Source organism: Megalops cyprinoides, chromosome 25 (genome assembly GCF_013368585.1).
Source record: "Megalops cyprinoides isolate fMegCyp1 chromosome 25, fMegCyp1.pri, whole genome shotgun sequence".
Classification (NCBI taxonomy): domain Eukaryota; kingdom Metazoa; phylum Chordata; class Actinopteri; order Elopiformes; family Megalopidae; genus Megalops; species Megalops cyprinoides.
This window is the reverse complement of record NC_050607.1, coordinates 15,692,005-15,836,183: the sequence shown is the minus strand read 5'-3', so window position 1 is coordinate 15,836,183 and position 144,179 is coordinate 15,692,005. Positions and strand designations below refer to the sequence as shown.

Below are 144,179 nucleotides of genomic sequence, written 5' to 3'. Positions count from 1 at the left end.
AGAGAGCATGAATATGGAACAACAACAAATAAGACCTGAATGCAAAACGTGAAACAGATTGTTTTCGCTCACAGGTACTTTGCACTGACAGCAAACAACTTTATGCACTGTGTCACAGTTAAAAACTGCAACAAAAGCAGAGTCCAAGAAGAAGTGTCCGGTTGTTTCCTCCTCTACAAATATAGACTGAAAGCATGTACATAAAGGAACCCAATTCTTTCCCCCTGAGGTGCAGCCTGTGCTGTAGGTATCCTTCTCTCTTGGGTAGGGGTGGTGTGTAGACTGTCTTCCAGTCCGGGGTTCAGGATCATGTCTGTGAAGAGGTGGAAAGAGAGAGAGGGAGAAGAGGAGAGGCCATCCTCACTTCAGGCATTGCAGCGTCTGTGAGTTTTTTTTTTTTTTTGCCTGTCTCGCACCGTGGCACTGATGGAGAGAGGGGACACCAATGGCGCAGTGACACTGAAACCCTGCGAGGGACCTCGTCACCCCTGGAGGGGAGAGAAAAGGCATCTGGGTTTGATAGACTTTTTCTATATCCAGGAGGGTTTCCTGTCTGCTGCATTCAATCACAGTACCTTTAAAGCTTTTTAGGTGCCATCGATCTGTTGTTGTTCTTTCTCACTTGGCAGCGGTAAGAAGAGGGCTTTTATTCTTTAGTCTGGTGACAGGGTTTAGGGAGTTGGTATTGTGTATGTGTGTGTGTGTGTGTGTGTGTGTGTGTGAGAGAGAGAGAGAGTTTGAGTGTGTGTCTGTATCTGTGTCCATTTGTGTGTGCGCTTGTTTGTGCTTCATGGTCCATCTGTTTGTTTCTCTGTGTGTTTGTGTGTGTGTGCACGCTAGTGTGTGTGTCCATGCATGTGTGTGTCTTTGTCTGTCTGTGTTTATGGGTATCTGCCTGTTTGTATGTGTGACTTTATTGGTCTCTGTATTTGTGTGTGTGAGAGAAAGAGAGAGTGAAAGTTTGACTCTGTGTCTGTACATGTGTGCATATGTGTTCCTGTTGGTCCATCTATCTATTTCTGCATTTCTGTGTGTGTGTGTGAGTGTATGTCCATGTGTATGTGTGTGCACAGGCATTTGTGTCAGGGCGTGTGTCATCTCCATTTGTGCATGTCAGGGTCTGTGTGTGACTGTCTGCGTGTGTGTGTCTGCATGTGTATGTGTGTGCATTGGTATGTCCGTGTGTTTGTTGGCCTATTTGTCCATTTCTGTGTGTGTGTGTGTGTGTGTGTGTGTTTGTCTGTGTGTGTGTGTTTGTGTGTCTGTGTGTGTGTTTGTGTGTCTGTGTGTGTGTGTGTTCTTGAAAGCAGGTGGAGAGCCCTGCCATCTGGCCTCAAAGCTCAGAGGCTTCATGGTGGGACAGCAAATGTCAGCACCCAGCCGGGGCGAGGCGGGCCGAAGGGGGGGGCGGGTGTCACAGGCGCAGATTAAAGATTGCCCCCGTCGCAAGATCAGAGGCGCTGCCGCTCCTTGTGATGGCGCGCTGATGTACCTCTCCCACTGTTTGTGGCTCCAGCTTCTCACCCTGCCACACAAAGAGGGGGGGGGGAGGGCGAAACCTGACATCTGGGCCTTAGAACTCAATCCCCTTTTTGAAGATGTATGTATCAATTTTCACTGTCCTTCTGCATCTTCTACATATCTTTCTTCCATTCCTTCTACTGTGTAGCCTGGAGCTGAACACAGCTGAATACATGCATCAAAGAATCTATTTCTTTCACTCACCCATATTCATCACATTTGTTTATCTCGTCACATTCTGTTTTTTTTTTTTCTTTGCTGTCATCCACTCTCTGACAAGGCTGAGCAGATGGTATGGACATTTACTGTATATTGCAGTAATAAGAATTAATTGAGGAAAAACTGGTAATTTGTTGTTGTAGGATTTCATCCATTTCTGAGATATTGACTTTAATATAGCACTGTGTGTAAGACTTCACGATCTTCTCGCCGCGAGTGGGTTTAACGCAATCCATTAATTATGTTTTCTCATTAAAGAGGAGATGACATCCAATTTGCCGCGATGACTTTATTATGCGGCGTTGGGCTGTTGTGTGGAGACTATAAATGTGTGCCGTTTAGATTAGGATTCCTTGTCGCGGTTAGCGGCGATACCGATTCAGCATTCACGCTGGCAGCCGCTGGGCTTGGCATGCAGACGTGGGAACTTTCAGAGCAGGGCCACTTTGCTAAGAGCCCTCACCTTCCCCTCTTGACAGCAGAGCAGGGAGGAAATAATTTGCCGAAATACAGGAAAGAGAGAGACAAAGTGCCAGCTTCGTCAAATGAAGAAACCCTGTCCATCGGCTCCCCCTTCCCTTCGCGTTCACGTGTAGAACCCAAAACCAACCGGTGCAGCACATCAAATGAGTCACAACGTCAAGGATCCCTTCCAGAGAGAGGTTCGAACTCTTGAGGCTGTGTCACACGTAAATACAGCAGAAACAAAAGCAGACTTCCCTGATTACCAAAACGCTTTGCTGGAGTTTAAGGACAGTCAGCTTCTTAGAGGAGAGACCTAGTTTATCCTCAGGCAAGGAGCTCCGGGCCTCTCCTGGCTGTTTAGCTATCTATAGCAGGTGAATCCTTTTATTTGTGCCAGACCCTGTGGCTTGCTTTGAGATGGTAAGTGCTACAGCCCTAAAGCGAAGTGGGAAATGCAAAGCTTCATAAAACAGGGCCAGAGATGGAACACCAAAAACCGAGGAAAGAACTCCAGCATTTTTAAAAAATTACTTGAGAAACTCTGCTATTAACAGCTTTTGCCCTCTTGAGTATACGGATTTGTAGAACATCTCGGTGCATCTGATGAATATTTAATGCGCAGCAAGCTGATGGGTTCAGAGACTAAACCAAAATAGACTGGTTTCAGGACGCTTTGTAACGCAAGGGTGTCTGTTGTTCCAGGACCTGTGTCACACAGTTTGGACTTCTAGTAGAAACGGCATCCAGCATATACTCCTCCACACCCTCTAAGTCACGTCCATGACCTTTTTAAGCAAGCCACACAGGCATTCAGATTCGTGCTGTGTTGTCCAGGGTATTTTGGGAAGTTTAACCTCACAAATGTGGCTTTGCCAGAACATTTAGCACACTCAGTCTCAGCTGTGCCGAAGTTCACGGATGTAACAATGGCGTTAAAAATTTTGCTGAGCTCAATGACCTAATGGACATTTCATTCTAGCATGAATGCAAAACACCCTGTCTTGCTCTGATGTCTCCGCTCTCTCTGAATCCATTTAAAATTCCTCCCCATGATATCCCATCAGTAAAGGCCAGAGAGGTAAAAAAAAAGAGGAAATAGAAAGCCTACCTTTGACCTAAGAGTGGTTCTGTATCTCTTCTGTGCTTAACAAGCTTGCCGGTTTCAGTGAGGATGCCATTTCACCAGCTGTTTCTTTTATATTGTAGATTTCTTTTTCTGCACAACAAAGACACTGAAAATTAAAAACTTAAATCAATATTTTTTTTCTAGCACAGCCGCAGTGATTTCCTGTGAAAAGCCTGAGAACAGAGCATCCCACATTACAAGCAACCAATGAAGGATCTGCTTAGAGCTCCAAATGAGCTGCCAGAGGTAAAACAGGAGGGTTCAGGAGAATTATCGAGATCTCTGAATACAGGAAGTCAGAATTAGGAGGATGCTGAGACCTGGGCAGATGACGGTCCAAGCCATCCACACAGCCCATTCTGGTTCTGGAAATGAACCTGCTGTTCATCCACTCCCACTCCCAGGAGCTAGGCTTGCATGTCTGTGTTTGAGGGATTGTACATTCGCCATTCTGTGAATGGCATTATCCCGCCTGTTGTAGCAATGGTTTTGTCTTTGTCGACATTTTTCACATTAAATAACCCATCAGTTGTGCAGTAGATTAATCTCACAATGCTCAACAACCTCAGCATTCCTGCTTTCGCGATGCAATGCTCCGACACACTCTGACACAAGCTAACAGCTGTTTTTTGCACTACAAGACCCGCAGTTCACCAGTGAAGTGGACACCGATTGGAGGATAGGAGTAACTCCACCGACATCCAAGCAGTTCACAGGCACCTGGCCATCCCTAGGACAAGGACCTCCGGTGGCATTTTTTGAAGTCAATAAAGGCAATGTTATACTATTATGGCAAATGACACTGCTGTTTCTGAGCCCAGGCTGTAGGGCTCAGCTTGCGTTCAAGACAAGCGCCTGGGCACCGAGCCACTCGGGACCATGACATTTTCCTCTCTAGATTCAACATGGATGTGAAATTTTACCCTCACTGTGAGACATCTCACAAACCTGTTGATCTTTGATTTGTTTTTCACCTCAATTTCCTCTGTTGTTAATTGGCGTCTGTTGTGTTTTTTTTTTTTTATGCCGCTCTGATGACTTTCATTGCCAGCATGGCACATCCTGTTCCATCTCAGCTCTTGCTCAAGACAAAATTGTCTGGAATTAATTTTTTTTTTTCCCTTTCTGCAACCGAGGCTGAGAGTGCCGTAAAGCGGGTTGCTAATTACAGATCAGAAGGCGCAGCTTTGCGCGTCTCAGCACTTGTTACATCAGACACTTCAGATGAAGTGGATTTGCTCAGTAGTCATTTACAGGAATGTCGCAATGCACTGGACTCTTCAGATAAATGTTTCCCGTTGAATAATGCATGAGCGGCACAGGAATAATGCATTAGGGCAGCCGTGGCAGTCTTTAAACGGTCGCTGAACCTTGACTCCTGTCAGACGAACAAACCCTGCATGCGATACCAGCGTCTGACGGTCGAACGTGTTTAAAATGTTGACCAGAAATGTTACAATGTGTTATTACTTATTATTCCAACTTATAGTACAGCTATAGATGTTTAATAAAGTATTAATTACAAAAAAGTTATCCTAAAATTACACTGCTGGTATTTCATTCCAACATTCTTATGTTAGATAAAACTGAAATTCAGATGTCATCAGTAAATGTGTTATCATAGAACAGCGTGAGGGGAAAAATGATCATTTCCATCAATCAGTCATGTTTCAGTCTGTGTGCGCAGACATAGCAATGACATGGGTCTGTGGCGGGAATCTCGGTTAGAAATATCTTGGTACCTGTAAAAATGCAATGAGACGGATGAGGTTTATTGCTGTTAGATGTACCCTATCTTTCTGGGAAAAGTTTTCCTTTCCAAAGATAACACACTATTAAATGCAGCTGGAATAGAGTAACCGTTTCACACTGCTGAAATGCATTAGAAGGGGGATTTGGGTGATATTATGAAGTCTTGCCAGCCTTAGCTATCTGGACCATAACTGTAAAGCACATTAGACATATTTACCGTCCCTGGTTAAACCCGAGCCTGACTGAAGTTGACTTGAGACTGCAGTATAACATAGTCCAAGATCTGCAATGCTAAGGATTGTTGAAAATCCAGGGGACCACTGATGTAGATGCTGTCAGTCTCCAGGCTACTGATGAAAGAAGGAGACCTCACGAATCCCATCATGAAAGGAGCTACCGAGCGCTGTCAATCGATTTGTACGAACCAATCAAAAGACCCTAATACTGGTTCAAATCAGTGAGCCACTGATTGCACATAACTGCTCCGGCTATTTTTTGGTTTGTTAACCCTCGCTCTCCCATCACTACCCCCATCTTTTGTTCTGAGCAGGGAGATTCAGTTTTGATTGCATCTGCAGTTTGTGTTCCATTGCCAAACATGCAGCAACCTTACCGCAATATTAATAAGGCACGCAATTCGTGCAAAGGAAGATACCCGGAGGACTTTCTACAAATAAGATAAGATGTACTTTCCATTAATGTTTTTTTTTTTCCCCAATGAAATATATTATTCATCATAACGTTTGACAGCACGTCATTTGTAAAAGTATAATAACGTATCAAGCTCCGCAGCTCCATGTCTAACAGCTGAGATGCAGATATATCCCTGAGTTTTTTTCCACATGAATAATGAATCAGACATCAGGCGCCGACGCTCGCGGTCTCTTAGAAACAATGATTATTACCATCTGTCATGCGGTGATGTTGGGAAAATGAATGTGATTCAGTTGGGATCGGGGGGGTAAAATGAAGTTGTTTGTGTAACACGGGAGGGCACGCGTACGTGCTCATAGTGGCTTGCGGGCTGGCGCCAGCCCTTTGCCCGTCCGGGGATGCCACGTGAGAGTGTGCCCTGTGCTGCAGCTGCCATGACGACCACCACCGCCACCTATAAATAACGCGTATTGTTAATGCAGCCAGCGTAGGTGCCACTCAGAGGGTCAACATTGTGGTAGTTAGCAGACATCGTTATGCAACTTAACTGTCTTGCACAAAACTATTAACGCAGTTTGATATTTACCTTAGCAGCTCAGGCTGAATACCCTGATCAAGGGCCCAGCATTGATGTTCTACCTGGGATTCTAAACTTTGTCCTCGGTTGATTCATCAGTGCACCACATTCACAGGGTTTTACTGTAATGTACACATTTCTCATAGGTGTTTAATGAACCATGTTATCATAGCCTACTTAATACTCCAATTTTGCCTTCATTTTAGTGCAAGCTTGAAGGATTATTTTGTGTAAGTACAGTTTCGGTTTCAATATCTCACCTCTGAGATGAAGATGTGTCTGACACAAAACCTAATATAGTAAAATGATGAAGCAAATAATACAGTATAATGTATTTATAAAGTAAAATATGAACAGTCCTTTGAATGTTGTGTGCTTTAGGTGTTTGCCTTGCAGGTTACGATCTCACCTACTTTGCTCCTCTGACCAAAAAATATCAGTAAAATAGTAAAACCTTGTTGCACTGAAAATGCCTACACACACACACACACACACACACACACAATGGGAGAACTGGACAGTTTACAATAAATCCTTTTATGGAAAAAGGAAACACTGGGGTAGATTGTAATGCTTTTCTGACAAATCCCTGGCACATTGCACAAAAGCTAGGTAACGTGACCCCTGGGGTCAGGAGGTCACCCACACATGTGGATTCCTCACAGGAATGATCACAGCTCAGACCGAGAGGGGGTTATCAACTTTACACCCTGCTGTCAGGCCACCCCGCCTGCTGAGTACAGAGAAGACGGGAGGTGTTAAACAGCTTGACCTCGGCGCTCAGGTCGACATCAGGGCGCAGCTGCTGGTGATCGGTGTGACCTGAAAACTGTGAAAAGCGTGAAAATGCAGACCAGACAAGCTGAGCTCAGATCAGGGGTCAACTATGTTCAAGCCACCACCCTGACCAACTGAGACAGTTTCGAACTTTCAAAATGTATTCAGCTTCTGCGTATAAATAATTCATCAATTCCAGCTAACCTATGTCAACATAAACAATGCATATATTCTTGAATTCTCAGTGGAATTGCTGAGGGTTTTTTTTTTGGACACAAGCTTGTACATGCCTTCTATATCCCTCTGTAATGTAACATAAACTTGACATGTTGATCTATTTCCTTACCGAGCCGTTCCAGTCTATAGTATGACATAACGGATACAAGCAGCCTAGTGAAGCTCCATAACGAACAGTCCAGGGAACAGAGATATGAGTGATTCATGGGCTTTGGGCTTATTGGGAGTTTTATTCATCGTCCCTGGGTCACCAGTGATTCAAATTCAACTCTTCTCCTGCAGATTGATTGGCAGGAGGTGGAAAGGGCAGGAGATCTGGTGCCATGTTGTTTCATAAACACCGGAGGATGGTGTTGGGATTTTTTTTTTGTTTCAGGCTTTTAGCTTTTAAAGTAATAACTTACTACTTATTTTGAAAAAATCTGTAAAAGTATGTCAAACACGTCCTGAAGAGTCATTTAATATTTGAGAAATGCAGGGAACACGGCGAGTTGCAGGGAACAAACTGTTTCTCTGAAATTGCCTCGAACAGATAACAGCCGAAACATTTTCGGTTCAGGGGCCCCAAAACCTGCACCTAACCCCCCCCCCCCCCCCCCCCCCGCCCCATTGAAAGCTTCCCCTCTGTCGCTATGCATCAGATTGCTCCCCTATTTTTAGACTTCCACGCGTGCGCTGCCTCCCGCTGAGCCGAGATTCACGGCTCCATTCGAAAAACCCCCCTGTCTCCTGAAGAGCCATTATGGAGATTTATACTCTGTTCAACGCAATATCCCAGTACAAAACTCTTCGTGGCTGATGCCCCGCGGTGATCATAGCGCTACTAATATCCCCATTGTTCTGCTGATAAAAAAATAACTAGGGCCATGCTGTGAAGTGGGCCAGGAACACTGTGTGAACGTAACGTGGGAATTTGAAAAGGTGACATGAAATAGCCTACTACGGGCTGGGATATTAAAGCCCCATGACTAATGTGAAAGTTTTCTTCATATCGCACGTCAATCACATGACCGTCACACTGTGCTTTGCAGAACATATGCCAGAAAGTGAGGCAGGAAGCTGTATGGGGGGAAAAAAGGTAATTAAACGCCAGAGCAGCAATGACTAAATGTGAGAGAATAACGGAAAATAACGGAGCACAAATCACACAGAACAATAATATCATAAACGATATGGCATGCGACAAGTGCACAGACACCAACATATTGACTCAAGGTCAAAATCAATAGTGAGATGGTGTGTTACCCGCTGACCATGTGTAGAATCTTGATTACTTTCATATCAAAGGTTCTGGTGCTGAGAATACGTTTGAATCAGAGCAGGTAAATTTAACATAGTCTATCTTGTTCAGTCTGGCCAAAACGGAGAAGGTGGCTGCACTTGCGTATTCACATGAAGAGATCTACTATGAAACACTTCAAATACAGTGAAGGTAATGATCATTTTATTTATAGGCAGTAAATAGACTGCTGGGATGTTCTGAAATTACATTGAGCGTAGCGTGGTGTTTCACGGGAGACCTCATCGTGCAGTCCAAACACAGTGCTCTTTCTCCCTAACTCGGGCTTTGATTCCTGCTGGCTCAGATGCGCATTCTAATTGGCAGACACTCCCGAGGGTCAGCTGTACATGACCAGTATGTCCAAGTCCAACATGAGCGTTGTTACAAGAGCTTCCTGCTGGCATTGTTCCTTTTGACCATGTAATGTTGCGCCATATTTGGAAGGAATCCACGCCCATACTGGCCAGGGTGATACCTACTGCCAGCCTTTTTATCTCCTCCTCCTCAGCAGGGAACGAATCAGACACAGGTGTATGTGTGTGTGTGTGTGTGTGTGTGTATGTGTGTGTGTGTGTGTGCGCAAAGCGCTTCCTCTCCAGACAGGAACAGAAGGACACGATTGTCTTTTGATGTAAAAGGAGGCTACACACCGTGAACAACACACCCGCATCAAAGGGAGCTGTGTAATCTCGGCGTGGGTTCGTTAAGCTCATTTGTCGTCTTCCTCTTTTGTTTGCTTTGTCCTCGTTTTCGTTCTGTTGCTGCTGCGATCTTTGACCGGGTGTCGTCGAAGTCGCGCACCGACCTCCATCCTTTTGAAAAACACTCTGCCTTAAAGCATGCTCACACGCTTGCATGTATGTGCGCACACACAGGCAGACACCTCCACTTTAATGACAATTCCTTTTCATAAAGACATTTTGGTCGGCTTTTCCCAAACTCTGAAAGCAAAGGCTTGGGTTTAAGGATGATGGATTGCAGTGCTATTCGACACACGTCCCAGATGTCTCCTTTTCCTTCTCCACCCCCAGGAAGGGGTCCCCTGACACCAGCCCCATTCCCTCATATCAGAGACACTTCACAAAAGCTGAAGAGAGAGGAGGGGAAACATACAGAGGGGAAAAAAAACAATAACGCACCTAAAGCTTAAACCAGTCAAAATCCACGAAAAATTCACATGAATGTGTCAGTGTGAATTGATTCAATGCTTGACGCGCTTATGCAAAGTTTACATCTTTAGCTGTTCTGCTTCACCTCTCATGTTGTTTACAGGTTTATCTGTTCTGGCACATCTCACATGTGAAGTTTATATATTTCCCTGTTCTGGTACATCACTCATGTGAGGTTTACATGTTTATCTGTGCCGGTACGCCTCTTATGCGGAGGTAACACATTCATCAGTTCTGCCACACTGCTTCCATGCAGAGTTTTCTCACTCGACGCCCACGGCTCGGATCCCATCCTATCCCCCCGCCGCCCCTGACAGCTCCGGGTTGGAAATACAGATGTCTCCGCAGATGGGTTTTATTCGGAGGCTCCGCCGTGGCTCCGCCGCGTGGCGGAAAACGAGGCCCGGGGCGAGGGGCGCGGAACCGGGAGAGGCGCTGCTCGCGGAGCCCGCCCGCCGTGGGTTTGCGGTAGCAGATGTTCTCGAAAGCGCCGCCCGAGCAAAGCGCCCTCAGCCAGGCCCCTAAGACTGCCAAGGTGCGAACCAAATCTAAGCCTTCCCTCCTATGCTAAACTGAATTAGCATTGCCGAGCACACAGCCTGCCAGTTTCAATTAGGGCACCTGAGTAATCGCTCTGGTGGAAGTCGCAAGGTCTCCAAAGGGAATGAAAATACAGCATTCCCCCAGTGGAGTAGACTTTCATCGCCCCTGTGCCACAGCTTTTGAAACATGAGCGCTGATTAAAAATAATCATTTACAGGAAACACCTGATATTATTATCGAGCTTTTGGAACTTGAATACCCTCAACAGGGGCTGGGTTTAAGAGCGAACAGAACGTGCGGTATCAGCTATCAGTTAGAGCTCTATTATTAGTCTGCTATTATTGCTTTATTTGCTCTGCATATCCGCTGATCCAGCGATTTGCAGCGCCTATAATATTACATCTGTCACTCATGTATACCATTGCCTTTTGGCACAGCTGAGATGCATTTGCTCAGGAAGTTGTGCCGCAACTTTAGGAAACAATCTCGTGATTAAGGAGTACAAAGTGTGTCTAATGAAGTGGCATGAAACACTGTGCATTCATATACACATACACAGTTAAGTATGTTTGAACATGTGCTTAATACCTGATGCGCGCATGGTTCAATGTATAAGTGTATCATGAGGTGCTCTGTAATAAGACTACAGAAAAGTAAAACTACAACGTACTCTACAGTAAAACTATACACCACACAAAAGGGGGAGGAGAGAAGTTGTCCGTGTCCCTGTTCCCTGGATTCGGTCACCTGTGCCTGCCTGCACAGCTGTCTTTTCCCTGTTGGGGAGGAGACAGAGCATCTGTGCTTGTCTTCGGTTAGCTCCCGGTTACATTTGCCCAAATCTTCCCCAGATGGTTTGAACCAAAAAGAACCAAGCTGCTGGACCAAGAGGGAGTTGCTACATGGACCAGATGTGTATGTTGTGGTAGTCAGGATTAAAACAGGTTGTGAGCCTGTTTTGTATTCTGCGCCTACTTTAACACCTGGAGAATTGAGGCTTCACCGTCAGGTCCAAACTGTCAAACCACCACAGGCAGTACCCAAACCTGACTAACTCTGTATTCAGTTAGCACCACTGATTTTTGGAAGTCCTGCGCTCATTCTCTGACACATCATTTTAGCATAAGGGCATGACAATTGATTTGAGCGGACCAAGCTTCTTGTTCTCTTTCATTCTGCTGAACTGCTCGTTCTTCCGCGCCCCTGAGCTGAGGCTGTAAATGACACAGCCCACGAAGCTTCTACCCCTCTCCCGCTCCGAGAAATAAACTGTCAAGAAAAATGGAAAAATGTACCTTCCTATTCAGCTCCAGACGACTCCTGGTAGAGGCAGTGCATCAGGTTGTATAACGCGGAGAGCACTTACTTTTCATTCCATTTCGTAAGATGTTCCGCGCAATTACACCGCGGCAGAATAAAGCGAGAATAGATTTCTCTCTCTCTCTCTTTCTTTTTCTTTTTTTTCTTTTTACTTTGAGAGGAGAAGTTCTATCCCGTTTGAGAATTACTCACAGTCAGGTGACAGCTAGTTAATCAAACATTCTTTTTTTTTTATCTAATTCGAAGGAGGAAGTAATTACCTGCTCAGATCACAGGAATTATGACATGATTTATTCAGGCCCATCAACTCACAAAAATACACACACACACCCCCACGCAGACCCACAGGGTGAGAGAGTAAGAGATTAAGGGGGCAGGACAGAGACGCAGGGCGCATACTGAGTGAGATCAAGGCTCCGAGTGATATTTAGAGTGAGACCAAGAGACACTGTGGAGCACTCTGTCTGGCACTATACCTGTTACCCACAGGTTTGTGGCTCTCTGAAATAGCGGTTAGCTTCCGTTAGAAGTCTCAGCTGGCCCAATAGACAAAGGTGGTAAAAATTTCCTCTGCAGGGGATAGCAGAGATCTGGATGATTCTGTCCATTCCACCACTGCAGTGCAATGTTGCATTTAAGTATTGGAGCCATTATGTCATTGTTAGGCTCTGTGCGCACGCATGTGATGTAGATGTGCCTCTCCGAAACATCATTGTCAAGTACTGTGCATATTCTAAAACAATTACTGTCATATGCTTATAGGCTATTTCAGAACTGTTTTTAGACTCATGATCATTGATTGTATTCCTGGCCGTTTTGGACCTACATGCACTTCTATTACTGTAGGTTCTGGGATAGCATGTATTGCCATGAGAGCTTTGTAAGTTAATTAGGTGAAAGATGAATGGTGAGATAAGTAATGACACATTGTTAGTCGGCTACTGTATTTGTTTTCTCGGTGCAGCGCGAAAGATGCTGGTGTCTGATCCTCTGTTCAGCCAATCCTGCTTTGATCTCAACAACCTGATAGGGTCTCATCGTCATGTCCCCGCCCACCCGCTCCCCACTCCCCGCCCCTTGCTCAGGTGGTGCGAGAGAGCCCTTGCTCCTCCACGATAAGAACCTTTATCACCCAGGAGAAAAGGAACCGCTGGCTTTGGCCACATGATTAGCAGCAGGATTGTCGCGTGACCCGGCGGCAGACTTAACGGGCCGCTCTGACCTGTCAGGTTGCGGCCGCGCACCCCGTTATCAGCGCTTCCCAGAGGCAGCGGCGCGGCTCCCAGATCGACGGCCATGAAATGGAGAATATCTGTCCCGGCTGCCAATCAGTCAGTCAGTCAGCCGGTTGGTCCGTCCGTCAGAGGCAGCGCCGATAAGCTACCCTCCTCCCCCCCTGCCGCCTGATGGGAAGATGCAAGTCAGGAAGCGAGCCGCCCATCTGCACCACCCCCCCCCGCCCCCCCATGCCCCCCTACCGCTCCCCAGCCCCCTCAAGTGGAACCCCGCCGTCGGCTCCGGGCGCAGACGGAATGGAAATGAGCATCCCCTGCAGCGTCTGCGATTGTCCCCGATTGTCCCCTGCTGGACCCCTCGCCGCCACAGGCATCCTTTACCTGGGCTGCCCCCCTCATTGCTCACACAGGACTCCCATTCAACCCCATTACCGGGGCACGGGGACAAAGCACAGCCACTAGAAAACAAAACAAAGATTGGCATTTGACAGAGCTCGTAATTCTGAAGCCTTTAGCAGCTAACAGCACAGCCATTGAATCTGATACGCCCGCATCCCCCCCTCCCTTATCTTGGCTCCTAATAACTCATGGATTTGGGTAGCTTGCAGTTGTGAAGGCAGCAGCCAGTTTGTTTTAATGCATTTCAAATGTATTCCCTGTGAGAATTAGTATGGCCGTAGCAGTGAAATGAAGGAAACTTCTTTCATGCAACAAAATGTTTTATTCAGTGTTCTTTTAGGGTGTGATTTTATATAAAATTGTGTTTGACATGCATCAGAAAATCAGCAATTCCACTACATATTTTGTTACCCAGCTGTGTGAAGTTACCTATATGTTGTCATCTTGTTATCACACTTGCTGATTTTTGATGGCCCCCTATACACCCATGAGATACAGAGAAGCTGTGCCACGTGCAGTCATTGCAGTAAGTTTCGTCCAAGTACACCAGAATTAAATTCCTTGATTGACCACAACCAGGTTTCTGTTTCACTGGCTGATAGTGATGTCACACAACCTCTAATGGCCAGGTGAGAGATCTCTGCGAAGAAGGTAAGCTCACTGCTCTCAGCTCTCGTGGGCACAGTGTCACTCCTGTGGAGCTCGACGGCGTTGGACATGCAACGCCTTGTCACGCTGTGATGTCATTGACATTCACGCAACCGGGCAGCTGTGCACACATGGCCAACAGCCGAGCAAAGGGTTTGGGTCTTCCACGAAGGAAGCGGCCATCGCTGATGGGGAGAAATAGCTAACCACACACAGTGAGGGACACAGAAAAAGCTACTGCCAGTGCCTTTAGTAAATCCCTGTGGAATAAGGTTGGAGACCAGGGAAGAGTGAACACCTGCTACGCTTTCCCTGGCTTTTATTCCCATCATTACTCCTAATGTAAGGGCATAAAACATCGCTGCCTGGAAGGATGAGAGTATGAAATATAAATGTCCTCTATGAAGTGTGAAACAGCAATTAAATGCACTGCTGGTTTTGGCTGGCGGCAGAGCGAGAGAGGGGTCAGGGTCCTAAAAACAGGTGAATATACTGTAGCTGCTGTGCCCTGAAGCAGGGGGAGCTGGTTTGCTTTAGTAGTGCCGGGGAGTCCAGATTGGTTAAAGAGTGAGATTTTGAGTGAGGCAGGAATGCGTGATTGGTGGGCTTTGGGTGGGAGGGGGAGATAATGTTTGATTGGTGGGCTTTGGTTGGAGGAGGAGGAGGCAGGAGTGTTTTATTGGTGAACTTTGGGGGTGGGCTTTCTGTTGAGCTGGAGGGTTTTCCCCTTGCTTACTGGTGGCCTGTCTATCGGGGCTTTGTTGTTATTCATTATCTATTTGACAAGAACTGCAGTCATTTAATTAAAAGATGCAATTTTTCACTGTTACTGGAGGTTTAATTCACGACATGATCGTGAATGAGTGTATCTGCTCATAAATACGGTTTTTAGAAGCGAGCAGTGGGTCAGAGAGGCACATGTGAGAGGCTTCGCAACACAGGCCCGACCGTAAACACTCCGATTCAATTTGTCCTGAAGTGAGGATCTCGCCTTCGCGCCGAAAACGCACAGATGGCGCAAACCTACAACTGTGGAGGTAGCATCTGCTGAGGGTATACTGTGTAGGTGTTTAATAAAAAAGATGAATATTCACTCAGCGCCTCTGTATGAAGAGTCTGAAAACCAAATCGGGCAAAGATGAGAATCAAGTCTAAATCACTAACTGAGATGTTTGAAAGAGAGAGGGGGGGGGGGGGGGGGATAGAGAGGGGATAGAGATGAAGCTCTCTGCAAAGCTGAATTCCCTGTACAGATTCAGAGGAGGAGATAAATAGGAAAAAAAAAATGACAGAAGGGGAGAGAAGAAAAGCAAATAAGTAAAAGATATAGGAAAGGAACAGAAAAGGATGTACAAGGACAGAGAGAGAAAGCAAGAAAGAAAGCTTGACAAACAAATCTCTCCCATGGGCGATGACTGGCATTCAGGATGTTTACAGCCATGATTGAAGCTCAAAAACCCGCGTGAATACACCTTTTCCTTTATTCGACGCAGATGACAAAAACTTACTCACCTAAAAGCGATGGGAAAAAAAAGTATAGAAGGAGAGGGAGGTTCAGCAAGGTTATACTGCACGCTTGTGAAAGGACCCCAGGATGTTTACTTGTGAAACAAGAGGAACTGAGTGTTGTACTTCATGAATGCCAGCGCAAAATCTAAGGTTTGACCTCCGTGGTTTCGTCATGCTGTTTGTGTGTCTGTGAGCATGCTGAGAAATCTGGAAATCACAGAAGCAAGTCATCCTTTATTATCTTGGAAGTAATAACACGCCATCCTCTCCAGACTGCTACATCCACTGAATGATTAAGAGCATATGTTTTATACAGTGAATCAAGTCTGATGATGGCCTAATTAATGTAATGATGAATTAACTCTGTAGTTTGTTGCTTTTATGCACTTGATTGCCAGCGTTATTAGCCAAATGAACTGAGCTCTGTGGCGCTGAACTGTATTTTAGATTCACAGACTGGGAAGGCTCCTTCTGGGTCTTATGCGGTCTGCACCGCATGCCACAGCTACAGACAGGCAGGTCAGGTCGAGACTTTCCAATGTAGCCACCATCCGCCCCCTGATTTCGAGTGACGCACTATCCCTGTCTGAGAGCCAGCGGGCACGGGGGTAAGGATTCCCATCCAGCCCCCGACAACCAGGAACCTGGCCTTGTTGCCGCGGAACATACGCACGTCCCTCAAGTGGAGAACTGGCCCCCCTCTCTCCCCCGTATGCTGCACGCCACGACGCAGCACTGAATGTGTCCTGAGCTCTTTATTAAAGCTCCACAGGTAGCCAATAACTCAATGCAGTCGACACGCCGAGGGGCCGCACGGAGCCAGTTCTACCCATAAGTCATGGGGCCTGGCCTCATTAGCAGAATGTCATTCAGTAGGGCATTGTGGGTCTGTTATACAATCGGCGCTAGCCGACAGGCAGTAGCGGTGAGGAGGGCTAAACCCATACAGTGGTCCACGTGTAATTCATAATGTGCCGTCACATTGCGCCTGTCCCTTGTGTCACAGTGGGGAGGGGGTTAGTGCCTCTTATGGCATACTCCTTCCCAGTCCCAGACCCGGCCCCAGACTTCCATTCGCTTGCTAAGCCCTTAATTAACTAGGCTTGATTGAGCTGTTAACTCAGTCTGGCTCTGACTTCCACAGAAGTCGAGAGTTATCTGCGTTTAAGCCCTCGAGGGCAGAAATGCATCGTGGGAGTTGTGCTTGCACTGAGAAAAAAGTGCCTCTTTGAAAACGTTTGTCCTGGATTTAAGATGAATCAATTGTTTATTGAAGGCATGAGAAACGTGGCTAAATGCAAAGTAACATTAGCGAATTTTTTTAAACTGGTCCGTTCGATAGTCTCACCAGGATCTAGAAACCATTATTTTTGTCTAATCTCTTTAAGCAGGAAAAAAAAAAATGATGGCAACACAAATAGCATTCTAGCACAGTCACAAATGGGCAGTAGGATCCAGGCTGTTCATTCGAAAGCTGGCTGCGAAATATGTCAGCGGTGTTGTTAATTGCCATTCGCCCTGCTCTATCAAGGGTGAGTCGTCACGTCCCGATTGCATCTAATTCTGGATCGCGCACTGTATGGGCGCACTTAACCAGATGAAATCCAATTATCCCCGCACATACAGAACACAGATTGGCCTTTCCCTCGTAAGCAATCCGGTGATTTATGAAAAATAATCGTCCAGGAAATGCATGTGTGGATAATCTTTATTTCTGTGCAGTGTATTTTTAATGTTCTAAAGGTTTGTCGTTGTTTTTTTATTGCCACTGCTGTTTAGTTGTTTAAAGCTTGGCACCCGGGTACACCGCAGGTTTGCACAATATCAGAATGGCTTCGAGCCGAAAATGATTGTCTTAATGGAAACACTTTTTCATTCGAAGATTATCTGTGTGTAGCAAAATTATGGAAGCATTAACTGTTGCCAGTGTTTTCTGATTGTAGGGATTTTCATTTTTATTCTTTCGGTGACAGAAAGAGAAATTATTTTCTGAAAATAAGAATACTGATCTGGGAGCCTCGGATCTTTGGGAACTGTGTGCTAACATTTTTCGCGCAAGTAGGATTTACTGTTTGTCCCTCAAAGGCCAGTCCTCAACCCGCCAATGTTGCTAAGGGGCTATGGCCCTCATCATTTCTTCTACAAGGTTAGCTAAAACATTGGATAGTGTCTCCATTGTCAAACACTTTTGCAAAGTACTTCTCCTGAACAGAACTAAAATCAAATGAGGCTTAAAATAAGTATTGCCATTCACCGCTGAAATGTCAAGGTCTCTCAAATGACAGCTGTGGTGTTTTGTATTGTTCCTTAAAAAATATTGCTCTAGCTTAATATTTTCTGTGGTGACATTACTGTGGAGGCACTGCTGAACCTGATCATTTTAAGAAAACAAACATAACGAAATACACTTAAGTTTAGAGACTACGTTGTTGATGTGCAATGATGTGACTACCCTACATGGTGTGTGTGTGTGTGCGTGTGTGTGTGTGCACGCGCGCATGTGTGTGTATGTGTGTGTGTGTGTGTGTGTGTGTGTGTGTGAATGCATGCATGCACAGTGGTATGACTTCTCTGCATGCTGTGCCTATGTGTGTATAATAATATTTGTGTTGCTCTAAATAGTCAGGTGACCACAGTGTGAACAGATGAACAGATGGTGCCGGTGACCACGGAGACTGGAGGTTGCTGGCATGTGGGCGGAGCTCTCCATTTCCCACCCCCACTCCTCACCCCCGATGCTGACCTGCCTCCCCCCTGACCGCTGCCCCACAGCCGCTCTGCTCCGCCCTGCCAGGTGAGAGCTGGAAAAATCGTGAGCTTCCTCGGAGCGCGACGCAGATTGCCGTGCAACTTTCCCCTCAGGTTCAGGATCCTTCCTGTGTGATACAAACACAAAACGCACACACACCTGAGGCTGCACTGAGGCTGTGTCATGTTATGTGCCATGGCTGGAGAAAGAGAAGACACTGTATTTCCAGGTGTAACCATCATTGCCAACTTCATAGGACTTCACCAGACCTAGCCACAAATAGTGAACCAGTGTCCTTTATGGATCTGCTAGCCTAGCGACAGTTAGCAGACCAGTATCCTTTATGGATTTGCTTGGCTAGCGACAATTAGACAACCAGTTTGTTTTAAGGATTTGCTAGAGTATCAACAGTGTTTCCTCCCACCAGACAGCCAGAGAGGGAGCAAATAGATCTACAGATCTACCTCTACTGATCTCTGTCCTCAAAAACTGATTTTGGGGGCTAGTATGGCCAGTGCAGCAATAATAGTTAAAATAAACGATGAAGAATACAGCAGTCCCACTGTAGAGATCTTTACAGACCACTGAGCCGCCGAGGTGGGGTGAAAGTGTCTACCATTCCTCTGTGCTTGACACCAATATCACACGGCAGCAATGACATCCCATAAAACACCTCAGAGGTGAAGCCGCACGTGACGGGAGATTTTACACCGTGCTCATGTGTCCGTTGCAAGTCTGTCTGTCATTGCGAGAGGCACGTTATGAGGGGGTGTTCTCTTTCTTTGTATTTCTTTATGTGTCTGGGTCATCTCTGTCAGAGCTGTGAAAGAGATGACGTAGACTCTCCCCCCTACTTCCTGCTAATTTCACGCTTCCTGTCCTTAATAAGCTGGAGAATAAAGAGTGATATAGGGAGAGACCACCCTGGAAGAGAGAGAGAGAGAGAGAGTGAGTGAGTGAGAGTGTGTGCAGTTATTGAGAGATTTGGGTGGATAAAGAGAGGGATAGAGAGAAAAACATGCTATAATTATACTTGTGCCCTGCAGTGTGATTTTTTAAAATCAAATATGATATATCTGGAGTCTATTCTGAAGGATCTGAATAGAAACAGCTTGCTCATAGGTGTAGGTGGGTATAATAAATTATTGTACAAAAGTTCATAGTCAAGAGCTGACTGATTTCATTTTCATCATGTAATTCTGGCAGTGCCATTTTTCTGTTGTATTCCAAAAAGTGTCAAAAGCAGAGAGGTTGTTAGATCTTCATGGTTTGGAAGCTGGTTATACCGTTTAATATGTACTGGTGCAAATTATTTTGTTGGTGTCAATTAACAAGTTAGTCGGGTGGCTACTAATCATTCAGAATGAATCAAATTACATCCACCTGTCTATCATCTTGGTTGATTGGTCCTTTCGATGAGGGCGTGGCTAGTTAGCTAAATTGTCGGCCTAATTGTTTTCCCAGGTACCTCGTTAGTGGGCTCATCTGGAAAGAATAACATTGAAAAACAGGAGCAATGTGACTCTAGCTGACTCTAACACTAAGTTAGATAGCTAGTCATTATGCTAGAGATTCATCCACCATTACCCTGGGTAGCTAACTTGCCAGTTTCTTAGTTTTACCAGGTCTAGCTGGTCAGCTTACTAGTTGCTCATGCTCAAGTTTGCGAAAATGCAAATCAGTGGCATCTGCATACAGGACCGCAAGCTCAGATTTAGTGAAGCATGTAGAACAGCCTCGCTTGCATGGATCAAAGAGCATGGATCACAACGGTATCAGCGTGAGTAGTATACACGATTGATATCCACATGTGCAATCTCTGATATTATGAGTATTATAGTGTAATATGTAATGTAATGTAAAAGGGCTGCAGTGCATTGCAAATGTCTCTATAAAATAGATCGTTCCTGGTATCAAGGAGGCAATGAACGTTTGTTAAAATTGCTTTGCATGCTGTGGAGCAGGTGGCCGGCTCTGAGTGTGTAGCTTCATCTCCACGAGCAGACCTGAATGCAGAATTACTCAAACCTCCCCCCTGTCTTAACCAACGCTTCAGCGTGCAAGGAAAAAAAAAAAACACAGGCTGAATACAGAATTCCTCACCCCCACTTCTCCCCCACCACTCCTCCCCGCAACATTTATGAGAGGAGGGAAAGTGTTTGATGAGCTTGACGTTCCCTGGACTGCAAATTAATTTAGTCGTCACTGCGCGTGAAGCTTTTTCCAAGCAGCGGGTTCTTTTTGACAGCGCCGACGCCGGCTGAGTTTTTTTGAGAGGCACGTGGCTCGGGGCGTTCTGTTTGCGCACCGTAATTGCATGCTTTCCCCGCTGCATCTGTTTTCCTGTCGCTCCTCTGAATATAAGCATACTCCGCGGCGCTGAGAAATGCGTTTTTTCTTTCTTCTAGCGCAGCTGAGAGAGTCAGGTTACCCAATGACCTACATTTTAGCCCGAGCGCGAGTTCTCGCACTGGCTCTATATCAAGACGGCGGCCAAAAAATAAAATAACCTAGACGGCGGAGCTGGGGATCGAGCCCTATGCTGGGGGAATGTAAAGACAGAGTTAATGATCGTGATCATCGTCCAAAAAAAGGTATTTTGAAAATGCCATAAACATGCATTGCAAGCAGACACCTGGGTCAGAGTTATGGATGAATCCATGCACGGGAATTTGTTTCGCTTCCAAGTCCGAACAACATCACTGAAAAATGGTTTTAGCCCAGTTTATGTAGTCATCCATTTTAACAGCAACTCTATTTGGGACACAATGCCTGCATCTACGGCGGCATGCATGTGTAACCTCGATCACGGCCTCCGTCGATGTGCGATCGTGCTTTGATAACCCCAGTTAGAATACAGGCATCAAAAGCCCTGCAGTTAAACCCCTTTCTGCTCCAAGCTGCTGTCATTACCCTGTCTAGTGCCGACTTGGAAACTGCAGTAAAACATTACATCAAGTACACACTCAAGCCAAGGGTGGAGGGAATAAGGAAACGACATATTGTGATTCTGGGGCACAGCCAACGCCAGTTTGAGGAGATCGTGACAAAGCTGCGTAACGCGACGTTCGACGGCGCTGCTCTGCGGATCCACCCTGTGTTGATGCGCTGCGTTCGAATATGTTACGCATTCACGAGGATTTCAGGGATTAACATAAACACGTGTATGGTGTGATGGCGTGTCGCCTGTATTAGAGAGCCTCTCAGAGCGATTAGTTGTGTCTGTGTAGTTCTGTGTTTTTTGTGGAGATGATCAAGGCGTACCTGCAAGTGTGTGGATACCTGAATTTGGCCGTGTCGTTCACAGTCCATTTTTTCAGTGGACTGCATTTCAGTAAAAAAAAAAAAAAAGAAAAAGATCCCTGCCAGTGTTCCTTTAACCTGGGCCTATAGCGACATGGTAATTTTCCTTTTGAAAGAGCTCTCAGTTATTTTCAATACAGATCTTCAATATCTGCAGTAAATTCTTTGTGATTTGTGCTTTTGAAGTTTTGTAAAAAAAAAAAAAATTCAAGTGTTTTGTTAAACATGGTTTTGTTCAACATCTGCTCCTTGAGCAAATCTTGTACGGCATCCTCATTTGGGTTTCATTAGTTTTTCACTTTCCTGCAGTTGTTCAGGGTCCCATTCAATGAATTGCTCCTTTTTTCCAATAAAGTTGAATACCTGTCTGTATTAATAATTTGGCATTAATATTAGGCTCAGTGGGAAGAAATAACTTGCAGGAGCTTGCAGGAGCACATTTGCCTGTATTTTTTGTCAAGGCAAAGACATTAGGAACCCATATGAACCCACAGCTAAGACATGTGAAGTGGTGTCAGATCCAGATAAGAACTTCAGGACATCACACGCAACTTATACCTCAGCTGACAGTAAAATTACTATACCTCACCAATCCTTAAGGACAGACATGAGAAATGCAGGTACATTATCAAAGGTTTGGAGACAGAAATAAAATGATTTTGTAACAAAAGCTGCCATTGAGGATATCTGTTTTGTGTTCATTTTATCTTATACAGTGTGTCCATCAGCTCCATTGCAATGCAGTTTAAGTCATTTTTGTAAGCCGCCATGTAGAGTAGTAAGTACATTGTTGAAGCCTTATGTTATTCTCCGTTCAGTTGCGTATCACACACACATTAAATCAAATTAACTAGAGGAAAAATAAGATTAGACATTATTAAGACACTCAAAAAAGTCATTGAACAGCGTTTTAAATGTGGCAAATTTGGAGTAGGCAAATAGAGTTGCTCTCAAGGCTAATTTTCAGGCACAGAGTGTGTGCTGAAACAATTACCGTTGTGTGCTTATAATTCAGCTTGCTGACTCACTGTTTCTGTCTGCCCTGTACCTGTTCTCCTGTTGCCTGTGTGGTATTCATTCACTGTTTCCTGCCGTGGTGGCCTTGTAAGTCACGCTGTATGGGGGTGTCTGCCAAATAAATAGATCAATAAATACTGACTGGGAAAACTGCCTGTGTAATCTTTATGCTGTGGTGGGGGATCTCTGCCCAGTGTGAGAGCTGAGGGGAAAGGGGGCGGTGCTTTCTGTACCATGTGGCCTCCCTGAGGACCTGCTTGGAGATTTCATCTGGGAATGTGCGTTCAGACTCTGAAGTTAGAGGTTACTGCTGTTTGTAGCAGTAGTGAAGTGACTAAAGGGGCTTATAATTGGACGGTTACAGGTTTGATTCTCAGGTGGGGCCCTGTTGTATAATCAAACAAGGTGCCTTTTTTTCTGAATTGCCTTAGTAAAGATCCAGCCATACAAGCAGATAATGTCTCAAATTCGAGTGTTTCTAGGAAAGAATGTCGGCTTAGCAAATAAAAAATCGAATGTGATGTGGTATCGGTGTTATTTTTCCATCCTTAAAATGGGCCTCATTAAAACAGCAGCAGGGAATTAATAAACCAGTACAATACCTTTACGTTAATGCCACTTGTTCCATTAGTAGGATGGCTTTTTAGTGGAAAGGATATGGCACATTGATTCTAAATGGGCACTAGTGTTAAATTTGTAGAATATCCCTAACGAACGAGGTACATTTTTTCCCCACAATGATTTGGCTAGGTAATTTACTCCCAGCTATTTCCAGCATATCGGTAGAGAACTCCAGAAATATAGTCCACGTTTATGATTCCATCGAGCCGTGCTGAATAAATACGAACCGTACGCCTGTTCATTTGGGACATCGCTTTTGAGCAGCCGCATATAACTCCTTTGTTTAATTTAGCGGAGCGATCCGAGCAGCGCGCCATTGCATCATCCCTCGCAGGCACAGAGCTTCCCCCTCCACCTGGGATTTGAACTCGCAACCCCCGCTCCTGCTCTCCACGATAGATTTAGGCACGGCTCCACAGAGCTCCTCGCAGTCGTCCTCTCATGGCGGACCGCCTCTGTGGAATATCAATTGGCTGCCGATATGAGCATGAAATCTGGATTGACAATGCAACAAAAATCCAGATGAATAACATTCTGCCGTCACCGCAGGCTGTATCTGAATGGAGGGATTGTCAAAAAATAAATGATGGCGTAAATAATTTCTAACGCATCAACCTATGGCAGACATGAAAGCATCTGTTGTGGTTAAATTGATTCCAGTGTATAATCTTCACAGATGGGTGCTGGCTTGCCCTTATTAATTTGTACTGAGAGAAATTTTCCCTCTCTCAAGAATTTCCTTAAAGAAGGAGAACTGTGAATCGCTGAAGTCATATTTACAGCATCAGCAGTAGTGGTCTCTGTGATGTGCGTTGCATTAACCTGTCAAATAATGCATCCCGAATAGAACCATTGCCATGGTTGCCATGGAAATTCGTATCTATGATTGATCGTGTGCGCGTCTTGTGAACTTTCAGGGATTTAATCCCATGCAAAGTAGCCACCTTATGTTTGCATACATTTAACTGTTATTTTTGTAGCAACAGCCTTGTAATGATATAGCAATGTCTTTGTTATCAAAGGCTAATATTAATCTGCCATTGTTCAGTTTGTCACTTGTCTTACAGTGTTTCTACTTATCGTGGAATGTGAGCACTCCGAGGCAATTCAGCTGCAAAAGGTGTGGAAGCAGAATTTGTAGAAATTACAAGGAATCATTACCATGGAATGGACAACAGGGAGCAAATTAATTGCGTCTAGCGTGTTAACTGATGAGCTGGGAGTTTACCTGCGTTTACGTGTCATTGCGGTATGGAGTGAATGCAGAACCCAACGAGAACAACCAAACACGAGTAGCGAGACTGGAGTTCTGCAGGGTCGGGAAATGCACCCCCTCTCCTCCTCCTCCTCACACGCAGTCTGAGTGCGCCTTCTGTGACTTTTATTTCTGAAATGCGCTCCCCGTCGTGCCAGCTGCGTTGGCATCGCGCGGCCGTCCCGGTGCCACGCTTCGCGCATCCCGAAAACGCCGCTGACCTGCAGTTAATCATCGGTAATTGACACTCAATTTTAATTTCCATCACATTAATCGCGGTCTGTCATTTGGCGACCGCTGCAGATCGGCGCAGCTCATAGATAACGGAGACTTAGAGCATTGCTGTTCGGCCATCTGCCATTCGCTGGTCTGAAACGTGATTGGCTACGGCCGGGGCTGGAGCGAAGAGCAGATCAGGGTGAGGATTTTGTGTGATGACAACAACAGGACGTGAAGATCAGAGGTGTATAAAACGTTTGGTGAGTTTTGGCACCCGGTTAAATCTAATCAGCCAGGATTTTTTTGAGGTCTTATTGAAGTTTTAGCCTGAAAATATTCATGACTGTTTCTCAGGCCTTAGTACTTTATCTGAATTACTTCTGTAAATATACATGTAAACTGCCGTATTTCTCAAATAATGGTCAACAATTAAAAATATATGTACATGTAATATATAAAAATATATATATATACAAAATCTGTATCATATATAAAGCTATTTATTAAAAAATATAAAAAATATAGATGAAAATAAAAATGGTCATCAATTTAGATTCAGTGAAATTAGAATCAGATAAAGTCATAACTGCATGACAAGTCTGGAACTTAAACCACCCCTCACATTCACACTCCTTTGTCTCTTCCCAAAACAATTGTCTTTCTATCACAACTCTACAATAGCTTGATTTCAGGTAACCATGGTCACCCCAGGCCCTCTGACACTTCTCCCACAAGACTAAAAGCCCTGGTGACAGACACATATTCACTGTTATGCTATAAGTATGTAACGTCTAACAAAAGATACTCAATTGGATTGGATTGAAGCTTTTCCTCTATAAAGCATAAAGGGGAACCACTAACCCGTTAGAATTAGAGTGTCACAGAATGTCTCTGCATAAATCTCAGTTTCATCATCAATGCAGTGGCCAAAAAGCGTTCTGCTGTAGTGATCAAGTGAATCTGAATGTGATGAGGGAAATTATTTGAAGACAAATCCTACCTACTTCGAAGTCTGATTACAGTAACATTTCCTTGTAACAGGTCTGATCTCAGATGACGTGATGTGCTCACAGTGGTCCCGTGATGCGGTAACAACATCACAAGATTGTCATATGTTACATACGTTAGGCTACCTTCTATAGGAGGAGAATGTTGGTCTGAGACCTCAAATTCCGCTCCCAGCCTGCTATGTCTATTAGCAGATACCTATGGGAGAGAGGACGTGTGGACAGCGCGGTCTCAGTCCCCGAAATGAATTGGAACTGGTCTGCGAGCGCGGTGCATGTTATGACAAGCGGATCGGTGCAGCTCTGCCGCGGTGCTAACGCATCGATCTAAACCTCGCGGGGCTCGCGTGGTGTGAGTCAGCTCTCCCGAACACTGGCGCGACCAGCCAGACAAGCATTATCAGATATGTCCTCTTTTACACCGGAAACCGCCTTTGTTGCAGCTGTGAGTTATTCAGGCGGTGAAAGGGAGAAAGCTGGGTGTGCTGCGTGCATAGGGAAAAGTGTAGGGGGCAGTTTGCATATTAGGGGTTGTGCGGTGGCAGAGTACAGAGTGTGTGCGGAAAGCTCTGCTGTGCACGCGTCTAGGGTGTGTGCAGTGTGAACAGAGGATCCTTGAGGGCCCCCTTATGTTTGCAGGGATTTTGGGGAGGAACTGTGGACACCGATTTATAGAAGTGGAGTACCTACGTGGGATTGTATTACTATTGTTTGGATGTGTATCGGAGTTGGATATTGTGGTAATGATCGCCGTGTGGGTGTAAGGAAAAGATTTCCGATGCCCTGAGAATTGCCAGAAGTTCTCAATAGCGCCAGATGATGCAAGAACTGACCAAGATGCGCTCGCTCTCCAGGGTGCTGAAAAGCGAGATTTCGAGGGCCTCGTCTAATTCTAATATCCTAAAATTGCAAACAGTGGCGTTGCCTTATTATACGTTCTTAAACAAGGCAGGCATTTTTGAAACCAGCTCTTGCAAAGATGTGCCCAGCAACTGAAATGCATTGTAAAATAACCAGGCGGGTGCTACGTGAACCAAACTGACATTTTTCACCTACACCCAATCAATACACCGATGATGTGTCAGGTTAGACGGTGGTGTTTTCCCCCCTGTCTGTTAGATGGATGCGGGCCGAGACAGCTACACGATTAAAAAAGATGTTCCACACGCGTCCTCTTGGAATGCGGCAAAGGCCGCAGCTGTTCTGCATGCGCCGTGCGTTTCGCGGCAAGTCAAGTCGGAATTGTAACGTTGCTCTACTGGGAATGTGAAAAAGCTTGGGTCAGTGGGCTGTCATTATGGTAATTCAAATTAAAAAATAAAAAAAAAACCCGGAAGCAGACGTACACAGACGCCCATCGCCACCAAGGGGACCCTAAACATTCAATCATGAATACCGCGCCCAACAAACAACCCCCCGCCCATCAAAAAAGAACAAATAAATAAATAAAGTAAAAATATTCAGAACTGATGCGCAACTTAACGGCACAGCTGTTAAGCGCGTCAAATTGATTTTTCAAATTTCCCTGATCTCTGTGTGCTCTGGAAACAAAAATGAATGCCATGTGCTTCTTAAAGGGTTATATAACTCAGACTCAAATAATTAAATAATACGGAAATAAAGGAAAGCTACTTGTCCTTTGAAGTGAATGCGAATCGCAATCATTTACCTCACGATACTGTAGTCTGAAAGTCGGCAGGAAATGTACTTTCATGTCATACCCCAGGAAATCCTTTTTAAATGAGTGTTTTCTTTTCCCTGGAGTAATGAGTAATTATTTATATATCTTCTGGTTCATTGAACTCATATTTACTAATCATTTTCTCCATTCTAATTGTGGTTCTCGGATCTTGCCCGTAACTTAGATCAATGTAAAATGATCTATTTCTCCTTGCTAGACAAAAAAAAAATGCCGATAAATCTTTCTCCATAACCACACGCGCGCTCACACGCACACACATAGCCTACACATTGTAATCGATTGACAGTGTAATCTTATTTAATTGTACACTATGAAAGCTTTTGATTATGTAATATGTTCAGTTCTAATCATACCTAATTTAACTGTAGTGCGTACACTGCGTACTATATTGCAACGCTGTTGCGTGACTTCCTTACATTCTTTTTGATCTGAAACCAGAGATGAGCCGCAGTTCAAAATGCTCCACACGTCAAACCAAAATATTGTATAAACCTTTTAGATCTATGTAGAATTGAGTGAATTAAATATTTACCTAAAGGCAATCTTGGTGAAGAGTTTCGTTATAGTATTATTTGATTATTCACGTAAGCTTTTTATTGTCCGTTAATGGCGTTTATCAGAGTCAAGTTCGATTGTTAAACCATCTGGCTGCTGTGGACTACTGTACAATAAACTTTAAAAGCACCACTTTGGAAAACTGATGGCATCATTGTCTTGCTAAGGAGCTGACGGCAGATAGTGGCCGCTAGATGACTTTGTAGTCTACCAAGTTCGCTTAGCCAGGAGTCTACTAGTACTAAAAGCCCGTTTTTCTCCACGGAAACGCAGTCGCGCAACATAGAGAACATAGCCTACTCCATGCAAATCAAGCTTTTAAAAAGACGTTCCTATAGCCCTGATTTTATCAACATTAATCGCTAAGTACCACAATACAAGGCATTTTGAAAATCTCCACAACTGTGTATTTACATAAGAACGTTACCCCTTTTATGACAGAATGTATACGCATGCCATCAGTGTAGTGCCAGCACAACTGGTGTCCATGCTAATGGTGTTTTGGCAGTAGCTGCTGTCATGACGCTAACATATTGTGTGCTTAAGCAACTATTCCTGATAACCGTATAATGTCCAGATCAATATTTATGATTGCTTCTGAGTTTACGGGGAGGTGATGCCAGTGCTCTAAAATGATTGCGCGTGGTGTGTGCGCTCATTTTTTTTTTAGTCTAAGCTCGAAGGTACTGATGGTAACTGATCTTAAAGGACAGGCTTCACGCGAATTAAAAAAAAATTGTCTCCATCTAGCGGTATGGTTTTTGTACACGCATTTGTCGCGAAGAAGTAGGCTAACAACCTGTGCGGCCCCTTCAGTAGACGATTTCCTTTTGCCGTGCCTCCGCTATCTGTGTGATGCCCGATTCATGAACGGAGTCTGATACAGTTTTACGGAGTGAAGCTTAGAAATGAGAGTAATTATTTATGTAGTTCCGAATACATTATGACACATATTTTCCCCATTCGCTCCAAATGAACGCATTCTCGTGTACACGCACGGTCGTACCTCTCATCGTACATTATTAGAAGTCTAAATTATACAGAGTAAATACGTTCCAGCACGTGACACGCCTCCATAGCGTTCAGAACGCGGCAACTTCTGGGCTCACTGCAGCGGCACGTCTCGACCGGAAAGACCTGGAGGAGCAGCGACCAGCTCAACTTAGACCCCGCTGGCTGTAGTTATTTTTTTACGACTACTGTATCTGTTTACTGTGTTATTGTTAGTTAATTTTTAATTTAAGGTATCGGCGTCGGTGACATTTCCAGCGGAACAGGCAGTCTGTGACACCGATAGGCTGCTGTTTTTTTTTTTTTTTCTGTCCGCCTGCTCGAGCAGCTACTGCTTGCAGAGGTGGTCTCTCGGTCGTTGAGAGGAGCTCAGCTGCGCGTTTCTTCATGCACAGTCACACAGAAAGCATCGCAGAGAGATCGCTCTTGGTACATCGCTTCCTTGGGAATAAAGGAGAGACCATGGAAAGGCATTATCTGTGACTGCGCCTAGGCTTTTGTCCGAAATCTTAAGGGCGTGATCAACATTCGTTCCGAACTTGTTGCTGGTGCCGTCCTCGCAGTTCTGGGAGAATTTAACAGGTACCTAGGATAAAAGTGCTGATTACAGCTTTCGGCAAAGAGGGAATCTCTCTGGAAGAGTGTGAAACATAGCAAAAAAAACTACATGCATCTGCTTTAAACCAGCCATACGTGGAGGTAAGAGAGTATTTTAAATACCATATCAACTCCGTGCACAGAATAGCCAGTGTTTCTCTGCTCTGTACTTGTGTAAATTCGAGACGCAAACAACTTGTGCCTCAGCCTTTTTCAGTGATCATGTGGTGGTGTGTTACGCAGACGTCAAATGAAAGCGGGAAATGTTGATATGTATACATTTTACCATCATATTTTTCAAGCTTCAAACACATATGCGTACTCCGGGCATCTGATGGCCCCGTTTGTAAGCCACCTAATTCTGAATACTCTCTGTATTGGATATACATATAGCACAGTATACTGATGTCAGTAAGCATTCTGATCTCCTTGGTTTTGCGTTGTTTTCGTAGATGTCCGTTCGTCGCTACGCGGTAGTTCAATAATTGCCAAAGGGGGGGGACTCGAGCCTGCTTCAGCTGGACCAAGTTGCGAAGAGCGGGTCGGCATGGCTGCGGGAGTAGCGGCTTGGCTTCCGTTCGCCCGCGCGGCGGCCATAGGATGGATGCCCGTGGCGAGCGCCCCTATGCCCGCGCCCCCGCGGGACAAGAGGAGAACGCAGGACGGACTCATCATCCTCAACGTCAGCGGCACCAAGTTTCAGACCTGGCGGAACACTTTGGAGAGGTACCCGGACACCTTGCTGGGGAGCACGGAGCGAGACTTCTTTTTCCACGAAGAAACTAACGAGTATTTTTTCGACCGAGACCCCGACATATTCCGACACATCCTTAATTTTTACCGCACCGGAAAGCTTCACTACCCGCGCCACGAGTGCATATCTGCCTACGACGAAGAGCTGGCGTTCTTTGGGATAATACCTGAGATTATTGGGGACTGTTGCTACGAAGAGTACAAAGACCGCCGGCGAGAGAACGCCGAACGAATCCAAGATGACGAAGAGAATGAAACCAACAATGATTTGGCGCCCACCGACATGACCATCCGCGAGTCAATGTGGCGGGCTTTCGAAAACCCGCACACCAGCACGATGGCGCTGGTGTTCTATTACGTCACTGGCTTCTTCATCGCCGTTTCCGTCATGGCCAACGTGGTGGAGACCGTGCCCTGCGGGACTTCGCGATACAAAGAGGTGTCCTGTGGCGAGCGCTACGCCTTGGCCTTTTTCTGCTTGGATACGGCCTGCGTCATGATCTTCACCGTCGAGTACTTGTTGCGTCTGGTGGCAGCGCCAAGCAGGTACAAGTTTGTCAAAAGTGTGATGAGCATCATCGACGTGGTTGCGATCATGCCCTACTACATAGGGTTAGTCATGACGGACAACGAAGACGTGAGTGGGGCGTTTGTCACCCTGAGGGTCTTCCGCGTGTTCCGGATTTTTAAATTTTCCCGCCATTCCGCGGGGCTGCGCATCCTCGGCTACACTCTGAAGAGCTGCGCCTCTGAGCTGGGATTCTTGCTCTTCTCGCTAACGATGGCCATCATCATTTTCGCCACGGTGATGTTCTATGCGGAGAAAGGATCTTCGGCCAGCAAGTTTACCAGTATCCCGGCGGCATTCTGGTACACCATCGTCACCATGACAACGCTGGGGTAGGTGGCGATACGTGTAACTCAGTATGTCCATGCTTCCTCGTCTTCGTCACCAAGGGAGCAGCTGGCTGGCCACTGGGATTCTTCTGACAGCAGAGTACACACACGCACACACACACACACACACACACACACACACACACACACACTCACTGTTGTGGGCCCCAAAACATTCGCTGGAAATAGGAAGTTCCAAGCACTGACTAAGCCCAACCATATTAGGTCTGACCAAATGAGATCTTATGCATTTCACTCACAGTAGCGCAGTACAATATTTGCTCATTTCTTTTCAAGTAGTTTGAAGATATGCCCTCAAACATAATGAAATAGGCTGAATAACAAGATTCAATGCATTGCTTAACTGGAGAACATCAAGCACACAGAGGTTTAACAAATCTATACATGACGCTTGTCCTTAGAAACCCAACACGCGTACGTTTTCTTAAGTTGAAGTGAATTTATTGATGGAAGTTTTTATTACGTGCACACGGAATTGATACTTTTTTGACACATTTGCACTCGTATAAAACAGCTAATGAAGTATGCCGATCGTATAGTATGAGACTCATTATTTGGTAACCAAGATGGGCGAGGGTTTTCACAGGTAAAAGCAGAGCGCGGAGGTTTTAATTTCATGGTCGCGATTAACACGGACCGAATGTGTCGGTGCAGCACAGATGAGTTCATTATAATAACCGCGATCGTTATAATTAATTTCCACGGGTGTGTGCATCCATTCATTAAACTGTTCATCCCCCCGCGTTATTGTTCAGCGAACGGTCCGTTTGCTTCGCGCCCGCCGCGACGTGCGCTCTCCGAGGTGCTGAATCCGAGAGTGACGCTGCGCGGCGGCGGCTGTCCGTCCGCAGCGCTGTGCGGAAAACACGTGACCGAATCTCACAGTCGGAGAGATTCCAACCCAGCCCCCCCCCCCCCCTTTGGGCGATTAAAAATACACGATTGGCCCTTTGATCACGGCTCCTCTGAAGCGCATGACTATTTATGTCATAATATAGAAACGCGAAGTGACACTTTTCCGCCCGTACCGGGTCTGCGCTTAATGAAGGTGGAAACTTAAAGTTTAAATCATTCGCGGAGAGGCCCAGAGCACAAAATCATGAAACGGTCCTTTCAGAATCGTTATGAATATTTATCCGCAATGTTTTTGGATCAAAGGCGGGTGTTCATTAGACGTAAAAGTCCACATGAAGAGGAGATGAGAAGAGAGAGAAGGGGGGAGGGAGGGGGAGAGAGGTGGATGGCTTTGGAATATATTTCACCACCTAATTCTTTGCTATTTGTGTTCAAACGTGTCTTTTCTGTCAAATTAGATAATATCAGCGTGGAAATGCAATTATTCCCCGACACTCCGCTCAGCTAATTACCGTTGTATTGTAAGACAGGTTCAGGGAAGAATACGGAGCTGATTCTGTTATTTATAGCATGCTTCATCCTTCTCCAGCTCCTCCTCTACAACATTGTGTAGCATATCTCACACAATCAGACCGGCCTCCTGGTAAAATAAAACATCAAATCTCCGCTCGAAGACAACATGCTGCAGACGACATGCACTGTAGATTCAGTGTGCTTCGGTCAAACCTATAACACATGGAACAATGTCAGAATGAGCAAAGTTTTTTTAGCTGCGGTGCTCCTGTATTCTCCAGCTTTTATGGGATGCAATGCATCTTAAGTAGTGTGTGTGTGTGTGTGTGTGTGTGTGTGTGGGATTGGGGGGGGGGGGGGTGTCCAAACCACAGTAATCCTAACAGTCTCAGGGTAAATCCTCTATAGATTCAAATCACGCGCACGCGAGCACTTCAATCGTCTGTTTATACGGAGTGGGATGATACAGAACACGAGTGTCCTTGTGTGAAAACACGATGGTTCTTGTGGGAAAAAAACCTGAGAGCGCGCGTGCGAGCAAATGCATGCGTGCGAGCCAATTTCTCCCATCTGTAAGCGAGGGGGTTGCAAAGCCCATCTCATGTTTTACATCCCAGCTGTCGATACCTTTTTAGACCGTACGTGATATCGACAGCGTTGCGTGAACGTGATCATATTGCGAAAACTTCACAGTGACACAGACATGGCGAGAGGTTTTAGTTAGCTGGGTTTAGATGGCTGCAGAAATTCAATTTATATCGAATACAGTATAATACATCAAACAGTTATGCAAATGTCTGCCAGTGATTGTGTTTTTATGTAGCTTCCAGGTATACCAGAATCTGGATATTTGCCATTGGGGAGTTCTTCATGGTGGGTCACATGCAACATGAAGCCAGTCCGAGTCCGTACATGCATGCCTGTAATGCTGTAAATAACCTTGTTAAATTAACTCTGCCTTGACGGAATTACCCAGGTCGTCGTCTTGTACAGCAGCTGACAGCCGATGAGGAGCAGTTAACGGTCTCAGTCAGGGGAGCACTTTCCTAAATTGAACATAGTCTTTTTTAAACGAATATATCATTTATTAATGTCTCATTACATTACGGTCAGTCTTATGACAGGGATTTATGTCCTCTTGTCTTGACTTGGAAGGCTATCAGAAGACGCAGGTGAGCGGAGTTATTGGGTGTTAAAGCATTATTGAACGCCATGCAGCTTTAATGAGACGTCGGCAGCACAGCAGCTGTGTATCGCACCCCTGCGGTTATATCAGCGCGCCTACGGAGCGGCTATTTTTTTTCCCCCCACTACGAGGCTGGCAGGTAGATAAACGTTGCGGGGACACGGCTAAGTGATGTCATCTCTCATCCTCCGTATCCAGGCTGCCGGTCGCGATTTTTTTTTCTGTATTATTTCTTTATTTCTTTTTTTGTGCCCTGCGATGAGGTTAATTTCGACTGCCCCGTTACGGGTAGTAAACTTTATTGGTACAAAAGCAGGGAGATTATTTGCTAAATGTAGTAACGCTTAATGCCAAACATATCATATGACCTGATACCATATCTCAGTTTCAAAAACAACAGACTAATTGCTTTGCCATTTAAAATGTTGCGCGGGCTCGATTTCGTGCGCGGCGACAGGCACGCGGCGGAATGTGATGGTCCGTTAAAGCCTTTGTTGATTCCTGTTTCTTACCCGATAGATCGTGCAGTCCCAGGAGCACGGGAATCAGAAAATGAAACTGGGATCCATGGCGCAGATTAACCCCTCCCCTGCTCCGGGCTGTCCTAATTGGCTCTTTTTTTTTTGATATTTGCAAAAGCGTCCGGGCCGGTTTATTCAGAGGGAGTTTTAATTGGCTTATCGAGTGTCAAATCGCATCTAATGAAGGAGCATCTGCCGGTGTTAAATACTGGCAGCGTTAAGCACTTGGGAACATAATGGGCTTGGAGTATTAAGGACTGGGGAACGCAATGCCTGAGCTCAGAGGCCTTACTTATTTAACCTCCTCCTCTGTGCCACTTGCAGCCCCCTACCCCCAACCCCCCTGTTCCCACTACAACCACCACAAAGCTTCAGGCTCTTGACGGTTGATCCCCTCTCTGCTCAGCTGTGAAAGTGGGGATTAAGGAGCAGCACGCGAGAAGATCAAAGAACATTCCAGAGCTGTGGAGAAAGCCAGGCCTTGCCTTTTAGGAGCAGCTGTACATAGGGGCAGTGAAAGGGTTAAAGACTCAACGTCAGGGGTACCAAGGAGGTGTTACTGACCCTGCGGATGTCGGCGGTCCCAGGGGAGGGTGGAGGACTGGGTTTATGATGCAGGCCCGGAGGGCGGGGAGTTTGGGGGGGGGAGGGGGTGCTATGAGTCTCACCTCAGCCACATCTCAGGTTGCATTTGGTACTTAATCATTGGCTGGGAACAGCGTTGCCTTGGAGGGGAAAAATTGTTTGCAGATGTATTATTGATGACCGTGCAAGCCACCATGCATCATGTCGGCCAGACCGGAAAATGTGTTACGGAGGAGCGGTTCAGGCGCGGCCCAACGCCCACCTTCTGTCTGCCAAAGATAAAGGCATGGGCGAGGCTCCAAAAGGCCTGTGGTATGTCAAGTCATGTGACCGATGATGTCATCACACCTGTCAAATCAAAATGTCCTGAATGGCTTTAGTCAGTAATGTCATTCAGATCTATTGATGAGAGACATCAGATTTGAAAACATCTGGGTGTGGGTGTATTTAGATAAAAAGCTGATATAACTTTCTGTTTGTGTAAAGCCCAGAATTAACTATGATTTACATGGGAGTAATATATGAATGTACATATTCACATGACTGCTGTTATGAAATTAGTGCTTTGTTAGATTATTTCCTTTTCCTGATGCACACGCACATCTATAAACATCTCTCCATATCCATACAATATCCATCAATGTGTGTGGCATCTTTGACAACACAGCTAATAGGACAAGATCACATTATCTGCACATACTGATTTAAATAACTTTCAAGCATTAATGTCGACTTCAGCAACCCAAGAGCTCAAATCCCATGACAGCCTGGCCTTAATTAAAGAAATTTAATTAAATGTTTTCTTTTTCTGGCAAAGAGCCTCTTAAAAGAGTTATTTTTTAAATACTACTCGCCCTGTGTTTAATTATTGGTAATGTGAGGGTGGCATCGGAGGGAATCTTAATGCGTTCCTCTGATTTGTATAAAAGGGGAATTTTAATGTATTAATGGGCCAATGGACTTCTGTGTTTAGAAGCTGTTGAGCGGCACTGCGGTGGCCATTGCAGATCAGAACCAGAATCAGACATTATTGGCCAAGCATACTTCTACACATACAAGGAAGTTGACTCCGGTTCCGGTGTCTCTCCTTGTGCTTGCATACAACGTCAAAGTGACAACAGCAAATACCAAACGGTTCAGATATGAAGTGACCACACCTCGCATAACATTCTGTCAAACGTACCTCTCAGATTCCTGTCCAATATGACACCTGTAATGAATGTACCTGAATGGGGTCTGGTGGTCTACAGGCCCATCTCAGAGACAAGCCAGTTTAGGCGTAGCAGGCTGTTTCTGTGTATGTAGTCATTTCTACTGTCGCGACGGTCAGCAAACTGCATGTAGGAGGACAAAGAACCTGCCTACTAACTTGCCTTGGATTGAAGTATCTCAGACTTGTTTTTGAACTGACTGAGCAACACCCAAGTAGACTTAAATAAGATTTCATCCGACCAACATCCAATTCATGTTCAGTTGATCGTATCTAATGTGGTTGGTCCTGGTTCACTTCAACTTAAGATTTGAGTTTTAAACCAAAAAACATGATGCATAATGTTTCTGATATCAAAATGATTGAACCTAACCCATTAATGATGTAATGATTCAGCATTGGGTAAGGTTATATAATGAGGATCTGACTGCTGATGGATTATTCTCACTGAAACCAGACAGCTTTTAAACCAGGAAAACAAGTTCAGGACAGTTAGCAGTTTAAGCATAAATTTAAAGGGAAATATTCTGCCTTTCCTATTTGCTGCTCCACAATTGCCATGGGTCCACTGTTGCCTTTCAGAGCGACCCTTCTGGAAATTCTATATCTAGGTTGCCCAGCACTTTCCATTCAGTGAATCCACAGAGTGGTAGGGATTAAATGGGCAGGGAAGGGACCATTAAAACAGTAATTACTCCTATTGTGCTGCGAGGTGTCACTGATCCCCAAAAGCTCTTCCCTGAGTAAAGAACATGGACCCTTTCATGTTAATTCACTGCCTCCTGCTCTCCCTTTAAATGGATTATGAAAGCTTTTAAAACTGAGGAAAATGGCATGGCCTCATAAACAGACAATATCAAACAGCACACATCAGGTTTAATTTGTGTGGTAGAGCGGGTACTGGTGATGGAAAAGTTATGAAAGTTTTTCTTAATGTAAAAATAGAATCCAGCAAATATCGGCAATCCTTGTTAAGAAGTGGACATAATTATCTTCTCCAGGTGTCAAACGGATGTTTACTCGATAGAATTGTCTTAATGAGTGATCTTCGAAGGCCTTTTGCTGACTGATATGAGCATTATTTTTGTCATCCTGTAACCTTGGGCCAATGCTTGGTACCTTCGCTCCCGCAACGACACTGTCAACAGTTCTGGCATAAAAAGACTAGAGGAAAATCGATTCTCTCTGTAACCTCCGAGTGGCAATTACAAGGAGAAGTTGGCCTTCTGAGGCTGATTTCAAAGCTCAACAGAGAAATGAATTGATCAAAGGGACATGAATACTTCTCTAGATCTGTGTTTGGAATTCAAACGACTTGTGGAATCAAAGAAAAGAGAAGGGAAATAAAAAGTATTCTCTGTGCTAAATATTCACAAGTTCTCGGCCAGACGCAGGCCACTTCAAGCAGAGCCAGGCCACTGCTGGGCCACGCTCTCCACATGTGCGGTGATGTGTCATGGAGCTTTGATTTCCCAAGATTCTCCACGGTTTGATTGGCCCATTTTTGTCGCTTCCCCCCCCGCCCCCCGTCCTTCCTCGCACGGGCTGTCTGAGCGGGTTTGATTTCCAAACGGCTTTTGCTGCCAGTGAACCTCGATGGGGAAATTAATTTAATAACCTTCCTTGCATGGGCGATTTCCAGGCTGCGCTAGTGTGGCGAGTCACGGGTTCAAAACTGAATCCGTAATGACGCCACCTTCAGAGCCGCTGGAACGGAAATAATTACTTGTCACCGGCATTCACGAAGAGGGTACTTACCTAACTCCTTTTCCTCAGAGTTATAAACAAACTCCAGGTAAAAAAAATGGATTAAATCAGAAACCTTTCACCAAATCATATCTTATGCAAAATAATGGTATGCGTTTATCAACGGGGCAGCTAAAACTGTTGCAGAGACGGAGAGAGGGAAGGGAATAGTGAACTCCTAGAGAACATTGTAAAGAATTGCACACCGTGTAGTGTGCTGAATTATTAAAAGCACTTCCTATGGAAACAAAGACGGCTACATTTTCTTGTGTGTCGCTATTGTATCAATTACTCCTCATGATGACAGAGGCTGATAATAAATGCATGATGTGTTTTTAAAACTGACCTGAGGCCGGTGAGGACCTATGTGTGTCTGTGTTTCCCTCTGATTCTTCTGTACAGTTCTCTGGGTCAATGCTGGGGCCATTGCTTTGCCTCGAGGACGAAAAAACGACTAGCCTAGTTTATTGCCCGTATTTATTTACCGTGAACTCTGTGGTGGCCTCCGGACGCCCCATAAAACCACACTGCTGTGAGAATACCACAGATGCCCCGCAGGAAGAAGATGCTCGCTGAACCAGCTGGCGTAGTTATTTTCATCTCCATTGTGGCGTATTCTTGTGACATGTCCTCCCCTTTTCCAGGGAGAGTGACGTTCTCGTCCTTGAATCCGTCCTCTCAGGTGACAAGATTAACAGCCTGAGGTGCCAACAGTGTGAGCTAAGTGAGCTGTCCCTAAAGTCTTTTATGCATGCTGCAGGTTTAGCCTCGATTTAGCCCTGTTAATTTAGCCCCGTTAGTCAATACCAGGCTGCGGTTTATGTTATTGTTATCTGAATTCAACCCACGCGTGCTGAAATCGTCGTACGACGGTTTAACCACTTCAGGGCCAGGTGTAAAAAATGTCTTTAAACCTGCCACATGGTGTACTTGTACATCGCTGGCACAGTATGGGTTAATGCTGTTAAAGTCATGTGATCCCTTTCAGGGCTTCCGCATCAGTGGGCCATTTCTGCTCGGTTAAAAACAACCAGGTTGCATTCCATTATAGCCTGTGGGCCTTTCCACACTGCCATTTCCCCCTGCTGCACAATCTCCCAGCTCAACTTGGCCTCTGTCATGTGATTGGCAGACTCGACTCTACCATTGCAAAAACCCATCAGTGCTCATGGACCGAAACACTGGGCCATCTCAAAATCACGTGATTTTAGTTTGAAAATTTTGTTTTTTGGTGCCATGTTTGTGAAAAGTAGTGTGTTGCAGTATATTCTATAACATAGACTATATCTTTCTAGGGTGTAAAGATTGTTCTACATTTTCCTATCCCACATGCACCATGTATTTGTATATGATCACGAAATATGTATTCCTGTATACATGAACCATGATTTGAAACATAGTGTCAGAATTGTTGTTAGATCATTTCTCAGAAGATATCATTTAGATTCATAGGATGTTCCTTAGCATTCAGAGTAGATAGTGAGTTATGTATGACCATTACTTGAGATATGAAATGACCCCTGCTGTGAATTCATCTGAGGGGAAAATACCAGTGATCCTATGTTATATATAAATATCACTCATTCAGTTTGCTATGCGGCTTCTGCTCAAAGCAGCTGTCCTCTGGTTTGAGGAAAGGGAAAGAGAGAGAGGGGGCTCTTCTCCTCGACAAAAGAAAATTCCCATTTAATTCTGAACACATGCAGAATCTATTCATAACTTGCACACAAAAAAGATTCGTGCTGTGGCCCGACTGTCAGCTTGATTGACTGTTGTCTTTTTTAACAGAGTTCTCCTCGTCGTTCTTCTTCACCCTCAAGGTGAGCCGAGGATTGTGAAGTCACCTGATGTTTTATTACCCTTTGACATTTAAGGTTGTAGATGGAACGTCGCAGGCAGTTATTTCTTGTTGAAAGTCACGCATTGCCAGAACCAGAGAGGGGGTTTGAGGTTGTTGGAGTGTGTGTGGTTTGCCTTTGCCCACAAGAGTCACCAATCTCAGTCCAACTAGATTGACCATGTGTCTTTAGTGCATTCACATGTACCTAGACCACAGAGGAGTATGGGTAGTCTGGTGCTCCATTGTGTGACATTACCTATGTACACAGACTAACCGTATTCTTCTAAAAGAAGTGTGGTCTCCGTGATCGGCTTTCCAGTTCCCATAAAACTTTTTGTGCAGCAGAATTTTTACACATCACTGTGACTATGGAGCTAATGTACCTGACTAGTTGTTTTGTCAGGGAGTCTTATCAAGTTCAGGAATTCATCTGTGGGTCTAAGAATGCATTCACTGTGCTCTTTTTAAAAACGGTGAAGTGCATGTTTTTCATATCTGCACATTATATCACCAAATTCCTAACAGGTACCTTAAATGGCATTCTTATGCCATAGTGCGCGCTCCATCTGACAGACGACAAAGCTCTTCGAACTGCGTCCTAGCTCCCCTCCCTAATCATACTTAAATCTCTCTTTCTCTTGTGCGGCACTTCATCGGTTGCGCGTTCACAAAGGCGCCGGTTGCTACGGCACTGCGCGTCGGATTGACGCACGTTCAGAGGCGAGCTGTCAGTTCCTGTAGGCGCCGTCATTCTCGCGACTCTATCAGACGCGTTTTTTTTTTTTTTGTACCCCGCGTCGCTTTTGTAAGCCGCTGTGGATAAGAGCGGCTGGCAGGTGACTGAATGTAAAAGTATACGAAAAAACCTGAAAACCGGAGAACCTCAGAACAGACAAAGTCTGAATGGAGTCTTTCGGTCTAATTTCTGACGGGCGAAGCTTACGACGGAACAGTTCCCTATCCCTATACGCCCACTCTGCGCAGTGTGAAAGAGCCCTTGCTGTCAGACTACTTCAGTGAACGAGCGGCGGAGGGTGGGGGAAATTGGACTTCCCCCGTGCCACATGTTAAAGCCCACTCCAACAGACGGGAGAAGCAAACCTAATACAGCTGTGGATGGCCTTACCAGGGGAGCTGAATAGGAAGGGACTGAGTCACGTCGGGACATTAGCGGGCGGACACAGGGGTGAAGTGAGGTCCCCTTGAAACATGCAATCCACTTACCGCTGACCCCGTATCGCTGTACCCCCATTTCACATAATCCCATAAAGTGCGTTTATAGACATTTCAATGTCACAGCCCTTGCGGGTGCTTCAGACGTGCGCTCCCTCCCAGACTCCCTGTCTTGTTAACGTAGGCTGACACGCAGTCCTTTTCACCCGTGTAACTATTCTGTTGCTTGGAGGATTCTGATGTGTTTTTTTTACTGAAGTCCGGCCTGACCCTTAAATCAGCCGAATGAATGTAAATTGATCTGTTTCGATGAACCCTGTCAGGTGCGCCGTCGCCAAAAGCGGCATCTAGAGATACCGTTGTGACGGGCAGCTCAATCATTTGTCCCCGTAAAAAAAAAAAAAAAAAAAGCCCGGTTCGATGTTTGCGCGGCGTGTCCTTTTGAGGACACAGTCGAGCGGACTCCGTGTCCTTTTATGAAAACAAAGGCATTGCTCGTAATCATATTTTCACAATCCGATTAAGGGGGGGGGGGGGGGGGGGGAACATCAGCGGTCATCGGGGTTAATTAGAAATTAAAAAGCATGGATATCCATCGATCTTCCAAAGCCACCGATGCAGATGTCATTTTTTTCTGTTTAGTCACAAGTAAGCTTGTCCTCGTGTTATTTTTAATAGAAAACCATTAAGCATCCCAGAAACCACCTAAAAAATCACGCTCAAACCCCCGAAACTCAAATCCCGCCTTTCTTTGTTGTTCGGCAAATCGAAATCTCCCCTTGAAGCCCGGATTGGTGTATTTGAAGCGGCATAAAAGCTTGTAGTGCGTCCTCCTCTTTCGATCCCGCGGGTGTCTGTCGAAGGGCCCCCTCGAAAAAGATAAGATTAAAGGGGCTTATTTTCGCTATCCTTGTTAACCCCAATAAGAGATGACAAGGGAAATAGCCGCCCGGCCAGGTGCTCTGGTTTCGAGGAGATAGGGAGGGCGGCCTCATGTTTTAAACATGGAGAGTTCTCTCCGCCGTCTGACATTCACGAGCCCCCTGTCCGCCTGCCCGGCCTTGATAGCGTCAACCGCAGGGGGAGAAATCTCTCCCGTAACCCAATTCTGCGAGGTGCGTCGCCTTCAAAAAGATGATACACCGCACATCCTGAAAGGAGGACCTCAGTTTTATTTAAACCCAGCCTGCATCCTGCGTGCAGCTGACAGGTCTGGCGGAAAGGGAAACATTTTCTCCACTAATAACGGTAATAAAATCTTAAATGAATACATGTCAGGCCTCCGTAAATGAATAAATTCAATATTTTACTCTGTAAGCACATGCCGTAATGGACTGGCACTTTATGAAGACTGAAAGTAACTTCTACACAAATATCACTGTGTGTAATAATGTATTATAATAAAGTGTTTTTATTGTTAGGTTTGACAGATTTGACGTTTTAATGCGAGCAGATGAGGAGAGTGGTAAACTCTCGTGAGGATATCCTGTACATTCAGAGGAGATTGAGATTTTGGTCATGGATTAGACTGATGGAGGTTCAAGCACTCATTCTGGAGAATTCTGTGGCCTGGCCCAGACAAGGGGCTGAGAACTGGGTCAGAATCACATAATGTGGAGCGACAGGTTCTAAATGTGTGCTATGTGCTGCGTGTGTGGGGTGGGTGGGTGGGTGTGTGTGTGTGTGTGTGTGTGTGTGTCCGTCCGTGTGTGTGCGCGTATGAAGAAACACAAACAGACAATAAAGGCCTGTTTGATTCTGTTTTCAGTAGCCACGTATCTGCTCTTCCAGGCTTGTCGCATTCACTCATATGCAACTTGTTTCATGTCGCACAGCGAGCGAAACGCTGACATGGCTTGCTCAGGATTACTGTGCATTTCTGTGCTTCGTTTACCCGCATCTGAAAGCAAGGGCCGGGACAAACGGGTAGCAATGCATTCCGCCCAGCGACCGCGGCAACATGGCCCAGCATTGTAGCACTGCGGTGTAGCACAGCCTCTGAAGCGTGGAAGGGAAGAGCATCCCATTCAGGAGCATCGCGTGGTGCTTCGGTGCAGGATTCTTCGAGGCCACGAAGAAACTTCCACTTAGCCGATTCGCACCATTCGATATGGAGAGTTGTATAACGCATTCATCGTGCAGGATATAATGTATCCTCATTGCAGTTCTAATACACTGACTTCTTTGTTTGCTGAGTATCTAAAAGTGCGTAATTACATTCGCAATACCTACACTAGGACTTTGCGTAGCATTCGATTTTAAACTTCATCCGCTTCACACACAATACATTTTATTTAACTGTTCACATTGCTTAAATATTGCTCTTAACTCATATGTGCAGGCTAACTGCATTATAGAATGATGAGAACACAGGCCATTTAAACATCAGTCGTGGGGAGGGCTGTTGAGCTCGCAGGAGCGGGAAAGGAGAGTTGCTGTACGATATGCGTGTGGATACATACAGGATCACAGGGATCAAAGGCCGCCGCCCACAGTCAGTTTCGACAAACACATTTGCCTTTTTTTGCCTTTTGGCAGGAGGCGCTGGAGGAAGTGCTGATATTTGCTAAAATGACTGAGGAAAGGGACTCCGAGGTATAATATAGCCACAGTGTTCCAGTGTCTCCAAGTCATAAACCTCAGATGAAAGGTTCATGTTCCTGACCACGACTCTGAGCTGCTGCGCAGCTCGGTAATGATTTTAATGATCCTTTAGCTGTCGCCATCCCCTGCCTGTGTGTAATCAGGCGAGCGCAATGGCAGGCATTGCCTTCAGCGAGGGCTGTGATTCGCTGGCTCGGGGTCAGCAAGGCCTGTGATTTAGTGGCGATCTCGTAAACGGCTGTGATTCACTGGCTCTGTCCCGGCAGGCGAGGGCTGCGATTCGCCGGCCCTGCCTCGGCGAGGACCGTGATTTGCTGGCGCAGTCACTTTAATGACAGCGGTTCTCGAGCCCGGTCTCATTAATGACTGTTATTCGCCGGCTCCGTCTCGGCGAGGCCTGTGATTGGCTGGAGGTGGCCATAAACGGATAACGGCTTTGCCGATGACACACCGGCCCGTGAAGTTTGCATATCCCATTTACCCGGCATCCCGCTCCATCGCTCCCGTCCTCTTTTTTACGGCGACTCAGCCGAAGCCCGGGCTCCGAACGTTCAGCCGAATCCCCGATACACTGTACAAATACAGGAAAAGAAATAACAGCCAGACTGCGAAGGATCATTGATCCGGCGGCCCTCGCTGCGAATATCAACGGCATGCCATTAAGGCAGGCTAAACACACCGGTCGACTCCCCCGGTTCCTCCCCCCCCTCTCCTACCATTCAATCAGAAGCCACCCGAGTGAGAAACTCTCCCACCGGAAAAAACATCCCGGACGAGAGCCGTTTAACATTCGCGGCGTGGAACTTCTCATGGTGATTGATGGGAGAAAAAAAGCTATTAGGCCTTTCGGGCCATTCTTGCTTACAGTGCTCTAGGTATAAGGTACAGGATGGGGGTTGAAGCCTGTGTGGATTTCTAGACAGGTTTTCCAGTTTGCACACCAGTTAGAGGTGCCTTTGTGCCGATCCAGTGATGTACTGAATTTTAAACACTATTGACGGGCAAAATATTTTTCGTTTTTAAATAACCGATGCTCACTCATCTAGGTGAATAACAAAAGCTTAATCTGTACGATTAAAATTGCTACACAAGTAACAACACTATTTAATTGTATATTCAGTTTCCATTGTGTATTTTTAGAATGTCAGCAATTTAAGTACTGTTTGCTTGATTGCCATTTGATTACCACCTGTCAAAACTAAAGTAAAATCAAGATGTCATAATATGTCATATAATGTGGACTGGGTTGGTTATTTTTGATTTTCTTTTTAAACATAAATGAATTCAGGCATTAATGCAACAGCCCTTCAAACGACTGTTTGGAGAGTCCAAGCCCCAACAGAACGATCAAGATTCAACATTCTACTCTATATGACACCATAAATGGAAGTATTGCTCATGTTGCCAAGGATACAGCATTGAGTGGAATGCTAAGTATGAATTTCAGAATGATCAAGGGCAGCGATCAAGGATACTGTAATATTTAATGTGAGTTTCCCGGCTCTCACCCGGATTCAAGTGGTATGCTCCATTGGAGGAGCTGATCTCTTCTTTCTATATCTATGGTCAGAATCCGAGTCCATAAACTACAGGATGGAAAGCCTGACGAGTGAGATTAATAAGCTTGACAGGGAGGTGCGATTTAGAAAGAGGAACGCAAGCGACCTATCTGACTGACTGGGGGCATTTGGTCCGCCTGTAAATGGGTACTGTGCATCACAGCTGATCTCATGATTTGGACAGTTGAAATGACCATATCCCCAATTGACTGAACCACATAGCACAAGCCCCTCTCTCAAGTGCGGCGTTCGTACGGCCTTGGGAGACTGGGACAGGTGGCTGACGGGCCTATGCGCCGCGCTGCGACGGCAAACGCATTCTGTTCCTGATAGCCCCGGGGTGAAGGTTGCTTTGCATTCAGCGCGCGTGAATGGTAAACCTAACCTAACCCATATCGTCTCTAATGCGCTTCATACAGCGTGATGCTTTTCGACATTCGGTAAACATTGAGGGAGCGAAAGCGCCCCGGTGATGCGTTTAGGACACGGGAAGGTGATCCGCGGCGCGGGACGCGGAGTGTCACACCCGAGACCGATGACAGCGCTAATGGAATCTGCGCGTGTGACGGGCTGACAGGCGGGGGGTCACCTTTCTACGCGGAGGAAGCCGCGGGATTAGGCGTCCTCGAACCGCACGCCGCCGACCAACAAAGCAAGTCCCGCTGAACGGAAGTCGAAGCGGAGTTTTAAACGCCAGTCTCTAGTCTTTAAAAGGTACGGCGCGCTTGCTGCTAACTGCAAGCCGAGGCGTTCGGCGTGCAAAAAACGCTCTCCTTGTCACAGATGTCACACAGCTACGCTCTGGCGCTTTTAGATTCAGGGTGCCTGTTCAGATGGCTCGAAAATTCTGTTTCCAGGAATGGATGCGCGGGCGAGGATTGCTTAAATTTGGCGTCATGTGGCTAAATCTGAGGTCGCCTCATAGGGAAGATGAGATGTCGACGCCCCCTGGCCGCTTCCCGCGGTGAGACCCGGCACTGGAGAAGGAGCTGGAGAAAGGCGTCACGGATGTGTGTTGTTTCAGCGAAATTGATTCGATTCGGCGCGGGGATCGGGAGGGATTCGGCCAGGAGGCGTTCTCTTTGTTCGGACTTTAATTTAACAGGGATTTAACATGAGAGCTCTGGGATACACGGGGGCCAGCGCTGCTTCTCATTGGTGCGAGCCCCACGTTCCGCGCCCGCGCCAGCTGCCGGTGCTCCTCGGGGGACCTCCGCCGGGTAATGTGTCTGAGAGTTCCCCGTGTGCCTCCCGCAGCCACCTGAGCTGTCTCCAGGACCCGTGCCAAAAGCTAGACCTCGAGCACCGTTTGGCAGTTGCGGTGTTGTACAGAGGCACCGGTGCAGCGGCACGGTCAGGACTCCTGGCCACTGTGCTACCAGTGATGCACTCCGCCCCCACAAAACAGACCATGCCATCGTTAACGATGGAAATGCGTGGTAGATCAGTCAACGTCACCCTTGAGCAGTGCGTCCACTCAGAGATGAGTGCTAATATAATTTAGCACAGCACAGAACAGTACGGTTTACACAGCAGGAAGCGATACTGACCTAAAGCTGCACTTCTGAGGGGTCGGTCAGCATCTCAAAAGACATTCCACCGCTGTATTTGTAACATTTTGCGCGTCAACCGAACGCATTCGAAAATGAATTTGAAAAATTCCTCCCTCCTCTGCGAGTGGCTCTTACTCGAACAAGGCGAGCAGTTTGAGCTGCATTCGTAGTCCATTCACGAGTCGCAGTGACTCCCTGACTTTGAGCGCATTCAATAGAGGGCCAGAACAAAGAGACCCATCGTCTCCTGGAGGGCACTCTGCCTCCAGAGCGAGAGGACGAACGGCAGCGGGGGGATGCCGAAATGTGGCCCGTCCCGTCTCTGGGTGTGGAGACACAGTCACGAGCAGCATTTGGACACACGAGCGCCTCTTGTGATCCATAGAATCGTGCTCCTGTCCGTTCAAATTTGTCCGACACTCGGAAGGCTTAACAATTCACCAGTCCCCCAGGTCCCCTTACCTTTGTACCTACAAAGAGGTCTTTTACACCCCGTACGCTCTGCGCATATCCGTGACATTCAGTTCAAACACAGGGGCCTCTGGCTGCGATTGTAATCTTGCGGGCCGCGGATTGAATTGAATGAGGCTGCGAGGTCAAACCGTGGCGGTGCGGTCAGACGCTGCTGAGAGGTCGATTCTCCCCGTCCCGCGAGCTTTGAGGGACACAGAATAATCCCATTGTCGTGTCGGTGCGACCATTGCCATTTCCATTTGATTCAATTTCCGCCGCTCCCGCGAACGAGCCGCAGCCGGTGGCAGCTTCGTCTCCGCGGGGCGTCTGAATAACAATGCCGTGGAAATGGTGGTGCATTTGGACCGAGCCGCAATCGATGGCGGTGCCGATGTTTCGCGAGGGGACGTGAAATACGACACTCATGCGTTTCGCCCCACTCAGCGTTTTCCCGCACCACAAGCCGGGAGAGGGAGCGAGATTGATGGAGTTCGCCAGAACGAGATTAAAGTTTTATGACTCCGTTTCCTCGAATGGGCTGGACATCGTTTCTTGCGGGAGATAAGTACGTAAAAGTAATTTCAGACGATTTAGCGTTCCTGGAAAGCATCGTTTCAGCCTGGCCAATCTCCAGCTTGTATTTAATTGACACCCCCCCCCTCCCCCAAAAAAAAAGATTGTGATCTTCAGAGCTGTTGTGATAGAGTGTTTTTTGGAGTTTTGTGATGGCCTGATTTTGTGCCTCCCTCCCGGTAGGCAGAATGGAAGCTCCATGCAAATTGCTGTGCCAATCTGTTGAAAAACAGTGAGTCCGCTTCTAGAAATAGACCTCAGAAAATTGATAGCTTTCTCTTCCCTCTGCTTTACATATACCTTCAGCCAGGCCAGAAAAATCAATCATATTACTCCTTAGCCAAAGCAATGTGTATGAGTAAATAAGTAATGCTCTGAGAAAGTTCGGCTGCAGTCTACTGTAGAGATTTCTTGCAGGTAAAGAACAGTAACAGTGTGAGGCTGCCAGCTCAGTTCTCTGGGGCTAACCTGGGCAAGGTTGGGTCACTAACCCGAATTTCCTCAGTAAATATCCAGCCGTATAAATGAGCAGCATGCTAGAATAATAAGCTGTGGTAGTCAGTCTGAGTAAAAGAGTTTGCTTAGCAAATGTAATGTAATGTAGAGGATTGTTATGTGTAGCAAGAATACACCAAAACCCTTATTCTAAAGGACCCTGTATAGGCACACATATAGATTCTTTTGGAGGGATGTACAGGTCCGCACTAAAACGACACCCTTCAAAGCCTCCTGCCAGTTTCACACCACTGCAGTCGGGAACATCACGTGAGCGTTGTGAAAATGTTAGCTGGGGGACTGCGGCAGTGGTGTAAGGGCTGATGACATCACGTTAACCAAGAGAGAGATGACTGCCGCCACAGCTCAGAGCTCACCTCCCTCTGTGGCTTTAGAGGTGTCTCATTCCTCAAAAAGAGGATGAATTCACTCTCCCGTAGGCTGCACTACGCTACCCTGTCCTGTCCTGTACTGTACATCTTTGCAGAATGTGGAACTGAGCCTTACTGCACTGCACTAAACTCTGACTGTCATGTTGTCTTTGAAACCGCGCTGGGTTCAGGGCTGATCTGTCCTCCTTCTGTGTTGTACCGCTCTGAGCTCTCTGACTGAGTATCTCTCTCTCTCTCCTTCTCTCTCTCTCTCTCTCTCTCTCTCTCTCTCTCTCTCTCTCTCTCTCTCCGTCTCTGTCTCTGTCTCTGTCTCTCCCCCCTCTCTCTCCCTGTCTGTCTGTCTGTCTGCCTGTCTCTTCCTCTGTCTCCCTCCCTCTCTCTCTCTCCCCGTCTTTCTCTCTGTCTCCCTCCCTCTCTCTCCCTCTCTCTCTCTCAATCTCTGTCTCTCCCTCTCTCTCTCCCCACTCTCTCCCCCTGTCTGTCTGTCTGTCTGTCTGTCTGTCTGTCTGTCTCTTCCTCTGTCTCCCTCCCTCTCTCTCCCTCTCTCTCTCTCTCTCTCTCTGCCTCTACAGCTGGTCTGTTTTAAATTACACCAATGAGTCACGATCTCCACTCACTGTCCTGCTCGTTTCACCATCTAATCACAGGGACAAATCGGCACTCGCAAGGAACAGCCGGCTTGGCGGCGGCTGCGGCTGGGGAGAGTCCCGGCAGCCGACCTCATTTCCTCCCCTTTCGCTTTCGGGAGGGGCGCGGTTCGCCTCCCGGAGCGCGACCGGGTCTACGGCGGTCAACAGTCGACCGGGCAAGTGTTAGTACTAAGGCCCGCGCGGCCGATCGGGAGCGCTCCACCGGCAGGAGCTAGGTCCGGTAATGCATGCTAAGTTATGCTAATGCGATTCCATCCAGAAGTCAAGCGCAGCTACTGTACAAAAAAAAGGCAACAAGCAGGAACAGATGGAGGGATGTAATTATCTTTATGTCTCTAATTGGATTCGGTGGCGGCTACAAAAAGGCACAATAGGGATAAACACATTAATATTGTGATCAATATGGATTTGTGAGGGCTTTGGGTGGCGTGTTGACTAGGTTAATATAGAGCTCAGGAGAAGCGGCGCTACGCGCGGCAGCTGAGAGCGGAGAATGAGGCCGGGGAGCGCGGAGCTGCAGAGTGTTACCCTGCTGAGGAAGATGCACTGGGGGAGCAGAATTAGGGATCAGAGGTTCGAACCTCTCCCATCCACATCTAAAGCACAGCCTGTGTGTTTTCGGTCTTTCTGTGCTCTTCTTACAGCTAAAGCACAGAGCACATGTTTCAATGTCTATATCAACAAAATGTCACATCTTCAACAAAGACTACATGTTTTAGTGTCTGTATCCACAGAATCTTACGCCTAAAACACATACTATTTTTTTTAATGTTTATACTCAAAATGTCACATTTAAACATTGTCTATGTTTCGATGTTGCAGATGGTTCAGCAAGCAGATTGGATGGGTTGAGCCATTTTAGGGTTGACGGTTTCAAAACCCCCCAACATTACAAAGTACCACCGAGATGTGGTCCTGATACAGCTTGAATACGGCCCTGATCTCCCCAAACAGCAAATCCTTTGATTCTGTGTATGCGTGAGTGTGTTTTAATTTTTATGTAGGAATGTGTGTGCTTGCATTCATATGTGTGTTTGTGTTTGTGTGTGTGTGTGTGTCTGTGAGTGTATGTGTCCATGTCTGTGTGTGTGTGTGTGTCTGTGTGTCTGTGTGTGTGTGTCTGTGAGTGTGTCTGTGAGTGTATGTGTCCATGTCTGTGTGTGTGTGTGTCTGTGTGTGTGTGTGTGTGTGTGTGTGTGTGTGTGTGTGAGTGTATGTGTCTGTGAGTGTGTGTGTCCATGTGTGTATGTGTGTGTGTGTGTGTGTGTCTGTGTGTGTGAGTGTGTGTGTCTGTGAGTGTATGTGTCCATGTCTGTGTGTGTGTCTGTGTGTGTGAGTGTGTGTGTCTGTGAGTGTATGTGTCCATGTCTGTGTGTGTGTGTGTGTGTGTGTGTGTGTCTGTGTCTGTGTCTGTGAGTGTATGTGTCCATGTCTGTGTGTGTGTGTGTGTGTGTGTGTGTGTGTGTGTGTGTGTGTGTGTGTGTGTGTGTGTGTGTGAGTGTGTGTGAGTGTGTGTGTCTGTGAGTGTATGTGTCCATGTCTGTGTGTGTGTGTCCATGTCTGTGTGTGTGTGTGTGTGTGAGTGTGTGCGTGGTTGTAGCAGGATCTAGTCTTCCACCTTTTGTCTCAGGCCACTCTCCCCTTGCTTCAGCACATCCTGCTGCTGACAGCTTGCGTGTCATCGCGTGTCAACACCCCCCCTCTAACCCCCCTAGTGGCAGAGGCATTACTCTCGCGGGGCCCTTTCCCCCCCCGATCTCACCCACCTCTCATCACCGCTGAAAACAAACCACACCAACAGGCACTGCGGCCGTGTGTGCACAGAGATAAACACCGCTGATAGACTGCTCCCTCTCCCTCCCTCTCTCTCTCTGCCTCTCTCTCCCTCTCTCTCTCTGCCTCTCTCTCCCTCTCTCTCTCTCTGCCTCTCTCTCCCTCTCTCGCTCGCAATATCTCTCTCCTGTGAGTGAGAAGACAAACACGAACAGCGACCGCTTCGAGCACTCAAACCCCCACCTCTCCTCTCCTCCCCTCCCCAGGTCAGGTCTTCCAGCTTTATTGGTGCTCTTGTGTTCAGGCCCTAGGGGATGCTGGGAGACGCTTGGGGCTGGTGGGCTGTAATTACCGCTAAACAGGGAGATTAAGGCAGGCACACAGATCAAAGGCCCGCAGAGATCGGCGATGAAGCCGCTCTCAGATGGTACCCGCCGCGCCCTGGGGCAGAGCTCACATCCCCCCGGGGCCGTGATCTCGCCCCCGTGCACCGCAACTGGAAGGTTTTGCACTCTAATCCCGCTCTTCTCCCCTAATGGGGGCATGCCACCGAGTGGAGCCACTTCCTCTGGAAAGAAAAGATTCCCTGCGCTTCAGGGCTCTGACATCTTTGCTGCCTTCCCAAGCATCAAAGGAGCCTTGATTTGAAAGTGCAAGGCAATTTAATGACAGGTTATGAGAAGGTTATGTTCAGAGATCCAGCACGTAGCAAGACCTTTTGCATTTTGAAGAGGGAAGGATAAGAATCTACTGAAAGCTGGGCAATATATCCGCGACACGTACTCTAGGTGCAAAGAGATTTATGAGAAGTCACCTGAAAGAGCTGAGATTTTTCTGAGATACAGTGACAAATGTCATGAGATTTATAAAAATATCAGAGATACCCTGAGACACGTCTGGTAGACGGTGAGACCTGTCTGAGACGAAAGAGATTTCCGATCACACATGTCAGACAGAAGGTGACTCCTCAGTGTCAAAGTGACATGTCGTCTCTCCCGCTCAGAGCACCTGTGTGCGGCCCTTTGCATACGGACAGGTCACATGGCACAGGGGCCAGTGCCGGATTACTGGATCCTGTCACTTCTTGCTGGATCAGATCACATCAGTCGTGGGGCTCAGGACAACAGCCACCGTCCAGTGAAAAAAAAAACAAAAAAGACGACACTGTTCCGTTATGCAACAAGTGCAAACATGAGCTGAGCGCATCCTAGTGGACCCCGGGACCTCCAGTGACACAGTCGGTGTCACATGATCTCCAGACACAGTTCTGATTGGCCTGTGCCAAGTGCTGATTATGACACGCATCCTTAATTGCAGTCAAACAATAACAAACAAATTACATCGCTTCACAGCTGTACTGCAGAATTTAGACCGAATTTTCAACAGCAATGGCCTACGCCATGGTGACAGACATTATACCGCTGGATAATTATTGCTTTACAGTTATAGTTTGTTTTCCTTAATTAAGCTTTGAGTGTTTTTAACTTGAGCTGGAGAGCTAGGTCTGTCTCATAGCAGATTTGTGTACATGTTGGGCCCTGTTGAATGTAGGCGTGCCGGAGTGGCGGCTCTGGAGGGCAGTAACGCGTATCAAACGCCGTCTTTCATCAGGACTTAATGAGCTTGCTCGCCATTAAAGTTTGGGCTCCCCGACATTACCATGGCAACAATTTACCCGCTCTTCTTGAGTGGGTGGGGGGGGGGGGGGGGGGGGGGGTTACCGCTAACGAGAGAGAGTCAAACAGACGCAAAAGGGTTGAGGAGCACAAAGCTTTTGTCTGCCGCGCTGCGTTAAGATGGAGAAAAAAGATTAGGCATTTCCTGTAGCTCCTGTTGTTTTTTCTATGAACACATCAAAGGCGAGCGCCTCCAATGGCGTTATTTTTCTTATTACGTGTCATCTCAAAAAATTGGATAAAAGCTCCGCGTCTGGTTTTGCCATCCAACAAAGGCCCTCTGCCCTCTGGCCTTTTACTGGAGAAGAAAGGACTGAAATTTCCGCACACGGAATCAAGCCCCATTGTTTTAAAGCGCTAACACACGAAAAAGCAGGGCCCGTCGAGCGAGCCTCTCGGAGTGCCCCTTCCAGGTCTGTCCTGGCTCGGGCGGGCCATTTCGGCTTGCCCCCCCAGGAAAGGGGATCTCCTCGCGCCTCTCCCCGAGACGCCTTAATGGCAGGGATCAGGTGTTCGACAGACGTCGGGCCCCCAGAGCCGCCCGCGTGTTACCACGGCGTCGCCCCTCCCCCCCCCCCCCCCCCCCCCCACCCCACTGACACGTGGTAGGACACGCGTGGCACGTCGTGGAGCCGCTATCCCGTGTCGACCGCCTGTGACGGTCGTTACGTCAATGTTGAACGGCACCATGCTTTTTGCAACGTTTCTTTCAGCGGCCGAATACAATTCTGTCCTCAGCCATGCTCTACCGCTCCGCCAGCAAACCCAGCTGTTTATACATATCAAAAGGTGCTTCATCTTTCTTTATAAAAGCCGGACAGGATGAACCATATAAGCCCTACCTCGCTTAGACTGGTCTGAGGACGCTACGCTAATGTGCTGCCAAACAGGAATAAAATGTCATGGTGACAGCAGAGCCCTTTCTCTCCGGCTGGAGGTGGACGTGGAGTGTCCTCCGAAACAGCTGTGGAGGGAGTATCAGCGGCTGCTCCATTGTCTCCGCGGCCTCCGATTAGCACTGATAAACAACAGACGAGAGGTGAGCGGCTCTGACCCCCCTGGCAGGCAGACGAGGTCGGCGTTCGCCGCTTCGTCTTGTCAGGGAGGCGATCGCCGATCTCTGGCAAGGGCGACCGGGCTTAGATTAGCTCGGGTGTCAGCGCACGCGACCGTCTGAATGCGAGCTTCGTGCGCGCGAGCCTCCCTGGTGAGCTCGTGAGGTAGCGTGCGGGGGGGTAGGTGGGTGGGACGCGTGCTCCTGTCTGAATGTGTCAGCGTGTCTGAACGGGTGTGTGTGCGTGCGTGCGTGCGTGCGTGCGTGTGTGTGCGTGCGTGACTGTTCTCTTGTTTTGGAGAGGTAAGTGGAAGGCACTCTGGCATGAAACACCAGAGCAGTGTGTTTGGCTGGAAACTGAGCTGGAGACGGAGCCACTCTATGTAACGTGATCAGCGTGTGTGTGTGTGTGTGTGTGTGTGTGTGTGTGAGGACCCTGCCTGTTAACAGATCATGTATATGTATAAAGACCTGACAACAGAAACCACTATTTATAAAAGGCAACAGATAATTCAAAATAAATAGTATAAAATGAAGGGAAGAGTTTCTTCAAGAGGTTGTGCGTGTTTGTGTTTGTTTGTGTGTGTGTGTGTGTGTGTGTGTGTGTGTGTGTGTGTGTGTGTGTGTGTGTGTGTGTGTGTGTGTGTGTGTGTGTGGGTGTGTGTGTTTGTTGTGTGTGTGTGTGTGTGGGTGTGTGTGTGTGTGTGTGTGAGTGTGTGTGTGTGTGTGTGTTGTGTGTGTGTGTGTGTGTGGGTGTGTGTGTTTGTTGTGTGTGTGTGTGTGCGCGTGTGTGTGCGCGCGCGCGCGTGTGTGTGTGTGTGTGTGTGTGTGTGTGTGTGTGTGTGTGTGTGTGTGTGTGTGTGTGTGTGTGTGTGTGTGTGCGTGCGCGCGCGCGTGTGAGGACCCTGAACTGCCTGTTGACAGATCACGGGCTCAAAGGGCTCCAGTTTACCACAAAGAGAAGTAAACAGACACAGGGCCACACAAGAAGTTAACCTGCCCTGGACAGGTTGATTTTATCCATTTAAGCCTATTGTGCGAAGTGCCTAGAGCCGAGCCACAGAGTCACGGCCCCCCTTTACAGAGGACCATGGCCCCTGTGGAGCACCTGCCCGCCCCACCTGTGGGTCGAACCCATGTGGCGCTCTAATGTGACGGGCGACGGGGGGGCGGGCCGAGGCGGACGGAGAAACCCGATAGGCCGGCCCCGAGCCGGTCGCGGATACCGGCAAACCAAACTGGCTTCCCTCTCCTCCCTGTCCCCCGGGAGAAATATCCCCGTTTAATAAACCGATCTGACAGCCGCGACGGTCCCCTCCATCTCACAGAGCCTCCCAAGCCCGCGGCGTTTGAAATGCAAATGAGCACCAGTGGGGAACTCTGCATATGATTAGTCCTTTTTTTTTTTTTTAACCCCCATTTTAACTCGCGTGCCGTTGTTTCAAAACGTATTTGATCATTTAAAAAGCACAATATCAAGGCTGGGCATCTCGCTGGAATGTGCAGCGCATGGATCAATGATCAATGATGAGGGCTGGCGTTAATGAGGCGTTCTCTTGTACATTACATTACATTTACGTTGTTGTCATTTAGCTCTTATCCAGAGCAGCTTATAGAGGTTGCGGTTTTTTCATGTTAGCCATTTATACAGCTGGATATTCTGTGCCATGCCCAAGGGTACAGCAGCACTGCCCCGGCGGGGAATTGAACCAGCAGCCTTTGAGTTGCGAGCCCTGCCCCTTACCGCTATGCTACGCTGCCGCCTGGCAGTGTCGGATTGTTAGAGGCAGGGGGGACTCATGCAGGGAGTCATTGGGCAAAACGCAGAGCAGCACGCAGTCAGACCCAGCGGAGGAGGCTGGGATTGTGTGTGCCGCAGCCCCAGAGCTCGCTTTGCGCAGGGCCGGGACGCGCAGCGCGCTAAACGCGTTTGCATCGCTCTGCGTAAGCGCATTACAAGTGTGAAATTCACAACAAAGTGACATATAGCCATTGTCACCACAGCCGTGGCGAGCGAAGAAAGGCAGCTCTCTCTCTCTCTCTCTCTCTCTCTCTCTCCCTCTGTCCGTCTCTCTCCTTCTGGCCCTCACTGTATCTCTCCCCCTCTCCTTTTCCCCCACTGTCTCTCTTCTTCTCTTTCTTTCTTTTTCTTTCTTTCCCTCTACCCCTCTCTGCATCCCTCCTCCTCTCTCTCTCCCCTTCTCTTCCTCTCTCCCCACCTCTCTTTCCCTCTGTCCCTCTCCCCTTCTTGCTGTATCTCTCCCCCTTTCTCTCGCCCTGTCTCTCTATCTCTCCCCACCTCTCTCTCCATCCCTCTCCGTCTGTCTCTCTCTGTGTCCCCCCCACCCACCTCTCTCCCTCTCTCTCTCTCTCTCTCTGTGTATCTCTCCCTCTTTCTCTCAGCCCCTCTCCCCCTCTCTCCCCCTCACTCTCTCTCTCCCGGGCACAGTGTGGGACCTGCCTGCATGTGTGCGGTGCGATGTTTCTCCGTTCTCGTTAAAGGCGGAGTGTGTCAGCCGCCTCGGGGGGGGGATGTGTGCACGAGCGGCAGGGGGCCGCGTGGGATCGGCGGCGGCAGAGACGGAAAGCGTCGGTCACGCTGCCGCGACAGGGTGCGGGACCCCGCGGGATCGTTCACGGCGCCGCGCTCATCTCCTCGAGAGGGAGGGAGCGGCGGTAACCATGGCAACCTCTCTTTAACACCAGGGAGTGTTTTTTTCTTGCCCCGAAGGTGTGAATATATAAAAAAAAGCCGATTGGCAAACAGAAACTTCCTTGAGAGTAAAGCCATGTGGTGCTGAGGGACTAATGACAAAAGCCCGTTTCCTGTGCCTTATCTCACTTCCTGTTTCCATTCCACTCCGAGGTCTGCAGGTGGATTATGTCTATTTTCAATGGCTGTTTCTTTTTTCAGCTTTGCTAAAGTGCTAAGATGGACCTACAGCATACATGCTGCTCAGAGCATGTGCATCACGTGATCTTAATTAGCCCTGTCCTCCGTTGTGATTTGTGATAGACACAGATCTACATGGATGCCAGATATCCATCTTCAAGGAGATCTCGTAATAATAAGTCAGTGTGCCATAATTGTGACAGTTTTAACCAGAAGTTTGCAGGTTTGAATTCCCTCTACATTTGTATGCTTGTGAAAGGAGCTCACCTTGAATTGCAATAAAAATGTCAGCTCTATATACATATAATATATCAGTTGTAAGTTATGTAAGTCATCCAAGTGTGTCCGCAAAGCAAGAATGCCCCAGACACAAGTGCTAATAATAGTTAAAAATGCAAACTGTTGAACGTACACCATTCCCAGGGGTAAAATTAGGCTCTTTTAAAGGTGCCAGCTCTGATTAATTATTAATGCTGGCAGAGGTGTAATTACTCACTGTTGTGACCCATGGGCGTTGTTAGCTGAGCAGTGATTGATTCAGAGCCCGGCAGGACCCAGGGGAGTGCTCGCATACGGTGGTTGGTCGTCTGTGGTCATCCTTGACGCATGGATGACATGCTGCGGTCGCGGTGAGCCTCTCTCTGCACCTTGCTGGGAAGAAATCTCGTCAGAATCGCAGGAGTGCGCGTGAGGAAGCGGGTGCCAGAACCTGATTGGCTGAGAGTCGGGGGCCGGAGCGTCCGTGCAGTTCGGCGGTAAATGTTCCGCGTTCTACCACTTAGCGGTTCTCAGGAAAATGGCGTCCGTGGAGAGGATTGCCCAGCTGGCAACTAGTGAAACCATAATGCACTAGAAAAGTCATAAATAACAGAGGAACAGAAAGGCCCTGATTGGATCACGGGGTCTTCAGCTTCTTTAAATTACGAGCTGAAACCCATAACTGCTGATTTCTGCCTTCTTGGAGCTTATTTGCAGTAATTGGTTGATTTAGGTGTACAGGTGCTCATGGGAGATTCTAATTCACCTGGACAGACCGGGACGGAAACCCCTGTGAACATGGATTATGGCAGAGCTCATTTCCTCAGACCCTCGATAGAGAGGCAGTTGGTAATTTGCTATAATGGTGTAGCTGAGCTGAAAGTAGTAGCTTGCGTAAAGCCAGTAGGGTAGTAGGTAGCAGAGCAGTGATGTCACTGCCTGAGACTTAACTAGCATTGCTGTCTGTGGAGCTAGAGGGAAATTGTATTCGGCTCAACTGCTAAGTTGCTGGTGATTAGAGTAGGTTTTTGCTGCAACAATAGAGGTTTGGAGGTTTGGTTATGGAGGTCCAGACCTCTTTTGCACTCTTTCCAGAAACAGCCTGGATTGTCTGCTTGTCGCTGATAGAGATATAGGATAGGCTCCCGTCTGGCCGCAGGGACAGAGACGTTCGTTGATTAACGACCGCAAAACCCCCAGGGGGGGTCTCTGAAACCCTCACCATGGCAACATCACCTGCTTCATTCACCTGCTGTCCAAAGCAGTACCACACGGGCTCACGGGCATTCCTAAAATAGCACCGGGCTGTCTGAGCCTGCACGCTCGATAAATTAAGTTCTGCAGACTAAAAATATGAGTCGTTACCCAAACTTGGATGTGCCAGTACATGTGACTTCCTGACATAATTCTTTGAAGCTGCAAAGACTAGACTGGGTGTGACTAAGCAGGCCTAGAAGTGTTGCTGTCCCTCATTTGCTGACTGACAGAGTGAGTAAGTAGCTCCCACCAAAGCAACTGTAGTACCACTTCTTCACCATTAGATGGCGAAAAGCACCAAAGCTGTTGCAGCCCCTGAGCGGTGCTCTGCCTTAGTCTTGCTGTGCAGCAGGTGGTCATCTTTTTATGCAGTCTCACACGGGCTTGTGAGTGGGTGACCAGGGTGCAGACCAGGGGGCAGGGAGCTGTGGCTGACCTGCAGGGCCACAGGGATGGGCGGGAGGATGAAGCTGATCATGAGCAGCTTCATCTGATCAGCCAGGTGGCCTTGCCTGTGTCGCCCTGACAGCTCCCCTGCATCTCTGTGACAGGCTGCCATGAGACATAGCAGGCGCTGAAACACACACACACACATACACAGACACACACACACACACACAGACATACACACACACACACACACACACACACACAGCTACAGATCCCTAACCAGTGATTTATGATTCTGGGTGCTGGCATAAAATTGAAATGTGCAGGACCATCGACCACAAGAACAGAACACATCCTCGAGGGATTATTCACTGCACCAACAGCGTGATTACCGCTACAACAGGAAGCTTTCCCAACCCAATGCCAAACAACACATAGCTCACAATGTATACACAGCAACACTGTGATTACAACCACAACAGGAAGCTTTCCCAACCCATGCCAAACAGCACTATCACAACACAGCACAGAGCTCACCATCTATACTCAATACTGTGGTTACCACCATAACAGGAAGCTTTCCCAACCCATGCTAAACAACACTATCACAACACAAAGACCACAATCCATATACAACAACACTGTCATTACCACCACAACACAGAGCTCACAATCCAAACACAACACCAATTACCATGGCAATAGGAAGCGCACACAATCCATACGCAACATTAATTACCACGACATGAAAGACAATCTATACGAAACAGCCGTGTGACCTGCAAAAACGGCTATTTTTTTAGCCTTTTTTGTCAACAGTAATGTAGTTCAATACGTTCATCTTAACGGGTGTGTTGCTCAGAGCAACTGATACAGGAGAAATTGATCTGGTGATGAGGAATGTGTAGTTATTTTGCAGTTCTATATTTCAGATCAATCACAGCACATTTCTCACATTAAATGGGGCTCAACAAACCAATGCTACTGTTTAAAAGGCTCCGAAAGTAAAATATGACAACAGAATCAAAGGCTGATTGGATCCCTTTGTTTAAAACCCACACAAGCCTGTCTGAATGGCGTATTCCGTAATCAATAGAAAAGGGCGGAATCAATAGAAGCAATCCTTGCGGGGATGAAATTATGCAGACGGTGACCCCGGGGCAGATGGAAAGAGAGGGCCCCTGGAAGGCCGTCCGTCTCTGTCGCCCGCGCCATTTCTGCGGGAGCCACTGAGATGAATGACTCCGGCGCGGCGTGTTGGCACATGGCGGCTGCCTCCCGCCCGCCCCAGGGCCTATAAATAGTCATAACTGTCCTGTTATGTAGGTCATTCGGTCAAATGGGAGAGGGGAAACCAGGCCACGCTGGCCGCCGTTTGCCTATTCCCCGAAAACTGGCTCCAGGGCGTGCACCCTTGGAACGTCACACAGAGATAATTTTTCAATGTCGCTTTTGTTTTTGTTTGATTGTCCTCCCCGAATCAGACGGTAAAGTACGCCGAGGTCAAGGGAGAGGCATGCTGTCCTTCAGAGCACTTCGTCATGCAGCTCCTGAAATGAGCTACTGCGCTGAAACTCTGGAACTGAAATCCATGAGGCCAGGGAATTCAGAGGGCAGATCTGTTATCTATCTTTGAGTAACCAGGGAAACTGTTGGGAAGTCTGTGTTGCGTTACATTACATGCATTTAGCAGACACTCTTATCCAGGGCGACTTCCATCACGATAGAACATAAGTGTGTCCATTCAAGTTAAATGAGCAACAGTGTCAGACCAGGCTAACAACACTCCCAGACCAGTGAGAGTGAGCATAACATTATTCCAGTTCTACCACAAGTTAACTTGTGCGCTCTGGCAAAAGTCAAGTATACTACAATAGCAAGACTACTCCTTCTCAAGACAACGCTCTCTTCAAGACTCATTTATGCATGATACAGAGGGTGAGGTTAAGTAACTGCTGTTCTGAGAGAAGTCCACCATCTTTAGAAATGGACTGCGGAAAAGCGGCCGGCGCTGGTTAGCAAAACGGATCGCCGAGCCCGGCAGCGGGAGAGCGGCGCGAAAATCGTCTGCATTATGAGCGCGGCCTAAATCAAAGACAGGCGTGAGTCATGTTTAAACAGCCGGGGGTTCAAACGGTCCAGGGTTGCGTAAGGCCTTTTAAAACCTGCGCGCGCACAAGGCGACCGGCTGGATCTTCTTTTGATTTCGGCCGCCCACCTCCGAGCGCCGCAGTCCACATCGTTAATGTCACTCACTGTGCGTATCGGTGAGGAGGTGACCATCTGGTTTCAACAACGGATTTTTCAGAGGATGTATTCGACAGTCAATTTCCAGTTACTGTTTGTGTCTGTTGCAGTTAATCTTTCTGTTTTCATGGCCAGGGCAAATGTCCCTTAAGAAAGACGACTCTAAAATCCCTCGCACTGGCAGCGACAGAATACTGAAAACATAAATAGAAGCAGAAGTAAGATTAGGAAATGAATTCTCCTCCCCCACATCATAGTCTGTTTCGCTTGGAGGCAGGGTTGTGTTTTATTGATGAAGGCGGGATGGGGTGTGTGTGCGTGTATGTGTGTGTGTGTGTGTGCGCCTGTGTGTGTGTTTCTGCCTGTGTGTGTGTGTGTGTGTCTGTGTGTAGGGGGGGATTGAGACAGTCTGAAGTCGCACAGACACAGCCGGCACAGCGGGTGTGTCCTGCCGCTCTGAGCCAAGCCTGTCGAGTTGCCGTGACGGCGAACAGATGTGCCGGCCCTACCCCCCACTGTCACCGCCCGTCACCTCTGTCCCCTCCTGCTGCCTCCAGCGTGACAGCGGCGACACGTGGGTCAGTCATGAGGGCGGAGGGAGGGGAACAAAAAGCCCTCTCTCTCACCCGGTATAAAACAAAACATGCGACAACATTTCCAGAAGCGTAGACCCTTCTTCCTTGTGAAGGTCCCCTTGGCCTTCTCAGCCAAGCTTTCAGCACACCTGCTTCCGCTCCGTGTGTTCCATTCTAACATGGATTCCAATCCGTTCTGAAGTGCTGCTTTCTGTTCCAGCTGATGGAGTCTCACCCTATCGCCGCAACACTGCTGACCCCAGAACAGCTTTAAATTCATGATATCTTCTACACCCAACAGTATCATGTTTATCTGTGAATAGCTGAGTGAGGTCGCTGGCCCGATTCGTGTGCACGCTTGCTGGTTTGTGATGGATGTGTGTGCTACTGCTACTGCTATTACGCTTGCAGGTCTGGTGGACTGTTTGGGAAGTGCTGTTTATTTTCTAGCAAGAACTATCGACTGTATGCGAAAACCCCGCACTAACTACCTCAGAATAAGCACTGAAAAAGTCTTCCCAGCTATGATATGTTGCACTACATAAATATGCTTGGTTCTGCCTCCAGCTCATGTTCGGTTGTGTCTGGGGCTGGCCGGCTTGTTCTCGGCTGGGGTTAGCTTGCTGTGGAATTGCCTCCATGTTGCCTCAGGTACAGCTGACCTCCAGCAAAGAGAGGTCAGTGGAAGCACAGCCAGTTCCCTATAAAGAATTAACGCTGCGGCCAGATGGTGTAAACTCTCCTGGAAAGGGACACCAAGGTGACCGTGGTGCAGGGGGGTTAGTGACACGTGTAATGTTTCATTCATCTCGACTCGGAGGCCGTCGGGGCCACTATGGATCTGAGGGCGGAGAGAGGGAGGGAGAGATAAGGAAGGAGGGGGAGGAGGATAGAGGGAGAGAGAAAGGTGATGGAGGGAGGGGGGAGAGACGGAATGAGAAAGGGAGAGGGAGAGACAGAAAGAGGGGGAGACAGAGGGGTAGGGAAGAAGGGAAAGGGAGAGGGGTAGGTGGAGGCTGAGAAGAAGGGGTAGGAGGTTGAGGGGGGAGAGAGAGGCGTGAGAAGGGAGAGACGGGGGGGGAGGGGGTTGAGGAAGGAGAGAGAAAGGGAGGAAGGGAAAGAGGAGAAGACCGAGGGAGTGAAATCGCAGGTATGTAGGGAGAGCGAGATGTTCGTTGTACGCTGGCAGTGGGAGAAGGACAGGGAACCCTGACTTGTTACGCAGAGCCCACGGTATGCTTCCCATGTGTGCTGTATACTGGTGTAGTATCCATGGTGACTCCATCTCCTCACCACACTGACACGCTGACAATACAGGCTGAGCCCCCTTTTCCACACCATTAACCCCCCCCCCCCCCCCCCCCACACACACACACACACACACACACACACAAGCTGTCTCCAGACGCCGCTGTATATGTCCCATGACATCATTCCTTTCAGCATACACACGTCACGCCTCCTCTCAGCAAGGCTGGGGCATCCGATGGCTCTTGCATCTCCGAGCTACAGGTCATTGATCCCATTTTGTGTTTTTTATTGCAGTGTCACTGTGTGTTTTTTCCAAACGTACGTCTGCAGTGGAAACCACAACACCTCCTAACAGCAAGCTTTACCAATCGTGTTCAGTCTGTAAAATGGCCAAATAATGACATGCAGTAGATATGAATTTCCGTGTAAGAAAGGGGGAGATGGGTTGGAGGAGAAATGCTGTGAACAGCTGATGCGGAGAGGAGGTGGTGAGTGGGACTTTTTGGTAGTCGTCGACGGGACCAGTTTGTCTATTTTTGATTAATTGTATCGGGGTTATCTGAAAATTTCTCTCCTGTATCTTTGTTTGGAGCTTTAATTATTTATTCACTTACCAGATGTCCACCCTTGTCTATAATTATGGAAGCCTATATACTAGTCATGCGTGCAGCTGGATATTGACCGATGCACAACAGGGTCTGTGCAGAGCCATATGGCATAACTTCTATGCCCTACCTTGGCTTTGAACCAGCAATCCTCTGGTTATAAGCCCTCTTCCTCAAACATTATTCTGCAGGGTTAGTCTTTTCTTTCAACGGAGAGCGAGGTCAGTGGATTCCCGCGAGAATCAAAGTCAGGAAAGTGCTAAACTTCATGTGAGGTTCAGAGGAGTCAGTCTGGAAGAGAGAAATCCATTCCGAACAGAAACGCCTCCGTGAGGCGTGCTCAGAAAATATTGACAAATTCCTCTCTCCCATCAGCCGCACGGTCGTACACAGGACACGGTTCTCTCGACCCACCCTCCGCGGGCCTCCCTCAAACCCTTGTGTACAGTGCTGCCAGTGAGGAAAGGGACACGGTGGCTTTCGTTCAAGGACACTGCAGCAGCAACAGCTGCCATCGCAGCCCACAACCCTCCAGTTCGGAGTCCTGTGAGCTGTGATTGGACCACAGAGCTGATTCCCCAGTCTGATCGCAGGACTTGCTGGACTGTCTTTAGTGTTTTGTTGTTTTATGCCAACATACGTGAGGTCTTTGCTGCTTCTGTACCATCTAAAACAGCTGGCGCAAGCCACTGCAGTCTCTCGGTCGCTCTAAGAGGTTATGCTTCAAGGGGGGTGGAGTTTTGGGGGAGGGGGGTTTGGGAGCTGTGGAGGGGCTGGAGGTCTTGCGTATGACACTTTCCTTTTTCTGTCAACATAGCCCTCTGGAAAATGGAATGGGGGGGGATCGAGCGAGCGGTTACAGTGCAATTGCAGAAAACCATACCAATCGGGCAGATTGCTACTGCCGTAAAATGACTGGGAACCGGTGCACTATTAAGGCTAGCAGTGTGTGTGCTGTGGGGGGTTTCAGAAGAATTTCTCCACAATACTCCTGCATCAGCAACCCCAACCCCCCCCCCCCCCCCCCCCCAATCCCCAACCCCCACCCCCCTCTGTCATCACTCCACCACCCACTCAGGGGGACAGAGCTAGAGTCTGTGGGGTTTTCTGCCCCGTCAAACGCTGATCATAGCTCAACTGCAGCTTAAGCAGTTTTCTCAGCGAGGGTCTTATGTTTTGTATAAACGTCCAATACACTGGGAGCCGATTGCCATGTTGTGAGGGGGGCAATTTTGTATCGGTGTGAAATTACTCATGTCTGAAAGCTCATTTCGGAAATGAGCTGTTTCTGACCTGTTTTCGATGCAGCTTAAAGGCAGTCCCTTGCTGGCAAATTTAAGTCATGAATGAAACCGCTTTACAAGTTCTGTCCTTTTGTTTCCAAACATATGCACGATGTTCCCTCAACATTCAGGTGACGTTGCTGCAGCGTCACGCTGTTGCTACTTTAACAGCAGCTCTGTGGGACCATCTGGCTTTACCTGGGGCTCAGGCATGTCCAGGTTAATTAGGTGCCTAAACCTCAATCAGGACCACAGCTCCACTGCTGGGGGAGGCGGTGATGTTATCGGGGGTTTACCGCAGGGTATATCACCACGCTCTGCAGACAGAAAGAGAGGAACTCCGGGTGTGTTAATTTTCCACTTGATTTTGGGAGCGTTACCGGCGAGCTGCTCTGAATTCCCCGTGGGCCTTTGTTCCGGAGCGCAGAGGCTGCCCGGGAGAGAGCAGGGCCGATCAAAGGCGCCGGGAGCGCGGCGCGCTCGTGAAATCGCTGGCCTCTGCCGGGGCGCGAGGTCCCCTTCATCTGCTCCAGCGCCCGCTCTCACACACACGTGTCAGGCCTGCGGCGCTAATCGCTAATTTCTCACCGCTCCCTCCAGAACTCTCTCCCTCTCTCTCTCCCTGTCTCTCTACCTGTCTGTCTCTCTCTCTCTCTACCTTGCACACTCGTTCCTGAGTGCCTTTCTCTCTCATACTCTTCTCTCTGTTGCTGCTCCAGAAAACTCACACTCCTCTCTCTTCTCCCCTCCCACACTCATTCCCAACTGTCTTTCTCTCTCACACTCTTGTCTTACATTTACATTTAATCATTTGGCAGACGCTTTTACCCAAAGTGACTTTTAAGTGAGGCAGAGTACAACACAAGCAAAAAGCCACATCAGGAGTCAACAATATTATAAACACAGCATGACCAGGTTTCAATACTTAGTCAGACAAGGTACAATCTAGCTGGTAGAGATAAAGGTGCATGACACCGTAGAGTCAATGTTTTTTTGTTCCTGATTGTCCTTCTCTCTCACACTCTTCTCTGGCTGTCTCTCTCTCACACACACTTTTTCCCTATCATTTCAATTCAATTTACAATATACATGGTTTCACTAGCATGACAAAATGTCTCATTTGTATTGCCAAAGCATACAGTGTTAGCATCAGTAATAATATCTCTCCCTCTTTCCACTCACTCTCTCTCTGTCTTATTTTCTGGTGCTCCCCCTCCCTCTGCATTTCCTTCTGCTTTGTCTTTTCTTACACTTTTTCTCTTTCTATTTCTCTTTCTTCCTCTCTTCATTCCTCTCTCTCTCTCTCTCTCTCTCTCTCTCTCTCTCTCTCTCTCTCTCTCTGTTTGTGGCTGACTGCTGTTCCCAGTCTGGAGTAATTTCTATCCTCTGTTTTCTGTGAAATTCAATCTCTTGCGCTCGTTCAGCGAACCAGAAAACCTTTTTCCACCTCAACAAAATATGTTTGCACTGTTTTTTCTTGTGTGACAGGCTTTTCATCATTTTCTCCCCCTTAAGCCCCCCCCCCCACCCCACCACCACCCCAAGCACCGTTCCAGGCCTAAATGCTTTTCTGGACATGATTCACCCGCTGTTAATTTGTTGCCCGAGTGTGGGCCCGTGGTGCATTAGTGTGGCGTAGCGACCCGGCGTGACTCACAGATGTGGTCCGTGAAAGGCTGTTAAATGCTCACTTATCAAGGTTGAGCGTCTTCATGGAAGCCAGGCGAGAGATTAGTTCCTTCATTGCTTAATTCTGCACTGTTCAACCCCTGATCTCTGAAGTACCGCTTCCCCAGGGAGAACCTGTACAATGGGGAAAATACGGAGCATTTAAACCAGTAGGTGTCGGGGACAGCTTTGCTGTACGGCTGGGGGCGGAATAAAGGCAGATTTTTGGACTGTTTCGTTTCTGTGGCAATGGAAAGAAAACACACCCTCAGACGTGAACACCACAGGCACCATTATTGGCCCTGAGGACTCAAATGGACTCCTGAGCCAATGCATGTTTGAGCTGTTTCACACTGTCCTCATAGTGTAACAACAGCATCATTATTGTTAGCATACCTGTATTATTGGCATACCTGTCTGAGTCACATTACACAGTAGAGGAGGTCGAAGCAGTGTGTTCTGTGTGATTAGTGTGCAATGCTTCAAACTCATTTTTTAAATATCGTTTTTAGAGGAAACAGACAAAAATGGCTTGTATTGAATGGCAGGATTGGGACCCATTAAAGAGGACTGATACTCTCTCTGTAGAGTCATTGGTCTGGCAATAATTTTTACAGAAACTCCACACAGAGCGGGGGATTTTAATGGTGCTTTAACAGAATCCTCGCCCTTAGAGTTCGCTAACAGCCGCAGTGTGACCGAGGAGCTGACGGCAAAGCAGAATTTGACGACGATATAGGTCCATGCCTGTAGATTTACCTCCAATCTAAAGCCTCTCTCTCCAGAGGTGGGGGGAAAGGAACGGCCTTTTTCGTGGTGCGCCTCCGTTCGCCTGCCCCTTCGCGCAGGAACCCGGGCCGCCCAAAGGCACGGCCTTCAAACGCTCCTCCCCAGCACACATCGCTTTTCACCCGCTGAGGCCGTGGTCTGGCATGCTTAAGTACGCCATCCGTCTTCAAGCACTACTCATAAATCTGCCCGGCAACAAGCTCACACTGGCTCCTCCCAAAGCTGGCAGTGAAGCCAGAAGGCCCACCTCAAAGAAGTCTAATGAATTGGAATCACAATCACTCAAGCCACAGATTATCTGCCCTCACTACCGGCACTGTAGTTTATTCTCACGGGGCCCATATCAGTCAGGTAATACAGTTCGACAAAGCAGCATTAAGTGCAAGTGTCTATTTTTTCGTAAACAGGTTGCAGAAATACGCCTTCATCTTCAAGCGCTTGTTTATCAGTTGAGACCGGCGGAGTGCCTCGGCGTTTGCCGACAAGAGCTCTGTGGAAAGCGTAGCCTTGGCAAGAAGCTCGTTTTTTTCCCAAGGCGAGAAGATGTTCTCAGACAGAGACATCCATCTCAGGTGATGCCCAGAGGCGTGATTGAACTCTTGTTCTGGTGAATATTGGTTAAATATTCATGAACTTTGGGGAGGCTATTTCTTTAGAGCTTTTTCTTTTTTTTGCTGGAGAAGTGCGGCCTCTTTTTAGTTCAACCTTAATTGACTTGCTTTGCCTTGAGTAGAAAATTCCAGTATTTTTTTTTTTTTGAGGGAGGTTGTCAATGGCTGACTTCATCATCAAGTTTAACATCCCCGGGTCCTAGTTAAGGATCTAAACTGTGGCCCTGCAGGCCTCAGGAAGCCGTCCCAGGTGCGGCTCCATCCTTAAACAAGATACTTCACCTCCGCCGAAAGGATGAGTCACAATTGTATCAAGGACTCGCGGAGCGTTTAAAATAACGAGCTTTTCAGATGGAAGACAGGCTTTTACAGAGTGCATTATGTAATTAAAGCGATGTGAAGCCATGCAGTGTGTTCGTGGGTGTGCTGTAGAATGAATGGGAGAGTGGTATGACACTCTTTCTCAAAAGAACACATAAAGTAGAGCCCTTTTGATCCTTCATACCCAAAATCCATATTAATACAAACCAATACACCTTCTTGTTTGCGTTTGCGTGTTTGCGCTTTAAATAGAAACCTATGAAAGCAAATGTCATTTGATTAGTGAGATGAGTACAATTTAATTGGATATATATTACTTTTCAAATCAGTTTGCAATAAAACAAAGCCCATCAAAGATACTAAAAAAGCGTGAGTAAACATAAGTAAAGTTACTTGTCTTTTTCCATCTGCGGATCTAATTTTGCAATTCACAGGTGTTACCAATTGTGTTCTGAGAACAGCGATCAATAGCATTGGAAGTTTTGCTGATTTTTTGCCTGGCCTCAAAGCGTCTGCTTGTAATAGAGCATTGCAAGCTAAACAAAGGAGAGAATGAGCTGCAGAAATCTCAGCTCAGGAAAGAAAAAAAAAGATAAATCCAGGAGCTGAAAACACATATAAATAAATCAAACGGACCCGGCAGGAGCGGGCGTAAGCATCCAGGAAGCCTCTCGGTTTGGAAGCACCTCTGGCTCCGTCAGTGTCAGCTCGCGTGTCTTCATTTCAGGGGGGCTGGGCGGCTGCCAGGGGACGTCTTCTCCTCCGCGGGTTCAAACGGCGGTATCTCTCCTGCCCTCAGAGAGGCAGGCTAGGGGAAACCGTAAGGGAAGCCAGCGGATATTCTGTACCCCCCTTGCAGTATGGTAACCCAGCCTTTCCCTCTGCCTATATCATCAAAGGAAAGGGTGCTTACAGGAGAGCTTTGGGGTTTGCAGTTGTACCCCATCCCCAATACTCCGATGCCAATGTCACGTTTCGAAGCGAGCACGATTGCTGTATGAATTCTCTTGTGCTTCCTTTTCTTTTTCGGGAGTGGGGTGTGCGCGGGTTTATTCCATGCCGCATTGTTTCTAAACGGCTTACACGATGAACGTTTGCTCGGCGCCTCTCTCCGAGGCTCGGCTCGTTTCACGGTCGCGGAGGCGATGCCATTTCGCCTGTCTGGAATCAGCCGCGCGTTCCCCACGGTGTCGGGGAGACGGGAGAGGAAACGTCGGACGCGAGCGCCTCTGTCTCTTCCTCCTGTCCTCACCGCGCCACACTACACTCTGCGACTAACACAGTTACTACAGGCGCAGCGGGGCTCCTGTTAGCCTACTAAAAATACATCATGGCTGTAAATATGAAACATGGGCCATAATGGATAATATCCATTCAGCCGAATGAAGCTGGAATCAGATGCTCTGAACTCACCGGTTGCAACATATTTGGCTTGGATAATATCCGTTCAACTGAACGAAGCTGGAATCAGATACTCTGAACCCACCGGTTACACCATATTTGGCTTTATTTCATCCCAGGAGAGAGGGGAGGAGTTGGAAGGGGGAAGACAGCATGGTGTTAGAGAGGGTCGCAAAAATGGGCGAACCTGACCACACACCTTGGGGTGTGGGGTAGTGATAGGCATTACAAATCAAACCAGATTAGGAAACTCCTCTCTGATGGAAAGGCTGAGAGACCCACCATTCTTTGCACCTGGGGCTGCAGTTCCACCAGCAAACTTTCAGCTAAATGTCACACAGCCCCCACCAATCTCATGTGATTTATGAGTTTATTTATTTGGACCAAATCTGAAATGCAGCCATGTAATTTTCTGCATTTTTCATGCATAACTGGCTGGTAATTATAACATCTCCTCTGCCGGCAAGCGGCTTCCTGGCCCACCTTGGCGGGGGGGAGGAGGGACGCAATCATTTCTCAGGTTGCCCCGTTAAATTAGCCAACAAATAAAATTATTACCCAGGGAGAGCTGCCATGACAGAAGCGGAATTCAATTCAATTAGGGCAAATTATTTCTTTTTTTTCTTCCTGCTACTCAAGGGCTATCCAGCCAAGCCTGTGCTTTACATAATGGCAGTTAAACTGAGGAGTCAAGCAGGCCCATGAATGAATAGTCTCTCTTGTCTCCCTCAGCTGAGGGAAGAGCTGTCCGGCACTGAGTCAGTTACTCAGTGTCAGAGCAAACGGGCGGCCGAGCTTCTAAACTGAGATCTCAAGGGGTTGCTCACTGCGTATCCATCCTGTTTCCTATAGGCCGCCACCGATCAGCTGACCTCAGTGCTGGCCAGCCTCTGTGCCTTTATTACGTCATAATGGCGTAATCTGTCCAGCACAGCAGAATATTCTCGTTTCCCCGACGACATACGCAATGCAAATTTGTTGTGTTTTGCAAATAATCGTCTATGTAACAGTAGCTAATTACATTAGATTGTAATGAATGGATTTGTCATCAGCGGGTAATTAGTGTTCCATTATAAATGAATTACTTAATGAAATAATGGAAATGGCCATTTTGGAATGAATTGCTGCCAACGAAACCCACGCAGAGAAAGTAATTAATCACACCTTTTTATAGGTCCTCTTATGCTCTTAAAAACATTTATTAAATATGCTACCACCGATCAATTAAACAGTTCATAAACAGATGGGAGCAAATAAATGGATAAGCTTTCCACTCTGGTTGTCAGGAAGTGACAGTGAGAGTGATTTAGCTGTAAATATCAATGTTAGAACATGAAAACAAAAAATATGAGTAAAAAAATAGATTTTACAAAGATTTGTAAATGATTTCAAAGTCTAAACACACAGTTTATTACCAATTTACAAGTGAAATAACCTGCCCAATGTCTGTGATACTTTTCACAGGTCATACTTATCGAGTAGGCACTGTGGCTGTGTCTATCAGCTTTCTCTAGATGTGATAAATGTATGAGCGAATATAAAATATGTACATGAAATCTGATTGAATCCCTTAAAAAATTTACTTCAGTCCAGATAATTAGCATCAAGGCCAACACTCAGCCAGTGATATCGACAAATTAGTGAAGATTACTCTGCGGAGAACCCCTTGGAGAGATGGTATCTGCCAATATTTTTTCACTGAGAACTTGACTTGCCTGGGCATATGGAGTAGGGCTATTGAGCTGTGAATCAAACGCTCTCTGCTACGATGAAAGGGGCGTGGGCAAAGACACCCGGTGTGTCCTCCCAAGCTCTGAAAGGTTGTCTCTCCTCCAGATGATGTCCGGTTTGGGGTGAATCAAGCAGCCACGGTTCATTAATGCTCACGGCCCAAACATCCATGGATGTAGTTGTCCGATCCGCTCTGTCCGTCCGCAGCGATATACAGTGCTGCTCTGTCTGTAGTGGACACCAGAATGAGGGCAGAATAGCCCATCTCTCTGACTGATGAATTATAGATCGAGCCCCGAGAGCTCGACATTAACTGTGAGTGATTCCGGCATCTCACTCAGACGCCACTCATCTAGAAGTGTGGTAAGACCACAGAGAACTTTTGTGGTTTAAATTTTTATTTTTTTTTAATTTAGCGGATTGAGATCTGCGGGGAGGCGGTTTGATGCGCTGCTGCCAAGCGGCGGTCCCCATGGAAACGGCATTCGGCTACAGCCGATCCCGTCTGGTGCGCCGACCACCCGCTGCTCACACGCCCGGCGGTCGCCCGGAAACAGCCGTCCCCATCGCGCCAGTGGCGCCAGGGGGCAGGGAGCGGCCTCTTGCACCCAACGTGAAAATTTTGGGAGTTTTGGAATGGCTCTGCACAGTTTGGGGTACGGTCCTGCTCTCTCCTTTCCGATTTCCTCTCCTGCACCTGCCTTTCCTTCTCTCCACTTGCTGTCTTCCCCTCCCTCTATAGGTATGTCTCACTTTATCCTGTCTCTCTTCCCTCTCCTCCTGACCCTCTCCCTTCCTTCTCTCTCTCAGTCTCGTTATACTTCATATACATAAAAGAAATCAATTTAAGCGTTTTTAAACCATTTTAAAATATAGCAACCGTGCCAGATTGACGGTTGCTCTGGCTTTGTTCCCTGTGCGCTTTTCCGCCAATCACCAATCAATCCTGAAGCCCGTGTGAGTGTTAGAGATCTAATTTGTCCAGAACAACTAACCAATCACGACCTCACGTGGATCACAGGAGGGCCGGGATAACAGACACCTTGGGCGGGTCTGGAACATAATGGTGTACGTGTAACCAATGAACTGACAGTCTCTGAAGCGCTGCCCTGACCGTTTGAAAATGCCACGTTGTTAAAAAAAGACACGGTGCTGGAGTGAATTGCTCGTGAACCATGGTAAACATCCACTGAAAGCCTGCGTAGGGATAAAAACCCGCAAAACCTTAACTTTACTTGACAAAAAGCCGAGGCATATTTCAATGTTAGACGTGGGAAAAGCAGGGGGGGTCCTGCTTTTTGCAGGTTAAACCTTGCCGCATGTGTATTTTTAGTCGTTCAAACGTGAGGCTGCCAGTACGCTAATAAATGCACGGAAAAAAATGGAATCTGTCAAAGCTGACGGCAGTTATGGGAGAGGTGTTCGCGGAAGTGTCTTCACGCCTGCAGAAAGCAGATGTCGGCTTTGATTCAGGCAGGAGGGGCATCTGAAAGCTGGCGTAATTGTAGCTGGAAGGAGACGTCGCTGGGATCCGGCCCTGCGAGTGCGCAAGGCGAGGGCATCTTCTTCATCCTCGTTCCAGGTGTCGGAACGGAGGGTAAAGAAGAGCGCCCGCCGGCTCCAAAGTCACGAGATCAAAGGTGACCCGGAGCGGCTCATGCTGAAAGCTGGATCGTTCCCTTGGTGCCAGGCCGGCTCTCTGTTACGTTCCAGAGCACAGCGGTACATACAACTGGCTACTGTTGTGTTGTCCTGTTTAGAAGGTTATTTCTCAAAAAAAATCTAATTACTTTTGAGACTCCCAATTTCAGATTATATGCAAATCCTCACAAAACACATAGCAATTTAGGGGTAACATGGTGGCTTCCTTCATAACCCATGCACCCCCTCTGAGAATCTGACTGTATTTGTCCAAATGTGTATGTGTTATCTCCTGTGGGTTATTGCATTACATTGCATTACATTACATCGCATTTTTGTCTTTTAGCAGACACTTTTATCCAGAGCAATTTACATAGGTTACGGTTATGACTTACACTGGATATGGTGTTACATGGGTTATGGTGTCAATTCCATTTCCTCACACTTCATCAGCCTGGTTCTCAATTCTTCCCCCTTCTGAGTGGAGCTTGGAGCATCAGTTCACCAAGAGGAGATGTGATCTCTCTCTGGGACATCTGTAAAAGTTCACCACCGATCCATAGTCCCTTCAGTGTCACACCTGTATGCCAACATCCCCACAAGCCACAGCAAGTGTAATACACACTGTATTACGCGAGGATTACAGCGTTGCTGCTGCATCCCAGCTGCAGATCGCACATGCAGCTGGCAGGTGCTGTATTCTCCAGCCGGTACACCGGGAGTATGACATATTCATTACCGCGTCTTCATCCACTGTTGCAGAGGTGCATGACTCATGTTTAATTGAAATAGATACAGGCTTAATTACTTGTCAGGATAACAAGGGGGGGGGGGGGGTTGGTCAAGATCGGTCGCGGCTTACTCCATGCGCATTTGGCTCTTCAGGCAAGCCACTGCGACACAGCGAAGAGAGGACGCCGTGTTTGTTTCATCGGGGGCAGTACCGCCAGGCACACAGGGGCCTGCGAGCTGATGTGAAGGAGCTTAGGCACACGCTGCCCGGAGCTTTAGGTGCTTTTCAGTTACGACATCATAAAAAGTTATTACATCATCCGGAGTTACTGCATTATCAGTTGTTACACAATGGTTTGCATCTGCTGGGCACTAGTGCGGAGGACGGCAGCAGCTCCATGAGCTCATCTCTGAATCATTCCTCAAGACTTGTCACCAGCCGTTCCGCAATAAAAATCCCGTGTCGTTTTCGCCGGAATGTGTTCAAAATTAGATCCCCACCTAGTGTTTAGGACTTTTTCCCGGAGATCCGGGGATATGGCCGATTTGTCGGCGTTTTCCAGCTCTCGGTCTGTTTATCTCCGGCGGAGCTTTAGCGTTTAGCCCGACAAATGCGCCCTTATCTTTTACATAACGGCTGCTGAGTAACTAACCGCTCCCCCGTCTCGGTCCGCTTAAGCCCGAGCCGCGTTAACAATGGGACACGCACACAAACAGACGGACAAAAGAGGCGGAGGAACTTGCAGACGGCGTAAATAAATAAAGAAAAGACCCCGCAATTAACGCGAAAGACTTTCTGGCCTTGTACCGAGGGCCGGCGTGCTTTAGCAGTTCACTGGCTGCGTAATCCCCATTGTGAGAGCGACCGCGCTGCTGTGAGCGTCCCGGTGCCGAGGGTCACGGCGCGCAGCACAAAGGGCCACATTCAGACGACCAAATTAGTTTCCAAATTAGCACGGGGACCTCCTCCGCCCTTTCAGCAGAGGAGCTATACGGGATAATTATGCAATTAAATGATCATCGGCGTAAATTGTTGGTAATTAGCTAGTATGTTCCGGTGGGTATGAGCGGCAGTTCACATGGCAGCTGCAGGACCAGTGTGGAGTATTGTTTTATTGGCTGAGGTTTAAGGGTCGCCGGGGTCGAATCCCAGCTTGAAAAAGGAGAATTGCTGCATCGCTCGCTCGCCTGAATAAAGAAGCCGCATTGCATGAAAATAGGCAAAATGTAAAACTGTATTAGCGGTACCGTATATTAAGGCACCTGCTAGGCTTAAATATGCAGTATTGTGCAACATGCAGAGTGGAGTGGAAGGAGTTAACAGACACACATGCGTGCACACTCTCTCTCTCTCTCTCTCTCCCTCTCTCTCTCTCTCTCTCTCTCTCTCTCTTTCTCTGGAGGAAATGAATGCCTCATTTGGTAAAAGCTGAGCTCTGTGGACACGTTAATAATTATAGAATAATTACAGAGCGGTCGTATGAATTAATGTTCTTTTGTGGACAAAATGATAGCCTACATCACACGGCTGTGCCCTAATATTTTACAGATTTGATACATTTTTCCACATTGTGGGAATGATCACGCCGTAATAAACGCAAACTCTGCTAAGAAAATTGCATATCGTACCACCATTGTTGATTCCAAAACGCCTCATCTTGACGAGGGAGTATCTAATTACCTGAATGCATGATGGTATTTCGATTTGCAATGGGAAAGTATTGTCCTTATACAGTGATAATCATGGAACTCATCACAGTAACAGGGTATGAATATGTTTTACATTACCTATAAAAAGGTATTTAAAACAAATAGCCCTGAGATATTTCTATGCCTTTTCCCTGATAACATAAAGAAACTGAGGCACCGTTTTCAAGAGTTCTCTATCAAGGTCAGCATATTACTTAGATTGTGTCGTGTTGTACACTCCTAATGAAGTACTCTCAAAAATAAGGCTGCATGTAATTTATGATGAAACGAATTATTTTTGTTTTAGTATCAGTTATGTGATGTCCCCAGGTAAGAACTGTGCCGTGTTGTTTTGGGGTCTTGTCCTGTCGATGATGTCTGAATTAGAAGGGTACGGGGGTAATTGCCGTGTCCCCCTCTGTAACCAGGCGGCCTGCCTCACGCAGAGTGTGTAATGCTGCCTCTACCTGGTGCACTGCCGCAGGCTGCTGCCGAACAAAGGATTCAATCTGCAGAAGCGTCTGGGAGCCGAGCCCCTGCTGCGGCCCGCGGATAACCAGCAGCCTCAGAGCATGTCACATCTGAGCACATACACACACACACACACTCACACACACGCATACACACACAAACACACACACATGCAGATACAGTACATTTACACAACCGAACACACACACACACACATACACAGATGCAGGTCTGATGATGCAACTTCCCTGTAAAGAATCAGCATTGAGTCAATGCTCGTCTTAATCACACTGCAAAGTGTACTGCAGACAGTGCTAATGGCGTGTCAGCACAGTACTGACAAACACACACACACACACACACCACATTCTAACGCTATCTCTCCCTCTCTCTCACACACACACACACACACACACACACACACCACACTCTAACTCTCTCTCTCTCTCTCTCTCTCTCTCTGACACACACACACACACACACACACACACACATCTGTTTCTCTTTCTCTCCTACACTCACATTGACTGGAGGAATTAAGAGAGTGTCATAACCCTCTTTTCTATTATCCCGATTACATGCTCTCCATTTGCTTCTTTAAAATCAGCGACAAATGACTGACCCCCCCAGTTAAAGCTACTTCAGAGCTTCCAACAGATTAATTACTCAGCATCAACTCATTTTGTGTATTTTAATGGAAGAAGGGGGAAAAAAAAGTCACGGAATCCAGAGGTTACCCGTCTGATCTGTGTGAGGGAGTAGGGAACAAGTGAATGAAAGTAATGAAAGCAATTTGTCTCCACTTCCCTTGATTTAATTGAGAAAGTTGCCTTACATGGATTAATTATGCTAACAAGGCTAGCGGCAGCTGCGGAGGGGAGGCGGGCCAGCGGGAATCAGCCCTGAATGAGAATCCCTACAGCGGGGGCGAGCAGCCGGGCCTGGCCCTCCTGGATGTGGAGGTACATGCTAATGCTGGTCTGTGCTGTATCATCGATGGTCCAGTATGGAGGATCTACATTGGGACTGGTGCTTTGATCTGTATGGTATGTGGATGGGTGTTGTAGATCTGTATATGGATTGGGTTTTGTGGATCAACAGCAGGCATATGTATGGACTGGAGCCAATTCAGGGGTGAATGAATCTGTTTCTCTGTTGTGGAGGAAGCTCCTTTTGCATGGGGGGGGGGGGGGGGGGGGCGCTGTATGTCCTTTTATTGGGTGGGTACACAATGTCTCAGATGACCACGGGTCTCCTACTGGGAGATGCAAGGCTCTAACAGATGGCACAAAAACGTACATGTTTAACATTTTGTTACCTTAGCACATCCAGAGCTGTTTGCGTGGCGTCCACTCTTTATACGGTATCCAGTTTTACAGGTGGATATTTAACGTGGCAGGTCAGGTTAGGTGCCATGCCCAAGAATGCAATAGCAGCGGGCCACCAAGTAATCAAATTGGCAGCCTGCTGGGTTATGCGTCCTGTCCCTTTGTACTACACCACAGCTGGTGCTGATGACACACCCACTGTCACCGGGATTAGCCCCACTGAAGCTTGACAACGTTATACGTTATTCATCGTATTTACCCACGATACTCCAGTCCAGCACTTATCCACACCGATAGATATGGCATTTTGCTCTGCCTTTCAGAAGAAACTATTTAGTGGTCTGACTTAGACAATCTGTTTATTCCTTAAAGCTTTTTCTTTGTTTGTCATAATTATGCCAAATATATGCAGTAGCTAACCAAAAAAAATTACTTGAAAGCACATCTTCTTAAGTTAGCTTGTACAGTAGTTGAAATGGATTTTGTTGGTTTTATTTGCATTTCATTTCTTTTAATCTTGTTTTAATTTGTTCCTGATCCTTGCAGTAGCTTTAATTTCTGGAGTGTTTTGACATTTTATTTAACTGTACATTGTTTTCCTTCAGAATTTATTTTATTAGATCATTTATTAGATCATTCCTTTTATCTTTTCTGTGAAGCACTTTGCATAGCACCTTTCATGCAAGTAAATTGTAACCCAAATTAATTTTATTATTAGTATAACACAGAACTTTCCTTATTTTTGGTGATTGTTTTTGGTATTGCATTTCATCGTTAGATTTTCTCAGTCTGAAATCCAGCAACGTGTTAATGTCACCAACACACCCCCCTCCCCTCCCTAGAGACTCTTGTGTCAGTGCAGGACCCTCAAGTACTTGATGACACGGCTAATTCGAATGACACAGAGGACTCTCTCTCCGGCTGACTGATGTCGACGGGATTGACTGGGCCGTCCATCTCCCGATTTAGCGCGTTCTCCAACAGCTGCTCCCCCTCGTTTTTTTTTTTTTTCCTGGCAGCGTCGAGCCACTATCAAACCTCTTCCCCGCGTCCGTCTACAGGCTAATGAATTAGCAATCGTTAAAAATCACTGTCACTGTTTTCTCCGCCCTTACATCTACGCGCCCGGTATAAATCAACTTTAATGCCTAATAATAATCCCGGGGAAATGCTGCCTCGTGTTCTTGCGGCCTGCCGTCTCCCCGTTATAAAAACACGCCCGCGGACCGGCCTTATTTTAACCGGTGACATCTTTATGAAATCTGTCTTCTGGCAGGAGCGACGTCGGCACATTTTTCCTTTACAGAACAACAAGAGATTCATAAAATCAGATAGGAGCCGGTGACGTTAAAACCCCAGCCTTAAACGTTAGAACCTAAACGTTAAATGTTCAACCTTAGAACCTGGAATAAAAAAAAAATAATAATAACTGTGGGGGTGTAAATCAGATTGCAACTCCGGGCAGCGTGTTCAGAAGAGAGGGTTTCTGTCGCGGCGTAGTATTTTTAAGATCGCATGACTTTGCACGCTCCTGAATGAGACGCGCATGTGCCCGGTTTTTCTACCGTACTCGATGTGGCGTGTGGTCTCTCTCCCCCCCGCCCTGCGACACGGGTGTTTGCCACAGTTTTGCCGCGCTTTCATCTTTCACAGCGGCATTAGCCCCGACAACAGTCACCACCCCCTCCCTACCGTTCATCCGCGGGGAGAGAGCTTTGTGATGAGTTTAATTATACATCACACACACACACCGCGGCTCGCCCTGGAAGCGGTCCAGCGGGGAGATTGGCTTGCGGTGTAATTTACCGAGACTCTCCGCACGTTCATGCCCAACAGACCGATCAGTCAATCACCGAATCGCGTTTCATGTCACCCGGTGCTCTCCACAAAGGAATGGCCACTGAGAAACCATGCGGCATGTGGCGGATATTACACAGAGTGGATTGGAATAGAGAAGCAATTACGCAGCAACAACAGAGGACAGATCACCCTGAATAATAATTAAAGCGAAATCGTGTGTTCAGATGGCCATGTGCTGCTTTGTGTGGATGACCTGTGGCCACACCTTACAGCTGCATGCGCTAAGCTATTGTGTGTGAGCTTGCTGTGAAGGCAGCACACTGCAGGATCCACTGCAACTCAATAACGGTTTGAGTGCCGCACTCACTTTCCTCTGGTTTCTCATAAAGGAGGCGGCGAAACGAATGCACCAGTTCGAAAGGCGGGGTTAAGAAAACAGACTCGATCGCTGTTTCTCATTCACAATTTGTCTGTTGCCAGGCCCCCGTCTGTAAGCCTCATGAATATTAACGAGTCTCCTCCTCTGAACATTATGTATACTGTCCCCCTCTCACTCGTGGTTTTTCTCTTTCTTTCTCCCTGTCTCTCTGTCTCTATCCATCTCTCTTTTTTCTGCCTTCTCTGTCTCCTGTCTTCGCTCTCTTTCTCTCTCACCTCTCTCTGTTTCTCTCTCCTCTTTCTGTCTCTATCTCTCTTTTCTGTCCTTTTTCTGTCTCTCTGTCTGTGCCTCTTTCTGTCCTTTTCTTTGTCTACTCCTCTCCTTTTCTTTCTCCCTCTCTCTCTCTCTCTCTCTCCTTTTTCTATCTTGGTGCAGTCCCTGGATAACCAGGGCCGTGCCACAGGCGGACGCTGGAAATAAGTGTTTAGACCGAAGGAGAAAAAGTCACGACCACGAGAGCAGCTTTTATGAATGGAGGCAGCAACGCCTGACACTACAGAAACAGATAACCACGCGGCGCTATCTGTACTGTAATACACGGGCACCTGCACTCGGCTAGGGCGCCTTTCCCATTCTCAAGCGCAGCAAACCCACGGGGATGCTGGGAACGTACCGCCAGCCGGCGAGCCAATCGCGCTCCGCAGCCCCCGGGAACGGGGGAGAAGAAAGCCTCGCTTTAATCGTGTTATTAACGCGGGGGATTGAGGAGCAGTCGCCCGAGCACGTGACTCTGTGCCAAGGGGTACCTGTACCACCGCCTGCGATGGCATTCCAGTCAGGTGCGCGCAGTGCCACTTGCAATTGTGATTTGAAGCTCAGAAACGAAATGATGCCCATGATCATTTGGGCAAGCGATTGAACCGGTCAATGCACAAACTCTTGGAAGTCTATCAATTCCTATATATTTATCAATGCCCTCTCACTGAAATACTCCCAATTGTTTGTTAGCAACGATGATTATTTTTTTCAGAGTAGTGTACAGTGTAAGAAAGGAAATGAGAATAATGTTGTTATCAAAGCTTGTCATGATTTCAGGACAGTCTGAATACATGTTGTTTTGGAATAATGTAAGCTTCCTTCATTGTGGTACTGATTACTGGAAAACCTCCTTTATCTGTTCATTAGTGTCATAAAAGCATTGTAATTAATTAGTTCAAGTATCCATTAATTGTTTGAGCAAACACCCTCATTTTGGAGTACGTTGTGAGGCTGGTGCTTAAGCTCCACTGTGTGCTTGGACTGTTGCTGGCAATAGAACCACGAGTTGCAATAACCTCAAAGGAAAAGGGCAAAATCTAATTTTCAAACATGGATAAATGACTCAGCCTTCAACCACCACAGCTGTGAAAATATCCTCTGCCTTTTTCTATAAGTGCCATCTGAATGTCATTTTTCTGGAGAGTTTTTTTAATCCGTGTCTGGTTTTGAAATGTTTGGCTCCAAACAGTGTGTTCTGTTGTTCAAATTGACACTGCACTTCATACACGTCCAAAGCATCACATAGCTCCATTCTTCGCGTTAATTGTGCTTCGAAGAAAACACCGTTGTACACACAATGTGTCGTAAAAATGGCCACTTAACTTTATGTTTAATTTGTCTGCTGTGTGTGGCCATACATTGCCTCAGTTGTGCATGTTCAATGACAGGAGTTTCTTTAATGACATCTGTGCCTCCGTGAAAGGACATGTGTAGTGATATGATTTGCATACATGTGTGTAAGGGAGACCTATCAGCGAGCTTGATTAGGTCGACAGTTCCTACTCTGAAGCCCGAGGCGGTCACCCTGCAGCTTATATCGGAAAGCTTTGAAAGCTTGCGCCACTGTAACAGCGGATTGATTTTTTTTTTAAGTTGATTTTTTTTTTTTTAAAGAGGCACATGCGGCGCAACGTGGCGTTTTTACTACGGCCTAACTCCCCCCTCGGCCGCTCCCCCGCAATCCTCTATCGATTCCTTCAGAAGAGAAATAAAGAGGTTTATGTATTCATCCCTCGCTGTGAGAGCGGTCTCTGGTAAATATTGTACTTCTGGATGGTCTGAGAGAGAAAGATTAAAATCCCTGTTAGCTCGTGGTGCTGCAGCGCGTCCTGCCCACGTATGAACTCTCATTCCCTCCCAAGGGGGGCTCCTGTAGCTTGCTGAGCCTCGGGGGGGGGGGGGGGGGGGGGGGGGGGTTTCGACAGCTGTCTGAGATGCCTTGGCTTCGGCGGAGCCCGACGGGCGCGTTGCGGTTGGGGGGGCGTTCGGCTCTGATCCTCGCCCTCTCCGCTCGAGGAGGGCCCGGCACTTTGATCCCGGCCCCCCGTCACCGGGAGCGCCGCGGCCCGTCAACCAGCGTCTTTCCCGCCCTCGTCATCTTTGTCTGCTCGTGCGTCTCATTTCAAAGCGGCGAAACCTTGGCAGACCCTGCAAATTATCTACAAAGGCGCAGAGCGAGAGCAATTAAGATGCAGTCATAATGACTCCGAGACAGCGGGCACAGGAGAGCGTTGTCACAAAGGCCCCGTGAAAGGCTGCTTTGAAGGTTGCGTGCCGACTGCCGGCCCGTTGAGAATGAGCGCATCGGTGTCTCTGATTCAGGGAGCAGTGCGGGTCCAGGAGTCGGGGTTGCCATGACGCCGAGCGTAACTGCTGAACCCGGGGCCGGCCTCGTTCCAGTCTACGGCCTGCGTCTCTCTCCGTGTCCCTCGTCCTCGTGGTCACTAGCGTCCATCCTGACCTCCGCAGAGTGTCGGGACGGCGGTTGTCGGAGCGATCTTGGGGAGGGGACATTCCATCAGAAGCCATCGTCACTGCCATGGCAACGAGAGGAGATGAGACTCAAAGTGCAATGACACATAATTAGACTTCGAGACAGATTTAGACAGAGATTTCACAGAATGTCATACATATATTATGACTCCCTCTCCAGGGAGCCATAGCTGCTGTATAAAGCCAAATTAAGACTTGTTGGACAGCACCCTCTCTCATACAGTCACATGGGACAGCCAATGGGCATGTCAATTCTTCCACGGTCCTTTTGCCCTAGTATCTCAGCATTAGTGTGGTTCTGAAAGTTCGCCTTACAGAACACTTCTTAAGTATTTGTTCTATGGTAGACCGTCTGATTCCCTTTCTTTTGGGGGTAGAAACTTGGTCAATTCTGATATTGATTACATACACGTCAAGGCAGACCTTTTTTCGTGTTGGGAGGAGTGGTACTTCAGGAATTGACGTTGATGGACAGTTTTCACAGCTCTGAGGTCTGGGAGGTTGATCTGAGAGAGAGAGAGAGAGAGAGAGAGAGAGAGAGAGAGAGAGAGAGAGAGAGAGAGAGGTGGTCTGCCCCCCACTCCCTTTCTTCATGGCTTCCATACAAAGAGGACTGCTGCTTTTTTGAATTTACGGCCCATTCTTCCTGTATTTTTTTTCCTATGTGTTTCACTACGACTGACACCACAGTGGGAGTTCAGGGGGTGCTCTGAACCAGCAGGGTGTGAGAACAGAGTGATGGCCGTTTTTGTACACTGAAGATTTAATGAAGCACACGTTCCCATTTTCAAATATCCACGTCTCTTCATTTTACATTAATAATGTGCTCAATTATAACAGCTTTTCACAAATGACTTTTCAAACATTTGAAAGGGCCAAATGATTACTGAGGCGACATGTGTCACAACCGCAGCCCCAGTAATTATAACATCACAGAGGAAGTGGTAAAGAGACAACTGCTGTAGTTGCTGTGGTGGGGAGGTGGAGTGGAGGCAGTGTCACTCACAGGCCAAGGTCCAATGATCATCTCCTCCTCACCTCTCAAGCCCCCCCCCCCCCCTTGAATTTTACCAGCTGGAAAAAGCTGTCATAGGGAACAATGATGAGTAAAACAGTTAACCTCACCGTTCAAATGAATTTTCACAATAGCCAGCTCCAAATCGCTGCTGAATCATGCTCATGCATTCCTTTATTCCTCACAGATTTGTGCGCCCCATCTCGGCGCACGATTTTCTGAGATCCCAAAGCCCCTCCCTGTGCCTTTGTGTTTTTCTTGAGCTGTCAGTCTGTGACAAGCAGTAATATACTGTATGAAGGCCAAATAGCACAAGGACGGTGTAAACCTGTGAGAAATCTAAATGACAATCACCCCACAAAAGAGTCAAATTTAGAGCTTGTTTTCAGTGTAACAGAAGGCACTGTGACGGCCCTGGGCTCTTAAAACCAAAGAACGTCAGTAGCTTGGTATCTCGCAACGCAAACACTGAGAAAAGCACAGAAGTGCTAACGCTAAGGGCTTTGTAACGGCATTGTGTTATTCTGTAGGTTACCATTTGTTTTTCTATTGTTTGGGTAATTTATAGTTTTACAGACACACTTTTTTTAGTATTAGGTTAAAAGAAGTGTACTTTGTGATTTGTAATTGCAAGCTGTAGCAGTTCAGTCTGATTCATTGTTTTCATCACCACATACTTATACTTTAACATTTTGATTGTCGTCCCCTAAATTATGAAACCTTTGTTTAAAAATGATTTTCAAATGTTCTTTCTTTGCTTATTAATCAGTGTCTGTGTTATAAATAATGCAGTGGTATAGCAACACGGCTTTTGAAAGACAAGTATCTGAGCTCTGTGTTCCTGGGTAGGTCATTAGGCACGGTTATTTTTGGTGATAATTCTCAGAGTTAGGTTTTCAGGGCTGGCCCGAGCCTCTGTGCTGGTCTGTTTTGCACCTCTCCGAGGCCTGCTGTTTCCTAATGACGAGCTTCAGAGAAGCGGGCCCGGGTTTTGATGGACTCGTCCCCCTTGGCAGCTTTTGGAAAATGTATCCGCGCGGTTCGACCTGAATCCTCTCTCTGTGGTTATCCTTTTCGCTGAAGAACATCACGTTCCGGCACATACGCAGCCCAGAAGAGGGGGAAAAAACGGGCCGGGTCGTACCCCGAAGAGGAGCCGCGCTCTCCTGCCTGCTGGTGCTGACTGGTTCCCGGGGCTTGCAGTGGTGTTAATGAATCAGTGTTATTGCGGCTCCTCATCTGGGCAACCCCCTCGGTGAACTCGAGTTAAAAATGAGCTCCGCTCGCAGAGAGAAAAACTGAGAGATACAGTAATATAAATATGGTGTTTGGAGATGAGGCTAGGCCTACAGGGGGAGCTTAAATCGCTACTCACACCACGGTGGGGGTTCATAACAGGGGTTCTTCCTCGGCCCCTTGGCGGGAAAGGGTTCAAGCAGAAGTTTTGATGAGGACATCAAAGGAGCTGTTTGAAGGTCCCGATTTCAGTGAATCCGTGCTTTGAGAGCTTTGTTGTTCGTTCCACTGGCTGAAGCCCTCAGCCAATCACATTGAAGCGGATTCAGCAGCGCATCTGTTACATTAGAAAGAGGAGACAAAGTCTTAACTTTGTCTTAACCGCTGCTTAACGGCACTTTGCGCTTCTTGATTGGCTGGGCTCTGACATCCCAGGTGATGTCACTCTCTGCGGAGGCAGGGTTATGAAACAACAGATTGGAAAGTACCCAGAAGCAAAAATTTGATTTCAAACCCATCAGTGGCTTACAGAGCCCTTTCTACCTCCTGATACCTGAGTAATTACACTGTTATAACTTTGTAATTACACTGCAGGCATCGTGATAAATGGCAGATTCACTCCGGGAGATAATAGGGGTGCTCTTGTCACCTTCCTTATCCCGACCTTGTTACACTGGAACCTTAGCAAAAGGCATTAATACAATGCACCATGTACACAGGCTTCCAGAAGATAGTACCTTCACAAGCATACGTGTCATGCGGGTGACAGTGCAACCATGTGATATTGAAAGTAGAAAAATGAGGAGAATTCATTCAGCGATATTAAAGTCAGGTTGTTCTTGTGGGGTGAGGGAATATTGCCTTTAGAGATAAGGTCGCACACATGCAGGAAATAGGCTGATAAGCAGTCTACTTAAAACAAGTCAAACGGCAGATCAAAATTAATCTTGTCATCCCGCTAACGGGTCCGCTTTGATTGGATAATGTATCATTGCGCTGATAAGCCTCATGGACCTTTCTTCGTTTAAGAGAGCAGATCTGAGAGTTCTCCGTTAAAGGAGGGAAGATAAGCTTAGCACAGACAGTCACGCTCCTTTATAAAGTCTCATTTTCGTCGGCCCGGGCCAATTATACGAGAGGGCAGAGGTCGTCGCGCGCGCCTCGTCCTCGTCTCCCGTCTCCGGCGCTTAATCCGATTGGTCGTCTGGGCCTCGGTGACACTATTGTGTCCCCTCCGCTCCAGTCACGGCCCGGCGTGACGAGTCGGTGTCCTTGTCTTCGCAATCAGGGCTTATTGTTCCACGGCGGCTGAGAGCGGAGCTGTGTGCGTCTAACCTGGGATGAATATGAATGAGAGATTAGCATAATCAGTCAAGTGTCTTCCGGCCTTCACCGCGCTTTGCACCTGCTATTTTAATCTAATGCCTTGCCCATACCCCCCCCCCCCTTTGCCCTCCGCGCACACACACAGGCAGTAACACAGGCACACACACGCGCGCACACACAGGCAGTGTGGTGTTTCTCGGAGCCGAGAGCGCCGACCGAGCGCCCGCCGTGCTGATGAGACGCCGGGGAACGTCGGCACAGCCTCACAGCAACGCTGAGGGAACGTTACTCGTCTCTTCCTTTGCGGAGGCAGAGGGAGACAAAGGAAGGAGGAGACGAAAGGGGTGAAAAGGAGACCTCGCATACCGAGGGTCAGTTTCCACCGAACGGGGAACGTTTGACGTGACCGATCGGCCGCGAACACGAGGCCTAATTTTTATCAAAGGGCTCGACTTAAGTATTCATCCTCTCTGTGACAGACGTGTCAGAATGGCCGCACAGACAAAGGAGTGACACCATTACGTGCTTCTTGAGGGACCGGTGAGGCAATCATAATAACTAGTTGCTAAGCAGCCTTCGCTAAACTGGCCCCTAGATGCCACCCATAATCCTGGCCAATCGCAGGCATCGAAATGGAAATGTAGGGAGAACGATAAAGTTTTCTAAGTAGATCCGGTTATTATCCCCCAGTGTGAGTTAGCGATCACTGGAGTCATTTATACAGCGCTGCACCAGCTCTTGCTGGAGAAACAGAGACCTTCGTCTGCACTGCAGTAGGGCTGTGTGGCTGAGAAAATGGTGGTCTGCCTTGTATTTCTGTTCTCTGAGCATCCCTGTTTTTCGTTTCTCTGAGAGGGACTTCAGCATTGGTGGGCCCCGTCCTCATCCGCTGAAATAAAGGTGGAGGCCTCAAGGAGAGAGGCCGGCTCTGTAACTTCTCGTTGATATTGCGGCCTGAAAAAATAGGTAAGGCAACGTCTTTGAACTGAGCCGAGGCGAGCCACCTTTGTTGCACACTCCTGACCTGAGGCGTTCGCCCACCTGTGTTCAGCCTTTGCGCTGCAGGCCCCTGAAGTTTGACCGTTATCTTTCCTCTCGCGGTTTTCAGCTCATGCTCTGCATGCTTCAGAACAGATGGGAGCTGTTTTTATCAGCTTTGGCAGGACTGCCCGGTCGCCAGAACTCTGCTTTTTTCCACAGACACGCTATCGCACGCATATCTGCTCTCAGGTCGGGTACAGAGCCGCTCTGGCCTGCTCTGTCTGGAAACCCGTCCTTGCTTTCCCCACTCTCACTGCGGGGGGTAGAGCTTCAAAGAGCCCTGCACTCTGAAAGGGGGCTGTCATGAAATATAAAACGGCGTGTTCTGTACATAAATGGGTTTATCTGTTGAAACGTGTTTATGGTATTTGTGTGTATATGCATTCATTTTTTGTGCGTTTTTGTGTGTGCGTGTATGTGTGTGTGCGGGTGTGTTTGTGTTTGTCATGTGTTGTGCGCGTGGACGTGCGGAGTAGTGGGTGTGTCAGTAGCCCAGACCTCTGATGCTCGAGAGGCTGGCTCTGAGGTGCCCCTTAAAAACCCTCATCTGAGCGCTACGCGACAGAGCTCAGCAAGGATCAAAGAAACTTGTGGTGTCAGATTCTCTACTAATGAGAAACCAGGGCAGTCTTTGCTTCCAATTAGAGCTATTAAACACATAACACTCTCACTGCTCCGCTGTTACAGCAGTGTCATCACACCGCCATAATGTCACAGCAGCGTTATGAAGACGGCCAGTGGCACTTGGGGGTTGTGTGTGCATAGGAGTCAGGACCGCGTTTTGTCTGTTAACCGGCGCCGAGGAGGTGAATTTTGACCCAATGTGATCTTTTAATTAGTGACCTGAAGTGTCTTTGCTTCAAGAAGCTATTAAAGACATACTATCACACAGCGGATAAAAAAACTATAAAATTATGAATTGCTTATTTACACCCTAATTGAATTTGGATGCCAAAATGATATGTTTCCGTAGTGCATGCAGGTGACTAAAGCAGACCCTTCTTGCTAAATTGTGTGCCACCCCCCTATGTGACATTTAAGTTGTTAAATCACGTGCAAGTCGCCAAAGCACATTATTTAAGGACATGCAAATACTGAGGCACATGCAAAAAGCCTGAGAACCAGGTAAGTGGCAATTTCAAAGGCTCCGGGAGGCTTTTTCCGAGTGGATTTAAATCGTACCCCCCGAATCAGACAGCACTTACGATCAATTGAATAATCGCGGCCGCTCGCCTCCTCTCCCCCTTGCGCCCCGGTGCCGCGGCCGAGCCAATCGGCTTAGCTCAGCGGTCAAAATCCGCCAGGAACACCTCAGAGACCCGGAGTCTTATCTAACTGGCTTTCGGCAACAGTGATAAAAAAAAAAAAACTACGTCTCCTCTGGGTGGGGGGGAAGGAGCCATTATGGAATTAAAGCGCTCGTTTTCACAATACAGCCATGCCAATTACCCCTTCACCTGCAATTACCACCAGGCCCCCTGATCAGAATCATAAATCATTCAGCTTTTCGTGGACTGCCACTTTCTTATTCCTCTGCCTTGGTAACGGGAGGGCTATTCGGGCCTGTGGGTTTTCTTCTGTGGGTCTACAGCATGTCACGGCCTTCTATGTCATTCCCACCACTGTTATACCGCTGTCTCACAATTCTTCAGAACGGTGTCCGCAATCGAACCCTCAGTCACTCAGTGCTTGCCTTCTATAAGCAGAATTGGAGTATAAGCGCGCCAGGAGAAAACCACAGAGGTAACTGAACTCGGCTGCACTTACAGTACAATTACAGGCAGGTTTTTTTTTCTGCCCCCCCCCCCCGACTGAAACAAGAGGCTTAATTTGTGTCTGCTGCACTCGATTGCCCTGCCGCGTGATTTTGGAAAATAATGTCTTACATAAGCATCTCGGGGTAAAAATGTCGCTTAATCTTCGGCTGGAAGAAAGGACTGCTGTTGTTTGGTGATAAAACAAGGAAGGATAGGCTGGTTAGAACAGAGCAATTGCATCCTGTCTATAGGTACTCACCTGTGGAGAGCACTGATGTATACACCATCAACAACTGCTTTGGACTGTCTGCAACACACTCCTACTACTACTACTAATTATAATGCCATAGATATTGATTTCCATACAGTCAGAGTGTAAAGTTTGTGATCGATGGGTGAATATATCTAACTGGATGAAGGGATCGCACATGGCCACAGGCTAAGGTTGTTGCCCCCCCCCCCCATTTGGACATCATAAACAGGGAAAAGAAGGGGAGATGGGGTGGAGGAGGGACACTGTGAGAAAGGGAGCAGAAAGTGGTGGTTTTTGAGTCTCTGTCGCACTTGTATATCACTTTGGATAAAAGCGTGTGCAAGATGAATAAATGTAAATGTAAGTGGAAAATAGGATGTTTATATGTGTAGGTGGCAGCAGTTTGTCTAGGTTTGGTGAATTTTGCAGGGATTGCGCTTCAATCATCATCGTCGTCACCATCATTATCACAATCACACTCGATAATCGTAGTAGCACTCGTTATTTAGTTGGCATACCGCAGAGCCTTCGTAAATATAGAAAGTGTTTTTTACGTTTAAGTCTTTTGGACTCTATGACTACCTTCTGTGAAGCATTCTGTCAGACTGATTGATTGACGGGTTGATGACAGGCACACTGACTGATGGATAGCTCCGTCTTAGCTCCTGACAGCACAAGCACACGGGCAGCAGATTCCACTTGTCGGTGCTTCGCAGCTCCAGATTGCCACCTGTGCCGTGTGACCTGTTCCGTTTGGCGTGTTTTTTTTCACAGTTTGAGCCGCTTGGCGAAGCGGTTCCGCTCAGCTGCCAAAGCTGTAGCCATGGTAACCCCCACGACCCTGACCGTGACTGGCTATCTCTACCGTAGATTTGGGATTGTTGTGGTGGGGGTCCAGGCCTAAAATAACGTTGTTTATCTGCGAACACCGTGGTGTCGGTTTTAGTACCAGCCCCTTGTGTTTGATTGGTAACGCCTTGCATGTCAATCATTTGACGATCCCCTGCCCATCTACCACCTCATTTTGGATTAACCCCCTAGGGGGTCCGTCCCTCCTCGTGTTGTTTTAAAACAGAAGACACTGCTGAGACCTCCTCTGTGTATTATTAGTGGGGATATAAAACACACACACACACACACTTAATAGTGTGCCCATTGATGAGGATGCAGCGCTCCAAGGGATCTTTAGAAGCGTGGGCTCCCCTTAACCATTCGTTAAACCTTGGAGAGACAGCACAGGCATGAGGAGAAATGGGAAATGAAAGGGAGAGGGAGGGGAGGGAGAGAATGCTCAGCCCTCTTTTGCAGCAGTCCTCTCTGAAGCGCTAGCCAGGGAGCAGGGACTTGGAGAGATAAAATGAGAGAGAGAGGGAGCTGAAAAGAGGAGGAAAGAGAGGTGTCAATCTCAAGAGCACTGCGGCTACGTGCTTGGGGGGAAAAATCAATTTGTATCTATCTTATGCTCTGAGGAAAGGAGTCGGGGAGAAGGAAGGCACATTAAAATAAAGAGTGAGCAGGTAGGAGAAGAGCCTTCGCCCACCACTCTGAGAGCACCTCTCCAAATGAGGAAGAGGGTACCTGCTTTCCCAGAATCCCGTGCATCTCCTGAAGAAGGGCCTCCCCCAGCTCTTTGCTCAAAAGGGCCAGGTTTAATCTTGGATGCAGAGTGTTGTGGGAAATGTATGATGAGAGGCAGAAAGACAGCCTTCGCTGAAGCCTTGAGAATTTTTGTTCTTGTTCGGCTCGTGTTGATCTCGCGGGCAGGGTTTTAAAACCGTAGCTAATCCAGTGAGGGGTCTGTGTTTTGTCAGGAGGCGTAAAAGCACAGACGCCGGGGCAGGGTTCAGCGAGGCGGCCGCCAGCGTGCCACACCGCCGGCGGCTTGGGCTTTACGCCTGAGTGAGACGTGAAGCCCACCTCACTGGTGCACTCCCAGCCGTTCTCAGGATGTGTGCAGCAGTAGACACGCCCCACGTGATGCACCTCGGGTTACTGCACCACAAAACCCCGCTGTGTGCGTACAGAAAGTGCTTCAAATCAAACACTCAAATACAGCGGAAGTCTCTGCTGGGATGCAGTCTAACCACAGCGTACTTTTCTCTCAACCTTGTCTCATCCTTAGCCTTTGCGAGGGTGATTTTGAGCCAATACTCCGATGCTAGTTTTGGCATTTGCTGCGCAACTGGTGGCCACTGAACCGAACACATTGCTGGGGAGAAGGAACTCATGACCTATCTTTCACAGTAAGGGAAACAGTAATTTGTGCTTTGGCCAAGTCTGGGCCCAGTTATACTTCTCAGAAATTGTTTTCCGGTACACCTCATTCTGAGCGGTCCGAGACTCAGGCGCAATGCAGAAAGCTCTACCTTTGCTTTCAACGGCATTCTGAATCATACTTGCCCATAAAAGTGCAGTCATGTACTGAAAAGCAGGAACGGCCTGGTGTGAGGAAACAGCCCCCCGGTTTCATTTAACTTCCTGCTTTGAAATGCACTTAAATGCACTGGAGCTTCTTAACACCACTTTTCTCCATTTTGCGAGAAGTTTACATCAAAACCGTTATCCTTGGGAAATGTAAAGGCCATTTTGTGTGTGCAGTATTTGTAGCCGTGAAATTATCCGTGAAAGGACCTCAAGGAAAGAGAGAAAAGCAATAGAAATTTGTTTTTATGGAGGTTTCTCTTTCCCCCATTCAAAGCACTTACAGAGGATCCCTGTGCTTCATGGCAGGGGAGATGCACAAAGGCAATGTGAAGGTTTCAGAGTGTAAAAAGTATTAGAATTAATAACAGCTCGGAATGAAGGTCATTTGTCATTTCGGCGCTCTCGGCTTTGCTCCTCTAACACTGCGCTATCGATTGGTGCAGATGCAGCACCGCGTCCTAAAGGGTGCAACTGTATTGTTTCACCTACCGGAGTTGAACCCGCGGCCCTCAGGCCTCGGACCCCCGGACTACCGCCGCTCTGCGCTGCGCCCGCGAGGGCTGAGGGTTCGGAGCCCGAGGGCCGCGCCTCGTCTACGCCGAGCGGCGGAGCGCACCAGCGGCGTCTCGGTCGTCTTTGTGCAGAGGCAAGGTCTCCTGCCTTCTAATTACACGCTTCTGGCGGGAGAGACAGAGAGAGAGGGAGAGAGGGAGCGCAGAACGCCCACGTGGCTCTCTTCAAACAAAGGAGATGCTCGGAGGAGAGCGAGGGGGAGAGGGGGAGCATTTAGTCAGGCACTGTGGAGGAACTGAAGAAGTGATTCTGCCCGTCGCAAAACAATGGTTTTATTTGTCAGACTGACGGCGGCGGCGGCTCCTTTCTTTCCCAGAACATTTTCGCACGCCAGAGTGCCTGGGACGGCCACGTATGCGCTGTGTCACAAACAGCTGCTGTGGTGATTCACCGTGTGTTCTGTACTGTACATCAGGTAGGACACGAGATGCTGCGCGCAACTCGTGGCAAAAATGAAATCAAAAACGTTTCATCTCATCAACTCACATGATACGTGCAAAAAGTGCAAACGCTTTAACAAAAACTTTCATACCGTACGTTTCTGTCTGAGTCATGGGATTTATCTTTGGTCTTTGACGCTGTACAATCTGACATATTCCCTAAAGTGCTTTTTACATTCCTGTGTTTCCAACTGTGTAATCTTTGGATGAATTATCAGATAGGCGCAGGGAAGGGGGGGCTTCTGTGACTTCTGCTCTGTCACTCCCCTTTGTGAGGGTCCCTCAGCTGAGGATAGACATCAGAGAGTCTGTCCCGTCCTGTTCTTGGAGTCCTGACCCAGTTAAAGGGCAGGCCGGGTCCAGCAGCTTGGCGTAGGGGATTAGACGCGCACTTGTGGTCCTAATGGGACGGCTGAAACAGGCATGTCCGTTCTTAATCAGAGGGATGGATAATACAGTGGCGGGGCTTCAGTCTGCTCAGAGAGGAATAAAGGAAAGGGAGGGAAGAGATGAGACGGAGAGGTTTCGGGGAGAGCGGGTGGGCCGATGCCTCTTTGCAACCCCGGCAAGCAACAGCCCTCGGCTCTTTTCTGAGTTCTCTGTAGCGTTCGGTGCCACTCCGTAACCTGTGCTAGAGACGCCTGCCGCAGTGTGCTGGTTGCATTGAGCCCATACTCTGCCGGCTGTCATTTTTCAGGACATTTATGTGAAGGCTGTGGCCCAGCGAGAGGCCCCCCCCCGTCACAGCAGAGGGGGGTTGCCTCGGTCTCTTTGCGTCTAGTCCACCCTGTCCAACTGCGGGCCCACAGTGCGAGTCTCCTCTGTGGTCAAAGGTCAGTGTGCTTCACCAGCACGCCGTGCAGTAGCGCGGCTACTTCAGAGAAGCCACTCGCCTAGAAAACCCGGCAACCAGCCAGCTTCTCCCAGGGCAGATCAAAGGGAAAGCGTCCAAGCGCACTGCAGTTTGAGTTAAAGCGTAGCATGGTCTCCCTCAAGATATCCCTCAGTTTTGCTTTGTTTCATACAGTTCGACATGACCGTTTGGGTAGCATTCAAACGCGTCATGTCTCGGCCTTTTGTGCCCCTTTACAGTTGCAGTGAGGAGGCAGGTCCATTTTCCACACAGAATCTGACCCTCACATCCATGTGACCTTTGACCTTTAATCCACAATAAATTGTGATTCGCACTCAACATAAATTGGGTTGTGTGGGACTGAAAAGGTGTTATTACTAAGCTTAAGGGTCAGTACGCTGCTTGAACAGCCACCTCCAGTATCTTCAACTGGAGAGAGAGAGAGCAATGTCATAGGGCTTTGGGAAATGTCAGAGACAGCACAAGTATGCATAACAAACAGGGCATTTATATTTCTCTCACATATCTTACCTTCTGGAAACGTACACCGCATTCTTCCCTCATTATTGGCTTGTTGAGTTAACCAATGTTAATGTGATTACTAACACTACATCCACACGTCCAGTTCGAAGAGGCATTTAATCCATGTTTTATTGTATGTTGAGTATGCATTCAGAGACTCCTAGGTCCACAGCGTCTGGGATATGATCCCGTGACACCGGTGCCAGGAATGATTAATGACAGACACGTCACAGTGTCACGGATACTTACTGAGCCAGTCCCCTTCGGGGACCGGATGACACTGTCTCCGCTTCCTTCCACGTTGATTGACAGACGTTGCAATGCATCAGGATCAGAGGACACACACCCACACGCAGGGGAACATGCGTATGCAAACGCACATGCACGCACCCACGCTCCCTGTCAGTGGCAGTTTATTCAGCAGGACCGGCTTGTCCCCGCAGTCACCAGCATGAGAGGGTCCGTCACCTCGTCCCGCTGTCCCCTCGGGTCACGCCATGTTACTGTCAGCACACACGAGCCGTCTGTAAAACCGTTTGTCGGACAAACAGACTTCGAAGCATGACACAGCGCAGGTGAAATGAAGTTTAAGCATAGTGTGTGTGTGTGCGTTGATCCTCACAATGGGTTTGACTTTGGTCTTTGCTCTTTACCTGTGCGCCGGTCTAGTGAAACACACAATTCTCCGTTTCATCTGTTCTTCCCCTGACTGTCCACTGGGGGCGCTGGGGTGCTCTGTTTAACATGAGGAAATGCCTATAAGCATCTCAGGGCTGCAGGCAAGTAAATCACGGCGCTACAGCTATGGTGAAAAGTTAAGATAATTATTAATTCAAGGCAACAAGCTTTTGATTTGACGAGCAGCACCATTTTTTGGGCTTTGAGCACATCCTGAGCTGAGTTAAAACTTGAAAAGCATTATTGAATAAAAGTGATTGTTTTAGCTTTAGGCTGAGCACATCGATTGGATCGACACCACCATCTGGGGCTCTGAGACCTGTAGCACGCTGGGATGCGTGCATACTAATCCTGTTTGTGTGTGTGTGTGTGTGTGTGTGTGTGTGGAACAACATCTCCAGACAGAAACACAGGCAGAGACCTACTTGAATATCATTTTTTAAATATTCAAATATATTCAGAATTATATCACACAAGTGTTTCCTTTATTTGTTTAGATTAGTTTCCCCCCCACCAAGAAAACAGCACAGATCGTTTACGCAGGGAAATGGAAGCACAAGTAATGAGCAGCCAGTCACAAGGCGGAGCGTTAGAGTGAACCGATTTGACAATGTTACCTCTTAGGCCTTATTAGTGCACCCATGCAGTCTCTCTGGGGGGGCCTGCAGTCGGGAGCCAGGTGCTTCGTTACAGCGTCGGAGGGGGACATCCGTCACCAGGAGCGTGATCATGAGAGAGTGCCCCCTGCGGGACGGGGGGGGGGGGGGGGGGGGGTGGAATCCAGCTCTTTCGCAGCTGTGCAAAGCATTTGGGCTTCCAGTGAGTCCCTGCCAACTTTGTTGATTCATGTCACACCTGTTTTGTTCGCTTAACATAAGTGTCTGCCGGTTCGTAATGACATGCAAATTTTGAACTTGAAGAGCTAACAGTACAACTGGTGAGCCAAAAAAAACCATAAAATAACAGGTTAAATATAAAATGCAATGAGTTTCACAGAGCAGCTCCGAATGATACTCCCTTACTTGCCTCTGGTAATGGTTGTGAAACCTGTGAGCCGGCTCTTTCTCTTTGAGGCAGTTGTGGCAGTGACATCACATTGTTGTCTTGGGGAGCCCGCTGGGCAAATCCTGCCTGGTGAAACCCACCGAGGCTGTTGTTTGCGCTAACACCTATAGCCCCTCGACGGTTCTTTTTCGGCGGAAACATTTATAATTCAAATGGAGGTAACTGGCACGGAGGATTACTGAAGCAGCCAAATGAATGCGCGGGGATTTGGGAGCACGCTTCGGAAAAGCGCCATGGATGTAGGCGGCAAATGAAGCATGCTTTAATGGGATTATACCCTATTAATGGCTTTCAATCACTGGAGGGATTATTAGTTCTGAGTGCAGTGTGGAGATGAGTTGGGGCTTCCCCGGGGGAGAGGAGGAAGGTATTTCGTTTGTCCCGGACACTGCCGTCACGTCAACCAATTCTCTGATGGAGACGGCTCTCGGCAGGCGTTCCTCTAAATCAGTGAAGTTGCCACCCCTAAACCCTCCTTCCGAAATGCGAGTCTGCGGTTCGCTCTTAAAGGCTTGTAACAGACCACTACATGGGCTTTATTGACTTCCCTGATCTTATAAGGCAGATGCACTCGCTGCTGGGTAACACCTGTCCAGTTTGACACAAGATCTAGAGGCATTTCAATTGACCAAGAGACCATTATTTTCCAGGTCATTATACAGTGTCTTACCTTTTTCACTGCCATGATATATGAACAGCTAACACACAAATTGTTTATTGTAGTAGAGAATATGCACTTATGTTAGCTCATCCCACAGTTACAGCCTGCAGCATCCCAGTGACCTCTGTGCACAGTCATCCTAACCTGCTCACCATTAAATAACAAAGGTCACTGACCTCTGATCTTAAACTGCTCATCATTAGATAGCACAGGGTACTGACCTCTGATTTGAACCTAATCGCCATTGGACAAAATGGGGGATTGCCATGCAGAGCCCCCCTGGCCATAGTAGTTTGCATAGGCTAAGCACACTTGCTATCCCTTGACTCGTCCAGATCTTGGGGAGACCCTACCCTCGTGTGCAGGAGTCAGTTTGCTATGGAAATGCCTCCAACATGCCTGAGGTCTAGCTGAGCTCCAGCTAAGAGGGGATCGATGGAATCACAGCTGGACTGAGAGCTCCTTCTCATGCCCCTGAAAGAGCTCATGGTTCTGTTGTTGAACTGCAGAATGCCAGTTCCAGCATGTGGGCTTCAACGAATCCATGCTGGTATGATGGAACTATGGAGAAAGCCTAGGTCCTTCACTCAGCAGTGGCAAAGGGAGCATCACTGTTGGCATAGTTCTCATTCTGTTACTGGAGCAACCACCAACAGACATTTCGTCTTTCTATGATCTTGCCACCACAAACTGATATTTCACCTTGAAGTCCTTGCACATTATTAAGGAAATTCTAAAAACAAAAAAAAACAACGAAGAAAAAAAGAAAATCTGTGCCACCAAAGTAAAAAATATTTTTTTCTGCCTGTCCCTTTTAACTTGACTGGATTCCAGGGCGTGCTTTCAATTGCATCCACCCATTACATTTAGCCGGATTAGGGTGACATCGTGTTTGACAATACGAATTACTTAAAAGGAGCGTCCGGAGAAATCCCTGCTGGTTCCCCTGCCAAGTGCAGCGGACGTGACGCGTAATAGGATGACAGCTTCGGGACCGTCGCTGCTGACAGCGAGACCGCGGGGCCGAGTGTATTAAGAGTTACTCTCCTGGTCTTGGCTCCTGACCGGGTCTCATCAACACGGTCCACCCAACCGCCTATAGCGGTCGGGCCTACTAAGCGCAGCATCGCGGATATGCAGATATGCTCACTCCTCCTCCCCTCATCGTTTACCTCCTCAAAATCACACCCATCAAAAATTTGTGGCCGTGCCTCTCAAGGAGATTGCTTCCTTTATGCACTCTTCATCTGAGGCCGTTGGATTTTATTGATCCGGGTGATAAAACGGAGCGCCTTGGCACCGGCGTGCCTTAATTGAATCAGAGCGTAATTGCGGATGTTTCCTCTGGAAGGGGGCACCGGGCATCTAATGGCTGGATCCCTCGTTCTGCGTGATGAGTTTATTTACGGTGGTCGTTTCGGCGTGATGACACATCGTATCTTTAGGGGCTTCTGGGACATTGCGGGAGGAGGGTGGGGCCCTTGGGATGGTACGAAAGTGGTTGGAAACGGAGGCGGGGCCGAGTGTGCTGGATCTATGAGGAGGATGCTAACAGTAATGATTAGGAGACTTGACTTTTCTTAACGAGTGGGGGGAAAAATGAACTGACCCCAGACCTGGCTGTCAGTGAGACACTGGTGTTTGGGCAAATATCACCTGAGTGCAGTGTGCGCTGGTGAATGTTACATAGTGCGTAGGAGTTTTGGTCATGTGACCCGGGTGTCCTTGGGTGCTCCCTGGCATGCAGCCCCTTTCGCAAACACCACGCAAAGCAAGGAGGCGCATTGGCGAACAGTCAAATTTGGGCCGCAGCAGCAGCAGCAGCGGTGATCCCATTAACACTTGAAAATTGTGAGGTTTTCTCATTCACAGGGCGGTGGACAGTTCGATGCGCTTGGCGTGCAGCACATTTCTATGACCAGCTGAAGGCTGGCAGCCAGGGGAGGCCAGCCGAGAGAGAGAGAGAGAGAGAGAGAGAGAGGGGGGCAGGTACGAGATTACTCACGCGCCCCGCTGAAGGTAGCGAACGCACTCGTTACCTCAGCGTGACTCACCTGCACCGTGTAAACAGTCACACGCTGCCTCCGCTGGCTGTGTTTACAGAGGGTTGCTCCCCCCTCGTCCCTGCCCCCCACCCCCCGCCCGAGCCCTGGAGACAGCCTCCTCATTACCGCCGAAGATGGAGTGCGCCACACGCTGTAGTGTTATGCGAGCAAAACGGCCCTAGATAAGGACGCTATTGAGAAGCAAATTCGGGAGACGGAGGAAACCAAACGCAGCGCCGGAAAAGCAATTTCAGACATCAGCAGCGCGCGCCATCTCCCTGCTTCATCTGAGCCGTTTATAGCCGCGGCTGAAATCGCGTGAATTCAACGCGTTTCGCGCTGCCGTAACCGCTGCCGTGCCGCCCGAACGTTTTTTCGCAACATCGTACTCTTACTGTGCTCTGTGGGCACGCTCCTCATGGCTCATACACAGAAGCGCTACTTCATAACCACTTTTATGGCTGTTTATAAACATTTATAGGCGCTTCTTACCGGTTTAATGACTGTCATAGGGAATGAGATGCTGTTTCGGCAAGGCATTATGGGTGATTGTGAAAGCCGTCTTGGAGTTTTGTGAGGCGTGATAAATAGTCAAATAGTCAAAACTGCCTTTAAAGCACATTACCCAGGACTACATACAGTAAGTCCTCTAAACTAAAAAGGTACAAACACACACAGTTAGGATGAGAGACGGTCTGTACTGTTTGCCCTGGCTTACAGAGAGACAGTCATGTGTTTCACGTTCATGCCGAGGTTTAATAAACATAATAGCAAAGGATTGCATTTATATAGTGACTTTCTAGGCGCTCAGAGTACTTTGCTGAAAAGAGACCACCAGTATTGGCTTATTTGTCCCCTTGGGGATGCAACATCCTATGGTGTTATTGAATTCAGCAGGAGAGTATGAAAAGGTTCCCGGTCATGCTGTCTCTATCCAGGCTGTCTATCAGGACCTGGGGTCATGCATTAGAGGTTGGATAAAGCTGTGTTGTCTGGATCTGGCTCCTTCATGTCCCTGTAGGTGGCACAATGCAACTCTTCACCAGCTATTAGCATCCCCTACAACCCCCCCCCCCCCACCTATCAACCCCCCCTCCAAATCCACCTCAGAAAGGAAACCTTTATTTTCCCCATACTGCTGCTGAAATGATTTCATTGATTCGCCTTTGTGGGCCTCGCAGTGTGGATCCCCTGCCGAGACCTATTGATCTGCTTGTGCCTGTTTGTCTAAGCGACATCAGGATGCAATTTCAGATTTGGCACAGATTACCATAAGTCCTTGAAAATGAGATTTTTTTTTTTCTTTGCCTTTATGATTGTGGTTTGTGTCCTGACTGCACCCCCCAGCCTTCCTTCAGATCTACATTAGATCGATCTTTCCGTGATCTGATAATGAAATGTATTTGAAGGTCCGTTGAAGTCTGCATCACCCGCCTCGACCAGGGAGGAAGTCAGAGGACAGAAGATCTATTTCGGCTTCACCTCAGTCCCAGGCCTCTGACTGCAGACCCGTTCCGGTTGCACAGCACAGGTCTCAGGACCCCAGCTCCACCGACCGAGCTGTGAAAATCTATCCTGTCTGCGTATACAACTAACCTTTTATTTACTGAGACTGATGGCTGAGAGCTCTCCCTTTACACTCGAGTGAAGAAGACCAGAGAACACAAAGCTGTGTGTGTGTGTGTGTGTGTGTGTGTGTGTGTGTGGATAGTGCTGCCACTCAATTTCCTTTTTGTGCTGGAAAAAAAACTGTAATTCTTAGCTCTTATGGAACAGAGCAATTAATCTTGTGGGGAGTAATGCATTGAAATGAAGGTTCCTTGTTAGCTGTAATGGAGGCCTCTTAGTGATTGATTTGCAGAACACATGTCAGGGTGCTGTGAGCCACTGCATGTAGGCCTATTTGTCAAGCAGCAATGCGGTCGAACAGGCGAGGCAGTTTCGGATTGTCACCTTATTCATCAGGACGTCAAACTGTCCCACCAGAGTACCTTTACTTTACAGAGCACGCTCTGTGTGACGCATTGGGCAGGCCACAGATTCCAGTCTGCTGGTGGCCTCTCACAGTAGTAGCCCTTCCCAGCATGCAGCGCTGCCTGATCACTTTCAGCGCAGACAATGTTGTTTTTAACAGTCGCAGGAGTTGGTGTTTTTGGTAAGACGCCTGTCGAAATGTTCTGATTAAATCACTGCCAGGAAGCAAGAGGCTCTCCACCTGCTAAAGTACACGTTGCGTAATCAAATTTTGATTATTATCAGCGGTAATGTGTTTTGTGTGGGCAAACCAGGCGTACTCCTGTAGCTCTTCTGCAACAACTTGAGAAATGAGAAAATTGGCAAGTGGCCATTTGATTAAGGCATGCTTTTCCAGCTGATTAAGGTATGCTTTTCTGTTTAAAGGACAGGTGTGTACGTTTGTGTGCTGTAAAGTGTGCCTAATGAGATGACTTACACCGCAGCCAAACGTCAGACTGATCTTTTATACAACAATTAGAGCTGTGTGGGGTTTTCTGTATAGATGCAGCAGGTTTGTTGGTAGCCTTTGTCTCAAACAAAGCATCACCTTTGCGGCTGAACCTCAAGCAATTTCCACCTGCTGAACTCAGTTTGTAGTGTGAGGGCTGGCTTTTTTTCTGAGACCAATTGAGCAGCAGCTGTTGTTTTTGTTGCCATCATTATTAATCCTCTCCCTGGCAAGGACAGTGGAGTGCGTCGCACACTAGCTGCCACCCCCTGCTGGCTGGGAGGACTTTCTGCAGGGCTCAGCTCTTTCTGACCCATGGAGACCGAGCGGGGGCGGGGGCGGGAGCTGGGGGGCTCACACTGCATCCCAGGCCTCAACATCTGCTCCAAACACTAGGCCCAAACACGCAGCCAAAACAGCAGGCCGAGGAGCCAGCAGGACCCCTGAGGTAGAGCTCTATTTAAGGTGGGAAAACAGAGTTCGGCTAATGCTGAGGTGAGCGATGAGGAGCAGCGCCACCTTAAATAATTGACGGTGTCGGTGCCAGCCCTAAATAAACAGAGAGAGAGGGTCTGCTTGTCGTTCCAATTTGATGTGTTTGTGTGAGTGATGAACAGAAGAAGGCCGCTGTTTTGGCACATTGTCTGAGGCTGTGTTCAGACATGGGCTTCCCGGTTCCGGATTAGCAGCGTTGAACGGAAAGCGGGGATCGCCTCTAAAGGAGTCTCTCCCGCATCAGCCACGCTGATAAGAGAGGCGTCTCTATTAATAAACTGCGGCTGGGGACTCTGTCTGTGGGATGGTGGTCTTTCCTCTGACAAATGTCTGGAGCTGCCTTGTGTTTTTGTAAGAGGCCTGTTAAGTTGAATCCCTACGTTTCAGGGAATGCTCAGCACACACAGTAAATGACCCTCTGCCATCGCCGTTCCCAAGTGAGCAATTAGGACTGCTATGCTGTTCAGATGAATCAGAGCGGTCCCTTTCGTCCTCCGAACTGAGAATGTTTTGCGAAAACGATGAACCCACCCGCATGCATCTACTGCCCGTGTGTACACGCACGCTGCCCGCACGCAGTTGAAACCAGCGTGTGAATTCGGCTCGGCACGGCGCTATTTCAGTTCTCCAAGCGCCCCTGCGAGCTGGGAACTGTGCGGTGTTTCCTCCCGTGTGCCGCGACGCTCCCTTGACTGTCGGCGGATGTGAACCTCATCCTGGCCCGCTGCGGGCGGCACGCGCCGGGCCCGGTCTGCCTCGCACGCCCCTGCTCCCAGCTGCTCGTCCAATAAAGAAGCCCGTTTCTCCGCGGTTCAGTGACCCACGGCGGTGCGGAGCGACCAGAGGAGCCGTGCCAGCTGTGAGCCGGGGATAAGCGTCGGGGGTCACGGGCCTCGGCCGCGGCGGGTGCGTGACTGGAACAGCCTGCTGGCGCGATGAGTCACCTGTGTCACCACAGCGCTGTGGCAGGGGACATCAGGACGGTGACAGCAAAGCGGGCCAGGAATGACCATCTGCTTGTGTGTGTGTGTGTGTGTCCAGGTTTGTGTGTGTTTTTGTGTGTGTGAATGAGTGTTTGTGGGTGTGTGTGTGTGTGTGTGAATGTGTGTGTGTGTGTGTGTGTGTGTGTGTGTGTGTGTGTGTGTGTGTGTGTGTGTCCATGCTCCCACTTATTGGTGATCACGGCCCTTGGCAGGATGCTATTTGTCAAGTTGTTGCACAGCATATACATTTATGCTCACACACGCAGACACACACACACCCACACGCATCCCATCTCATGGCAGATGGCGTATGAACTTTCTGCATCGTGGAGCACTGGCTGAAGTGAAGGTGGATGAACAGGCCCACAGCACTGGGACCACTGAGACCCACACATGCTAAGCACCAGATCCCGACCCGGGGGGGGGGCATCCACACCACAAACAGCATGCACACACACCTGTCACTGGCTGGGGCAAATTCAAACTCAAGACTGGGCCCGGGTGGCTCTGCAACAAAAAAATCATTTCAGCAAAGCTGTAATGGGCAGCAGTGTGTTTAAGCGTTAAAGGATCTGGGCTGGCACAAGGTTGCATGTTCATTCCGCATTATATTTGTAGCCTTTAAAAATCCAGCTGTTTAAAACACGCATTTACAAAAACTGTACAGTGAATAGACTTCACTACAAAGGTGTTTTCAAAGGCAAACTCAGGCTTTTTTTTCCTCTTATGGGATCAAATCTGGTTTTTGGGGATTACGGTAGAAAACTGCGTTCACATTCTTTCCAGTCAGGAATGCTGTTGGAAGGAACAAAGGAGTTTTGGATCTCTTTACGGAGAACATATTCATTAATATTGCATAAAGGTTTCAGGTTATGAGAACCTTTATGTAATAAGCATTGCGGTTTTGCCTTTAATTTTTCATTGAGACAATTTGGCTCTGGTACAAAAGATTAAACATTAAAAAAAAGGCCTCGGTGGGAGTCGATCTCAGCATGAACCCGTGACATTTGCGCCAACAAAAAAGGCATCTTTGTAATCTCGGGCACACACAGACGCGCGCGCGCGCACACTCACGCACGCGCACACACACGCACGTTGTCCGCCGAGGCTCAAAGCTGCTTGTTTGTCAGTGCTTGCTCCTTTTCTTTTCACATGTTTCCACTCAAAGCCTTACAACATGACACTTCTAAACCCACGAGAGAGGCGGTAGGATATCACATGCTCTAGTCACGCGTTTTGCAGAGCCCCTAGTGATGCAACGTCATGGTCAGGTGTCATTTCCAGACGCGGTTCCTGCCTGCACCTTTCCACCTTGACAATTCTGATAGAACGCGGCAGAATCAGATGGGGGGGGAGAGGGAGGTTTAACCTCGGTCAGCTACACCTCTGTGAAAATGTGCACAGAGATGTCTTTGCTCGCCGACGCTCGAGGAAGCCTCTCATGCACTCAAAATTCTGTGACTTTTCTACCCAGGAGTCATTTCTGCTGCTGTGATGGGGTCAGAGTTCAGACACCTGCGCTGGGAATCTCAGACAAGTGTGAACTTTAGAGGAATCCCATTTTGCTCTTTCCCCCCACATGAAAATTGACTCAAAATGACCTTTGCCGTGACTTTCTGTGAGGCCTTCGGATTGAACCCCTCTGCCAAATAGGCTAGAATGCACCTTTAAATGTCTTTAAAGCTTTTTGTGGATCTTTGTACTGAAGAATTTGCCGTGCTTTGGTGCCATTGTCAGAAACCTAGATGTAATAAATCCGATCGATCTGTTTTTTTTTTGTCTGCGTCTGTTTCGTGCCTCAAACCCCAGTCCCATTTGAATCCGCGCTGGAGAGGGTCTTCAGCTCTGGATGGATTTTTTTCGTGCTGTTTGTCTTATCTCCCCTTGTGTCTCTCAGCTGGACTCTGATTGAAGCGCCACAGGACCGTCCGCCCGGTACGGCCCAGCCTGTGCGGAACGTTCTGACAGTGTCGCTGTGACATTTTGGCAACGTCGCGTCACTGCCGCAATGTCAGAGCAACACTGAGAGGACGTTAGGTTGTTTTTCCTAGGTTTCCTGCTCCGCCTGCATGTGACTAATTCTCTTTCCTTGCATTGGCCCTGTGCTACGGAGCACTCTTGAGGCTGTGTCGCTAATGTTTGCTTTCTGAAAGATAAAAGTGGCAAACCAGAGAGGCAGGCGGACTCTTATAATTCTCTTCTATCGAATTCCATTTTTTACAGTTTTCTCATCAAATTATACGGACAAAATTACTCCCCAATAGATCCTCCTGCTTGCTTCATTGCTTCAATCTAGCCACTTGGCTAATTCATGATCTGATGCTTCCAGCTGCCTTGTTTCAGAATTATTACATGGCATCTGTTATGGCCTCAAATACAATGTTATCAGTATCATTTCATCACGGTGGTGTCATCAGTTATTTGGACCGTTATCACGGGAACATTATTAGGATAGGAAATTGAATTAGCTATGAGGGAGATCTCCACACCACACATTCACTTTAAGCATTACCAAAGTGGGAAGATAAAAGCAAGTAACATTGCCTACACACTTATGTTTAAGTATCCCTATATGTTTAAATTTTGATGTTTATCAGCTGTAAATATTATATGATGGTTAAGTGTTCATTGTCAGAAATGTATAGCCAGATGCTGAAAGTACATTTAAATTGCTTCAATACCAATGTATATAACTAGACTATTAGGCTCCTTTTGTGCCTGTTTATAAATAATACATGCTGCTTGGAGCTAATATGCATAAACTTGAGAGCGATGTGATTAATTTTTGATAAGAGTTGCTAACCTGACAAACAGTGATGATGAACCCTCAATTTAAGGTGTCTCTCCTGACAGATCTTTTGCTGAAAGCCTCAGAGGCATCCATTTAACTTGAATTGGCCAAAGATCGATGGCATCTAAGGGAGCCACAGAAAACAATATTTCAAATCTAACTACCTGACAAGACTGTTTTTCTCCCTCTCCTTTGCACCATTATAGCTTTACCGACCCCCACTGCCTGAAACAAGACACCTTGACATCCTCCTAGAATCCTCTTCTTTTCATATGACTTCCTGTCTAGAAAGGTTTGTTCCCTCTCAGTACCCCTGAGACCATTAACCACAATGGAGACTGCATGTTTTCGTCCCTGGTTTGGCAAACGTGGTTTGCGGTGCAATGACTTTGGATGATAGAACTTTTGGTGAAGAACAGCGGGGGCTGAATTGTCGGTGTGAAGAGCCCAGTGTCTAGTTACAAAGACGTGGAGTCTTTTGTATCTCGGTGTTCATTTTATCTCTGAAAGGCTCACTGAAATCCAATCTTCGTCCACGCTGAAAAAAAACATGGAGAAGGCACCTTATGGGGACGCTTTCCATCTGAAGGACGCGTGCTCTTCGCCTCAGGCGAATTTCCACCCCAGGTCTCAGTATCAATTTATGCTATCGCTATGTAACTTCATCCTCAAGCCCACAGAGCTATTTCCGCTAGTTGTTTGTGGTTCTCATTTCATGTTCGCACGCATGTATGTTTATACACAACAGAGCGTCAATGAATCGGTAATAGAGGTCATTCGGAACTCTGGAATGAAAGTGACATAAAAGCACTTTTTACTAGGCTGAAACATCTATTCAAGCAGCTAAATACAGTTTGGAACATTTCATTCATGTTTGTTAGCTATATTCTGAAAAATTGCCATTGGTTCTGTATAAAGCTTTCCTTTGAATTCATTCAAATAAATCTCCTAAACTAACATGCATTGTGAATCCAGTATACCAGCTTTAGAATGCAATGTACTGGCACATGCTTTATCAAGATGCACAAGATATGGAACTCATTCTTTGAAAACATGGACTCCTTGTTATTTCATGTACTGCTAGTACCCAGAAGCTGTTTATTCTGCCTAAGAAATGAATTAATCTGTGTGCTTTTATTGTCTCCATATGCGCATTAATTGAATGCTAGGAGTCATGGATGGGAGACTGTAAAAGAGATGTGTCTCTCTCTGACCATTGCGTCACTGCCCTCGAGATCTCCTGCCATTCCCCACTGGAAGCTGGCCTGGGCCTACCCCAAGTCCAGATTTTTGCCCTCCAATACTTTGCCTCCAGCAGGGCGGCGCTGTGGAGCAGTGGCCCGAGCAGAGCCCGCACGCCGTGGGTCTGTACCTGGTGTCTGGTGCCGCCGCGGTCCACCAGCTGCTACAGCACCTCCTGTCAGGCTGTGCAAATGGGCTTCCAGCAGCGTAACATGTCAACATCGTTCATCCCACAAGAGGCGGCTGTTTTTCGCTAAGGGAGCAGGTATCGGATTTCACTTCCTACACGCGTTCGGAGGCATAAGCCTACAGGGTTCTGGGGCCACGTAGCCCGAGAATGATGGATGTGTGACTTCACAATACACTGCTCCCCGGGGGACGCGGCCTTAGTCTTTATTTAGCCGCGGACTCACCTGGGTTTAATTTAAACACAACTCTCTTCTATGTCACTGTTTTCTATTGATCACTGCAGAGCCACCAGCTGGCATCGGTTTTCTCTGTAATTGGCAGGTTTAAGTCTCATGGGGTGAGGAAAAGGATTGTGCAACTAAAGGCTACTGACCTGTGAAAAACGAAATTAGCTTTTCACAGGTCAGTAGACATCTCCGGCCAAAGCAAAGGTTATTCAAGGTGACAGAGAAGGTTCCGTAAATTGTTTTTAATAGGAATAATTTTATAACATTGATGAGAATAGATTTGCTCTTGAAAAAGTGCTTTACACGACATCATTGTTTTTTTCTGGGGGGAGGGGGGGGGGGGGGTGAAAGACAGAGCGATAGAAACAGTATAGAGGACGGAGAGAAAAACTGAGAAGGTGTGGAAAAAAAGAAAGTTGAGTAACAGAGACAGATAGATCGCGGATACAGGGGAGGGGTAAGAATTTCATGCAGCTGGAGTCGATCCCTTTCAAGGCGTTGAAATGAAACATCAGTGCGTGGTTTCTTGCCGCTGGTGGGAATGCTGGGAGCCAGCGGAGAGCAGTGTGGCTGAATCAGGAAGTGAATTCTGCTGGGTTATCATTGCTGGACCAAAAGCCAGGCAAGCAAGAGCACAGTGTCTTGCGTATCACTGCTTCTAGGCACCCACACATAAGGTGCGACAGAGATAAACTTATGAGACTTATGTGTGTGTGTGTGTGTGAGCGCGCCTGTATAATCAGTCAGAATCAGAATTCACACCTCACTACTGGGAAAGTGACTCCTGGGAAAAGCTGGAGCCTGTCAGAGAACATGTGCCTTAAATATATGCAATTCTCATAGCTGGTCCCAGTCCACTGGTATTCTGGTTTAAATTCCAACTGAGCCAACCGAAGGCGTTGAGTGAATACCAATCTGGATTTGATATTTGCATTATTTCCCTGGGAAATCTTTTCATCAGGAATACAGGATCGCACGTGTTCTGTGCTGATAAGATTATGAAAATAAAGGTGTGTTTTTTTCAATATCTGTCACTTAAGCAAGCATGGGATAGCTGCCTCGGTTGATTAAGCATAATCACCTGTATGCATTCCTTTTTATCTTTTTAAAAGCAAAACATCTCTGTGAGCACATTTCAGAAATGGATTGCATTGTGAGCAGTAATGGCTTGGATGTCAAAACCAGATCTCCATTAAATTTACAGCTTTGCAAAACCTATTCTGCTCACTGAGAATGAGAACCAAAAATGCATAAACCCTTTTTGTACTGACCAAGCCATGCTTAGTCAAGCCATGTCAGAACCAGGGATCTGGGCTTGGTTCGCAAAACAGTCTATCACAGGAATGTGGACTGGAGGAGAGATACTGGCACCATTTGCTATCAGTGAAGAGCATAGTTAAAGCTCATTGGAGAAGAGAGAAGAGGTGATAGCCAATAGAACAAAGGATCCCTAGGGACCTCATCCAAAGCTCATTCTGTGCCAAGAATGGATCCAGGATTGGGGCATGAAGCATGCACTATGAAAAAAAAATACAATCCCATGGCAAGCATGGCCATTCTCATGACCGTGAGCACCAGTAAGGAGCAGATTGTCCTCCTACCAACACTGTTTATGCAAGAGGTGATTTCTTTCATAGAATGGCAACTTTAGGACACACGAGTTTCATGAGAAAGTCAGTCGAAGCAGCCGTCGTCGCCGCTGTGCGCTGCCTCATTGAGCTTCGTTAAACGGAAGACCAGCTGATGAAGCCGTTGTGAGACAATCAAAGCTTCTCGTGGCCTGTGAAGCATCTCCCTTTCTACCCTCACATTGTCTCTCATACAGTATGCTTTACTGCAGTGGGTCTCTCACGCCAGGGATTAATAGAAAAGTGAGCAACAACATTCACACCTCCTGCCTCTGCCTCTCTCCTTCTCTACCCCTCTCTTCATCCCCCCCCCCCCCCGACTTCCTTCCTAGCCCCTCCATCTCTGCGCAGGCAATCACACGGTCTCTCTCTAGTTTAATGGAATATTTTCCGTTTCCCTCCAGAAGTGGGGTTTTTTTTTTTTTCTTGATTGATGTTCGGAGCCGTGGTGCTGAAGCTTTGCAGATAAACCGAAACCTCAGTGCGCGAACGGGACGGCCCGCCGCCGAGCCGCTCGCACATTGAATATTTGGATTCGTCGGTTATCTTTGCTGCCAAGCAACTTCATTTTTTTATCCGTGTGAGGTTGTATTTTTTTTTCAAAGAATAACTATGTTCCTTGGATAAGAAGTCCTTCACCAGGCACTCTGGCAGATGGAAATGCACACTTTGAGACTAACAGGATTTTCTCTCTTCCAAAGTGGCTGTATCTCTCCGACAGTAGACGAAGAGTTATTATTTTATATATTTTTATCCCTTGTATTCTCATACATTCGCCGACAAGTGCCTACATGGCATAATTCATAACTAAATACAGGAATGGACATTGTGGCTCCATTCTCAGATGTCTCTGGGTAAATTAATGTAATTCATGAGTGCAGGAGTATTCCACTATTCATCAGATCGCATTCAAAGAGGTTTCGATTCATTTGCGTTATTTTTTCAAGATGTTCTGTGAAAGAAGCCGTGTGCTTGAGGTGGAGGTTACTCTGAGGTGTGCTAATGTCTTGAGTGCTTGAGATGAATGCAGTGGAAGGACCTGCTTTGTTCGACGCCTAGAAAGCAGCGTGATGGGCACATTTTCCTTTTGACATCCCCGCTTCCACCCCCTCCATTAGAAGAGCTCCACTTCTGTTCTCAGGGGTGTGGGGTGGGGGGGGGTCAGGGTCGGTCTGGGCCCCCCTCGCATTGAAGCGCGGCCTCTCATTTGAGCAGTATGGTGTCGTTGTCGAGGTGAAGGGGACGTCTCATGCAAAGAGGCTGTCTTTGTTGGAACAGGAGGCTGGAGTGGCTAATAGAGAAGACTCAAGAGAAACAAAACAGGCTTGCTTGGTACAAGATTCTAACGCACGCTAAGCATGGCAACCAATGAGTAATTCACGTGGGTGGAAGACATTAACTAAATGAGGCATAGAACACAGGACGTCACAAGGCCATCTGGTGGTCATCTTGGGAAGCAGCAGCCGAGTCCCAGGTAGGTCCGTTCAGAAGGCGCCGTGTCCCGGCTCTATATTGGTGTTGAGGGGCCACTGCCAGAAGCTCCGGGATCCCCCGGCCTCATGAACATGACATGGCCGAGCCCCGTTCCAGGAGAACTCGAACGGAATCGGAAACACGAAGCTGTTGACAGCCACACCAAGTGGAAGGCCTCGGGGAAACAATTTCCTGCGTCTTTATTACCGGCGCTTTACGCTTTACTTTCCCGTTGCTGTTTCAAGGTCAAAATTAATTGAAAAGTTTTCCTTTTGTAAGCTGTTCCATGACTGATTGTGCTGGGGATGGCTTCGGAAAATGAATATAGGCGTATTACTTAGAGCCGGTTTCCGCCTGCTATTATCTTTTAATGGGGGCCTCTGTATTTCATTAAACAGGAGCACATGAATTCAAATGGGCGCATTTCAATCCCTGTATTGTCATACCGGTATTTGCGATAAGGGCTGAATATTAAAGAGGAGGCGGTAGCCGCTGCGCCAGGGATGGCGGAAGCTAATGTCCAAAAACAAGCCTGTGCCCAATTAGCGCACAGGCTGGATGGATTTTACCTTGATGAGTGTTTTCAGATGATTTCGTATGAATGGGAGGAAAAAGGGACAGACCACATTGAACTGGTATGATTCATGTACGGAAGAGCAGCACATCTGAGGCAAAGACTTCGGGAACATGCTGATGACTTCTTTCTGTCACTTCTCCTCTGCTCCTGAGGTGTGTCAAATATTATGATGTAAACTAAGTGAAAATAGGCTAAAAAATGCTTGAAATACCCAATGTCCCAACCAGGAAAAGTCCTTCTTCGATGGCTTTGTTTTCGGCAGATTTATTTAGGCCTGCAAAGAGCGTGCGATGCTTTCCCAGCTGTTTCCTAGCGTTCAGTAACGTAATGGAAGCCATCTCAAGGTGATTGGGAACATCTCGTGTGGTTAGCGCCGGACTCTGGGGAATGTTGCCCGTTCTTGTGTATCCGTCAAGTTTTATGGAGCAGTCAGAACTCATCGTGGTCTCGGTTAGGCATAGCGTGTGGAACAGATGGGGCGTTTAGCGGTGATCTGAGCCGAATTAGCCGTCGGGCTGTCCTCCTGTCCCAGGCAAATGAGAGAGAGGGAGCGAGAGAGAGCAGCGGTCACAGTAGGCAGAAGGTCGTGCCTTAGCAACAGCTTCAGTGTCCACCTCCCATACGGCCGTGACTGCTGAAGCTAAATGGACCGCACTGGGTGCTAACTGGATGTGGCAGCTTCAGGGAAATGGGAATGGTGACTAATTGTTATAGGGCACGGCCACTGTGGGAAACCTGCCGCAGCTTCTGATGTTAATGGTGGGTTTATTTGTTGGAAGGCCAGCGCCGCAAAAATTGTCCGTCCACCGTTACGTTGTTGTGACTAGAAAACGCTGTCCAGTGAATTGGCCAACGAGCTGAGTTGCGTGGGGGTGACCCTGGGGAACTGCTGTAGACTGGGTGTGGTGTCCGACGATGGCCCGCGGCCCGAAAACAGACCAGCAATACAGGGGGGCTGAGGCGAGACGAGAGAGAGAATGTGAGAGGGCCCATCTAGCTTTGCGGCTCCCAACGTCTCTACTCGATCCCTCCTGAGAGCGATTCAAGCATTCATCCTGGGAGAGAATAAAAGGGAAGAAATGCCCCGCCCTCGACTGCCGTTTTTTAGAAATATGTCCCCCTACCCCTCCTACCCAGAGGAAATCAGCCTTAGGGCACCATGACCCCACCCCTCGACAGAAGGTGGCACACTGCTGCGAAGACGAAAACGTCAGTCAGCCCCACCTTCTCTCTCTAAAGTTGAGACTGGTTAGAAAACAGAATTTTGGAATCGCAGGGAGCGGGTGGGTGGCCGTTGGGTGGACATTGATGCTGAGAGTAAACAGACATGCTTTAGTGACACTTCCTGTACACTGTCTACACTGGACTTGATTTGGTATTACAGAGCCATGGCTATTACATTTAAAACATCCCATTCAATATTATTAATGTGCCCTCTCTAAAATGAGACAAACAAGTCCTCCCTCAGACTAATCAGTCATCTCTGAGACTAATAAGTCCTCTCTATAATGAAACTACTGAGTCCTGCCTCTGAATAGACCGTTGAGTCATCTCTGTAATGAGACCAATGAGTCCTCTCTAATGAGAACGAGAGAAAGAGTTTGCTTTTTAAATTGGAGTGAGTCCTCTCTAATTTCTGTTTCATGTCTGAATCATTATCAAAGAACCAGCAGAACCGGCTGGATATGAATCCAGGTTCTACGGTCTGGGAGGCTTTAGGACCTGGGGCAGCGGTACCCTCACGTGCTCAGCTGAGGCTGCTAATCAGCCCAGGTGAGGCTTATCGCCTTCAGGATGCAGCTGGAGGGTGCTGGCAGTTTGGGTATTGGGGTTGTACGTTTGAATGAGAAAGGAATACTACTGACTGTGGTGAATTTTGTCAGGTTTTCAGTTTAACTTCTGGCTTGGTCTCTCTTGTTGTTGTTTTTTTTATTTTTCGTAACCTCATATGGGTAAAAGCAGAAGTCTCCAGTCCAAACACACCCTGTGACCCTGTGTTCTTGTCTTGGTGAACGACTGCCTGGCACAGCAGCCAAACATTTCACCATCCTATATTCAATATGAATTTGAGGGGAAAAAATTGTGTGTCCATTTCTGACATTTGTTAACTTTACTCTTATACTTGTAACTTTTATACAAGAAAATATAACTCTACACCAGCAAATAGGGTTTGATAAAATATTGATGCCGACAAGAGACACACAAAATTTGCGACATCTCAAAATCTCATTAAACAGCGGAAGTGACTGCAACTTTTGACATAACATAGCATTCCTACTGTAATAAAGAATTCATTCGTTCCTGTAGAGATAAAGAATTCAATTCCATCAGAGAAAATGAATTCAAAGATTCCTGCAGGGGTAATGAATTCAGCAATTTCTTATAGTGACAATTCAGCAGTTCTCTGGTGGAGTGGCCTGGTTAGAGCTAAGATCTGTCTGAAAACAAACACATAAACATAGGAGTACTCCTTAAAATATTGCCCTTGAAAGTAAAAGGCTACTTGTAGCAACTCGCTAGCTTTTGGTGGACAGACCGAGGTCAAGTTTTCTTTGTGGTTTTTGGTGGTTATGGAGAGATGAGGGATTTGTTTTGGTCGTGTCCTCATGAGGCAAATTCAGGGAGCACCTAGTTTTCTTTGCACGACTGGAAACAATTTAAACTGCTTAATTCACCAATTTAATTCAACAAATTCAAATACAAAGGGACATTGGGGAATTAGCATGTATAGTTATGTCACCCCCTGTGGTTGGTCATGCTCTACCATGCTAGTGGCCTGGGTGTTTTGGCATTGCGAACTGAACATTCTCACTGGATAGTACGCACCATAGATATAGAATTTCTAGATTGATTCCACTGTACTCCGGTTGATCTTCTTCAAAGTCAGAGCAGCTGCTGTCATAGATTCATTCACATTTAAGGCTGCGGGGTGCACCACGTGTGTTTTTTTGCTGTGCAGAACGGGTTATTCCCCAACGGGCCCTTTGCTATTTAAAGTGCAGTGACTGGGACCTGGAGGAGATCCCCCCACCCAGACACCAGGGAAGGCCAGAGAGGATCCTCAGCCTCCGGCCTGTGGAGGACACACAAGCAGAGGCACACAGTGTCTGTCTGGAGCAGTGGAGCGGGGCTGGGTGCACACCCGCGCTATTTTGAGGGGCTTGTTTGTGTGGGTCATGACGTCAAAGCACACATTTGCATCATCCGGTTCTTATGCTCTCTTTTTTTCCTCTGTCATTTTCCTCTATCTCTTCCTCCCCCCTCTCCCTCTCTCTACCCTCTCTCTAGTTTTTTTTTATTTCTTCCCTGTCTCTCTCCCTCTCTCTTAATTCAATTCATTTCAATTGCAGTTCAGTAAGCTTTATTGGCATGACAGGTAAACAACCATGTTGCCAAAGCAGAGCACACATTCATGCACAGTATGCGCAATTGGAAGCAAAAATGATGAAACATTATGATGAACTCTAAATAGTGTATCTTCCTTTCAACTGTACATCCCTAAACCTACTATCTAGTGAAACAGAAGTACTTTCTTTCACCTTCCTGTTAGCTTACCTTCATCTCCTTTCTCCCTCCCTCTCTGTCTGCCTTTCTCTCTTCCCTTCTCTTTGTCCCTCTCTCTTCCTCTCTCCCTCTCTTTCTCTACCTCTCTCCCTCCCTCCCTCTCTCTCTCTCACTCCCTCTCTCCCTTTCTCTCCCTCACAAAACTAATATTAAATTAAATGAAATTACTACAATGGAGAAGACCACACGGGATTAAGCAGCTCTTTCTCTGGTTTCCTTTGTCTCGTTCCATCATTTCTTGCTTCAAAGCGGCTCTTTGGCTGCAGAGTGCGTTTCATGGCACAGACGTGTCACATACCAAATCACCCGCTGGTTCGGGTGGCTGCAGCTTTCGTTCCTCGGGCTTTTAATTACTGCGAGTTTTGTATTCATCAACACCTTTAGAAAGGTGTAACCTGAGAGCGGCGGCTCGATTCCACGCGCGGTGCACGTTTTCAGACACTCCTGGCTTCCTCTTCACACCTCTCCTCCTGCAGCATCACACTGCTGGAGTGTGCCGGGAAGCTGGCAATGGGCACACGGGGAAAGGCGTGGCCGGGTTCCACGATGTAATTTGTGACACCCCTAAACGAGCTGCCTCGTTCGTCACCCTCCCTGGGAGCCGGGATTCTGGGAGTGGCTTCCGCAAAAGGCACTTTATTAAAAGAAACAGGGGGTGGGGGTGGGGGGGGGGGGATTCCTTAGGCCAGGAGTGAGTGCTAACGCACGGGCTTCAATTGCACGCTCGCTGAAATTCAATCGTCCCGACGCTGGTCTCGCTGCTGGGTGTTAACCACGTGGGGGTGGATATTTGGATAATGAGAACAGGGGGAATTCAGAAACACCTACAGTAGCCACATTGTATATTTCTCTCCGGGGATTCCAGGAGTGCTGTGAGAATATGTTTGTGTATTCTCACAGGGCTTCCAGAACTCTGTCTGGGGTTCTGCTCTGAGATGAGAGGCGCATTAGAACTCTGCCGATGGAAACACTGGGAGCAAGAGAAAAGATGAAGATGGGAAACCTCCAGGGAGACTCAACCACATATCAAGCCAGTGGAAGGCAAGCACAAAACAGGAGGAAGTTTACACAGTCAGACAGGAAGTGCCTACAGAGGCTGCTCGCACGCATTACAATCTTTCCTGCTTCCACCAAGGACTTCCAGTCACTTCCAAAGGTGTTTCGTGACAGGAAGAGAATGTTTTTCATATAAAGCACAAAGGTTGACGTCTTGTAACTGTAGAGAATCTTTGGGGTCCAGGTCTGACCATCAGGATCTGGGGTGTCCATGTCCGTGCCTGACCATAAAGGCCCCGACTGTCTCAAACAGGAGTGCGCCCGTGTGCAGAGCTGCCTGTGTTTTTTTCCTCATTTAAGCACCAAAGACAGACTGTGTGTGATCTCAGCATCACTTATTTTCCAACGGGGATTCATCGCTACCATTCATACTTGCTCTGTTCAGCCCAGAACTGCAGTACCACTACCACTACTGCATTTTCAGGGCAAACAAGCAGCAGACCAGCTGGTAAAATACAGACAATTTTAAATTATCTTCAATAAGTATTATCAGCACAGCATGTCTGTGAACAGTATGAAATATAAATAAAGGACTCGAAAAGGGCAACCTGTATTATTTAAATGGTATCCAGTTTCTGCGGGTAGTAGAGAATTGAGAGGAAGATACATATCTAATTGTTTCGAGCAGTTGGGCGTGTTAGGCAGTAAGTTCTGCGCTGAGTCTTTTTTTAGCCTTGGATCTGTACGCCATTGGTAGGAAAGACACATCCTTCATTCGCTGAATCATACCCGCTCACATTCTCCGCCTTTCGCCAGATGGCCTTTGCACAGCGGAACATTCTGGAAGACAGTCAAGAGCTAAGATTGCTTTTTATGTGGGGGATTAGAATGTGTCCATGTATACACCATATGAAAGATTCACTTTGCGTTTTGTTCATGTTATACAGTGGCTGCAGTCACACTTGTTCTTTATTCTTGCTTTTGTGAGAGAGAGCCCCCTTGTGGCAATAAGCATATCTCTCCTGTTGCTGAAATCATTATTTTTTTTTCACCTGCTGCGTCTTGTACACTTATCAGAATAATAAACTTCTCCAGATTTCGATCTGCTGGATTCGGTGAGTCTTTTTTTTTTCTTCATTTTTGAAAGAACACTGTGCTCGGGATCAAAGCCAGCAGGGAACACTTTCTCATATCTCAAAAATCAATGCCTCGAATAGAGTCGCAACGTGTTTTCAAAAGACGGAACTTTGATTGGATGCGGAGTCAGAAGCGCGTCGTGAAACGGTATGGTTCCACGTCCGCCACTCTCCGCATCGGCCAATGAGACACCCCTCTCAGTGAGCTCACTTTGGTGTCTTTTGCTCTCCTCATTCCAGATCTGAACCCTCCCTCTTTGAACTCCCCCCTCTTGTCTTTAGATTACACATTAAAGGGCATGGACAGGGGTTCCCTACAGCGAAATTAATCCTATCCCTCCCAGCAAGAGAAGGCGACAGAGAGCGCAATCCCGCCGGCAATGGAAACACCGCCGACTCCTTAGCCGAGTTCACACAGGCCACCGGTGGACCCTGGGGTTTTGAGGGAACTGCCAGTCCTCTGAACTGAGAGAGATCTGGGTCAGATTCAGACTCGTGTAAGATATGCGGCTGGCGGTAGAGCGGGGGGTGGGGTGGGTCAGTACATCACTCCATTGACACTTTATGAACCCGTTCAGTAAGAGATGGATTGCGATGTCAGCTCTGCAGCGTGGCAGAAAACGAGTTTTTTAAAATAGACGGATGAGTGAAGCACTCGGGCGTCCTATATTCATGACTCACCTCACCTGGGAGCTGTTTACTCTTTATCGGGTGGCATTCAGCAGTGAATTTAGATTTGTGTGCTCAGTGGGAAGAGCTATGGAGTCATTCTTCACAGAGCCTTTGTGGGGGCGGGGAAACTGTGAATTGTCTGATGTAGGGTAGCTATTTGTGGATCGGTATCCTGAGCTCTAGTGACGGGTAGTAGTCTGGAGCAGTGACCACAGCTCTGGTATTGGGGAACACCGTGGAGCTGTGGTGTTTGGTAATGGCTTGGAGCAGTGGCCAGAGTTCTGTTGTTGGGTAACAGTGTGCAGATTTGGTGTTTGGTAACAGTGTGGAGCAGCAGTCAGAGCTCTAGTGTTTGGTAGTAGTATGGAGCAGCAGTCAGAGTTGTGGTGTTTGGTTAAAGTGCGGGCAGGGTTTTTGTCTTGGATATATTGGTATAGAGCAGTAGGCAGCAGTGGAGCAGTAGGCAGATGTCTGATGCTGGGAAAGTGAATAGAGTAATGACTCACAATCCCAAAAATAAGTGCCACTATTGCTGAAGTTCTACTCAATATTAAATGCACACACACACACTCATTGACCTCTTGTTAGGTGTAGCATCCACCTCAATGTGACATAGACACAATGGAAACCATGTTTCCTGAGAGCAATGTCTGCTTTCTCCACACTCAGCAGTAGATAATGACATTCACATCAATGGGCCTCCAACGCTTGACTTGAGAGGGAACATTCGCGGGTTGTTTACACACCGCAAAACCCCATCAGAGTGCACCATGCTACACCAGAAGCGGAGTTCTAAAAGCAGAATGCTTCTGAGTCCAGGACAGAGGAAGGCGCTAATCCCCTTCAAATGCTTATTTTACCACAAATCCCTCCTGCTCTGGACCGGCGCCACTGCCGAAAACCGCCAATGGATTTCAGATAGCAGAATGCCGTCTGGAGAGAATGTGTGGAAAGAGGAGGCGCGTGTTCAGATCCCAGTAAAGTGCTGTCCCTCACAGTTAGCTTGGTTTGGTCCCATTTCTGCCAATGAGAGGACTTGTGATTGTGCGCATGTTGAGCTTCCTCCACTCCAATCTAAGGGCCATGGCCCATTTGAGATGGTGGTGTTTGCGATGCAAACCAGGCTTTTGTGGGTCGTCAGCTGGCTGGAGTTTCTCCATTCCCTATTTGTTCCCCTGCCACTGGATCCCCAGTGGAGCCAGAATGGCCGCCGTCACAGCCCTGGCTCTAGACCTAAAGAGGAGTCTGTTAAAAGAGCTGAATGAACAAGCAGCCCAATTCAATCAAAACATTACCCCGGCCTCTGAATTCTCTCCACCTCCTCAGGCAGGGGGCATGTTCCTGTCAGAACAGGACAAGAGAACTTTGACAAGGGCCTTTGCTTGGTTTAAGGTGGATTGCTGGTTGGGGAAAAAAATGGAAAAATTAATTTCAGTCACATCATCCAGGGCCATTCGGTGCCCGGCTGCCTGGTTTTCGATGAATGCTAATATATGTGCCTCCATCAGCAGGAAATCGATAGTGAGAGAGTCTGAAACAGAGCGCGTGCAGAGAGCAGCCTGTGACACAGGATGGCACTTCCTGCTTTAACATCGTGGTGTTGATCTGCCTGCCTGAATACTGTACCGCGTGAGCCAGCCTGCCCGGGAACTGTGTGTCCTTCTGCCTGCCTGCCTGCCTTAAAGATGATTTGGGGCTTGCCTGCTTTGCACGTGTACGATGTGGGCCTGCTTTCTGAGCACCCTTTGACACGGTGATGGATGGGTTCATGAGTGGAGTCTCGTCGCCCAGCAGGCTGTGCAGTCGCCTAGATCTCCGAACCAACCGCGACACGGGGGGGGGGGGCCCGCTCCCCACCCATTAAAATCCCACCCCTCCACCCCGGCCCGCTCTGCCAAGGTCGGCACGGCGCCGGACGAGGCGTAATTTCGTGAAACCTCCATGGGCCAATCAATAACGGGGGCGATTTAATCCATTTTTAATCTTTCGGCCACTGCCACGGAACACAGTCATTAATCCGCTAACGGGCGGGGGGGAGGGGGTGTTAGCAGAAAGGTGTCAGGTGAATTGATGGTGTCGGTGAATTGAGACTGGGCCTCGGACGCCGGCTCCGTTTACGGAACAGATCCCATCTTACACCCTCACACTCTCCGTGCCAAACCCCTTAACTCAACCCCTGTCTAATTCCCACACGTTAGTCAGTTCCTGCAGTTTGGTACCCTGTAGACCTGGGTTCAAGGCCGGGGGGTGACTGCTCTCACCCATCGCTACAGTGACACACGTGACACTTTGCAGGACGGGGTGAAAGAAGCATCCTCGCACTACCCCACTGTGATGTCACGAAAACGCCACCAACCGCTTTGAGGTGTTTGTTTTAAATCCCTCCACCACTTACTGCAGAGCATGGCATTCTGGGAATTCCCTCCCATACCAGTGCACATGCAATAAAGATGTCACCCCAGAAGGACCTTCAAAAAATTTAGAGAAGGTGACGCCTTGGCGATTATGAAACAGGCAAGCAGTTTATCTGAGCCTTAGTTCTTCCATTTACGTGCCCACACACGAGTAATGGAGATAGAGAGAGAGAGACAGACAATTGAGATCAGGCACACGGCTCGTCTTTAAGCAGTGCTCAGGCTTGGGCAATCTGATCCCGCAGTATTACTTATCTCTCAGCTAACTGTGACTAATAGGTCAGTTAAATATAGCCACTGATTCAGTGCGGTACCAAGTTATTCAGTGTTAGCGGTTAATGAACTGAAGTCTGTGCTGGCGGTGCTGGCCCTCGTTAGCGCGTGTCGAGCTGTTTGGCAGAATGGAGGCTGTGGACTGAGACTGTTTAAGGGCCCATTCGCTGGGCTGGTTCTGTGAGGTATGTCGGTCTGGTTTGTCCCAGCAGCAGAACACTGCCTGTTCTGTCCCCAGCTAAGTCTTAGCAAAGATGAAGAAACAGTCCCCATTGTCCTCTCTGACAAAACTTACAAGAATCTTTGGGGATGATGGGGTTTATAAACTGTTTTGACTTTATGAACTGTTAGAGCTTGGTGAATTCTGCCCTGCTCTAGTCTATGACAATAATGACTGTCTCATCGGCCTTCTCAGAGTGTAGGAGGATGTTTCCTGTGGAATCGCAAGGATTTGTTTGTCCGCTGAGCCAGAGAAAGAGGACGGCTGCAGTTTGGTTGGGCTTGCAGGGCTGTAATTTGAGGTAGCACTGTAGGCCATCGTTTTTTGTATTTGTTCATGAACACCCAGATAGCTGGAGGAAGTACTCTCCCCACATTGCGAAAAAAAAAAAAAAACAGGACTCACTTGCACCTTGGGTAATGGAGAGGATCATTTTAACATGAGTTGATAACAGTGTGAGGTGACACCAGTGAGAAGCGTTTGCTTCGACCGCTGGTCCTCAACCATTCTCGACCAATGATGGTTTGCGGAGCCGAGCTGACGACCATTTCCACTACCTATCAGTGGTTGTCGCTCTCATTTGTGACCATGACCATGACAGTGCATGACAGCGTACTGAGACCAGAGAGGGAGCTCAGAACTGTGCTCAGGTGTAGCCTGAACAAACCAAAGGGGAGGAGAAGCCCTTCAGATGACCTGCTCTGTTTGTGTTACCTCTCTTACACCCTGCGCTCCAGATGAAAACCTAATCCATCTCCCTGGCTCTACCCTCTGCAGGAAGCAGTAGAGGCCATTTCGGGTAATATCAGATAAGATAAGGAAAACGAAACACACGGTCGCTGTCCTTTCGGTCACTATCTCCCTTTCAGAAAAAATGTTCATTGTCTGCAGTTGGGTAATCTACGGTAATGTCCTCGCCGGCGCAAATCCTCGGCCGTGATTCTCGCTTTCGGATTCGGAGTTTGCGTTTCCCCCCCTGCAAGGTTGTTTAAGGGGCGTGTGGAAAGTTGAAGAACTTCAGAATGTGAGGAGGGAGAATGCGTCTCCTGTGAGCGCGAGGCTTTTGTAGCTGGAGGCCAGGCTGAGACACTTCCCGGCGGAGCTGTCAGAATGTAGCCTTTATTCAGCCTTTATTAAGCTTTCATTCATCCCGCGGATCCTACATTCAGCCTTAATTCACTGTGCACAGAACTGCTCTCTTCTCTGATAACACTGCTGTTCGTGTTAACTATCACAAAGCTGCTTTATTGGCATGTTGATAAAAGTGGCTTCGTGTTAACTGTCACATGGCTAGTCTATCTGCCACGTTAAAATGGATTACATGCTGATGCTAACATGGGGCACATCATGTAAGCTATCACAGAGCTGCTTTCTGTGGTATGTTGATTGTAGGGCACCTCATGTTAACTATTCCAGAGATGCTGTATTCTATATATATAGATTTTGTTTTAAACCAAACCATCGGGGATGAGGCAAAATGTCATAACCGGGTAGGATGGGCTGATCCAGGGGAGAAGAGGCGAGATTTACGACTGGAGAGCCCCGGGGCCTGCCCCATCACATCTCCATGAGAACAGGCTACGGCTACGCTGGTACTGCTCTGTTTGGATGCGCAAAATCAATAAAGAACAAAAGCCTGTCTCAGAAAAGGATTTTCAAGGTATTTTGACGGTGTGGCCGCAGACGTTCATATCCGACACGCTCAGAGCATCACGCGTTCGAGAGGACAAACGGCGAACGGGATAAGAGGGAGGTGAAACGCCCTGCCGCTCCTGGCTTTTTGTCACACGCTCAGGCGGGGCGCCTCCCCTCCTCACTCCTGCCTGCATTCTCTTCACACAGCCGTCGGAGACCTCAGAGCGTTTAGGGACAGCAGGAGCCGGAGTTCTGCGGGCCGCGAAAACGGGGCTCGGCGTGGCGGAGTCACACGCGCTAGCTCTACTGCTGTTCTGAGGGGGAGGCCCGAAAGCGGCAGGTCTTTAAACAGCAGGGTGACCTGCCGAAAAGTCACCTTCCCCGCATCTCCCGCCACGGGCGACGATGAGCGTTCTGTGGGTTGCCCGTGGTGACTGCTCAGAGCCCCGCCTCCACCTCCCTTTCTGAACTCGAGACAGAGACGAGGCACGATATAACTGACTGAGTTATACAGCAGAAGTGAAATATTACTGCCAGCTTAATTACTGCAAACCTGAGGCGGGAATCAATACAACATAATGGTATTGCTGCAATAAAGATTACTTAGAAATAATACAATAATCAATAATTCATTATAAATATAGGGGTTCATGCCAGTGAAACCACATGGTCATCTCCTGCTCCTATTATGCCACACAAGCTTAAACTGGCCATGAAAGAAATATTAATAATTAATGTATTAAATTCTTTGTTAAAAATAACAATAACACATCCTACACAGAAAATCACGTCAGGAACAGCAAAGAATGTTCTAACGAACGTCCTCGCCGCACGGTTGTTAATGGCTTGCCGTTCAACCGCCGCGGAGGAAACATTAATAATTTAAGCAACGGACTGTGTGGGCGCAACACGACGGAATTTATGAAATGTTAAATATTCCATGTAAAGGTGCATTAATGTGCTTCTATTTAGAGACATACACCTGTCTCAGCCATTTAGCGCCAATGTTATCTCGGGCCCCCGCGTTAATCTTCCGCGGAAGGTAATGGTTTCGTCGGACCATTAGCGCGTGTGACAGTAATCGCTCATTTGCACGCTTGATTAGCCAGTGCTGCAGGATTCTGAGGAAAGGGCTTCCTGCACGCCCCGATGGCAGAGGGGGCTGTGCGGAAGGGGGGCATGGAACGGCATTAGCGTCAGCGGCGGGAAAGCGCCGCAATGTTAAGATTTGCATAGACGTCATTCATGCCATAATAATTGTTTTTTCCCCTCATTGCTTACATTGGGTTTTTGTGTCTTGGAGGGTTCTTAGTGCCCTAATCATGGTAATACAATTTTGATCGGGGTGATTATGCTAGAGTACATCCGATGCATCCAATAACAGGCCACCATAAAGGAAATGTAATGTAAGAAAAAAATAACAGCTCCTGAGGCCAAACTACACACGGAAACATTTGGAATCTTGGTTTTAGTGGCTGTGGATATGTTCCAGCCCGCACAAAAAACACCACAACTTGGCCTAGCGTTCCTAGCGTGTTTGTTTGACTGTGCTGTGTCAGGAGCTGTTGACACCTATAAAGTCAACAGCATTCTGACCAGCAGCATTCCTGGGGCTGCTTTCTGGTCATGCACTGTACAAAAAAATAACAAGGTAGCTTTATTCAGAATAAAGAATCTAGCCTTCATATGTGTACATGGAAGGACATGCAAAATGGCTGTATTGTCCTTTTTACGGCTGTCAAGTATTACAGTAAAATACGTTTGATCATCTTTTGTCATAACCTTTATCGGAAGTTGCCCCATTTAAGGTCAGAGGTCACAGCCTCTTATTGACTGACAGATACGCTCTAGGTCACAGAGCAGTGGATGATGTACTTCTCTCCATTTGAAAGGGGTAATTTTTTCCTCATTGTAAAGGATTGCCATTTCGACCCCTCGTCAAGCGGGGCCCACGGGACCCTTTCCAAACGCGAAATATCATATCGATCCCTCTCTTTGAGCTTATTATTATACGGCCAGCGAGAGGAGCGTTTGATTGCCTTAACTGATTGGATTACGCACTCGCGAGCATTCATCAATGCATCCAGTATTCATCGATGCGGCCGCCGGTGATTCTCGTTATAGTGTCGCCGCAATTATCACAGAGCGTGTGTGTGTTGGCACCCAGGTCTCAGCTGAAGAGCAGAAGCATGAATCTCTTTAAGGGGGCTGTTTCATGCAACGTAATGCACGCATAACTCCTCCTTGCGTGCCGGCGGTCCCAGAGCAGCTGTGATGACTATCGGCCTCGTTATGATCGGGGCAGGGAAATGCCACCAAATTATGTATGTATGTATGTTCACGCGCATAATGCATTTCGTAACCCTTTGTATTTCTTAAGGCGGTTCCTCGCTCCTCTCGGAATGCAGATGCATAATTCAGGTCAGGGGTGGTTCGCCACGCACTGGCAGGAGCAGATTACATTATGCAGATACCGACCAACAACAATTGCATCTTGAAGCTTACAGCGCTGTATATTCTGTAGACGATTACAATATTGTCCATTGGTATCAATCATACAACCTCATGCAACCGTCCCCTTTCAAATAATTACTCTACCTTATTGTTATGGAAGACGTATCAAGTCAGTCAATTTGTACTAATATTACAAGCAGTGCGTTTGAATAATAGGTGTGTCACCGACCACATAGATGTGGGTGACTTGACCACACACTCATATTTTCAAGTCTGTTTAATAGTCTCACGTTATTCTCGAATTATCAGGTTGCCTCAGATTACAAACATTACATTAACAATAGGTTGTACAGATACTTGTGTACATAAAGCTAAGTCTCTACAATGTTAATATCTACTGGGGTAGGCAAACCAGCTCCTAATCAGACCAATACATTATAGCCAGCACTTTAAGGGTTCTTCTTTACAAAAAAGGAGACTTGGAGTGTTTTGATACATTAAAGAGTGGGCCTTGTTGCAACTAATCACTTTAGCTTTCTCAGACCATCTGAATTAGTGGCAAGATTAAATGATGTGCAACGATGGCGACATCAAGGCAACGAAGGGATTAGTTGTCCTTTGAAGTCTACCCTTGAAAGAGTTAACAGTTCACAAAAGCCCTTTCGGTAATTACACTCTGCCCTGCTTTGGAGAGACTGACTGATAGGTCACGGTGTCTCTGTGTGCTGAAACGACAGAGACTTTGCCGTCTCCCCTCGCCAATTTACCCACGATGCACCCTCCTCCCGCCCCATCAGCCATTTAGGTGGAAACATCAAAGCTTGCGGTTCACGCTGTGCAAGTTCGCCTCCCACAAAATGTTCATACAACATCCTCCTGTGTCCATTAAGTGACACACCCGAGAGATGTGTAGTCAACCATGGCCTGAGGGTGTTCCACTCTACATAGGTAAGGGTCATGCCTTATTCTGAGGGCTTATTCCTGCTGTTTGAAAACAGTTGATATTGCAGATACAAAATCTGACTATGAAGTACTGTACCCATGAATCATTTTTAAAGTAGTTAGCAGGCGGAGGGCCAGTACACACAAAGTAATAAACACACAAGTAATAGACTTCTAAATATGCACTGTGAAATTATTCAGAAATCATGGGTGTAATAGTATTTTTGTCATACCTCCAGATATTTGGCTCAAATTCATTTCTTGCTCTAACACTGGTTTTCACAGTTAAGTGCAATTAATCCACTGACAGTAGCGGTGTACCAAGAAACGACGTGAGAAATATTATCTGTTTACTTCCTGCTATGCAGCCTTAATTAAACAGCTTAATTAAATCCAAAGCATATACTGCACATTAAATGTTTTCTGGCAGTAAATAGAAACACACTCATTAAATGTTTTCTGACAGAATAAATTCAATCATAAATTAAATTATGAGCAGGTGAGGCTTTGAGACACAAAAATTGAAATACTATGTGTTCAGAATATTTTGTATTTTTAAGTTGAAGGATTTTGTTGTTTTTGTTCAGAAGAGCGATCATGTCAGTTTGGGAATAGTCAAGATTTTTTTTTTTTATTATTCATCTACTGTACATGGAATGTAACAATTTAAAACGGTTCTGGATTATTGAATCTTGAAGTATCCAACAGTGCATCCAATAATATTATAATTATGTTCATATTTCATTATCCTTATCAGTAGGCTGCCTGTGGTCTCCGAAAGTCTATGACAACAGCACTACAGCCCCATTTTAAGAAAATGTCATACTTCATGTTTGTGTTGATATCTTTCAGTGCATATCAAATATTTGTATTTAATTTGCATTCTGTAGCCTACAAAAGCATTCAGTGTCGCTAACCTCATGATGATTTTTCTTAGCAATGAAGTTGAAAGATGCACAGTACATATTTACTTCCATTATGTAGTTTGAAGCTATTTCTGAGTGATTCCATTTGCTTTCGGGTTAATGGAACGACAAAATAACTGTTTGCTTGTACTCCCTTCGCTCGGTGTAATTGATTTTGTTGTTGGCTTTACCTTGGTGACCATGACCACGTTTTTCAACCACACCTTCTTGACCGTGCTTGTTTTAATTGTTATGATTCATTTTGTAATAAACCAGAGATGTGGCCCTGTTTAATTTTCTAATGCTCAGAAAAAGCATTGGGAGGTGGGTGCACGTTAATCACCGTATTTGTCAGAATGAGAGGCAATCCATTTATCCGATTGGCTTGTCAATCATCCAATTAGAGGCACTCCTGGGGTTTCTGCTTACTTCAGTGACAATAGGCAGAGAAGTTACTTCCAAGCTTTTTTTTTGTTTGTTTGTTTAGAGTGCAGAAAGGGAGAGACTGCCGTTCTCCACACGCTCGGCACCAGCTGTCCAAATTCTCATGGCTGTGTGATATCCCTGACTGATGGGGTTTGTGTCTGATATTCCTGATTGATCTGGCTCTGTATGTGATATTCCTGACTGCTGTGGTTCTGTATCTGATATTCCTGGCTCATGATGGATGGTCTTGACACGATTGTTGGGCTGGTGCCTGTTGTTTGTGTGTGTGTGTGTGTGTGTGAGAGAGAGAGAGAGAGGGAGAGAGAGGGAGAGAGAGGGAGAGACTCGTCTGCACAGCAGGGGCGAATCACTCCATCTCTGAAGCTGCATGTAACATTCCTGCCCCCCCCCCCAAATCACGGATATCTCAAACACCAGTGAAAACATGTCAGGACGGCTTGAGCGGAACACGCGCACATCAGAGCAGCTCCAGTCAGACGCGCACAGCGGCGTCAAGGCGGAAACGGGGAAGAGATGAAACGGGCGGGGGGGGGGCGGGGGGGTCGTCGCAAGTCTGAGAGACGAGGCAGAGATTGGAGACACGGGCGGAAGCAGAGGAGACGGGCTCGTGTGAAGCCGCCGCTTTGCAATCCCCTCACAGCGTCATCCAGAAACGGCATCAGAGGGCCTCGCGCTAACCCGGCAACAGCCTCTGCCAGCCATCCTACGCGAGTGCGTGTGTGTGTGTGTGTGTGTCTGAAAATGCTTGTGAATGAAGCCATGCACGTCTGGGATCCACTTGAAGTTTGGATCAAAGACGATAGAGTTAACAGTTTTCTCTAAATATATGACCCCTTTCAATGTAGACACTGGGGTTTCTGTTGTGAAACTGATGTTTAGTTAAGACCAGCTAGGGCTACAACAGAGCGCACACAGGCACACACACGCAGACAAACACCTGAATGGACCGTCTGGCTATCGGTATGCATATGCACACATCTCCATTGACCATGTCTCTGTGTCTCTGATCTGTGGTGACTCAGTGTTTAAGCAGACACACACACACACACACACAAACCCATCTGTCTGGTCTCAGGAGACGAAGGCGTGAGAGGACACGCAGCCCGTGTCCTTTGCTCCGTTGCTGCCGACACCAAAGCAAACAGTCACCCCCCGAGCCGTTACGGGCCACATGCCCCCGTGACAGTGACAGATGACGGCTTCACCTCCGAACACTGCTTCGGGGGTGGTAGGTCATGTGACCTGATCTGAGCGCAGGGCGGCGCTGAGGGGGAGAGTGAGACCCGCAATGCACTGCTTCTGAGTGAGCCTGGATTAATGTACGTGATGGAAAAACACCTGACACATCGTATTCTCATAACAATTCTGTCACACCGTGTTGTAGTGCACTGGCAACGGTGTCTTTGCTGCAAGAACATACTTTTCCCTGCCTGCAGCACCTGGGGGTGGGAGAACCCGATCTGTCGGCTGATTGATTGACGGGAGCATTCCACAATGTTTTCTGCAGAGGCCGTAATGACACCGGAGCCCTAATGAGCGGGATTTGTCTGTAAACAGCGCAGACAGGCCCTCTCCTGATGAAAATTAGCTCTGCTTTGTTACTGGATTTCAATTAAGATCACTGCGGATTAGCGTGATGAATATTTTAATTGTGTCCTGTGCTGTGGTGGGGAGGATATTTAAGCTACCGGGAGCACAGTTTTTCCCCCATCACCACATTAGAGGATGCGTGTGTGTGTGTGTGTGTGTGTGTGTGTGTGTGCGCGTGCGTGCGTGCGTGTGTGTGTGTGTGTGTCTGTGTCTGTTTGTCTCACTGTGTGTCTCATTGAGAAACTGAGAATCTGAAAATTTCAGCTCAGGTTGTTCATCTCGCGTCTCAGGGCTGGAGAAAGTGGTACAGCAGGTAGAGTGCGGTGCAGACAGCAGTGTTGAGTAGCGCTTAGAGAGCTGGACTCTAGACCCGGAGGCAACAGTCAGGAGGAGTATGAGGACATTCTGATGCCTGCGTGTCCTGCTGTGTGCAAGTCTCGACTACACGGCCCGCAGTGTTTGCCGGTGATTGTGAGCCCCTCGGTGCTGGCCCTGCGCTGAAACCCTAGCCCTGAGATCGCTGTCCCCTAAGTGAAGAGGAGCGAGGGTGGTCCCTCTCGCCGTCACCGTTATTCCACCTCTCTCTCAAAACGGCCAGACGTCTGAGAACGGCAGCGCAGACAGAAACGGATGCAGGGAGACAGTCATGCTCAGAGCGGCATGAATCATTTCACACCACAATCACTCAGAACGGGGGAGGCAACGTCTGCGGTCAGATGCTTCCTGTTTTTGCGCTGGTCCTGACTCCACACAGATTTAGTCCACCTTTCCTTCTGTTTCTCAACAGACCTGGTGCCATACAGATCATACAGGTTTGGTTCACACTCCCCCTGCATCTCTGTGCTGGTACTGACTCTATACGGATTAAGCCGACCCTGCATTGTTACACTGGATCTTAGCATATTAGTCCACCTCCTGTATGTATCCACCAGTGCTTCACACTGGCACTAAACGCATTATAGCTGCCTTCTCTGTTGTTGCTCTGGCACCGATTCATAGATTTAGTCTGGAGTTAGTCCTCCCTGAACCCGCTCAGGGGCCGCCCCTGGTGCTAATGGAAAACCGCGTGGGCCCAGGGGTTAATTAGGAGCCTGTCATCTCTAATAGCACAAGACAAAGACCAGCACAACATCGCAAACAGAAAAAGCAAATTAGGCCGCCGCTGAGAGGCAGCTCCACCCCCCACCCTCGACCTCGCAAGAAAGGAAAGCAATTTTGGGAGAAGGTCAAATGGTTTCCTGCGAGGGGGGGGGGGATGGGGGGCGGCGGGGGGTGGGTTTGAACACTTTGACTGCGTCATCTGATAAGATTTTTTTGGGAAGGCCAAACAAAGGGTATCTTGATGCGGGGGCCGAGAAGAGGCAGGAAGAAGCGCTGTTTATCAGAGGGGTGATGTCAGCACGGTGGTGTCGACGTGACTATGAAATGGAAGGGAGAGAGAGGACTGATTCCATTGTGTTTATCAGTGACAGGGAGCAGACAGATATCAGTGCAGCGATCAAGAAACACACATCCCCAAAGTCTGTGAATCTCATTCTTGTTGCAGAGGTAGAATTGCTGTGCTTCTGCCTAGCCCCTCACAAGAGAAATGATAAGGTCTCGCCACGGTTGACCTGGAGTCCTGGCTTTAGAGGGTAATGTCAGAATCCCATAGCGGACACAGTGGACACAATGCACTTGCCACCATTTTGGCTCAGCTGCTCTGTCCTCCATTTTGGCTCAGCGTACATGATTGACAGCAGGGCTCCCGGCTGTGTGCAAAGTAAGGAGTCAGCACATCAGAGCCGCGCGACTGAACGAGGCCGAGATCCTGACAGCGCCGCCGAGCCCCGCGCTTTCCTCCGCTTCCTTCTGCGCAAAATTAATTAGAGGACTGTAATTGGAAAACTTGAATCTAACATGTCTTTAATTACTTTCAAGTCTTTTAAGTCTGCGGTGGACCGGCCCCGAAGCTTAGCTCCTTGTCTTTGTAGTTAAATTACATATTTCACGCATCGAACTGAAACCAATCGGAGCTGTATTTAAAACCCAGAGAGTTAAAGGGGTACAGCTCCTCTGTTTCACAGAATCTGTCAGTGTGTGCTCATTCTCTGTACACTGCTACACGCTGTTGACCTGACAGCTGCTCCACACTGCTGAGGTGGTCACTGCTCCACACTGCTTCTCTGTCCACTGCTCCACACTGCTTCTCCGTCCACTGCTCCACACTGCTTCTCTGTCCACTGCTCCACACTGCTTCTCCGTCCACTGCTCCACACTGCTTCTCCGTCCACTGCTCCACACTGCTTCTCTGTCCACTGTTCCACACTGCTGAACTGCTCAACAGTGCTGCCCTGCTAATTGCCTGGATCTTTTAGCATTTTAGCTTTTAACGTGTAATTGCGTCTAATAGGGTGGCGTTGTCTTTACGACAATTTTGTGCTTCAAGTGAATTTTTAAACAACAAGAAATACGATTTATGAAAAGTTCATGCTGGTCACCGGTCTCTCCTGTAATCAAAATCATTTAGCACACCCACTGTCTTTGTTATAATTAGATTTACCTAATGACATTCAGACTCTCGCCATAATTAAAATTGTGATTATTAAAATTAAAATCTGAAGTGCATGAAAATAATTCTACCACAATACATGCAATATAGTAAAACGCAATCAACTGTAGGTGGGTGACCCTTAGTTAAATTGCCTTACCCATTAAACACATAAGAAATAACCTCAGGATACTTAGTGATCTGAAGAGAAGTTTTTGTTCTCCCTATATTTCGAGCTCACAAGCCTCCACTTCACTGTCAATGATCATCAGCCTAACCACGCACATAAAGTACAACCAGAGACAACTAGTCTATACCTATAGCCCATAGACCCATACCTAAAAGAAACACACCTCTGGGTCTGGCGTGGCCCTGGGAGTGATGGGATGAACATCTGAAAACCATGTCAGGGGTTGCTGTTGAGGCTGAGACTGTCTGAAGCTGTGAAGCTGTCTGTTTGTGTGGCTGTAACGTAGAGCATATCTGCGGCTGCAAAGCCAGTCATTACTGTGGCTGCGAAGGCTGATCATTTCTGTGGCTGCGAAGCTGGCTGCTTCTCTAGCTCTGAAGCCGACTGCTTCAGCCAGAGAATTTGTGTTTGGGTCACTGGATGTTTCTGATCGACCTCATTAGGTGAAAAAGGCAAGCCTAGGACAAGCACATTCGTCACAGTTTTGCACCTGAAGATAGCGAGGATGAGAGCAACACCATGCTCTTTCACTGCAGGGCCTGTGGATGTTTCCAAGCCCCCCTCTGGGTCTTGAAAAGAAATAAAGAAAGCTTTTGGTTGGAATGTTACTCTGAGTATCTGTGACAGGACCCACAGAAGGGAACCATGGGAAATTAAGTCAAGCAGTCCATAAAGGCGTGCAGGGATGTGCTCGAGGTGGCTAATAAATGAATGAAACATATTTCCCAAAAAAAATAAAGTGCAAAGAGGAAACGGATGTAAAAAGTGGGTCAGGAAGTACTTTGCTTTTACAACTTGGGAAAGCGCTATTGTAATTGCAATCTCTCCGTGATGTTTCCATCCGAACACATTCACTTTCAAGTCAAAACACATTTATACACCGTCATAAATAAAGCAAGACAGCCTGATGTTTAAAAAATACACTTCGGCACAGTGCTGCCACATGCATACCACTTTCAGTAGCCCCATGGCACCCCCTAGTGATTGAACCTTGTACTACATGTTTGTTCGTCTGCTGATACAGTACCTTCACTACAGGACGAATTGCGCTCATATAATCCCACAATGGAAGTGGCTCCTTATGAGCTGCAGAGATTTGCCCCCCTTGTTTCTCCCATCCACTAACCCCGCCATTCCCTGCTTGTTTCAGGTACGGTGACATGGTCCCCAAAACCATCGTGGGGAAGATTTTTGGGTCCATCTGCTCCCTGAGCGGCGTCCTGGTCATCGCCCTGCCTGTCCCCGTCATCGTGTCCAACTTCAGCCGGATCTATCACCAGAGCCAGCGTGCGGAGAAGCGCCGGGCCCAGAAGGTACTGCCAGGACTCCTCCCACCGGCCACGCCTACCGGGCAGTGCAGTGCCTGACTGGACCAATCAGGGCTCTAGTCCAGCAGACTGCTATGAGGCCCACAGTATATTTTAGTAATCTAGTGGGGGCCAGTGAGCTATAGAGGCAGAGAGCTGGCCTTTACCCTGGTTAAAGGTCTTTTCACCATGCACCTATTTTTCACGATCAGCAATCTTGCCAGTTTTAACAAGGGTCTTCAGCAGCCGATTGCTTCGCCTCGTACGGCATCATAATTAAGTTCTTCATATTCAGCCAAACAAAGAGGTGGGAGATCAGCTATTAATCTAAAATCAATGTTTTGTTGTAGATAAATGTAAATCAAATCCTCAGATGCACGGCCACAGCTCCAAACACAGAAAGGAACCGGCCGCTAATTGGCCGGCCTTATTTAAACCGGCGTGCTTATTAAGCCCGCGAGGCAGTGAAGAGAGCAGATCGGTGGCGGGTTCGGGGCGGTTATCGCGTGAAGGTAAACTCTCTGCCTCCCCTGCTCGCTGCTCCCCGGCTGCCTCCGGTGTCCGGGATAATTAAGTCCACACTTGACAAGCTGGTGCTCTATAAACATTCACGCTCTCTCCCAAGCCACAGAAACCCCGGCAGAGAGGGCTGAAGTGTGCAGTCGAGAGCTCTGTGTAATGCGCACGGGGGCTCAGTCCTCAGCGGGGCTGTCACTGAGAGGTTCAGCGGACTGCGTCGCTAAGATAAATATCCTCGGGGCTGGGGTGCCTGTGAGTGACCTCGCGTGCGTGGTGCGTGGTGCGTGTGCGTGAGTGCGTGAGTGCGTGAGTGCGTGCGTGCGTGTGCGAGTGTGTGCACTGGATTTGCCACGGTCTGTAAATTGGCCATGGAGCCTTCCGATGCTGTCTTTAATTGGATGCATAGACCTTCACCTCATCCGCTCAGCCCGTAAAACAGTGTTTAATGAATGCGGAGACATCTCCATCTGCAGAGGCGCTTGGAGAACTAGCCTGCTGGCCAACGGATACAGACCTGCACCAGAAAGCTCTGCCCCTCTGAGACCCCTGAGAAGAGTGTTTATTCTGAGACGACGCAAACAGCACATGACAGTTTAGTTTTCTTCTTATTTATAACACTCCATCCACACTGAGGAAGAAGTAGGTGACTTTATTCCACCCAGTTCGTTCAAGGACATAACTTCAAAGCTAGCGAGGGGAGCTTTCCCGAAGCTGTCTGTTTTTTTTCCAGATGAGCATGAGAGATCTCAAAAGAGCGGCATCGCTCAGAGCGGGGAGAAGCTGTATGTTTCGGAAACACCACTGTGAACCTGAGAAAAACACACAGAGGTTTTGGCGGGGGCAGGAGATTTCAGTGTTAGTGTAGGAATCTTTGTGTGGGCCAAGAGCAGCAGGAGATTTCAGTGTTAGTGCAAGAACCTCTGCTCAGTCCAAGAGCACCGGGAGATTTCAGTGTTAGTGCAAGAACCTCTGCTCAGTCCAAGAGCACCAGGAGATTTCAGTGTTAGTGTAAGAATCTCTGCTCAGTCTGTGAGCCCCAGGAGAGTTTAGTGTTAGTGTAAAAACCTAAGCTAAGTCTGGGAGTGGAGTCAGGAGAGTTCGTCATTACAAACTCCACTTCAGATGGTTCCATCAGGTGAAATCTCAATACTGGAAATCTCCAAACATGGTACACCACAGAGAGAACTAGAGCAGCCATTTGTACACAGAATAAATCATTATCAGCTAATGAGAAGGTTGCCAATGTTTAACAATAGAAGCGTTTAACTGCAGGGACGTGCAGGCTTGTCTGACCATCATGCAAATAGTGTTTACAAACTAGTACAATACTTTAATACATTTTAAATCACATTTTCAAACACTGCACTCAATGTGTACTTGTAATACCATCATGAAGTTTGACCATGATCATTCTTTACTTTTAGGGGTGAACTACAGAGAATTTTTACAGGGACAGATAATGTATATTTTGCTCACACTATCCCTGTTAACGGGGAATCAAAATCTTATGAGTCATTCAATTAGACGTGCTCTGCATTGGCACTGGGTCAGGGTGACGGGTTGGGCCGGGGCCTTGAAGGAGAGGGAATCGAACCCTCTCTGATCTGGATGCAGCATGCCCTCCCCCCCGCCAGAGGACAGGTAAAAGGAGCCAGAGCAGGCAGCTAAACAGACGTGTGTTTGTTCAAACAGAAAACGAGGCTTGCTAGAATTCGCGCGACGAAGAGAGGGGGCACTAACGCCTATTTGCAGTACAAACGCAATGGGCTCCTGAGCGACTCACTGGAGGAGGTAACCGGGCCGGCACTGGCCGGGCGTGGAGGGGGTGGGGGGGGGGGTCGTGGATGGGCTGGTGCATGCGCAGGGGCCTCAGGTCCACGCCAGGACCGCAGGGCTGCCCCTTGCAAACGCTTTTCGTGGTCTCTCTCTCTCTCTCTCTCTCTCTCTCTCTCTCTCTCTCTCTCTCTCTCTCTCTCTCTCTCTTTCTCTCTCTCTCTCTCCGCCTTCGGCACAGCATTGACTTTCACCCACCGCTCACACCAGGAATGCACTGCCCCGACCTCCGGCGCCCCCTCTCCTTCCTCCTGGATTTTGGGGGCAGGGAGGAGTGGGGCCGTGTTGTGGAAAGGGACTCATTTTAACCCCTGTCAAAGCACTGCATGTCGCTTGGTTTTTGGGTGTGTTGGGGAGGGGTGGGGGGGGCGTTATTTGGGGGCAGTCACTTTTACAGCAACACCCATCTCTTTCTGTGGAAGGTCGTCCTGCAACCATTTACTTGTCTCTCTCTCACTCTCACTCTCTCTCTCTCTCTTGATTATACAGGGTTACAATATTGCAAATATAAACTTCAAATATATAGAAATAGCATAATACTAAACTATTAAATCTCTTAAAATATAAATAAATATATACATATATACATACATTTGTAGGCTAGGGGATGCTTCCTGCCCAGTGTCCCTCAGGCTGTGACACTCTGACACATATCTTTTTGCCAAAGATTCTGTGTTTCCTTAACCCAGAAGAATTAGAAGAGCTCTTTCTCTACCTCCCTCTCTGTCCTCTCACTCTCTCTGTGTCCTCTCTCTCTCCATTTTCTTTCCCTCTCAGTCTTCTCTTTCTCTCTCCCTCCCTCTATCCTCTCATTGTGTCTCCCTTCCTCTCTGTCTCTCTCCCTCTCTTTCTCTCTCTCACTGTCCTCTCTGTCTCTTTGTTCTCTCCCTCTATCTCTGTGTCCTTTCTGTCTTTTCTCTCTCTCAGTCTCTTCCTCTCTCTGTCCTGTGTCTGTCTCTCCTCTGAGCTCTCTCTCTTTCTCTCTGTCCCTTTCTCTGTCTGTCTCTGCCCCATGCATTCGTATTAACTCTCGTGTCCTGACTGAAACGCTCATCTGGCCGTGCTACTCGGGGATTTGTGCCTGGCCCTCGCTCCGCCCGCTCTGTCTCTCTCTCTCTCTCCTCATGGCCTCATCTGACAGCATTCTGCCTCTCATCACACGGAGGAATGGCATTGTTCCGGCTGCATGCGGACCGCGGGCGCGGAAACAGCCGAACGCAGCGGGTTACAGCGAGGAGCGTGTCGGCTGGATCGTCCTGAAGCTCACGCACGCACACACTAACGCACACTCACCTGCACACACACACACACACACACGCTTTTTCGGGTAACACAGTCCTGAGTTCCATGTTCAGGTTTTAGGAAAATCCAGCTGACATTGTCCCAGCAATAATTTGCTGCGTAACGTTGAATCCAGCACGGAATTGATGGTATGGGAACAGGTCTGTGGTTTTCATGGTTGAAACAATGTGCCCATCATTTAATCTTGCTTGCTGCTCACACACACACACACACGCACGCACACACATGGACACGCACACACACACACACACACACACACACACACTTGATGATGCATAATTCTACAAGTGCTTTAATCATTCCCAATTGGACTAGTGCTGTGCGACTCTCACAAGGGGCGGAGTTTCAAACCATGAACCACCAATCAACAGCAGCAGGCTGAGAACAGGACAGCGGAGGAGAAGGATAACCCAGCTGCCACGCAGTGTTGTCAAGCGTTCCTAGAACGTTGCGCAGATGTTGGTTGGGTGCAGCCTACCCCCACTCTCTGTTCCAGGCCGGCTGGGCCTCTCTCCGGGCGCTCCCCCTATTAAAGCCCCGTCCTTTTGTTTCTCCCTGTCCTGAAGGCCTCAAAGGAAGCCGGCAAGGCCCAGGTCACCCGGATCAACCCCACCTTCGAGACCCAACACCACCACCTGCTGCACTGCCTGGAGAAGACTACGGTAGGAGGCTGTGTGTGTGCGCGTGTGTGTGTGGGAGTGTGTTTGTCACGCTGCTGTCACTGCGGATGATCTGTGTTGATCTCTCCGGTACCCGCTGCTCGGGACAGACAGCACCCGTCGCTCGGCTCCACCTGTCTTTCTGCCAGGCCCCGCTGATGGATGCTTTAAGTGCGCCTTTCTGGCAGGCTGTTTACGCACTGTCATCCCACAGTTGGGGCGTTCGGTAGGAGACCCAGCCAGGAGCCACGCGAGCGAATGAGCTTCTGTCTCTCAGTTTCATGTGAAGGATACACACACACTGCACAGTGACATGTGTGCACACACTCACAGTGTACATATTTGTTCCCCTGGATAAATGATGCTAGAGTATCATTACAATCCCCCCCCTCTCTTTAGCTTATCTGAGAACAGCCCAACTCATTAGGTCTCATAATAATAAACTGACTGGGCGTCAGATGACAGCATCCTTGAAAGCCCCTGTTAAAGACCAGAGTGTGACCGCAAAGATTCAGGGAGCGGGTCCGACATGTCACAAGGGATGCTGGGAAAGGTCACGGCGTTGGGTCAAAGCCTGGCAGGGTTGTCTCCCTGGCGCATGAGCGCGCATGTCGCCTCTCATGGCGTTTGGTACGCCGGGCTCTGAGCCGCACACACTTGGCCCGCGCCGCGCTGGAAGCGGGACGAGGGCCGCTTACTCCCCCTCCATCTGGTGCCCCGGGCGTACCGAGGCGGTCGGACAACCGCGGCAGATGTGACACCAGCGCTCGCAAGATGCTGCGGTCTTTACTGCCGTCTCAAGCCGGGTCCCTTGTTTGAGTAAGAGATCCGAGGCAATGGGCCGGGTGCCTGTGTTTCTCCCAGCAGCACCTGCGAGCTGTGGCCCTGTAATGAGGGCTCCAGCCTGTGACTCATTTCTCTCATTTAGTTTTGCTTGCTTAGCAGACACTAATACGAGGACTGCAGCCCCCTCGGTCCTTTCTTGTGGCCGTTCAGTTTAAGTGCCATGCTCGAGGGTACTGAAGTGATGCATCATGGGTCCAAGCCCTCAGGCTGAATGGCCTGTGCTTTAAGTACAGCTCAGTACTGCTTTCCTTAGGTCCACAGTCTAGCTCACTGAGCTGTACACCACACTGCTGTCTGCAGGTCCAGTGGCCTGTGATCTCCGAACTTTGCCAAACTGTCATCCTTAGATTCAGAGTCCAGCTTGCTAACTGCTACCCGCACTATCGTACTCAAGTACAGCACTCTGGCCTGCTATTACTGCTGATGTTTGTGCTGAAGCTCTCTCTCCTCCTCTCCCTCTCTCTTTCTGTCTATTGGCAGTAATGTTCTCTCTCTCTCTCTCTCTCTCTCTCTCTTCCTCTCCCTCTCTCTTTCTGTCTATTGCCAGTAATGTTCTCTCTCTCTCTCTCTCTCTCTCTCTCCTCCTCTCCCTCTCTCTTTCTGTCCTTCAGCACTAACGCTCCCTCTCTCCCCTCCCCCCAGAATCACGAGTTTGTGGATGAGAAGACGTACGAGGCGAGCTGCATGGAGATGTCGGCGGTGAACCAGGCGGCCTCGCGCTCCGCCTCCCTGACCTCCTCCTCCTCCTCCCAGCACGGGCTCTCCTCCTGCTGCTCGCGCCGCCACCGGAAGAGGAACCTCCACCTGCCCAACTCCACCCTGGCCGCCGGCCGCCACGGCAGCGTGCAGGAGCTCAGCACCATCCACATCCAGGAGAGGCCGCTGTCCAACAGGTACAAGGGCTCATACGCACACACGCACACACACACACACACACACGCTCACATAATCACACACACACACTCACACGCACACATACGCTCACATACATACACACTCTCATACACACACACACACACACTCACACGCACACACAGGCAGGAGCATGTATCAGAGACTTTACGCAAGTCACTGGATTATGCAGACACATTTATCCTCGTAGAGCCAGATCTGTCACACAAACTGGATCTGTCCTTTATACACTTAGGGGCCGAGAGACCATCCATCTGTCTGACTGAGGAGTCAATCTGGTCCTCAGACACAAAGGGAAGAGAGACCTTCCAGCTGTTTGCAGTGCAGAGATGTTCACTCAGAGATGTCCTTAGGCAGAACGTCACTGTGCAGTGACACTGTGTCATCTGAGTAACCTTTCACTTCTTCCCCTCTACCTCTCTTCTCCTTGCCTCTCCGTCTCCGTCTCTCTCTCTCTCTCTCTCTCTCTCTCTCTCTCTCTCTCTCTCTCGCTCTCTCTCCCTGCTAGCAGGTCCAGCCTGAACGCGAAGCTGGAGGAGACTGTGCCACTCAACTGTGACCCGCCCTACACCACGGCGGCCATCATCACCATGCCAACCCCGCCCGTGACCACCCCCGAGGGTGACGAGTCCACCAGCTCCACCGATTACTCGCAAAGCAACATCGTCAGGGTGTCCGCGTTATAGACCCCGCCTCCCTCAGAAGTGGCGGATAGTAGGGAGAGGCAGCGCGCCCTGCTGGCGAGCGTAGGGACTGCGAGGGAGTCTGACCGGTTTTATTTTCCAGCACTTAGCTCTGCATACATCAGTATTTAGTGTAAACCTCTGAGCAGAGAAACGCTGACACCGTGGCCCTCCAGCCCTGCAGGGGGCGCCAGCTGGTGAGCACTGCAAGGCTTACAGCATTGGATCCCACACTTTTAGAGGAAAAAATATTTTTCTGGATATTGTGTGTCTCTCGATATGTTGTCTTTATGAGGAGGAATGGCCATTTTTTTGTAAAAGACTGTGGACTCAAGGTAAAAAAGATATTTCACAAAATATTTATCATACTTTAACAATGACAGAGGAGATGATGCGGAAAAGACTTTGACACCAATGGGTGAAGGGGCAAGTCTGTGTATGTGTGTGTGTGTCTGAGAGACAGAGAGAGAGAGACCAAGGCTGTTCTCGTGGATAAACTAACTACGGTCTACCTATAGCAAATCTGCAGTTGTGTCCCCTCCAGCAAATACCTGTCAGTATGAGCAATAAAGACCTATTGAAAGTCACCTCTTCTATCTGACAGCGCCACACTCGCACTTGGAAAATGGTCACGGACTCATTTATTTATGCAGTGAGGTGAATAGTACAAATGGTGCATTTGACCTTGTTTTCTCCAAACGATTGACCAGCTATGAATAAGCTTTTATTCCTCCGGGTGACATTCTCATTCGGATCCGTTTTCTGCTTTCCCGTTTGCTGGGTTAAAGTACCCACACAGAATTTTTAATGCATTTTGCGTCAGCGCTAACGGCTCTGCTTCAGGCCGGAACTTTTCGTCGTTGAAAGCAGACACTGACGTATCTTTGGCTTGTTCCTGTTCGTATGCACGCCGTTTGGGTGGCGCAATGGTGCAAGGAGGCCGAAGAGTTCTGAATAATTTTTAAAAAGCAGAGTTTGAATCGGCATCGGAGGGCAGGAGAACACTGCGTCGGTGTTATTACACCTTATATTAAATTATATATTTTTTTTTTTCTGCGAGCAGTGGAAATTACGGGACAGGCCGCAAAATTGCTTTTATCGATCGATTCCTTCACAGTGGCAGGTTTGGAGAGGGAATGTCATGTCGGTTTGCTGATGAACGGCAGAGAAACGAATGGTGTGAATTCCAACAAGGTGAATTTGAGCTCTTCGGTTATTAATATGCAACTTTCATGTTACCGAAGCCTCCCGCAATTGGACTCTTTTGTCTCCCCCTGGGGGCGGCATGGGGTATGACGTCAGACTGGGGTTTCTTTTTTTTTTGGGAACATGGATAAAACGTTGATGTAAATGTCTTTTTTTAAAACACCAATTACAGAAACGACTGGCGTTTTCTCTCACCTCTGGCTGTCCCTGCGCAACTCAGAAAGAAACTTCTTTATCGTTCTTCTTCTCACCACAGAGTTTTCAGCGGAAAGACACAGTCGCGGTTCCACGTGTCTGACGTGCGGGTTTCCCGCTGAAAGGCGTCTCTCCTCGCTCCTCTCTCCCTGCCCGAGGCTCCACAGCATTCCCCTTACTGCCTGACCTGATATGCACAAGGCCTTTGTACACAGTTCCTTTGTATCGAGAGAGAAAAAAAAAAGAGAGAGAGAAACATAAATGCATATTTTTTAACTAAAAACGAAAAACAAAGAGATGGTCCTGTGTAGGTGTTGAATTCTTACTAGTTTTTCAGTTGTGGTAAAAAAAAAAAAACCTGTTTTGTGCGCACGTGCTGTGAGTTGTTTTTCTGTGAAGTAAACACTGATCTCAGTAGTTTTTTTTTTGTTTATGTTTTTGTTTTCTTAACTCGTTTCGATTTGCCGTTTCTAGTATCTCCTTTTTTTTCGTTAGCCGTCTGATCCGGAGCATTTTATCGATTCAGTATTGGGTTTTTTCTGAGACTTTCGGGTTGAACTGAAGATTTGCATGCGGTCCTTGAAGAATCTGGATTTGTCGTTATCAGAGAGAGTCCGACTCTCCCTTTTCGGTTTGTCTGTGGATACTCGAGACTTCAGTAAGATGTGTTCAATGTACATGAGGTTATGTAAATTCAAGACGTTATCATAATAATAATTGCTTTCAATTTGTTACAGCTTGTGCTATGAAGAAATGTCTAAAATATTGATAAGCTAGGAAGAAAAAAAAAAACAGTCCGGTGCAGCATCTATGAATAAATGAAATCATTTACTGTTCTAATAAAACAATGGGGTAAAAAGTTGGATTGGTGTCTTCTTTTAAGACGAATGAAGGCTGTAATCAAATGAATAGTTCCACCATTCCTTTACAAGATTTCTTGTGAGGGAATAATCATATAAGCAAAAAACAGCAACCCGAAATGAGTACAATACTCCTGTTGGTGTGGAAGAGCATGGAAACTTCACTTTAACACGTAATTAAAAAAAAATGTTCGTTGTGTCTCTTTACAGTTCTCTGGATCTCCTGAATTTCATTTGAAAGTAATTACTGGATATAATAAATGAAAATGAATCACCACTGAAGTGTCTTCAAAGGAATCGGAATATATGGTCACCTTTTTTGTGCATTTAGCCGCAAATCTGTCTTTCCACATCACTGTATGAATTGCACAATAGATACTCAGGGTGTTCATTTTGGTACCTAGTTCCTGTGTGCGGAGGGCTGACGACCTGCAAGAACATGATGGGGTTATTCAATCTGAGAGACAGAAAAGCAGCATACCATGGATGACAGAGTCTGCATCCTTCCTCTGCATTTTTTTCATTCAGGGACGGGTAATTGCGTTCGCCTGCCTGGCAAAGTCATGAATTTTGAATTTCCTGTGAAGGTGAAGCATGTTCCAATAAGTAAGATGCTCGGACCTGTTACCTTGATGCTAGCAATCTTGCAGGCTGGGCGCCAGTGTCACCATAGTGTCATTAATACAGTGTCCTCCCACCCTGAGCCACTGTCTTATTTAAAAGGGGGGGAAGAGGTGGCTAGCACTACTTTTAATTTTGCATAAGCATCCAGAAAGAGGCTGCGGTTTGTTAATGCCTGCATGTTCACACATGTTAATGTTAAATTTCATTTCTTATGTAGAATAATAAGTCATGTTATGTTCAAAGAGAGATCTCTCAAATCTAGCTTGTGGTAACCATTAGCCAGATGAACTAGTAAATTTCTCATCATGCAGCGTAAATTCACGAGAAAATTATGGGATGTTGAAAATGTCTGTGGGGTTTGTTTCATATTGGCTTCTAGCAGTCAATGCTTATTAATGTTGTTTTTCAGTTCCGTTGTATTTACCCATGTGACACCGGTGGCAAATCAATGATGACCCGTTAGACAGTTTAAGCATGGAATCATTTTTCGTGCAACAGCATTACAACTTTATTTCATGATCAAATCAAAGCTCCAAAGGGAGTTCTATGAGAGTTAACGTGGAAAACCACAGGTGTTGGTCTTTAACTCTGCACATAACTGTTCAGTCACGTTTACCACTGTTATCCATTTTGAATCTGAACTCAGCACTTAGTGTGCATGACAGTGGCGAAAATGCTTTGAAAACTAAGTCAGCGCAGTCAGACACTGTGGATATTGCGGTGGTGTTAAATGTGCCCCGGGTGCAGGCTGGCACCTTGGGTGACTTTAGGCGACAGCTGGTTGAAGCTGACAAGATGTCAGACGGTCTCACACCGTTGTCCCTCTGAGGAAACCTTCCCTGGCAGGGATTGGGTTTGTTTGTGCGCGTGTGTGTGTGTGTGTGTGTGTGTGTGTGTGCATGTATGTAGGCGCCTGTACAAGTGTTAGTGTGCGTATGAGGGCACATACAGGTGTGTGTATGTCTGTGGTGTGTGTTTGGATGTCTGCGCCATTGAAGCTGCTTTTTATAATGTATTATGCAGGTTTCAGCGCCAGCATGTCTCAGCCTTATGTATCGATTTTTCATATGTTTATTTCCTAGGAATTTGCAGAAATTGCAGCACAGCACAATAACTCATTTCTGAACCCTCCATATATCAGAGAAATGGAGGCATTTAATGGCACATTTGCTCCCGGGAGTTTTGAGCAAATCGTATATCTGTCACTAAGACAAACCTCACATCAACCGACTGCGGTTCAAGAGCTGAGCCAGTGATTTTCCCATGATGTCACTGCTTCTCAAAATAGTCTTCAATGATTAACTTGCCAAAGAGTGAACTGTAATCATTTCTGAGCTTTTTAATTTCTTGGATGACAAGTGACACAAGTTTATTCGTTGTGAAATCATGTCTTTTACTTGGCCATTACTTGTTTGGCTTCACTCTGGACACATTCCATCAGTTTCTTTCTTTGACGGATGGAATCTGAGTGAGAGATTTGGTTCGGTGAGTCCTCGCATCGATCTGAAGCATTGAACGCTGGGATGCTGAAGGACCTGAGGCGGTCATGTGATCAGGGTTCGGTCAGGATGCAAGTGCTCATGGGTCAGATGTACTGTAATTCCTGAAAGGCCAACCCAGGGAAGGTACTCTTTGTCCTTCAGAATTTCAGCTGCAGGTTCTATGGTAGTATGTGATTGTAGGAGAGCCGAATAATAGCCTCCCTCCCTCCCCAGTATCTATGGTGTTTGACGGTACAAACCAGTTGCAAGACTAGTGAGTTTGCCAGTTTCTCAGTGTCTGTGGTACAAGAGCTGCTCTGTCTTGAAATGGTGTGTGACTCTGGAGGTCTCGGCCAGCTGGAGCAGGGCTGGGTTAGGGTTAGGGTTAGGCAGGGCAGGTGAGGGGCGAGGTCGGCATTCACGGGGTTCCTATTCCTCCCCCTGCGTTCAGTGAGAAAGTGAGACCCGCTGCCCTCTTCACCTCAGCTATCTGCTGCAGCAGAGGGAACACAGGCAAATTTCCACGTCAGCTCTGAAACAAAGCGCTGTCTCAGGGAATGGAAACTGTTTTGACACGGCACGGGGAGCCGGGTGCGTCAGCCAAGAGCGTTGGCGTCTTGATAAAAGCCTTTATTCTGCGGCTGTTTTTATAATCGTCGGCGTGTCGGACGTCATGCTGTAGTCTGCGCTTGTTAACTGCAAAGGACCCTGGGATATCATTGCTGTGCTGCTGTCAGAGAGAGTGTGCTTTGCCTCACTGCGGTCCCAGACCGCAGGGGAAGAGGGGCAAAGAGAGATCAAGGGATCTAGCCGGGGCGTCCCACCAGGATAATGCCCTCGAAGCAAGGGGCTGAGTAAGACTGGGGCCCGAGGTTCAGGGGGATAGGGCAGAACTGTAAGAGGGCTACAGAGCACAGCTCAGGGGTTTGTGTGTGTGTGTGCGTGTGTGTGTGTGTGTGTGTGTGTCGGATGTTATGACAGAGCCTGTGGAACAGGAACAAACCGGCTCGCACTGATCAGCAGTAGTGGCTGCGCTTTGTCTCATCAGCCTGGCTGTGGAGTAGAAGTTCTGCAGAAAGCGTCCTGTGATTGGCTCTAATTGCTCTGTATGGATTTTTCCTCACAAAGCACTTCAGGTAATGGTGCTGAAAAACAGTGGAAGTGAGACTGGAAACGAGGCTGTGGTGAATTTAATAAGTTTAACACAAAGTGTGTCTTCAACTGCAGCTTAAGATAAACAAGATTTTCTGGTTTTCACTTCATAAAGTAATATTTCCAGGAAGTAATAACCCAGAACACCAGGCAGAAAAGGGAAACGACTCCTTTCCTTCAAGCCAACTTTATTAATGGTCAGTCAATACAACCACAAGAAAAAACACACACACACACACACACACACACACACAAACATACCGCACTCAGACACTCTGTGCAAGTCAACAGGAGGGACTACTGAGGTCAAGGGTCACTTTGTTCACCTTACCGCTTCGCTAAAGGTCACTAAGTTTGAGAGTATACATAAACACTTGAAGGGGGTCAGGTGTAAGGTCACTCGCCTCTTTTTAGAGGTTATTTTGTCAAAGACCACACAGGTGGTGGCCCACTAGTCTCTTGGTAGAAGCCACTTGGGAGGCAGAGATGGATGTAGTGGGGACAGCATGGGCACTGATGGGCATGACAGCTATCTGCACTGCCCGGCAATTTCATCTCTGTCATCTCCAACCAGCCACTGCCTGCTTTTTCCAGACAGTAGGCCCTCGTCTGCTATTTACAGCTCTTTTTTACTGTTGTTCTGTTCTCAGTGAATTTTATTGGACCAATAAATTAATCCCCCTCTCCGTGCTCCTCAGTGGCATCCACTAGAGCTGATTAAAGTGGCTTATGTGATGGTGACCGCTCACTTTTCAGGAAAATTGGTTTTTAGTTCTTTAACGTGAAGTGATTCCATTTCATTAGAGCTCATTGTGGATAAAGTGTTTATGAAATAGAGGCAAAAGGCAATTCTGTATGCTGTGCTTTTTCTTGATTAATCTTTATACAGCTTTATGTATGTTATTAATCTTTACAGCCGAAGCTAATAGGGTTGTGTGCACGCACTGCTGCTGTAATGACTCAGACAGGGCCTTCCCCAGGAGAAACACCGC

At 47.7% G+C, this 144,179-nt stretch overlaps 1 protein-coding gene across 3 annotated transcripts; it reads left to right on the top strand.

Moving 5' to 3' along the window:
* Positions 1 to 28,702: 28,702 nt before the first annotated feature.
* On the top strand, positions 28,703 to 137,994 carry LOC118771898 (potassium voltage-gated channel subfamily D member 2-like). Of its 3 annotated transcripts, XM_036520047.1 has the most exons (7): positions 28,703 to 29,571; positions 29,922 to 31,122; positions 130,759 to 130,921; positions 133,127 to 133,225; positions 135,136 to 135,231; positions 136,717 to 136,967; positions 137,495 to 137,994. In XM_036520047.1, exons 2-7 carry the CDS (start codon positions 30,017 to 30,019, stop codon positions 137,670 to 137,672), a joined length of 1,893 nt encoding a protein of 630 aa, XP_036375940.1. In that variant the 5' UTR covers positions 28,703 to 29,571; positions 29,922 to 30,016; the 3' UTR covers positions 137,673 to 137,994. The 3 variants fall into 3 exon arrangements, with proteins under 3 accessions (XP_036375940.1, XP_036375939.1, XP_036375938.1); XM_036520046.1 differs by lacking the exon at positions 133,127 to 133,225 and having other exon boundaries at positions 137,498 to 137,994; XM_036520045.1 differs by lacking the exon at positions 133,127 to 133,225.
* Positions 137,995 to 144,179: the final 6,185 nt, after the last annotated feature.

What these genes read in the sequence shown, in the direction of transcription:
- LOC118771898 (XM_036520047.1), top strand. Translation starts at nt 30,017, where the DNA reads ATGGCTGCGGGAGTAGCGGCTTGGCTTCCGTTCGCCCGCGCGGCGGCC. An exon ending in AGAAGCGCCGGGCCCAGAAG is followed by an intron (nt 130,922 to 133,126) that starts GTACTGCCAGGA and finishes TTGTTCAAACAG; the next exon opens with AAAACGAGGCTTGCTAGAAT. An exon ending in GAGAGGCCGCTGTCCAACAG is followed by an intron (nt 136,968 to 137,494) that starts GTACAAGGGCTC and finishes TCTCCCTGCTAG; the next exon opens with CAGGTCCAGCCTGAACGCGA.